Raw genomic sequence first — 144,179 nt, 5'->3', positions numbered from 1 at the left:
CATTAGCGCACGATTAAAGGTCGCGAGAACCAAAAGAATGGCGCTGGTCTTTTTGATAACCAGTCCTATTTTTGCGATGTAAGTCCAACTGGTTACTTTTTCCTTATTCGGTAGCAAAAAAAGATCTGGGTTATCATTTAACAAAAACCGAAGAAGAAATGTAATGCCTTACATATTTTGATACCCAACCTATATAAACAATGATTTTCATTGATAAATTGGTCTCTTTGGTTTGTTTTAATTTATTCAATAAGCAAGGAAATGCTAGTTCCTTATTCAATTTGAATAAGGAATAAGGGACCAGTTTCTTATTCCCTATTCAAACCGAATAAGGAACTGGGATATCATTATAAAAAACGAAGAACAGATGTACTGCAATTACAGTTTTTGATACCCAACCTACATTTAAATACTTTTCATTGATTTATTAGTTTCTTTGGGTCATTTGAATTAAGTTGTTTAATAAGAAAATGCCAGTTCCTTATTCGATTTGAATAAGGAACAAGGAACCAGTTCCTTATTCCTTATTCAAACCGAATAAGGAACTGGGTTTTTATTAAATAAAACTCAGTGGCAATATATTGCAATAAATATTTTTATTTTCGAACCTACATATACCATGTTTATTTTATCACATTTAGTATTCTTTGGTTAATTTCAATTTATGTTTTAGTAAGACAATTCCATTTCTTTATTACAGTCTTCATAATAATTGTTTTCAGCGTGTATCGTCAAATATAATATACAATAGAAATGTGACAGAATCCATCCATATAACATAATCAAGCTTAAATAACACACACAACATCTAAAAAATAAAAAATCCGAAAGTGATCGTCTGAAATACAGGCTTCCGAATAAGAAACTAACTTATTACTCAATTCCTTATTCGGAGGCTATACTTTCGGATACTTACATTCGGATCATTCTCGCATACCGCATCCTTTATATTCGTTATTATTGTCTATGTTTAATGTAAGATTTTTATTTATATCTCTGATACAGCTCTTTAAGTTCTATCTGACCCTTACCTTGGGCCAAGACTATACGATATCTCATTACTATGCATGTTTTAGATAGCTCATTCCGTTCTCATACGTTAACGGTTACGAAGGGATATGATTAAGGATTTAAAGGGATTTCAACACGTCACCATTAAAGCAAGACTGCACCGGAAGCACTAGTCGACTGTAAAATTTAATTGAGAGGCCTGAATATTTTATTTTATTTAATATTCAAACACCTGCGCGAATACTAGCTGTACTAGTGTTTTCTTCGTAGATTTGTTTTAGTGCGAATACGCGTTTTCTCGCTCATGCAGACCAACGATACATCCGGCGACTTTAAACCTCGTCACACGATTAATGGCCGTGGGATCTACAAAACGGCCGTGGGATCTACAAAACGGCGATGGCCTCGATGGTAAACAGTCCCTCGCAGATCTTAGCGTCACAGTTGCGCTCTGTATTCGTACCGAATGCCAATATTTCGTACATCGTTGTCGTCTTTTCGACGTCTCTGACGTCAACATACAGGCGATAATGCACCGGAAGCAGCGGCCAGGTGCCTCTTGTAGTATGGAAAGTTTCATCGAGATGCCTACTTATTTTGTTTTTCCATAAAAAAAACAAATGCGTATACAAGCTTTTATTGAGTGTTTATATATTAAAATGCATTTTATATCTCCGAAAACGCGTCTTTCCGATCTTGGATGCATCCGTACATCCGGCGACCTTCAATAATGGCACACAATAAAAGATCGTGGGACGCGACAAAATGGCGCTGGTATCGGTGGTTACCAGTCCTATTTTTCCGAGTTAGTGCAGCTGGTTACTTTGTCATTTTTCACCCGCGAAAAAGGAACTGGTCATCATTACACATAAAAACTAGGTAGAAATGTACAAGAATACATATGTGCGATACCCAACCTACATTTACAATGATTTTTATTGATTTATTGTTGTTGTTTTTTGTAAGAAAATGGAAGTTCCTTATTCGATTCGAATAAGGAATAAGGAACCAGTTCCTTATTCCTTATTGAAATCGAATAAGGAACTGGGTTATAATTAAATAAATAAAAAGTAGAAATGTACTGCAGTTAATGTTTTGGATACACAACGTAAAAAACAATGATTGTCATTGATTTATTGGTCTCTTTGGTTCATTTTCATTTATTTTTTTATTAAAAAATCGCCAGTTCCTTATTTGATTTGAATAAGGAATAAGGAGCCAGTTCCTTATTCCTATTTCAAACCGAATAAGGAACTGGATTCTCATTAAATAAAACTAAGCAGCAATGTATTTCAATAAATATTTTTTTACATGTACCATCATTTCATTGACATTTAGTATTCTTTGGTAAATTTTAATTTATGTTTGAGTAGAACAATGCCATTTCCTTAATATCGTCTTAATAATATTTGTTTTCAGCGTATTTCGTCAAATAGAATATACAATAGAAATGTGACAGAATACATCCATATAACATAATCAAGCTTAAATAACACACACACACACATCTAAAAAATAAAATATCTGAAAGTGATTGTCCGAAATACGGGCTTCCGAATAAGGATGTCACGTAATCGGATGTACATTAGTGAAGATAAAACAAGTCTCTGATGTCTAAAATATTTCTTTTATTTTACTCTATTCCCTAACACCAAAATTGTACTATAATAATTCCAAAGTCAAAGTAAATAACATAACGTGTATAATTCCTAAGAGAAAGCGAGGTCGTCTGCCTATTTTGAGGATTATTTATACTGATCCCGTTGTGTATTCGCTTAATTCGTGACCCACGCCTGTCAACAAGTAATGGACGTCAATGTGTGTATCTTGACGTATATAGACAGATGATGTATGATCCCTACAGATTTTACACCGCCTGTAATCGCGGGCCCCTATGTAATTTGACAAGCCAATTTGTGTTCACAGGTGTATTCACACCTGGAACACGCATCGGAACGTCAGTCCTCTCGCTTAACGTATTTACCAACCATTTATATGCATTTTACGAGTCACGAATCTTGCTTAATGGATTTACTAATTGCCTATATGCATTTTGCGAGTCACGACCCCCATGTTTTCTGTTAGTTACATCTCGCTGAAATATTTCTATTGACTTTTCATAAAGTAACATATTCATTATGACCCATTACATTACACATCTACATAATCAATTTCAAATTTCATTACACCCTACCCGAAGGTTCTATTTCCTAAATTAGTTTGTTTATACAACAATAACACGACAATAACAACACAATAATGTACAATGAGATAAATTCTATGATTATATATATTATATGTATACCCTACCCGAAAGTTCTATGACGTTACACAACTCACTCTTTCAAATGATTTTTTTCTATTATTATATATATTATATGTATACCCTACCCGAAGGTTCTATGAGATAAATTCTATTATTATATATATTATATGTACATTACGTTACACAACTCACTCTTTCAAATGAATTTTTTCTTATTTCATGATATGAAAAAATTACGATGATGTCAACAATTTAATCATGAGATCTGTACGAAGATAAAATACTGTATAACTCTGAACCGACGAGATTCTAAAAATATTTCCTCGTGGAATCAAAATCATCGTTAGATACAGTTCATGGTGTTGACATTAGTCTTGGTAAATTATATACAATGTGGCAATAACACATATTTCAAACGTTCGTTGCAGATTATACGAGTGTTCAACGCATCTTGGTTAACTATAGACAACATCCGAATAATACATGTTCCAAACATTCTTTGAAGATTATACGAGTGTTCAACACATATATACAGTCACAATAGATGAATACGGGTGATATATCGATCGATGTAGTAGTGCACTAAACAATTGTTCGTAGATTTTAGTTTTCAAGTATATCGTTCTGTTCATTATTGACGATAGTAGGTAATATCCAGTAAACAGCCCATGGTGCTGTTTATGGTTCACAACTTGGTTGTTGACAAGTTGTTATCGTCAAGGATCATCCTGATGTCGTCGTCTGGAAGGGTTTGTTACCCTCGTAGAGACGGGTATAGGGATGACAGTGTTCTCGGTCGTTGCGGGGGTGCTGAGGGCTTTTTGACCTCAGACACGAGAGGTTCGTGCGCCACATCACAGGAAGCCACGCCCACATAACCCGGGGGACTGATTTCTCCCAGGTGCATATCATCGTTGGCAGATCGGAATTGGGTAATTATGGGACGATTAGATAGGGTCATACGTTTACATTTACAGTAAATAAGGAGTGCTGCACCAGAACTCAGAGCGGTCGCTACACCTATGATAATGTAACCCCATAATGGGAAGTCACCTGATGTCGTGTCAATGTCATTTAATTGTCTGATACTCTGCAGTTTTGTTATTAAAGCTTCCATAGGTATTTCTTTGATGTTTGATAGTTCATGAGGAATTTCGGTTTTAGTGAAATTAACGAGAGAGGTATGGAATGGTTTCCAAATGGAAGAACCCTTAAAGGTAGGTACGTCGAGTTTATCGGTCTGAAGCCGGGTTTGACTGGAGTTAATGTACCAGGCATTTAATGTAAAGTATTCATTGTATGCGCGACAGTTCATGGGTACATTAACAATGTCTATGGGAGCGATAGCGCGAGCGGATATTTTATTTTGGGAATGATCTTGACATATCGTCACGAGGCGTAGGTCTTGTCTAGAGACTATCGCCCAGTTACCAGATCCTAAATATTTGGCATCAGGTAAGACGGTGTTAGGGTGTATGATCACCTTGCAATAATCCTTTATGTGCTGAGTGTTGTTAATCATAATGGCTATGACGCATAATTTAGACATGTCTACTTGGTAGAATGGGGATTGTACGTCACATGTACGTCGCGCTTGACAAGTTTTCAGTTCGTTATTTGTCAATAGGCAGTAGTGATTTCGCGCTTGATCAATCAAGAAGCCCTTAGTTTCCAGTTCGTATCTAGCGGACATGTTATAGTGGATCTTATTGTCATTGATAGTTTCGTTAATGGGTGAGTAGGGCATATCGAAATTGAATACTTCATATACCTCGAAAGAAGCTCCTATCTCGAGGAGAGGGATGTCCATTGTAATGATAATAGTAGTAGGTGACATTACGACGGTCGTTGAGGTAGATTGGTAATAATGCCATAGGTCGGTCTTGGGATTAGCTGGTAGTTGTAAATTATTAGGCACTTTTGTCGCAATGTCTAATAGTACGTCTTTCAGGTGAATAGGTGAAATAAGAGATGGAAAAAGTTTGCCAGTGCTGAGCATATTAAGTTGTCCTTTAAACGTTTCTAGATATAGTGATGCGTGGAAAACAGCCTGACGTAATTCATCAATCATGATCTTCAGGGAGTTGTAATTAACCGTATAATCTTGAACAGCATGGGTCATTGCCTGTAAACGTTCATGTGTGTGCATGATTTTGTCGTCAAGTTGTCTGAGGGTAGATATCAGAGTGTTAATGGAGTGGCGATTCTCAGTTATGTGTTGTTGGGTAACATTGAGAATAGATAAACTATTTTGTAACACATGGATAATAGTTTTTTGGCTTTCTTGAAGTTGATTAACGTGTGTTTGAATATTACGGATGTCAGAATCGTCAGCTGTGCCGAAAAGAAATTTAAAGAATCCGCCTAGGGGTAACAATGAGCGTTTCTGGGTATGACTGAGCGTTTTATAATCTAGATAGCTGTCAAGTACGTTGTCATGGTCAGAACGGATGTATTCGATTTCCGTATGGAGTTGTGCTAATGATTGTTCAAAGGCGTCTGTTTTTAAAAGTAGATCATTTCGTTTGAATTGGAACATCATGTCTTTCGTGGTATTTGTGATATCGTTTAGTCTTGTTTCAAGTTGGGTAAGAAATGTAGAGAAGACGTTGGTATCGAGAAGTAGGGCTATTTGCCAATGAGCTCTGGTCACAGACACTTCGTTAACTTTTTGAAATATAACATTTTCGTTAATCTCAAGTCCCCCGATCATGCGCAACGATAATATAAAAACAAATGATGGCAACATCATCTGAAATATTACAAAGAAGAAGTATATTATCCGATTTGGTTACTAACTAAATGCTATTTACATAACTTGAGGTCATTCAAACGTATAGACGTCAACGTTGCTTGTGTGGTCGTTACGGTAAATATTACATATGATCAGCTATTGCTTCTAGGCACGTGAAAATCACTTTCTTAATAGATTTATTAGATCTTTGACGTTGTCGTATGGATTTTCTTTTTTTGTGCTTAATAGCTATTTCATCAATTTGCATGTTATTATCGGTCGAATCGGTGTCCGATTGACGTGGGGGCGGATATTGTTGTTCAGCCCTATCGTATTGATGTGTGTCAGATTCGCTAGAGTTTGACGCATTGTATTTGAATTGTTTTTTGCGTAAATGTTTTTGCAATTCTGCTAAGGGGATGTCTTCCTCCTCGTCAGAATTGTCCCGAATTTGACGAGTTTGCCTAGTTATGATAGGTAATCCTTGTATTGACTTACTTAAATCACTATCAGACTCACTAGTTTCGGCAAAAGCTAAATTTGCTTTCCTTATGGGGCGTCCCATATTTGTATTTGATATAGGCCACTCATTTATATTAGCATGTCTTATTTGGTCAGCATGGACTTTAATAGTTGAGTTGTCTAATTGATTCTTTATTATGTATGTTAACGGTGATTTTTGTTCGATAATACGATAATATGGTCTCCATTTACTGTCTAATTTATTTGTACGGTGTAAGTTCTTATAGTAAACGGGGTCATTAATCTCGAATTTGATGTCTTTTGTATTTTTATTCGCATATTCGGCTTGTTTATCTTTAGATTTTTGGATTTGTGCACACACCTTTTTAAATGATTTGTGTTGTTCTTCTAATATTATTTTATGATAATCTTCGCCGTGATATTTACGCCTAGGTTTTAACAAATTGTCTATTGGTAGGATGGGGTCTCTGTTAAATACTAAAAAGAAAGGCGAATGTTTTGATGTTTCTGAATGGGAAAATCGCATAGCTGCCAAAGACATGTTTAAATGTAAATCCCATTGTTGTACGTTTTCTTGCACGCGTTTTGATAGTATATTGTTCATAGTCGAGTGAGAGCGTTCATTTTTACCGTTAGCTTCTGGGTGATATGTGGACGTTTTGACATGTTGGATATTCAGGGATTTTAATGTTTCTGTAAACGCCGTACTAGTAAACTCTTTACCATTATCGGTAATTATCCTTATGGGACATGAATGACGACAATAAATCTCGTTTACTAACAGGTGTATTACGCTATCGGATGACTTATCCGGCGACGGAAAAGCCTCTATATATCCTGAAAATTGATCCACGAAACATATTATATATCTATTTCCGGAAAGCGTTGTTGGGTATGGTCCGCATATATCTATGGAAACGACCGAGAAAGGGAATGGTGGTATTGCGGTTTCTGATGATACGGGAGCTTTAATTGCTTTCAAGTTTCTAGTTTGACAGACAATACATTTCGACACGTAATCATGCAATTCTTTGAACATTTTAGGCCAATAATATTTCTCTTTTATGGTATGAAAAAGTCTTTGAGAACCGCCGTGTCCATTTTCGTCATGATATTGATTAATAATTAAACCTGTCAGGTGTTTAGGTACAAAAAGCCTAAAGGTAGGTTCTTCATCGACGCTCGATATATAGTATAATATCTCATCAACCATAATGAATTTTCCATCTTCTTGTTTGTTTAGTTTCCCTAATTTTAATCTCGTTTTAATCTCAGATATGTGTGGGTCTTTTCCTTGTTCAATTTCCATGTTACAATCGTTTATTTTATCGGGTTCGATTGTCTCGTTATTCATAACCGTTTGTGGAATCGTGCTATTATCAATTACTTGTCTGTGATCGATATGCGTAGAGTCAATTACATTAATTTCGCGCGCCTGGTTTTGTCTATTTATTTCCGAACTAATCGTATAATGTTTATCGTTAATATCTAATTCTATTTCCGTTTGTTCGTCTCGGTCATTCGTTATTTTGGTATTCGGTGGTCGGCTTAGAAAGTCGGCAATTATGTTCTTTTTTCCCGATATATACTCAATTTTGCAATTGTAACCTGCTATACTTAAGGCCCATAATTGTACTTTCTTGTTTTGCATCGGAGATTCAAGAAGGAATTTTAACGGGCGATGATCCGTTTTGATAACAAATTCGGCGTTGTGTAAATAATGGTGTAATTTATTTAGACTGTAAAATATGCTGTAACATTCTTTCTCAATAGTACTATATTTACATTGCGTTGGGTTTAATCGGTGTGATAGAAAGAATATCGGTTTTTCCCCTACATAATCTCCGGTTTCATTATCCCCGCATTTTTGAGTTAAACAAGATCCAATGCATTTATCCGAAGCATCTGTATACAGAATATAACCTTTATTCGGGTCCGGATAGGAAAGGTAAGGAATTTGCGTGAACGAGTCTTTTAATTGTAAGAAACTATCTTCACATTGTTTTGACCATGTAAATGGGACATTCTTTCTCGTGAGATTAATGAGAGGCTCTACTACTTCTGAATACGACGGACAGAATCTCCTATAAAATCCCGCTGCACCTAAGATAGATCGTACATCGCGTACGCACTTTGGTCTAGGGAATTGTCGGATCGCTTCTACTTTTAACGGATCTGGTCTTATACCGTTTTCATCTATAATGAAGCCTAGGTATCTAGTCTCCCTTTGTAAGAATTGACATTTTGATAGTTTAAGCTTTAGGTTATGTTTACTGAGACTTTGCAGTACTGTATCTACGTGTGATAAATGAGATTGTAAGTCAGGTGAAAATATTAGAATATCATCTAAATATGCTACGGCGAATCCTTCACAACCCTTAAGTACTTTATTAGCTAATTCTTGAAATATCGATCCCGCCCCAGACGCACCGAATGGCATAACGTTAAAGTGAAATAGACCCCTAAACCCTGAAGCAAAAGCCGTTTTTTCTCTGTCTTCTTCTTTTATAGGTATTTGCCAATAACCCGATATTAAATCTAAACTGGTGAAATATTTACTTTTCCCTAATAACGCCAATATATCATCGATTAATGGTAATGGATATGCAATTGGTTTTGTAATTTTGTTAAGCTGTCTAATATCGACGCAAAATCTTTTCTCTTCTTTATTATCTTTATTTGAATCAAGGTTATTTTTCTTTTTGTCTACTAAAACAATAGGGAAACTCCACGGACTTCTCGATGGGCTTATTATGTTTGCCGTTAACATTTCGTCAATAGCTTTATCTATGAATACCTTATTGTTTAATGGTGTTCGATACGGTCTTAATTTAATGGGAGGATGGTCCCCTGTATCGATGTTAAATTCCATTGCTGTAGTTTGTGTTAGTTCTAAATTATTTCTTGCAAAGAGAGTTCTGTGTTTTAAGAGTATTGGAAGAATATTTTCTTTTTGATCTCCAGCGACATGTAAATCTGATAGAATCTCATCTTTAGACAAGCCTGATTTGGGTGTATTGTTTTTGATAACGCTTTCGATAGAACATATTTCATTATCTTGGATAGATTGAAGTTGGCCTATGGGACAATTACGTCTTAGTCTAATCGTTTTATGGGTATTGTTTATAATTAGAATAGGGAATTTACGATCACGCGTTGTCTTGACTACTGAGTTAACGATTGTTAAACCGGGTTCGTTATCAAAGAAAGAATTACTTATTCCAGTAAAGTCATAATTTTGATTTGAGCGTAAGCTGTTTCTCTTCGTCCTGGCAAGGAGTCTATATGCAGTTTGTGGTTTAAGAACGGTATGCCTAGTTAGCCTCGCTATTACCGAAAGGTGTACATCTTCTTCCAGAGGTACATAACAATCTTTTATTCTTAAACATCCTAGGTCAAAGTATACACGGACACCGTTGTCTTGTAAGAAATCTCTCCCTAGTATTACGTTCCTATTAATGTTTTCAACGACAAAAAATGTATGTTCAATATATATACTCCCTATTTTAAATTTTAATTTTACATTCCCGCGAATGTATAGCGAGTTACCATCGACCGCTTTTAGATTAATTTTTGTCATTTTAAGTGGTGGTTTGTGTTTTAATAGATCATAAGCTCTTTTACTAATTACAGAAAGTTCTGCACCAGAATCTATCAAGCTCCTAAATTTACAATTTCCTATTGAAATGAGGCAAGAATTTGGGTTTCCACACAAAGCAATATTATACGTCTTTACGTTTCCGTCGTTACCATAGACCCCTTTTTGGTACGACGTTCCTAGTTTTTTTGATTAAGGTATGGTTTTCTTTGAGTACATTCTCTACTGAAGTGTCCCAATTTTCCACAATTCCAACAGTCTATTTTGTCTTTCCAATTTTTGTCATATTCGTTCTTACGTGCGTAATTGTTTTGACCTACCGCGTATGCATTTATTTCGTTTTTCCTACGTCTACAGTCTTGTATAACATGACCCTGTCTCTTGCAATACCTGCAAGTGTTTGATGGTCTCAAATGATCGATTTCCATGGGAACAGGTCTATTAAGTGGTGTTTGAACTTGATTATGACTCAAATGTGACCTTAATTCGAATCTTGCTCTTACATTTTGTTCGGCTAATGCGGAATTGACTGCTAACGCTAAAGTAGTTGGATTTTCTCGCATTAATTTAAGGCGTAAATAATCATGTCTCAGGCCGTCAATGAAAGTTCCAATTAACTGACTTTCGATCATCTCGAGGTTATCCTCAACATTTTCATACGCTTCACTAGATAAAGACAGAAGTCGTTCCGCGAATAATTGGACATTGTGGAGGTCCGGCACGTCTTCTTCCCTCTGGCCCGTGAAAGAAGTGGTACTTCTGGTTGATCCTGTGTCACCGCGCACCAGTTAAACACGTGTCACGTAATCGGATGTACATTAGTGAAGATAAAACAAGTCTCTGATGTCTAAAATATTTCTTTTATTTTACTCTATTCCCTAACACCAAAATTGTACTATTATAATTCCAAAGTCAAAGTAAATAACATAACGTGTATAATTCCTAAGAGAAAGCGAGGTCGTCTGCCTATTTTGAGGATTATTTATACTGATCCCGTTGTGTATTCGCTTAATTCGTGACCCACGCCTGTCAACAAGTAATGGACGTCAATGTGTGTATCTTGACGTATATAGACAGATGATGTATGATCCCTACAGATTTTACACCGCCTGTAATCGCGGGCCCCTATGTAATTTGACAAGCCAATTTGTGTTCACAGGTGTATTCACACCTGGAACACGCATCGGAACGTCAGTCCTCTCGCTTAACGTATTTACCAACCATTTATATGCATTTTACGAGTCACGAATCTTGCTTAATGGATTTACTAATTGCCTATATGCATTTTGCGAGTCACGACCCCCATGTTTTCTGTTAGTTACATCTCGCTGAAATATTTCTATTGACTTTTCATAAAGTAACATATTCATTATGACCCATTACATTACACATCTACATAATCAATTTCAAATTTCATTACACCCTACCCGAAGGTTCTATTTCCTAAATTAGTTTGTTTATACAACAATAACACGACAATAACAACACAATAATGTACAATGAGATAAATTCTATGATTATATATATTATATGTATACCCTACCCGAAAGTTCTATGACGTTACACAACTCACTCTTTCAAATGATTTTTTTCTATTATTATATATATTATATGTATACCCTACCCGAAGGTTCTATGAGATAAATTCTATTATTATATATATTATATGTACATTACGTTACAAGGAACTAACTTATTACTAATTCCTTATTCAGAGGCCATAATTTCGGATACTTTTATTCGGATCATTCTATCATAGCGCAGCTTTATATTCGTAATTATTGGCTATGTTAAATGTGAGGTTTTTTTTAAATTTATATCTCTGATACATTTTTTGAAGTTTTATCTGGACCTTACCTTTGGCCAAGACTATCCGATAGCTGAGTATCGAATAAGGAACTGGGTTATAATTAAATGAAACTAAGTAGAAATGTACTTCAATAGCTATTTTGTTATACCCAACCTACATTAACAGTGGTTTTCATGATTTATTGATCTCAGTGATTCATTTTCACTTATTTTTAATTAAGAAATCGCCAGTTCCTTATTCGATTTGAATAAGGAATCAGTTCCTTATTCCTTATTCAAACCGAATAAGGAATTAGGCTATACTTAAATAAAAAAAGTAGACATGTACGGTACTAGGCTAAAATTAAATAAAAAAAAGAAGACATGTACTATAATACATATTTTTGATGCCCAATCTACATTAATAATGATTTTCATTGATGTATTGAGCTCTTTGGTTCACTTTAATTTATCTTTTTTGGCAAGAAAATGGCAGTTCCTTATTCGATTTGAATAAGGAAAAAGGAATCAGTTCCTTATTCCTCATTGAAATCGAATAAGGAACTGGGTTATAAGTAAACTAAAATAAGTAGAAATGTACCTCAATAAATATGTGTTATACCCAACCTATATTTACAGTGATTTTCATTGATTTATTGATCTCATTGATTCCTATTTATGTTTTTGTTTAGTAAGAAAATGCCGTTCCTTATTCGATTTTGATTTATCATTTATAGTAAGAACATTCCAGTTCCTTATTCGATTTCAATAAGGAATAGGGAAGCAGTTCCTTATTCCTTATTCAAACTGAAAAAGGAACTGGTTTATCATAACTTAAAACTTAGTAGAAATGTATTGATATATGTATTTTAAATATCCAACCTATGTATATACATGTATATAATGATGTTCATGTATATGTTGAACAATTTTTATCAATGTCATAGATGTTTAAGTAAGAAAATGCAGGCTCCTTATAAGGAATGAATAAGGAATAAGGAACTGGTTCCCTTTTCCGTATTCGGCCGCGAAAAAGGAAATGGAGTTTAAATGAAAACAAATATTAGGAAATGTACTAGATTGCATTTTTATATCACATAAACGTTAAATAAGTATACAGGCTTAAGGTTTGGTTGATTTGAAGCTAGAATTCGAAGTAGATAATGCCGGCTCGGGTTATACAAGAAATCCTATTAAAACGCTAAGAAGAAACATATGTATCGTTATACACAAATTAAATGTATTCTTGTTATTTAGTTTTGATTAAATTAAGAATTGATTGCATTATTTTTCTTAAAAAGCTTAGTCAAATATGTTAAGCGTGAATAAGGAATAAGGAACTGTTACTTATTCCTTATTCGAATAAGAAATCGTGAATAAGGAATAAGGAACTGTTCCTTATTCCTTATTCGAATAAGGAATAAGGAACTAGGAAAAAGGAACCAACTTACTCTCCATATATTTCGTTATGCCGGCACAACAGTGTAGAACTATCTAATACTTTTGTTATTTTGGACAGCGATACATTTACCAAGGCTTAATATGATAATAGGTGCTACCTAATGTACGGTCAACAGCTTATTTGATAACCATGTAGTTTAATACAAATTTTGCCATTATTGTGTACAAAACATTATAATTGTTTCAATACAAAAATAATGCATCAAAACAATTAAATATTTTTTTTGCTGGATGAAGCGTTTTACATATGACAAGCTTTAAGATTTCATATTTTATAATTGTGTGCTTATTTAGCCTTTAGAATTCAAAGACAGTTCGGTGGATGCGCCGTAGAGAATATCGTGTCCGCTTAGGGAGGCGGAAAACTACAACGGGCGAGGCATGGTCAGGGGTGATAACCCCAAAAAAGGGTTAGGGTAAGGGTTAGGATTAGGGGTCGGGTTTAGGCTAACCCAAACCCTAACCCGACCCCTAACACTAACCCAAACCCTAACCCCCCCCCCCCCCCCCTTGCGCAATACCATACCATGCCTCGCCCGTTGTTGTTTTCCGCCTCCCGTCCGCTTAGCGACTCGGACGTCTTGGTATCGATCCTTTAAGAGGAAGCGTTCTTTAGATCACCCTTAAGAAATCAAATACTGGTCCAACCCAGGAAACAGATTGTTTGATTATGTCTCAATTCAACTAAAGCTGTTGATTCTTGCATAACCTGTATTACCATAGGTTATTAAATTAATGTAATGTGTCAAATAATTTTTTATGGTCATGATTTTCAATGTATAATGATATAGAACTGAGGGACAGCCTACTTGTTTTGCAATTGAAATATTTCATACATATAGGTATCTCACGGGGGTTTCTTTCGCAAACCTTTGTTGCCTACTTTAAATTCTGTCGTCACAAAAAACTAGCAATTTTAAATCAATTCATTAATAACAGTTTTAACTGCATACACTTAGTTTGAAGCTGTATAATTATTAAAGATTTTAATGCAAACAAAAATTTCATAACATCCATTTCTTTTTTAATTAAACACAATTTTGGTAAATATAACCCGCCTAAAATGTATAGCATGAATACCGATTTATTTTTAATTTATTTGACTCAATATATTCGAAATCTTATTTTTATTATTATCCTCATAAATCAGTCAATGCTTGTTTGAAAAAGTGATCAGAAAATCGGCGATGATACGTTTTCAGTTATTTCGTGCTAGTTGATGTCCAGGCTTTCTCATGGCGACGTGATTGCGCAGGATCCAAGCAACGTCAGCTTATCTCTGATAATGGGCCACAGCAAATCAATGCGCATTATGTATTTTAAGCATGAATTACCAGTAGCACTTTGATTTGAAGTATATTATTAAAAAGAAAAGGCGATGTATTGAGCTTAATTTTGTGTACGGATTTTTAACATTAATTTTCACGGAAAGGTTGGGTAGAGGACTATACGTTTTATCGTACTTCAAAACCGTTGTGTGTAAGAGTTTATGTGGAAAAAAATCCTTCGTGTTTGTACATTTGACAAGTTGGCTATCGCGATCTGTTGAGGACTGTACGTTCCTATTTATTATTTTAAAACGAAGATATTACGTTGCATAACTGACACACGCGACCTTTATATCACAGTTTTATTTGAACATATGTCTTGCATGCTATTTAGAAGTCTTTGAAATTCATCAAAATACTGGACAGGTGTATCAAATTTAACAGTTCTTTGTTCAGCTGGCATGACGCCTTGTGTCTCTCCGCGGTGATCTTCTGCAATTGTAGGACTTGTTATTGCTGCCAGTACGTTTTCGTATTTATCACTGCACTCACAAGCATTGTTGCAGCTTTTCAATTCACTCTCCAAAACAGTCAGCCCATCTTCCCTTTGATACGTTTTCTCATGAAGGCACTGTTTCTGGTCCATTTTCTAAAAAATAAATGAAATTCGAAATTTTAAACTATTTAACATGAATGACAAGATCTTCAAAAAAACTCACATGAACGTTTTTATAACTTAATATCAGGAACATAAAGTTGACATTCAGGAGACCTATAACATCGGTACAGGAATGCGTTCCAACTGTTTTTGTTTTATTTCAAACAAAGTTACATTTGCAAAATATAAAGCGTACATACTATAGATCTTCGTTTGTTTATGGGTGATTCAGCAATTCATGCTTTATAAGCACTATATGAATGTTTTTCTAAAATACTCACTCGTGTCTTCCACTGAAATACATGAGCGCATGCCGCGCTATAGCGTCCTTTTGCAGCATGTTCTAAAATCTCGTCCGTTTCATAAATGCCTTCAATATCCAAAATTTTCTTCAAATTGTCCCGGTCAAATGTGGCAAACGGACAACCACCTTGCTCACTCACACACCTTGGCGAATTCTGAATTATACAATTTGTATTGTTCAAATACATTATTTACAAATTAATGGCTAAGCATATGTGGTGTTATTTGAGTGTCCATCAGTCCATCATTTGTAACCCATCAGAACACATAAAATACCGTTTACAAGTTAACAAATGATTTTCAAAGAACGACTTTACTAAAAATTGTAAATTATATAAATGAGCTCCCAAAAATTAAAAATTATATGAATGCTTTTCCAAAACATGTGGACAAACATTCAATTCCGAGCTTTCTCCTAATCATATAATCCAACGTGTTGAAACTTGAATTGTTCTCAAAACAGGGCTTACGATTTCTTTTTTACTGCGTACTACCACGTACATGAAGCGTAATACAGATAGCAAACAAACGGCTCAAGCGATTCTTTGAACAAACTGAAGTGATCAATGGCTATAACAAGCTGAAGTTATCAATGGCTATAACACCACCTACAATGCCGCTTGAACTACAGCCCATATACCTGTGTTGCATCTTCTTAGGTATTACAAAACATGGAGTCTACCTGCAGGGAATGACACGAATGTCCTCTGTAGTTTATTCTCGATCCTTCCAGCCCGTACAAATGGCGTATGCTGTACGTATATCTTGCTTCATTCCCCGTCCACAAGTGACCACCGTTTCCGATAGATGCGCGCGGCTGCGAATACTCGGCACGCCAAAACACGAGCGCCTCTCTCACCGGCATACCCGCTTCCTTCAAGAACAGGCTGTACTGTATCTGAAGAGTACACATTTGTTATCTTAACCATAGTAACACTACGCTCATAATATAGCTAGCCTCAAAATACTTATTCATTCGAAGAAAAAAAGTATCATGATGTTGCAGTATCGTTTCTCGTCAACAATGTAGATATATGTTGTATCTATTATAAGGGCTTACAGTTAAAGGATTTAGATTCGTGCACTAAAACAGAAATAAGTATTTGCAAGTGGCACTTGCATGTAAAAACAAGAGCACCGCCTTGCGGGTGCAGACCGCTCATCTATTTTCTTTTTAAAGGTGAAGGGACTCTCATTTTCAATCACAAAGGAGGGAGGGGTGGAGTGAAGAGGGGTGTATAGTGTGGGGGTGTGGACATTTATTACATTATTTTCAAAAAATGCGAAAAAAAAAATCGGGGGTGGGGGGGGGGGGGGTTGGTGGTGGGGTTTCTTGGGTGCGATGGTTGGACGGTATTTCTAACATAAAATAATAAAAATAAAAATTTGTGTTTTTTAACTGTTTAAAAAAAAAATTTAGGAGGGTGGGGTGGGGGGGTATAGTGTGAGGGTGTGGTGGTCATTTGTGAGATGATCTTAAAAAAAATAAAAAATTAGGGGGGGGGGATTCGGGTGGGGGGAGGGGGGGGATTCTACGGTGCGATGGTTGGACGGTATTTCAAACATAAAATAATAAAAATAAATATTTGTGTTTTTTTAAACAGTTTCAAAAAAAAAATAATTTGGGGGGGGGGGGGGGGGGGGTAGGGTGGGGGGTATAGTGTGAGGGTGTGGTGGTCATTTGTGAGATGATCTTAAAAAAAATAAAAATAAAATAGGGGGGGGATTCGGGGGGCGGGCGGGGGGGGAGGGGGGGGGAGGGCACGGGGGATGGTTTGGGTGGAGTCTATTGTGGTATGTCAGGTAAGAGTAGTTTTGTCAAAGTATCAATCAAATCTAATCATAAATAAAGAAGTTATGGCAATTTTAGCAATATTTAATAATTTGACCTTGAGAGTCAATGTCATTCAAAGGTCAAGGTAAAATTAAACTTGCCAGGTACAGGAACCTCATGATAGCATGAAAGTATTTGAAGTTTGAAAGCAATAACCTTAATAGTTAAGAAGTAAAGTGGATCGAAACACAAAATTTAACCATATATTCAAAGTTACTAAGTCAAAAAAGGGCCATAATTCCGAAAAAATGACAACCAGAGTTATGCAACTTGTCCTTTTACTGTACCCTTATGATAATTTGCGAGTGTTCCAAGCATGAAAGCAATATCTATGATACTTTAGGGGTAAAGTGGACCAAAACACAAAACTTAACCAAATTTTCTAAGTACAAAGGGCTCATAATTCCGTCCAAATGCCAGTCAGAGTTACATAACTTTGCCTGCACAGTCCCCTTATGATAGTTAATAAGTGTTGCAAGTATGAAAGCAATAGCTTTGATACTGTAGGAATAAAGTGGACCTAAACACAAAACTTAACCAAATTTTCAATTCTCTAAGTATAAAAAGGGCACATAATTCTGTCAAAATGCCAGTCAGAGTTACATTACTTTGCCTGCACAGTCCGCTTATGATAGTTAGTAAGTGTTGCAAGTATGAAAGCAATAGCTTTGATACTTACGGAATAAAATGGACCAAAACACAAAACTTAACCAAAATTTTCAATTTTCTAAGTATAAAAAGGGCACATAATTCTGTCAAATTGCATGCCAGAGTTATCTAACTTTGCCTGACCAGTCCTCTCATGATAGTGAGTAAGTGTACCAAGTTTGAATGCAATAGCACTGATACTTTCTGAGAAAAGTGGACCTAAACGCAAAACTTAACCGGACGCCAACGCCGACGCTGACGCCAAGGTGATGACAATAGCTCATATTTTTTTTTCAAAAAATAGATGAGCTAAAAACTGTTAATTATATACATTAATTATGTACAAATGTACATGTACACCTTCCAACATATAAATTATACGTGTACATGTATTAAACTAAAAATATACATACCAACAACCGTATTTTTGATAATTACGTACGTTTACTTTCACTTCGTATGCATGATGTGTTTTTAAAATCTCATTTACCCTCGACTGGTGACATAGGCGGTGTTGTGTCCTCAGTGTCCTGTGCAGGTGAGACATACAAGGCGGCATGGAAACAACAACGTCGTCGACAGAAACGGCCGGTAAGAATTTTCTGAATGACGGGGTGTTGTCAAAGCAACAGTTCATCCTATATAACGCCTGAAACAACGCCAGCATACATTCATTGTTATTAATGGGTATAATGGGGTTATAAATGAGCTTACAGAGAACATCACGTTTTCGAGATACGAAACAAGGGTACACATAATCCACACACTTCAAAGCAGCAGTGCCGGATTAGTGACGTGGAGGCCCATAGGCAGTGAAACTTTTGGGCCCTGGTCGGCCTAGTTGCTACTAGAACGCCAGTGCACAGTCAATTTCACTCATTTTAATAAGCATACGCGTGTCAAGGCTGGCAAGGCTTAAAATCTTATATAAGTATAAAATGTCATTACAATACTGTAATTCAAATACGAAATTGTAATAATTAGATTAAGACTGTAAGAAAACAACAACTGTAGTCTCTATATTTGAGTATTAAACGGTTTATTCAGACAGAGCTTATATGAAACTTACATTACGATCTACGATAGGTAGTTACCGTTCGGTCCCTTCCATACCGTAAACTACTAGTCAATCGTTTACAATTATCATTATCTTATAAGTAATGAATAACTGGTAAGGAACCTTTAAAATGTCCATACAGTAGTGAAGTCATTTAAAATACATGTATAGTGAAAGTTAATATTGTTCATACGTCGTTTTCAGTGGCCATAGTGGAAAGCGTATTTGAGCGTTCTTGCGGCATGAACGCTAGATGGCTGTTTTTCAGAATGTTCAATTTGGAAAAGATTCGTTCGCCTGTCGCGTTTGTGATTATTAAAGGGACATTTTCACAGATTTTGGCATGTATTGAAGTTTATCACGGGTGTCAATTGGCCAAAATCTAAAAACCTGAAAATAAGCCTATCGTTTGGGGACCAGAGCAAAAAAGGGTTAATAATTCATGTAACTTTGTTAACTATTGTTTATAACGTTGTAAACAATGTGTCAAAGTAAAATAATTTGTGTTCAAGATGACATTTTGTGACAATAATCTTAAAATTCCAGAACAAATCCTCTGATTTATATCAATATAAAAATTGGTCCTTAAGGCCCAATATCCTGATTTCAGGAATAATCCTGAACTTTGACACCTCTGTTTATCATTAAATGCTTTATATTGATAAATGTAAACATTGGATTTAAAAAACTCCAGTAAAAAACAATATTAAAATTTAAGAAAGAAAAATATCTCAACTGGGCTCCAACCACTGACCACTGGAGTAAAATTCTTACGCTTAGACCACTCGGCCATCCGTGCTCATACAATGAATAATGTATAATTTATATAAGCATTCCTCGTAGTGTCACAAAATATAACGACAACAACAGAACTCTCCACATTATTCAATCGTTTCGCGTTGCAGCGCTTTATAATTGTCAGGTTCTTAAATCGTCAAAAGATGCATAATTACATAATGGATATGTATGAGCATGGTAAATGTTCAGTATTACGGTTTCCTTACAAATATCATAACTACAACGAACATTTGCGAATTTGAAACAATTTTTTTTATTTTTGTCAATTTACCAAAACGTGAAAAGGTCCCTTTAAGCATCTGTAAATTCGTAGTGCAGATAAAGCGTTTCGGAATGTTGATTGAATAAAACATTCTTTCGTCACGGTCTCATGGGGCCCCTAAAAATCGCGGGGCTTATAGGCAGTTGCCTACTTTGCCTAATGGGACTACTTCAAAAGCGATAGTAAATAATAGTGTACATCACCTTAATTGAATGTATTAATCGACGGATTCTCGTATCATCCGTGTGCAAGAACTTCGAAGCTTGTGTCATATATTCGACGAGCATCTTCCGATATAAACCAGCGACTACGTCTCTCAGTTTGCCGATCGATATGCTGGCGACGCCATGGTGGAGGTCTACGTGTCTCTTAGCAACCAGATGCAAAACGTGTTGAAAAGGTAGGCAGAAAAAGTCGTTGTCACCTTCCAAATACTTGTGGACAAAGTGTTTCCATTTACCAAACTGGTCTTTAATATTTTGAAAAGCGTTGAGATTTGAAACAATTTCATTCGAATATGCGAGTAATGGAAAATCATCACTTTTCATTCGTTTCACTCTTAATAAATGAACATCTAGGGATTTGAAAAGTCTGCAAAGTTCTTCAAAATTCATACAAGAAAATCTAAAGTCAAAAAGAATTGCTTCAGTTGTGATGAAAAACTCTGTCATTGATTTATCATACGCACAGGTCATTCTGAAAGAAAAAAACACCACAATTTAGTGTAACACTTACAGATGTTAATGGCAGGTAACAAGGCTTGGCAGATTAATTGGCAAAGTTCAGGCTCATTAGTTCTTTTATTTGTACATAGCTGCCAGATAGCTTTTTGTTAAGAACCACAAGACATAAATTGAACGAAAAATAGCAACACCAACTTAGGACGCAAAATACAGTACACACAATAACTACCGTAGCATAAAATGTGATATCTTATCTTTGATGCTGCCCTCAATAAGGCAATCAGAACACATGGCCCCTTCTTTCACTACATCTAACAAGCTTAGTTGGTGTCCATTTGTCTCCATCACCTACAAAGGTGCAACAACCGATGACAAGGGTGGATAATCAAAACCAAGTTGAATCTTCCGAAACGTAAATACACATGCGCCATTTTGAAAAGTTTAAGGTGCGCGTGTATTGGTTCCTGCTTCATGATGTATAAACTATATAAACAAAATAAGTTCGACACATTATTCAGGACATAAGAAATCGAATCTAACAAGAATGAGGTCAAATTTGAAAGACAAGACCTGGTTTTAAAGATTTCCAGTCGTTACACCCCCTGGACGTTACACCCCTGGTCATTACACCCACCAAGCCTGGTCATTACACCCACTAAGCCTGGACATTACACCCACCAAGATATTGATTAGATTAGAAAGGTGTTATCAACTTATGAACCACTAATTGGATTTGTCATGTAAGATGACACTGATGAGATTAATGGTTGCTCAAATTATTTAATGACTGTAACAATATGCATCTAAATAATAAATACTTTTTTTCAAGAATATACAGACAGAAAAAAATAAAAATAAAGATAAATAAAATAAATATTTAGAATAAACAAAACACAATCTTAATTCATATACATTTATTTTTATTTCACCATAATGTAATAATATGCTCCATTTCGTGAGTGTCCTCTGGTGTGGCATCATCAAGAGACTCATTCAGATCAACAAGTGAAGGCTCAGGTTCAAGGTCATCATGTAGTTGGACGTCCATGGGCTCCATTTCCTGAGTGTCGTCTCGTGATGCATCATTAATAACATTTTGTTCTTGCAGAAGACAGGGGATACACTTGAAAGGAATGTCAAGCCCTTGTTCTACAGCCTGCTTATACTCTTTCCTGCTGATTCCTGTAAAGAACAAATTTAAAACACCTATGTATTGTGCAACAAGTATTTATGATATATTCAAATTTTTTAATTTTGCATACTGTTATATCAGGGTTGGCATATTGATCGGTCAATTGAGTATTGACCGGGCTGGCGGTAAATACCCGGTTAAATACAAAGTAAGTACTGGTCATTACTGGGTATTACTGATCAATACTGGTCGTTTGAAAATTATAGCATTTAAACATCACAAAAGAAGATTTTAATCACATACGATATTAAATCAATAATTATTCTGAAATTGATACGTTTTTTTTGTAAGTAATTTATTGTAAAAAAAATCTTTAAAGCTATAAAAAATAATTCTTTATTATTTTTGGAAACGGCCTCAAATATATAAGGACTAAGGCAATATCTTTATCTCAGTGTATCACATCTGTTACTTAAGTTTTATTACTATTGTAGTAACCATAGTATTTCACTTATCTATTGATATATCTATTTGATTAGCAGTGCATAAAATGCATGCAGTGTTATGTCTCTGATATTGACAATGAAGCAAATCTGCCCTTAGGCTATTTCATATCACTCAAACAAAAGGAGGTAACTTGCTATTAATTTAAAGCAAGTATTAATAAAGTAAAAATATCCTATATCTGTTGGTTTAAGTTAGTTTGTTAGATATTGAAACAGAAGTAACATATTGTCACAGTATGATATATAAAATTTTACTGCATACTTTAAAGTGACAGTTGTTTTATTAATTATAATATCATTAAACTTTAAAGTCAGCATTGATAATGAGGGATCATTGAAGAAATCCTTTTTTATATTGAAACACAATTAACAGGAATCTGTCACTTACTGTAGCAATCAAAGCATGTTTTCACAGTTTATGGGAGGGCCCTAATTGGCAATAGTCTGTGTATCTTTTATGGCCCCTAATAAACAGTTAGAGGGTCTTTGTCTGGCCCTAATGTGGCCCAAATAGGTACAATGTTTATCTAAGTGGCCCAGTGTTTGGCCCAGTGTTACTGTTAGTTTTACAAACTGTGTTTCATAAATGATGACACAAAACTGTGTCAATGATTTAAAACACTAAATTGGGGCATGAGTCTTAATGCAACATAAGATGAACTTAATTATTTGTATGACAACAAAAATATATATTACATGTATAATCCCTCATGTCTCTACCCATTTCCTTTTTCCTACATAAATACCATTCTGTTACATATCATATCATATTTTTAGAAAAATTATATTTTTGTTAATAAAATGTAAATCATAAGACCATTAAATTGAATTTTATTTTTGTAAAAATAAGAAAGTATTAAATTAGGATTCCAAACTTTCCACATGATGTAGTTGGTTAAAATATAACAAATAGTTTCTAATTACTAATAATTAATGGATGTTTTTATAGAGACTAATAATTATATAAGTTATATAAACAGATAAAACACAGATACCAAGTTATACCCAGTAATGTCCATAAGACCATTAAATTGAATTTCATTTATGTAAAAATAAGAAAGTATTATTAGGATTCCAAACTTTCCACATGATGTAGTTGATTAAATGTAACAAATAGTTATCTAATTATTAAAAATTAATGGATATGTTTTTATAGAGACTAATAATTATATAAGTTATATAATTGTGTAGGTTAAAGTTTATAAATGAGTATTAACAAAAATAAATTGGTCAAGAATGGGGCAGCTAATAAGCTTAAACCAAGTTGGTGTTTTAAATTATTTATCAGTTACAAGACCATTTGATAAAAACGGAAAATGCCCTAAGGTCCAAAATCGCATGATGTCATGGAGCTCAAATGATCTAGAATGTTTATAATAGGAAGAAGAAAATGACTTACCAGTATCACCACATCTAATATGCTGCCATAATCCACAATTATCACATGAAACAGCAAAATCAGAACTATTAACACGCTTTTTTTTACAATTGGAATCAATACACCAAAATATTTGTTTTGGGGGCATTTTGACAGAGTAACAATATATACCTATAGTATGATATTCTCTAAAATTGTTCTGGTATATATGGGGACAATGAGTAAAAACAATTTGCATTGAGTATTTGTCTTATTAACTTTGTTACGTTTGATGTTTTCATATTCTTTTGCCACGACATAAAGATGCAATATTCTTTAGAATTCATAAAATCAAACAACAACATCTTCAAATGAATTTTAATAATAATGGTGTGAACAAACTCCTTTAATTTTAGGTGTTATTATTACACTTTGATAATTAACAAATTATTTGAAAAGATCAAAGAAAAATGTTTTTCACACCAAAAAATTGTTATTTCCCAATTAACACTGCACATCAATAAGACAGACATTCAGACAAACAAACAATAAAAAACACTTGGACAGACCCCCATTGGACACACATTAAAGCAGAAACATCAGAAGAGACTTCAGAAACTTCTTACATAAAATACATTTACTTTTGTAAATGATGTTTGAACACTTTACATAGTTATCTATGTGTACAATTATGTATGTTCTTTGTATTGTACTGATGTACTTCGACCATAATTTGTTAACTTGAATATGTAAATGGTCAAAGGCATTTTGCCGATGTTCCAATAAAAACTTGAAACTTGATTAATCAAGTGAAGTGTGCCCCATGGTAGGTGTGATCACACCTTAGGAACCTAATCAATTATGTTTACATCTTGGTGGGTGTAATGTCCAGGCTTGGTGGGTGTAATGACCAGGCTTGGTGGGTGTAATGACCAGGGGTGTAACGTCCAGGGGGTGTAATGACTGGACACCGTTTTAAATCATAACTTCGCAAAAAAAACCATGCAATTTCATTCCCTTGCTAAACACAGACGTCAATGCATGGGTTGTTGATTTTTTAAGGTTTGACTAAATAAGCAAAAGTTTTACTTAACAACAGATGTGTGTGTCAGAAACACAATCCCCCCCCCCCCTATTGCACCGCTTTGAAATAAAATTTCAATAAATCATTTGGCAGGCGTAGAAATTATCTCCCTTTTTAAAGCTTATTACTTCCCTTCGATTGTACTTTTTGACTTTTGACCTTGAAGAATGACCTTGACCTTTCACCACTCAAAATGTGCAGCTTCATGAGATACACATGCATGCCAAATATCAAGTTGCTATCTTCAATATTGCAAAAGTTATCGCAAAACTTTAACCGCCGCTGTTTGATCTCAATTGCCTCTTTCATTTTGCGTTTCCATAGATGTTCTTCGGAAGTGAGTACTTTGGTGTTGTTAGGGTTGATCTTGTGTTCAGTTTGTTTACAATGTTCATATATGGCAGAAGAAGTTTATGTAAGGTGTTCAATCAATCTAGTGTCTAATTGTCTCGCTGTTTCACCTACATAGTCATTTTCACAATCCTCACATTGGACATGATATATGACACCACATTTCTTCATTTTGTCTGTTTTGTCTAAAACTGGACACAAGACACTCAAGTATGCATCAACTAGAGCAGAGAAACCTACATGAAGTTCCATTAAGATTGGACAATAAATGCGACGTTTAGTGTATTAGCAAGTTTTTACTAAAGCCATATCAAGAAAAATGTCCCGCCCCCTGGTGGCCATAATTTTCAACCAACCCAAACCATTTTTAAACTCGCCCAAGATATCATTGGGACAAATATTCTGACCAAGTTTCATGATGATCAGACAATCAAGGTGGCCTTAAGAGTGTTTACACGGTTTTACTTTAGCCATATATAGCCATATAAGATAAAATTCCCGCCCCCTGGCGGCCATGTTTTTCAACCAACTGGAACCATTTTCAAACTCGTCCAAGATATCATTGGGACAAATCTTCTTACCAAATTACAGGAAGGTCGGAAAATAAATATGTCCTCTAGAGTGTTAACAAGGCACATGTTGACGCCGCAAGACACGAAGGACAAAAGCTCAAAATGAGCAAATCGTGCTCATGTGAGCTAAAATGGCAGAAATGTAATCAAAGTTTTATCACGTCTAAGAAAGAGCTGTCTCCTTATCTCACATTCAAGGTCACGTCTACGGGTCATGATCAATTCATCCATCAAAGAACTTTTCCGGTCTGAAACAATGTCATTCACCATGAAATTTTAAACAAGAGATGTGTTTGTCAGAAACACACTGCCCCCTACTAAGCCACTTTGATTTACTTATTTTTGTTTTTGATTATATCCCTTTAAAAAATATTACTTCCCTTGCAAAAATTATCTGTACCTGCCAAATGATAAATATAAATTATCTCCCTTTAAGTCTTGTTACTTCCCTTGGATTTTTTTTTTTACCTTTGACCTTTAAGGATGACCTTGACCTTTCACCACTCAAAATGTGCAGCTCCATGAGATACACCTGCATGTCAAATATCAAGTTGCTATCTTCAATATTGCAAAAGTTATGGCCAATGTTAAAGTTTTCGGACGGACGGACAGACAGTTCAAATGCTATATGCCACCCTACCGGGGGCATAAAAAGCTTACCACAAATAACCACCGTGAGGAGACGGCTTATCTCGTGTGGCACCCAACACCCTATCTCAAAGATCTAGATCACATGTAGGGGTCAAATGTCAAAATTGGCTGTAAACACGCTGGTTGCAAATTTAGAGAAATTGGTTAATTATAACATGTTATGCCAGGCCCCTTTGACAAAGCGTGGGTACACTGCTCTGCATCTGTCCATCGGTCAGATGGCCAATTGGTCCGTAGACAATTGTTTCCACACATTAGCACTTGGACATACAACCACGCAGCATTGTTTCTTGGGAAGAGAGTTTAGGAGGAGACGTCAATAGATCAAATGTCTAGGTCTCAGGCATATTTAATATGAAAATATTTGGGTACTATTTTAGTCAGTTTGAGTTACATTTATACTCATAACAACGTTTCAATAATGATAAAAGAAAATTTGACACTTAATAAAGTATGCTATGGTACTGCAGTCATTAAATGTGTCTATAATTAAAATTAAATCCTCTTCGGCAGGGTGTTTTTATTAAGATTGATGCCTTATTGTTGGGAGGGGGAGATTAGTATTTTACTAATAGATCAAAGGCAAAATGAAATAATACCTTTAAACTTTCAAAATGGCGCCAGTTTGTTGACGTTTTGCAGATACAAATTTGATTTCATTTGCCGCCATGCATGGCATACTGATATATATAAACAATACTTGGATAATATAAATACAATCTTTATTTTCTCTCATTGTTTCAAACTTTCATTGTGACACTTTACACACTAGTCTACCAGTCTAAAACCGTTACATAAAAAAATAATGCTAAGTAATACTTAAACATCTCAACTTAATATAGATTGTGTTTTCAGATGTATTTGATGTATGACTGTTGACACAAGTAAGTTATTTTGAATTGCTTTAAATTAGAAAATGCCAGATTTATTTTTTACCGCAAGTACAAATCTTTAATATTACCAAAGAAAAAAACAACACCAAACCTAATAACTACATAAATCTACTGTAACATTTTCTAAGAAAACACATAGTCAGAAGTACCCTTCTCAAAAATTGCAGCCTGGTAACTGTATACTCTGTCAATTTGTGAAGAGCAATATTGCCGGATGGTGGTGTCAAATAAAATGCCATCGACACAGCAGATATGACCTTGTGTACTTGGAAATTTTTCCAATCTGAAAACAAGCATTACATAGCGATATAATGTAATAGGAGTATAGGACATATGTATAATTGTATTTGATTTGCTGAGTTGATAATGATTGCATTTTCTTAGAATGTCAAGATCATTTGACCCCAACAGGTCATAAGTGGTCGAGGATAAGGAGTTGTTTATTTCATGCTGCTGTACAGATTGAGAAATGTGATATATTTAACCCCAAAGTAGGCATAACTAATGGATCCCTTATTCTCATAGTTTTGGCCCTCCTCATTGTATCGTGACTTTGACGCACACCCCCTAAAAAAATACTGGACAGTAAATGTTCTTTTTCTCCATTTTTAGAAGTTTTGATTTATTTACTGCTTATTAATGACTATTTCAACAATCTTTCTAATGATTTTGAGTTTTCATTTAAAAGTAGGTAATGTTTATTCCAGGCCGATATTACGATAACGCATAAATGTGTTAAGTTTGTTTTTGGTTCATCAGTAGGTTTATCAAATGTTGTATAAGCCGGTTATTTGTGAAAAAAAATAATTTAAGAGAAACATGGACAAGAGTTTCGTTTTTCCAATAAGAAACTATTAATAGAAAAAGAACATGCACATAGTGACAAACCTTAGCAACCAATCAGAAGGGCCGATACTATGAGAAACAGTGTACATTATACTGATTATTACATGGGACTTAATCTCGCCAGTATTTTGGCAAAGCATTGCCGATTTTAATGCAATTTTTGTTGTTAAGTCCAAGAATACACAGTTAATTATAGATTGATGTACTTAATATGTATGTTTTCAATCTGTTCACTTGAACTATTTCGATGTTTTCATTAAGAAGACCTAAACTACGGATACACATGATGCTATAAACTACGCCTATTAAAAACATGTTTATGCATGTTGTTACCTCAGTATTAATGGCTTCTGATACCTTTCATATGAAAATTACGATAAATCATTTGCAAATACGGATAAATACTTCGTGAAAACAATTGGCGCACTTAAATTAATTAGCAGCAAACTTACATAAAGGGGAGAATACTATTGTTATTACTTCTGTATGTAGTTAACCTTGTTAAGGGCAAGTTATTTCCCTTTAGTACGTGCTTGTCAATGTTTAATAGATAACAAAATAATAAGGTAGAGGTAACGATAGATGCATACAAATATTTACACACATTTAATTACACGTTCTTGTGACGTTTAAACCATTGCTGTTTCAATGTCAAAAACTAAATTGTTTGTTTATGGCACTCTTAAAAAGGGCCAACCAAATCACTATTTTATGGAATCTCTTACATCAGCTACATTCGTTGGAAAGGGGAAAACCGTCTCTGTACACCCACTAGTGATTGGGAAATCAAACCTACCTATGTTGATTGACCATAAATCTTATGGAAAGGTACGTAGACCGTAGTACTATCTCACGATTCCACATATACAAATGTTGTATGAGCATTGTAACTGTGATTTGACAGCAACGCCATGAATTCGAGCATTTCAAAACTAGATACAGCATTATTGTGCTCATATATCATATTAAATAAAATATCCGACTTATATAATGATGATTTAAGAAAGAAGAACTTTTATTTCAACAAGTATATATACATATATACACAACTGAAATAGACCTTTATGGTCCTTGTTCAATATGATGTTATATCTACATACATTTACAATATTTAAGATACATGGTGGCTGATTTAAAAATGTTGAATGACGTGTACACGTATTGTTTTAATTTTATCATATGTTTTTGGCATTACTTAATCTCGTTTCCATGGTTTTCTAGGATAAACTAAAGAATTAGTGATCAATACTCGTGGGATCGATTTCTTGATTTGTTGTAACGACAGAAGTAAAAAAAATATGCACATGTCATATCTGTACCATTTTCAGAATATATATAGTAGTCGTCAGCACATGTTGTTAACCTCATTATTTTCTCAATAATATCTAGAATCACGGTACATATGTATCGTCAAATACTTAATCGTGTTGCATATTGCCAATATTAAATCATGACCCGTATGCATCGCTTATTAATGAGATGTTGTTCATTAACGTCCGCTGACGCTTTCCGTTACGATTTGTTTTTTTACACGTGATTTGAGTCACCTGGCCTTTCTTTTTAATATATATATATATATATATATATATATATATATATATATATATATATATATATATATATATATATAAAAGTAAAAACACGTGTCTGGGATTTTAAATATATATTTATTTAGCCAACGCGTTTCGCATAGCTCATCAGGGCATAATACAATATATTACAACGTCAAAATGTCATGGAGATAACGTCATATCAATTATGACGTCATAACGTCAATAAATATTAAATGAAATTTAATTTGGGTTTAAATACATGTATAAAATGTTGTTCTTTTGCTAACCTAGCTGAAATATTGTTCGAAAATAGCTTATAAAATGGAAATATTTTAAATTTTGGTTCATTATGTGAACATTCATCTAAATGTTTACTTAAAGGCATCTGTCTTGTTGAGGGGTCTCGCATTTGTTGTTCATGGACAGATCGCCTATTTCTATGGTGGAGATACGGGGAGATACACCAACACCTAAATATAAAAATGATTCTTATGATCAAATAAAAGATGTGGATGATTTTCATAGATCACTAAGGCTTAAAGAGTTTTTTAATAATAGTAATCATAATAATACAAACAATTCTATTGTAAAAAATCAAACGTCCTTTTATCCACCTAAACATAGAAATAATACACTAGACCATTATATAAATGTTACTCGAACACTTTGCCTTCAACATTCTCAAATGGAAAATGACACTATGATGGCCCTGATGAGCTATGCGAAACGCGTTGGCTAAATCAATATATATTTAAAATCCCAGACACGTGTTTTTACTTTTATTATATAATATTCACAATCTGGATTATTACATTTTACTTATATAACTATATATATATATATATATTATATATATATATATTATATATATATATATATAGATATATATATATATATATATATATATATAGATATATATATATTATATTATCTATATAGATATCTATATAGATATATATATATTATATATTCTTATATCTATATATATTATATTTCTATATATATATATATATATATCTATATATATATATATATATATATATATATATATATATATATATATATATATATACACCGTCTTCAAAGCGATTAAATGTTGTCACAAATATTTCATCATATACGAATGACACAGTTTTCTCTTAAGCTTATCGCTGTGTTGTAAATTACAATAAAGGTACTACCAGAAGCTTAGCCATAATAGTGGCATCCTTATTTACGGCTGTTTATATGAAAACAAATTTTTATAAATCATGTCACAGTCTGTCTGTTAATTATCCAAATGTACACCATGACCAAACTGTTGTCTTTGATTTCGCATCGTTTATTGTATAAACAGATATAGCTGTTATATCGACTTTTAAATAACACAAAAAAGAAAGCAAACATACATTGTACTTTGGAATATCGTTGTTAACATATACGTGTTCGAAAGTAGTCATGTAATATAAATATAAACAAAGTGAAAGTTAAGTTGCACCAGCGGGAGATGGAATGAGTATACTAGAGTCTCTATTTATGGCAAGAAACCAACTACCAAAACAGTGTGATTTGTACAGTACAAAGTAACTACAAACACAATACACGAAAGCACAACTTATGTTAAAACAGTAAAACTGGTGTCATTGGATTGGAAAGGTCAATATGAAACGATATAAGGGTACATACTGAAGCAATAAAGTATATAAGCTATGGTTTCCGTTGGATTCAGCAAGTCAACGGCGAGGTTTACGAAGTTGATGCTGACGATCTACGTGATCTTGACCGCTTCGAAGGACATCCTGATTTTAACAATCGACGTGAAATAGACATTTTAGTTTCATATGGTAACCAGTTTTGGCATATATTGAATATTACGTAAATTGTTTATAATATAATGCTTGTATTAGTTTTATATTGTGCACAAATAACCTTAGAAAAGAAGAGCTCATGTTTAACAAAAGTTCAATTTTATTTGCTTTACTTGTCATTTAAAAACTAATTTACATAGACTGTTTTGAAAATATAAATAAATGTACACAATAGAATATTTTATTTTAGCAATAGGTTAATAAAATGTCTTGATTATAAAGAATATAAGCTTATCATTATTATTGTTTAGGTGATAAAAACGTGGTTGAAAAATGTGCGACATATTTCATTACCAACTATGCACCTGAGATGTTGCAACAGAGATGTTACGAAAATTATGACAGTTATGCTGATCACGGCATTCCGTATGATATAAGGTAAACAGTTCTCATAAACTGATAATAATTGCGCAAATACAATCGAATTATCCAACTGAAGAATAAAGATACAAAGTCGGAATCCAGTTTTCAAGCTTACATACTGTAATTTAAAACGTTTTGTATTTATCATAGAACCATCGTTTATATTTATTGAGATCTTTCTGGTTTCCAAATGTTTTTGGTGCTTGTAAAAATTGTACCTTTGCATTCCATCTGACATGAAACTTTGATACCCCTTATATCCCTTATTTGCATAGGGATCCAGCTGTACAGCTATGTCCCCATAATTCTGCGCTCTTGTGCTGCGTAATACAGCTTATTGTCCCCTACCGGTTTCACCGGAGGGGACTTTTGGTTTGCGCTCTGTCTGTCAATCTGTCTGTCACACTTTTCTGGATCCTGCGATAACTTGAAAATTTCTTCATATTTTTTCATGAAACTTGAAACATGGATATATGGCAATATGGACATTATGCACGTCATTTCATTTTGTTCCTACGTCAAAAATTCTGGTTGCTATGACAACAAATAAAAAATTTAATTAAAAAAAAATCTGAAATTCTGACAATGGTGGAAATTTATGACAATGGTGGAGCCGGTTGGGGACATATATTGCTTGGCAATTAATATTCTTGTTGTTAAATCAAGCAAACGTTTTTCGCCCATTGCTTACTCTCTGCGTAATACAACGTTTATGGCTATGGAATCATAGATCTACTGATATACTTAATTCCTGTACTTCTGTACTGTTTGGCTGTATTGCCAAGTCAATCATGATCGCTTTTTAATCTAACTTTATTGCTGTGCCGTCATTCGTGATCGCTCTATATATGTGTCACTTATCTTCCAACGAATTACTTTATTATAATTATTTACCATGACTCATCGTTGCATCGCTATGTTATTCCGCACTATCGCTGTGCCAACACATTTCTTCCCTTTTTTTCTGCCACCATGCAGAATCACCTTATCGCTTTGTAATTCAATATTTCGCTATGTTATCCACCTTAAAGGGGCCTTTTCACAGATTTTGGCATTTTTTAACTTATTCATTAAATGCTTTATATTGATAAATGTAAACATTGGATCGTAAAAGCTCCAGTAAAAAATCAAGAATAAAATTAAAAAAAGGAAAAGAACATTACCCGGTGCAGGTTTCGAACCAGTGACCCCTGGAGTCCTGCCAGAGTCCTGAAGTAAAAACGCTTTAGCCTACTGAGCTATTCCGCCGAGTACAATACAAAACGTATTTTATACCTTATATAAGCAATCTTCGTAGTTTCACAAAATTTAACGACAAAAACAGAACTCTCCAAATTATTCAATCGTTTCGCGTTGCAACGCTTTATAATTTTTAGGTTTTAAAATCGTTAAATTATGAATATAATGGCTATATTAGAGCATGGTAAATGTTCAGTATTACTGTTTCCTCACAAATATCATAACTAAAACGAAAATTTGCGAATCTGAAACAACTTTTTTTAATTTTGTCAATTTACCAAAGCGTGAAAAGATCCCTTTAAGCGCTCGTCGTCATGTTTTAAATAACAACCTATTTTTAATTGTATTTCTTATCTAGTTATCTACTGAAGAATGAATTAAGATGAAATGAAAATCCATTTATGTATACGTTATAAATATACATGTATATGTGTACCGGGTATTCATAATTAACATCTCATGTGTTGATTTATTGCAGTGAAAACCCAAACCATCCGGACAATGTTCAGTCATCCAGCCAGTCGTCATAAACATATTTTATAATTGTTAATGGCATGGTTTTTAGGTTTAACGATAAAACGATGAGGTTTAGGTTTAAAGATGATTATATGTCTCATAACCACCCCCGGGAACCCGATATGCTGTGAGAAGTTGGATGTGCTAGGAGAAGTTGCCGATAGATTTCGATGAATTTCGGTACGGTAAGTAAATCCAGTTCTATAATTGTTTCAAGGCATTTTTGAATTAAAATATATTTTGGTATATGCAAAGGAGGTATTACCATGAATGTTAGAAAAATCCTGGTTATAAATATTCAGGATTTATTGAAATATGGCTATTTTAAGTCGACGATGCAGGGATTTGTTCCATATTTAGCACTTTATTTACAAATTTCTTTAAAGGCATGCCAGTGAAAAAGTTTTTGCACCGACCATTATATTAACCAATGTCCCCGAGTAACATATCCGACAGGGTTTCTTAAAAAAATCGTATTGGTGGAAAAATTCGACTTTACATTCAACATGTTGATGAAAAAAATGATATGACATGGTGCTGTACAAAGATGTCGAGATATGACATGAGTGCAGTTCATTTATAAACGTAAAAGCTCAAAATTACAGCTGATTTATGCCCACTCTGATGCATTGTAGATCATTATCATTGAACTTTGAGGTTTTATAATTATATCCGTTCTGAAGCTAAGTTAATTTCCAGCTTATTTGTATCTTTTTTATTGTTTGAAAGTCATTGTAAATGTAAAGCAATTGATTCATACAGGTAAAAATATACGTCCAGTAGGCAATCTTAACATTTATAATAATATGTTCTGCCTATACCGGTAGTTCCAATTATGGGTAGACTTTCATAAATGTGAACTAAATTTGGATCTATTATACATGACTTCAAGTTGACAGCTTTGCAAACATCTCCGACAATGCACGCGTGTAAATGCTTGTTTCTTTTCGTTCTTTTTGGTAATGATATATGCAAAATGTAAACATTTATTTTCAAAACCCAATCCGCGCCTCCTCTTTATGTGTATTTGCATTGATAACACGCATTTTTCATCTGATGAAAAAGATTTTCAAACAATAAAAAAAAGATACAAATAAGCTAGAAATTAACTTAGCTTCAGAACGGATATAATTATAAAACCTCAAAGTTCAATGATAATGATCTACAATGCATCAGAGTTGGCATAAATCAGCTGTAATAGTGAGCTTTTAAGTTTATAAACGAACTGCACTAATGACATCTCGACATCTTTGTACAGCACCATGTCATATCATTTTTTCATCAACATGTTGAATGTAAAGTCGAATTTTTCCACCAATACGATTTTTTTAAGAAACCCTGGCGGATATGTTACTCGGGGACATTGGTTAATATAATTGTCGGTGCACAAACGTTTTCACTGTTCACTGACACACCTTTAAAGAAATTTGTAAATAAAGTGCTAAATATGGGACAAATCCCTGCATCGTCGACTTTAAGTAGCCATATTTCAATAAATCCTGAATATTAATAACCAGGATTTTTCTAACATAAATGGTAATACCTCATTTGCATACACCACAATATATTTTATTTCAAAAATGCCTTTAAACAATATAAAACTGGATTTACTTACCCTACCGAAATTCATCGAAATCTATCGGAAACTTCTCCTAGCACATCCAACTTCTCACAGCGTATCGGATTTCCGGGGGTGATCACAGGTGCCTTTAAAGTGACCTAGTTATCCTTCAAATTGACATCACACCTGGGTATTAAAACACTCTCTAACGATTAAAGGGACATCGCTTATCCTATTTTAATTTCATGGATGCAACTGAAATCGATTTCCAAATGGGAATAGAACAATAATAGCTCTATTTACATATTCCTATTTAATATACTATTGTCACAAAATTGGTTCGGCTTCCTTTGTGATTTGAGTTTTTAAAATGATTCGACAAAGTTCAGTGCAAAAAACAAATTATTTTTAATGGTCCATTTAATATATTGTTTGATATCTAAAGAACCCTCCCCCACCAGTTTATTTTTAACGTTTAAAGGGTCCCGATTAATTACTCACATGCTTAGGTTTTTAAATATGTTCATTATATACCCTTACGTTGTAAAAAATATACCCATGCTAACTAGCATTGTAAATAATGATCAACATAATGTCCTTGTATATCTTTTTGTTCAATTATCGTGTCAGGCAATTAGCAGTGAAACCCGTTGAATTGCTTTCATGTTATGGTGTACACTCAACGCATTGAACCAAATTAGTCCCACTAGGAAAACAGAATCAAATTAGAGGTTCGATAATCGTATGTAGTTAGCAATTTAGACATTAACATTTTATTACATTATCTTCAAGCAGTAGTCGAGAAGTATAATGAGTTAAGTTTGTATTAAGTTTTTTTATTTACAATTTTATTTGGAAAAAATGTATCTATGTATTGGAGATATTTTGAAGTCCTAAATAATGTATTCGAAAATGCCTTATAAAAAAGAGATGGAAGTTAATACATTTTCGGATGACATGCTAAAAATATAATTCAATTTAAAAATATGAAGTGTTTTTTTTTCAAGCCCAATAATATACATGTAATCAAAACAAAAATATAAATAACAAAAGAGCATTGTTTGTTAATCATTAATAGTGGAAATAGTGTCTTCATGTCATGTACATACAAAGCATTAACATAGGGCCCCATGTGTGTCACGCGATCAATAGATGCTTTTGGAGTATGTGTAACGATAAAATAAAAAGTCGAGCTTTTGTTACTGATTTTTTAAGTCATGTTGGAACACAAAGTGTAGTATTTTTAATTTGAATTGTTTTGATACTTATGTTTATGTTAAATTAACAGTAAAATACGCTATCCGGACATTTGAATAATAGTTCCTATGCTAATTTTGACAAGGCGGACATTCGTTCCTACGTTGTTTTGACTATCCGGATATTCGTCCTTTACTTATTTTGACAATCCGGGCAATCGTTCCTACATAATGTTAACAGACCGGACATTCAATCCTGCATAATTTTCACGCCCCGGATATTCGTTCCTCCCTTCTTTTTACACACGGACATTGAGTCCTACAATTATAGGCAATACCTAAACTGCGTAAACAATATCTTCTTGTGTATATAGTAATGGGCCACTACTCAAAATTAACTTCCAATATGCTCTAACGAACGAACGCGGTCAGCCTGTGCTTTGCTTCGATGGTCACTCGTGCGCCAAGAACAAACATCTAACATACGGTGGCTATGTAGTTTAAGTTCTCCCGATTTTTGGAAGGGTTTCGCTAAATATAGATTTCAATATAAGTCGATATAAAGGAATACTTTAAAACTGTGTGAAAATATGATAAAAATATGAAAAATAGCAAACAATTGTAATAATGACTAATTAAAAATACAGGTTAACATTTCCCGAGTGTCATATTAATTAAGATAAAAGGTGATAGTAATGACCGAAATAGCAATTATGTAAGAACTAATGTTTGGTGTGTCAATTATAATGTAGGAACAAATCTCCGGGTCGTTCAAATAACGTAAGAACGAATGTCTGGACTCTCAAAGAGTGTATGAACCATTGCCTGGATTATAAAAATTACGTCGAAACGAATGTGCACAGGTGTCAAAATAAGAGTTGGAACGAATGTCCGGCATTCATAAAATACATATATTTTGATAGTACAAGGCTCATTATTATGTACTAATATTTTTTAATGTTCTTGATTGAAATCATGCACCTGTGGTCAAAACCCACCCGTTCGTGGTGTCACATGATTGATTTACATTAAAATCTTAATATTGGAAACCACAAGTGTTGTGTGTTACATACTAGTATTAGGTGTGCGCATCGTTAGGTGTACCTCAACTAAGTGTGTTCACATTTTAACCCTGGTGTCATTATATGTCCCACTTGGTTAAAAAAATATAAATAAAAACAATGTTTTGTTAATAAAATAAAATATAAAAAATAAAATCGAAACTACAGGTGTTTAACCATATAACCCTAATTATAACCCTTATTGCAATCACCGGCAGCACCACATGAGCGTGAGCATGCGTTTATTGGTATTACCAGTTAAAAGTTACAGTTAATAGTGGTCATTGATACGCTAAATAAGTCCAGAGAATAATGCCACTACACGAAAAGTGCTCATTCAGGCTGGCTTGGCTGAAGCATATTTATAGTTACCGCTATCATACCACATGTGGGCTGTGGTCAGTCTCTCAGCATGGGTAGGGTAATTAGGGGCCGTAAAACTGCACAGGACCAGAGTGGTTTAAAGTTGCTTCCAAGTACTGTTTAACAATTTATTCTAATAATTCTTATTGTATTAAAACCTTAAAACAGTTTTGCATGGTCTCATGATATACATGTATGTTTAGACTCATAAGTTAATTAAAATACAGTTAAACATATAATTTCAAGATATTTAAAATACATGTACATTGAATATTTAAAAATTCGGAATTCATAAAAAAAGGTACATGCATGAACAAAATGTACTGGAATAATGACATTTGAGACATTGTGCTACATTATTAATTTTACATGTATTGTTTGCAATTAAAACAAAACAAAATATCGAGAAAAAAAAACAATCTCACATAAGTTTATTCACTGATCAATGCAGTAATTAAGCTCGCTGTGTGCATTGTTTTGCTTAAACCATGCTAAAATGTCACAGTTTAAGATATTTTATTCGAAGTTAAAACTGAAATAACACTTATCTATGGAAGTTAACTAATTTTTGCCAAGGAACTGACAAAAATGCTCATTATCGACACCCTGCAGATCCTTTGATTTTGTATGCACGAGATTTTAAACATAAAATCTAATATCTATTAAATTTTAACATATAAAGTTAAGTGACTTAAGTGTTGAACAATTTCTAAACAGTACGAGTACAATAAAATGTACAAACAAGCACAGTAAAAAAATTTTCTCAATCATTTATAACTTAAGCTTAAATCGGTTCTAGACTCTCCAAAAGATACAACACTTTGTGTACAACGGAAAGCTCATTGAACGGCTCTTTAATTGTTTCTCAGGTTCTACTTTTGCAAAATAAGTATAATCTGATCAGACAGCTCCTACAAATTGTACTTGCTTACCGGTAGTTTTAACTATGTTTGCTTATGTATGAGCAAACAATGCTTGGCAAAAATATATATTGGCATAAATTATACTACATTTTATCCAATAAACATTTTTGTTGAGTCATACAAAACAAAACTTTTTGAATATTCATAGACATCTCAGTAAAATAATATTGGATCTGCGTTGGTATTAATTTCTTATGTTTCAATTCACTTATCTTGATTTAAAATAAATTTCTTTAATTGCATACTGTTAAACATACACGACTATGTTACATGGATAAATCTGTCTCTCATTACTTACAAGAATTATTGATTGTTAATATCTTCATTACAAACACGTCTAAACTTATATTTATGCCCCCCTTCGAAGAAGAGGGGGTATATTGCTTTGCTCATGTCGGTCGGTCTGTCGGTCTGTCCGTCCACCAGGTGGTTGTCAGACGATAACTCAAGAACGCTTGGGCCTAGGATCATGAAACTTCATAGGTACATTGATCATGACTCGCAGATGACCCCTATTGATTTTGAGGTCACTAGGTCAAAGGTCAAGGTCACGGTGACCCGAAATAGTAAAATAGTTTTTGAATGATAACTCAAGAACACATACGCCTAGGATCATGAAACTTCATGGGTAAATTGATCATGACTCGAAGATGAACCCTATTGATTTTCAGGTCACTAGGTCAAAGGTCAAGGTCACGGTGACCCGAAATAGTAAAATGGTTTCCGGATGATAACTCAAGAATGCATACGCCTAGGATCATGAAACTTCATTGGTAGATTGATCATAACTCGCAGATGACCCCTATTGATTTTGATGTCACTAGGTCAAAGGTCAAGGTCACGGTGACCCGAAATAGTAAAATGGTTTTCGGATGATAACTCAAGAACGCATATGCCAAAGATCATGAAACTTGATAGGTAGATTGATCATGACTCGCAGATGACCCCTATTGATTTTGAGGTCACAAGGTCAAAGGTCAAGGTCACGGTGACCCGAAATAGTAAAATGGTGTCCGGATGATAACTCAAGAATGCTTATGGCTAGGAGCATGAAACTTCAAAGGTACATTGATCATGACTGGCAGATGACCCCTATTGATTTTCAGGTCACCAGGTCAAAGGTCAAGGTCACAGTGACAAAAAACATATTCACACAATGGCTCTCACTACAACGGAGAGCCCATATGGGAGGCATGCATGTTTTACAAACAGCCCTTGTTTGATTAAATTCTATACGTACACTTATTTAGCACTCCATATATGTTATAAGAACAATTTATTTAAAACTAGGGATGGGAACGAATTCTGGAAATGATATTCGAATATTCGTTTGTCATTATTCGAATATATTCGAATATTCGATTTTTAAACCTTATATTAAAACGTCCGAATTTATGACCGTCCGGAGCAAACTTTTCCTGATTGCCACAAATGCCACTATAAATCGTGTCTTTTTTGCAGCTTTGAAAAACAGGATCGAGTAATATTTTTTTAAAGATCATTGATTATTATGCTCTTTTTAAAATAAATACTGTTTAGTTTCATTAGACGTAAGATATTTCAGAAAAGCACATAACCGTAATTCTAAATTATTTCAATACTTATAATTGATCTGGATTACTAGTTCTTTCCATCGATAATATTTATGCTTTTGGTTTCGCTATTTTTTCTGGAATAAATAACCATTTAAGAAATATTTAATTGCTTTCGATTTGAGAAACTAAATTCTGAGTAGATAATCATTGATTTGCATATATGGTTAACGGAATGAAAATATACATGCCAGATCTCGACGGGACAGTCCCGCCAGTTCGGAGATTGTTCCAGCGTCCCGATATGAGATAATTTGTCCAGATATTCGTTAAAACGTTCTATAGATTCACAATTAAATTCGCTATTCAAGCTCTGTCTGGCTAAAAGTTACCATCGCTCTATATATAATCCCTTATTGCCCCCTATTGACAACCAACTTCTACTTCTCGAGTGCAACATTACCGGTATGTTAGGCGTAGACAGCTCTGTTAGACTGCATTCAAGATTAAAGGTTAACCAATCGCGAGAAAAAATCAGCAATTTCAAAGCTTAAACAATGTTCTGTTTTCTGTACTCTTCAACATGCATAAGGTACAGTAGGCTAAGTGAACAAAGCAATAGTAGACTTATCAACTATGTAAGAATTAAATTAAATAAAGCTTAATTGAAACATAATTTTAGTGATGTTACGTATATTAATTCGGTAACTTGAAACGAATGAAGTTTTCATTTTAAGTCCACAATATTTAATGCTTAATGTCATGAACATTAAATACATATAAGCTATTCAAATACAAACTACAGTTAATTTGATACTCAATGCAAGTGATTTCGTTCCAAAGAATTATTTTATGTCTATTTTAATTATGTCATATTTCAAATATAGATTCTATCTCTCAAAACGCAGTGTTGCGAAACGGACACGTTTATTGCGTCAAACTTTATACAGCCGGGATTCGATCATAAATTTCGTGAAATTATATACAAAAGCATGAAACTGTATTCACCCGGGATTCGATAATAAATCTTGTGACAAAATATTTTTAAAATAATGTGTTCGTTTCGTTGTTTTGCTTCGTTACACCCTACTTCGGTCCATGTGAATTACTGTGTCGCGAATGTAGACTAACCACAATAGTTACTATCACCCCGATAAATTAATGAGTTATGCGATTCAATTCGTACACATCAAAGCCCCATTAACACTCAAAATCCAACGAATATTTCGTTAATTATGTCGTAAAATAAAGTTAACCCATACAAAATCAGTGTTCCGTATATAACAGCCATAATTTCAAAGCTATGTATGATCTTGTAACTTGTAAATGTAATCTTTTAAATCTATGTTACCAGACCACATATAGCGTTCACATTTTGGTTGTTGCTTTAAGGAACAGTGATTTTGTATGGGTCAACTTTATTGTACGAAATATTTTACGAAATATTCGTTGATTTTGAGTGTTAATGGGGCTATAAATAATGTATTGTACCAAGTTTCTGACTACAACGAGCATGGTGTCAATTTTTTAAATGTTTATCAATATACTTAAATGCTTTACATAAATTAACTTTCATTTTCGACTGATTTTCAGAAAATAGTTTGTACATATTGCATTACTATGAATTGATAGTAATTCGACGATTGGTCCCTCTCCTTATACCATCCCGTCGGCCAATTATCATCTCGTTCATTGATGGAAGCTGTTATCAAAGCAATGACTTATATTGGAAACCAAAACTTCGACTTTGTACATGTACTTAAAACATTTTGGAAGTATATTTGCATAAAAATAGAATATTCGAATATGAATTTTGGATTCGAATATTGGACCGATATTCGAATATTCGGATATTCGGTCCCATCCCTACTTAAAACATAATACGAACTGACACTAATGTCTAATTGAGCAACCAGCAGAAGTTGAATTAACCCGCTTAGCCATTGTACATTCCGCCATTTTTGACGATGCTGGAACAGCGTCGGCTAAGGTTTGATAACCAGTAAAAAAATTCTGAACCTATGTAAAAGACCGAGCCAGTCCGATTGAGATAACTCGATTTTTCAGTTACTTCCCTTGGCATTCGCCACTACGTAGGAGATTGCTCGTTGATTTTCATTGATAACGTTCTCCTAGCAGAGTTGTCGTTCGTGTTGATAAAGGTAAATATTAATAGAACAGCATATCCTGGGGAAACAGATTCAATAAGTGTATCAGAACGTTAATTTAAAATTAGTAATTTTACATCCATTTTAATTATATGGCCCAATGAAACAACTATATATTTTCTCTATTTTGTTTGATATTTTTTCTCGATTTAGTAAATAAATTGCGAATAAAACATGTAATATTAACTTTTTACGTGATCACAAAACTAAAGAATGCGAATAATTTCGAACCTGCAAATTGTAAACTCTGCACTGCTATGATATATATAGATATAACAACATTTTTTTGATAAATTGTCCGTCCCGCTAGCGCAGTGGTAAGGACGTTCGCTTTTTCACCTTGACGACACCGGTTCGATTTCCGCTCCCGGCGCAATGTTATATTTTCAATCTCCACGCAGAGTTGTCGTTCCTTGCTCTCACATACAACTCTGCGAAAGGCTCAGCACGCCATTTTGTCTATAAAATAGCTAAAACCGAACAAACGCATTCAATGTATATTTGATTGGATATTTAAGATCGCATGCATTAAATTAAGAAATATGACTTTAAAGGGGCCTTTTCACAGATTTTGGCATTTTTTAACTTATTCATTAAATGCTTTATATTGATAAATGTAAACATTGGATCGTAAAAGCTCCAGTAAAAAATCAAGAATAAAATTAAAAAAAGGAAAAGAACATTGCCCGGAGCAGTTTTCAAACCAGTGACCCCTGGAGTCCTGCCAGAGTCCTGAAGTAAAAACGCTTTAGCCTACTGAGCTATTCCGCCGACTACACATACTTGACGTATTTTATACCTTATATAAACAATCTTCGTAGTTTCACAAAATTTAACGACAAAAACAGAACTCTCCAAATTATTCAATCGTTTCGCGTTGCAACGCTTTATAATTTTTAGGTTTTAAAATCGTCAAAAGATGCATATAATGGCTATATTAGACCATGGTAAATGTTCAGTAATACTGTTTCCTCACAAATATCATAACTAAAACGAAAATTTGCGAATCTGAAACAACTTTTTTCAATTTTGTCAATTTACCAAAGCGTGAAAAGATCCCTTTAAATGTACGATTAATCGTGCAAAAACTTGCGAGTTTTAATGCAACTCTTTGGAACTATTTTATTGCCCATTTACGCAGATGGAATCATTCCACGCACTTACAAATGTAAACAATTGAACATCATGTTTATTGAGTGACGTTAGGAATTGCTTCGACGTGTGTATGTATGTTGGTTTCTTAACATAAAAAAAACATATCAATTTTATAATAATGAATTAAGACTGATATAAGATATCATGGTATGAGATGGTTTTCTTTAAGGCAGTGAATGCAATGTAACCGTCGTGCAAGAGATTGTTAGTATACTGTAGCCTCAATGATGAACGCTTGGTATGATCATGACATGAATGAGACGCTTTCATAACAATAGTCCGTTCTGAGCCCAACACAGAGGTGAATGTAATGTAACCGTCGTGCAAGAGATTTACATTTTGTCTGTTTTGTGGTCACCATTCCGGACAGGTGTTTTTTCCGGATAATCTCATCCCCCCCCCCCCCCCGCAGCATTTGACCATATAAAAAATTAAAAAGTATTTCAGTACAAAACAAATAGCTGGAAATTGCAGCTATCATTCAAAATTCGTCCCAACTGTCGTCAATCTAATCTTATTAGGTAGGAGTGCTGGACACACTCCGGGTTCCAACATTATGCAGCCTCAGCGCGAAGGTAACTCGTTACCTTGGAAAAACACGAATACACAGACTGGGTGCAGCCTAGGCGCGTATAGACTCACACAAGGCAACAAACTCAAGTGCGGGCACAATCATTTAAAATTTACATATTGAATACGATATTCTAACAGAAATTACACAACCACCTAAGTGTACATACCATATTTGATATTTCGTTCGATTGTTAGATTTCAGCATATACATGTATAAGGTCATTTCGCTATTAGTTAACTTATCCATATGTTCGTGGGCGAACTCGGATAGTCAAGTGCTCATACGATTGAGCTCACATGGTCCGGCTATGTGCTCATACCTCCTTTCGAGAATCATCATGAAGGTATTGCCATACTTTATGAACAAGAATGTGACCCGCCTCCCAGTTTCGCTCAATGGGTCAAGTAACCCACGGGTACTACTTCCCCGTACCCCTAAACTTTTTTTCGTACCAAAAATGTTTCGTACGCAAATTCTTTCGTACCAATTTTTTTTTCGTACCCAAAATTTTCGTACCCAAATTTTTTATCGTACCCAAATGTTCGTATCAACATACACAATTGTGGTGATATAGATAGACTTAAATTGATGTTTTATATCCATCCTCTTCAAAAGCATCGTCACACCAGTACTGTCAGTACTTTGATTACGCCTTTTGATTATAAACAACCATCAGCTAAATCATATTTTCATATGTGTAAATAACACATTTATGAAAGTCAAATGAATTAACAAGCAATGTATGTCCCCTACCGGCTCTACCATTGTCAAAAATTATCCAGATCCATTTTCAGCAGTATTTCTAGTCTATTTGTTGCCAAAGCAACCAGAATTTTTGACGTGCTTAATGTCCATATTGCCATATATCCATGTTTCAAGTTTCATGAAAAAATATGAAGAACTTTAAAAGTTATCGCAGGATCCAGAAAAGTGTTACGGACTGACGGACAGAGCGAAAACCATAGTGGTGAAACCGGTAGGGGACAAAAAAGCAACTTGGTAAAATACAAACATCATAAATGTCAATTATTGTTAATATGAATGTTGATACATGCACATAAAAATGGTTGTAATGAACAATTATTAATAACAAAGTGCTTTTACAAACATTTTTGCATGTGCTTCAAGAATTTTGTAGTGAATAAAATACTGTGTGGCTGTGAAATTCAAGAAATGCAGAAGGTACCTCAGAAGTGAAGTTTGGGCATACCATCCAACTTTTTATCAACTTTGATGGCCCCTAAATTACTCTAATCATGCTGGGATGCTGACTGCAGCACACATTAGTGGGCATCTTGCCATTATCTGTAACTGTACATATGATAAGCACTGACCAGCCCGAATGAGCGCTTTTCATGGCATTATTCTCTGGACTGAAATCATTTTTGTGCAAAAAAATAAAAATAAGTATGGACATGACATGATTACTTGACATTGCACATGTTCACGTTATTTCCGCGCGTTGTTGTAGCAGAAAAGCATCAAATTTATGCATTTTCAGTTGAGCCCAATGTTAGGAATTGATTGTTATAGTTAACCGGAACTGAATGAGCATTTTCACATGTTGTATGCCAATGTTCAATTCGTTTCATTTAATTAAAATCATGACCATACCGATTACAAACTTTTTTTAATAGACGCCGAAGACGGCAAATGTTTAAATTCTCAATCAAAACTTTTTCAATACGGCGAGAAATCTTTTCACATTTTGCCGTTCTCATAATAAAATTATTTATCCTATTATTTAACATAGTTGAGTTGTCATAACACTGGTACTAATGGTATGACTTCAATAGAGTGGTCCGATCTTATGAAATGTAATTTGTTTGACCTAGGTTTGACCTAGGTACTAAAGTATCGGTGGATTAATTGTTAGCAAAATCGATTGTGATTGGGTTTAACTTGTATTTATCCAAAGGGTTTGTTAAAATCTGTCTTAGTTTTACAACAGCATTTCAAAATGGCATAAAGGCTTAAGCTATTATAATAATAGCATTACTGCAGGGCGTCCATCTGAACCAAACAATTACGCAGTTTCTGCATGACTTGTACGTTCGGTCAAGTTTCTCGATGGATCAGTTAGAATCAACAGCACATACATGTGTATCATTTAAAAGGATATTAACGAATGGTCGGATATACAACTCCACACACACGAACACACTTATACACACTGTGATTTAGTATACGAATACTCGGAGGGAAAACAACAACACACACACAAAATTTTCCTCGTTTATAAGGCACCACCTGAATAGACAAATCCTGCAGGATCAATCTGCTCAGGGTGTACTTTAAGGGGAAGACAAAATTTAAGGGGCACTTATCCGGGTCATCAATTCTGACAAGTGGACATTACTTCGCCCCCTAATTTTTAGCAGGAGGGATGTTCTCCGCCAAATAAAAAACATTGAGGGGGTCATATATCCGCCCAGTGAAAAATCTTTGAGGTGGCACCTCTCCGGGGGGGGGGGGGCGCCTATCCTAGAGTCAGAGTTTTGTAGTACATTTAATAGTCGCCGAGCCGACAATGACCAATCGAACTATAACAACCGTTTTCAGGAGGTTTTTTACGCAACTCTTTCAAATGTAGAGCTGATGTTTATGCTCCCGGTAGGATGGCATATAGCAGTCGGACCGTCCGTCCGTCCGTCTGTTCATCCGTCCGGCATTTCATTTTCCGGCTTTTTTTCAAATAGCTTTAAGATATTGACTCAATATTTGGTGTGTGAGTCTAGCTACATGACTTACAGATGAAGTGTCAGTTTCGTTCCGGTTCATTTATTTTTGAGAAGTTATGGGCCTTGGACAAAGACGATTATCAACATCACCGCCTTATTGCTTCCAACATTATTCGTTTTTCACAAATTATTAACGTCAGCAATGTCCAGACCTACGAACTCCTGTGTCAGTTGTTTCCACTCGCTGCTTCTCTTTCCTTGGTCAATCAAAAGACCTGTTTAATCAAGCAATCAAGATCCCAAGGGGTAATTGACTGATCGGGGATGTGGGTACCAGGAGATAAGAAAACATTGCCTAAGGGCTTATCTCCACCGGCGAGTAAATTAGCGCTAATCCTTTTGTTTAACAGGGACAAGAAAACACGTCTGCTCTTTTGTATTGAGTGAAAGTGTACTGTGTTTCAGGAGAGAACAATTTGCAGTAGGCCCATTATTTAAAAAAAACATAACTCAACAGCCAGCTGGGAGGGCCCGGGCCCCTGGGCCCACCCCCTGGGTACGGGCCTGACTCAAACAGCCAAAAGCCCGTCATAAAGCTATAGTATCATTGCCAAAATTAAAAATAACGGACACGATCAGTATCTCAGCCACTCTGTGTGAAAACGGGTATTCATGCATGTGCGTAAAGTGTCGTCCAAGATTAGACTGTGCAGTTCGCACAGGCTTATCAGGAACAACACTTTCCGCATAAACTGGTTTTTCGCTAAGTAAAGACTTCATTAAAACGAAAAAAACAATAAAAGCAAAAAGTGTCGTCCCTGATTTGACTGTGCGCACTGCACATGCTAATCTGGGACAACACTTTACGCACAGGCGTTAAGCCCCATTTAACAGGGCTAATTTATTGAACGTCTCTGAAACCGGTATTTCCTTCAAATATTGCACATTTTCCTAATCCACGATGTTCTTAAAAAAGTCTTAACTTGAATAGCGAACACCGTAGCTTATGTCCCAATCCACAGGTGCAGACGGCGCTATTTGGTGTAAACATTAATGTTTTTTCCATGAAATTTCCTTGCTAGAAAAGTTTGGCTTACAATCATGACGGTACTAAATATACATGTATATAGAAGCTTATCATTCTATTATTATAAATTGACAAGAATTCTATAAAGTTTATGTGGCATACTATTTATGCTATCTCAACTTGTTTATATGGAAATTAATAGATGTACATTGAACAAGTAAGGCATATTCAATTGTTTACTTCTGAATAATGTGATATGTGTAATGGACAATATCTTCATTATAATTTTATATAACATAATTATAATTATGCTCTGAGATCATTACATACTCTTCGCATTTATATACTTTCCATTGCATAGTTTAATTAACATTAATAAATAGGTTGTTCAATTCAATAATAAACTATGTACATGTTCTGTTCTGTTAATTTTATTTTAATCCATCATTCAAATACAAGCACGATGCTCTTTATTAAAATGTGCTTTAGTTAATTTATATTATCTCTTTGATACCTATTAAAATGCATTCCCCTGTATTTTTCTACAATCAAATTATTCATTTAGTGTGTGAGCGATGTTTAACCCTCTGAATTATCAGCATTCTACAGCAATCTCTTGGAATTAGATATGGCCAATAAATCCCCTAATGTTATGACTTCCAAGAGTGACCAGCGTTTCATACCACCTTGATAATGACCCCTGAACAGTTAAATAGATAAGACCTGATCTTGTTGAATCTATGGAGAAAGGAATAACCGAGTAGGACTGAAGTGGTAAGATTGTTGCTGTATTTCTGATGGATTACACGTATTTAGATAAGTAAGACAGAAAACATATGCTAATGTCAGCAGATAGCTATCAGTGGAAAATGCAACAGTATTAGACTTGACTCAACAAACCGTCAAGGTTGCATAAATAAGCCTTTCATGGTAGATATAAACATCGAAATTATGGGTCCTTACATTTATTAATTAATAGTTTAGATAATAATATGTGAATTATTACACAGTTGCCCACGGTCAGGATTGTTTTGGTTTTTTACTTGGATTAAATAAAGGAATTAAATGTATTGATCAAATGTTAAACAACCTGTAAAAGCCACCGAAACATTCATTCATTCGTACATAATAGTTATCAATATGCGACAGTTTTCGTGTAATAATATACAAATGACTGGCAACGCGACATCGGTTGTGTAGATAGGTTTTACTACGAACACGAAGGTGACAGTTATCATGTCATAATATCATAATACTTATAAATGGATATTATACATCTGTAGTTTTAGTTCTACTCATATTATTATATTTTTTTTTCTCATTTTTAATTTGTGTAGAAAAATATGCAGATAAATTTAAAACCTTATTTTGCGAATTTAATTAAACTTTTGGAATTGTATGTAGTTAACACTATGCAAATTAATCTACTTTTTTCAAAACAAAGACATTAACATTTGATTTAGAATGCAGACAGTATCAGTACTTAAGTTTTTTGGTAATACCGCATCCACATCAGGCGTCGTTACGGTGGTTACGGTGGGGCGAGGCCGCGCGGATGACGGGATAGCTTAACAAAGCTTAACAAACTGCGTGAAACTTTACGAGCTCTTCAATTCAATACATTATACAATTACTGTGCACACTGGTATTATGGTCGAGAAGCAAACTACAGCATGTCCACGTTTTAAGACGGTGGTCCGATAGCCGAAAGGATTAAAAAACTACACATCGGAATTTCGTACCGTCCTTGAACTCATTGACATTTGCCCAATAACTCATTTGTAAACATGATGCAAACTAGTGCAAATTAACATTATTTTATGAATGATCATTACATTCAAATTGTTATTACTTCACTGAACAAATTAATCAGAGATGTTTTACCTCAGTCCTCTTTAGTAAGATTATTTTGTTTCAGCTATAGTGCTGCAGATGAGAGATGCAATAGCATGGTGATCCGTTTACACGTATAATCAGCTGTTGTCGTATATAAAATATAAACCTTTTAAGATTAATAAATTAATCAGAGGAGCATTGGTCCGAAACAACATGTCAATACGTGCATGTTCACCCAATACCGATAATGCAAGTACAACATGTATAGTAAAACAAATTATGATGAGTGTCTGAGATCTAGCGTTGAAACGAACATTATGACGGGCAAAATGACGTTTTTTTGCGGACGAACAGCGACAAGGAAGGAGCGATTATCGCTGATATTCGTTTCAGATCCACTAAATTTCACAAGTCGAAATTTCGGACTCGGCGCAGACTCCTTCTTTGGAGAGCTTAAATAACCTGTCAGTTAGTTAAATTACCTGACTTGTATATATGGAAAGCTTAAAATAGCAATTCCTAATGAAAGCTTGTTTTATTTAAATGTATTTTATTTCTGCATTGTACATGAGAAAATTAATTATATTGGTAGATAAAGAAAAAACAACAACCCAGGTTAAGTGTTTCATTCATAAAGAAGAGCTTCTCATAAAATCATATGGCCTGCACACGGGCTTGACAAGTACATACACTTGTGCCACTGACTTTAATGACCTCGTAGTTTTCAGTTATATATTTCGGTTGCAATAACTTTTATTATTCATTGCTGTTATTACATACTGATCTTTCGATTTAACGAGGGATTTAACGGTCTTAATGGAACTGTGCAGTTGTTTGGTCACGACCAATGTCCTGAAGTAAGGATTTTACAACTTATACTATTTGCAAAGCTGGCATTAAACTAAAACATATTAAAAATGCCTTTGGATAAATACAAATTAAACACAACCAGTTTTCAATAATATTAATATGCCAGTATTTTCATATCGAGGTAAACTCTCCTGTCAATTTTTCGGAACAATTGAAATTGGTCATTACATTAAATGGCATATGTCGAATAAAAATTCACACCAATTGGGAAAACTTTTTATGAGTTTTTAGAATCACCTAAAAAGATAACATAATTTCTGACCTGTATTGAGCGCGCTAAGCATGTTAGGATAGAACTACTTTTAAACTAGGAGTCATGAACACGGAAGTCACAGCTTAAAAATCTACAAAAAACTTGATTTATCTATCAATTATTTTCTGGTGTACATGACTTGTACACAAGATATTGTTAAATTATATTGGTTATGTTACTGTGGTAAATGTGGCATTGTTTTTGCACGGTAATTATGTGTAATGTAACGTATATTTGAACATTATCTATTGAACGTTTGAAAAAATCATTACCTGTATTTACTAAAAGAACAGCTTCATGATGTGGCATTATGTTTACAAAAACAACAATTTAATGGTGTAACCTAAATACAAGTTATTAATATATTTACCCAGCCGACTTCTCCATGTACTCTCGGGCCGATAGGCCAAAATGTCATTTGTTAATTACAGTACTCAGTTAATTAGCTAGACTTTTCCGGTTTATGTTACGCACTTTACCGTATTACATACGACCGTCTAGTGATACATGTGTAGATAAACGGGCACTTTTGGTGTTAGAATTGAGGGCAGTCCACGTAAGACAACTGTACAGAGAGGTAGTAATTTATTGCTGTCGCGGGCGAGGCCGCAAGGGTCTTGCTGTTATCTTGTACATTACGAAAATTAGAAAGCGTTTGTGTTAAACATTAGTCAACAAAAATAAATCGCGATGAAAACAGAAATGGACTCGTGTACTTTATTGAGTTTTACTGACTATCTTAAACACAAATTTTACATTTTTTTAAATAAAATTGTTTGGTGGAAATAACTTATTTATGTTATTTACGCATCGCAAAAGCTACTAACATGGTATGGAGCTGCACGTGCTTCCACTGGTTCAAACATGCACGTCCTCCACGATTTATAGAACCTTATTTGCTTACGTTTTTTGAATAGTTTTAACGTGCTTTTGGATTTGGCCCCTTGTTTTAACACCCTTATTATTAAAATGGAACTTTTCTATGTAATGCACTTATTGATGCAGATCATGAAATTGGGTCATTTAACTATTATTTATGTTTCTATATCAACAAAACTATAATAAAGAGACATAAAGAAAGAACTTTGATTCTTTAATAAACTGCTTTATGTACTCTGTCTATCCCTATGTTAACTTTGTCAATTATTTGTTTAGGTGGTAGTTTTCCAGCATCCCAAAAGGTACATGCAAACATTCTTTTTAACGCATATGCGCTCTACAAATAAAAATTACTTACTTAAGTAGAAACTTGATAGAAAGTGTAGTATATCTTCAAATAAACTTTAATTAAAAATCAAATAAATAATATAAGTATTTCCTGTTGACTATATGGACTAGCTACATTTTGTAAAAGCCCCTTTCATATCGATATCAACGTCTTTCATATAAATTTTCCTTATAACCTTATGATACACAATGTTTAACTTTGAGCTTTGTTCGGTCGAGATGGTGGTGACCTGATCCTTTTGTTGTCCGCCATTCTTGGGCAGAATGTGCTGTTTGCTATTCCGGCAATAGATTTGGCTTTATCTTAACTTTGTTTGCACCGCTATTAGGATGCAGCATCAACGGGGTTTACAAACAGGCTGGACGGAATTTATACAAACCGTTAAGAACTTTTGCAAATATCTCAAGTTATTGAAATGCATTTTGCAAAAATCTTTAGTACATAAAAGATAGGGTTTTTTAAGCTTGTGCCTATATTTAAAGATTTAAGAATAAAGTATTTAATACGTCTGAAATCGGTTCCGAAATTTCACGTTGCGCGCTGCATATCCGTGTTTATAAATGCTGTACACATTTTGGCCTAGAACACATGATTATTAAAAATATTAATTTTCATGTATTTCTAATTGCCGTAAGCAGCATAAAAACTGTCTTCTATAAACTAGTTGAAATTCCTAAGAACAATTGTTTTGAAAAGTTATTTGAAAAAAGCACAACTTACCGGTATGTTTACATCCAATAAAATTCAATTGTAAACCCCACAAAGTAGCGTGATCCTGCACCCTGGCTTTTATCAATGTCATTATAATTGAGGTGTCAGTTTAAAAGTTGATTATTTCAATTGGTAAATAATAAGGACAAGTATGTCTGCGCTCTAAATATAATTCTATAATAACCTTTCCTTACAAAAAATTGATACATAGCGATCCCTCATATTTAAAATGCACGTTTGTCTAGAAACACTAAGTACCGGTAATTGACCTGCCAGTTCAAAATGTTTGTTTTTTTATAAATGACTGGATTAAATCTGTCCAGAAAATTAAACATTTGTATACATTAATAGTGTTCAATAACCCACTTCATACATATCGTATGGATCGAGAACTGCGAATTCTGATTTAAATAAAGTGTTTATTATAATACGTGTTTCCATGCGTCACACGTGATCTTATCCGTCTCAATACAATTCTATTATATTTTATTATTTATGCATAATAGTGTGTCTGATCATATTCCACAATATTGTTTTTTTAACAGTATTTCACAATTATCATGTGTTAATGTACTAATAAGTTAATAATTAATGTTACGCAGTTAATGTTCTACAACGTGTTTCGATATAGTGATCGATTTGGTTTAAAGGCAACTGTTTGGGGAAATGTAAAAGAACCTGTTTTACCGCTTTAAAAAAAACTAAATCTGCTTAAAAATAGTTGTATGGAAAAATTGCATTGTGACACGTAAACCCAATCTAATAAGAGCTGTGATTGTATTAACTGACATATATATATATATATATATACACTGTCAGTTAATACAATCACAGCTCTTATTATAAAATAACTAGATTGGGTTTACGTGTCACAGTGTCGGGGGGGGGGGGGCAGGGCGGAGGTTCGGGAGGGCAGGGCGCGGCGCCCTTCGATTAAGGCCTTGCTGGAGCACTGTATATTATATACAGTGCTCCAGCAAGGCCTTAATCGAAGGGCGCCGCGCCCTGCCCTCCCGAACCTCCGCCCTGCCCCCCCCCCCCGAACCTCCTACCTGCCCCCCCCCCTCCACCCCCCCAAAAAAATTTTTTATATTTTTTTTTTTACATATGATTATTCATAAATCTCTTATTGCATTGTAATTACTTTAATCCTCATTGTAGACATTATATTTGAATGATTTAATAATAATGGGAATAATACAATTATTTATAACATATAAATTAACATGCAATAGGAAGCATTCCAGAAACACCCGCGCGCTCGTACGTCGCCTTTTCACAAAATACTGCGCGTCGAAAGTGCCCTTTTGACAAAATACTGCGCATCTAAAGTGCCCTTTTGACAAAAAAGCCCCCCTGCCCTTTTCAAATCCTAGCTGGAGCACTGTATATATATATATATATATATATATATATATATATATATATATATATATATAAATATATATATATATATATATATATATATATATAAAATCCAATAGACAACACAAGACCGGGCTATGCTATAACTTAAAGGGGCCTTTTCACGTTTTGCTAAAATGACAAAATTAACAAGAAATATCTTTAAAAAAGATATACGGCGTTGATTGTGGTTGGAGTTTATGAAAGGTAAAGAGTTCAATGAATGAGATCAAGGATAGCGAATATGTATTTTTCTGTGCAGTTCTTAGCTGCATCACACGCAGTACGGGATGTTACGCGGAGTTTTCGCGGCTTATTTTACATTATTACATATTGCTGGTCATAAACCTATAGATACAAAACAGAAAACCAAAAGAAGAATGGAAGTGAACTTAAAACATATGAGTCAACCGGCCACACGCGAAGTATCCGTACATATTTTAAATATTTATACGCGCGTTCTTCGAACAAACATGTTTCAGTGGTTTGTCGGGCATTGCTATTTGATTCGATTATTAACAGTATCGAGAATCATCGCGCTCATGCTTAATACATTAGTCAATATGGTCGAATAATTCTTGTTAAATTAATTAAAAATAATATTTATCATGGTATTGTTGAAAACACATTAAGAATCTATTATTGACATACCATAATTATATCGCTGGATATCTTCATTTAACATCTTTCTGGTCTAAAGAAAATTCCAGTTCACCTAGTTCACGCTATAGCGTCTTTATTATATAACGATTACTAGTATTTTATTGGCCGCGAACTCCGGTCAGCACATAAGGTAGTCGTGAAGACGCAGCGATGACCTGTATTAAACTCTGACATTTACACACACTAACCGCGAACTGACCCTGATACCTCGCGGGTTGAAATGCAATGCATTAAAGTGAGGCCTCGCTTCCACTGCTCTTTATACTTTTACATGTTAACGTGTTGACAGGAATACGGAAGTTAGTACTAAATATGAGAACATAGCCTTTAAGTACAAACGTTCTCGCGCTGGCAATCCTCTGAAAATAAAAGGTGCACGCACAAACTGTGTTGATGTCGAGATTGAGTGTAAAACTGTTCTATCTATTAAGCCTTTTGATTAGAGATAAAATTGTTACATGCTGAACACGCAGTAAAACAGTGTTACAAAGACGCGGACATGTTTCCAATGTTCTGGTCGTATGCTCAAATCAGCCTATGGGATAAATGAAGTGTATTCATTCTGACCTAGCCGCGGGAAATTTGATTTGAATTTTATTGGACAGTTACAAAGGTCAGGTAAGGTGAAAAGCTGGCGTATACAGCTACGCGGAAAAAAACATTGATTCAGATTCGCAAATGTTCGATGTAGTTATGATATTTGTGATGAAACAGTAATACTGAATATTTACCATGCTCTAAATTATCCAGTATATGCATCTTTTGACGATTTAAAAACCTGAAAATTATAAAGCGTTGTGCACAACGCGAAACGACTGCATACTTTGGAGAGTTCTGTTGTTGTCGTTATATTAAATGAAACTACGAGGATTGCTTATATGAAGTATAAAATACATCACTCACTGTATTAGCACGGAAGGGCAAGTGGTCTAAGCGATAGACTTTTACTCCAGGGGTCAGTGGTTTGAGCCCAGTTGAGGGTTACTTTTTTCTTTCTTTAATTTTATTCTTGTTTTTTACTGGAGCTTTGTTAATCAAATGTTTACATTTATACATATAAAGCATTAAATGACAAACTTCAATACGTGCCAAAATATGTGAAAAGGCCTCTTTAAGACCTCTTCAAGAATTGTAAAACAGCTAGGAAACAAGAAACCGTCGGAGACGGGTGATGCTCCCCAAAGTTTTTTTTGTCACAATATTGCACTATATATTCAGATAAAAGGAAACGTCTTGAGGGGCATAACTTTGGACAAAATAATACGATGGATGGTTTAGCAACTTAAAAAATTCAAATTTTAAAGGACCATAACTCCGTGAAAAATCATCCGACCATAACCGGCTGATAATATGCACATCTCCTGTTGGTAGTGAAGTTTCCAATAAAGTTTAATTGAATTCCCGTAATAAGTTGCTGAGAAATAGCTCGGACAAGAATTGCACTATATTTACAACGGAAAATTTCAAAGGGCCATAACTCTGTGAAAAATCATCCGACGAGAACCGGCTGATAATATGCACATCTCCTCTTGGTAGTGAAGCTTCCCATAAAGTTTCATTGAATTCCGGTCATTAGTTGCTGAGAAATAGCCCGGACAAGAATTGCACTATATGTACAATGGAAAATTTCAAAGGGCCATAAGTCTGTGAAAAATCATCCGACCAGAACCCGCTGATATTATGCACATCTCCTCTTGGTAGTAAAGATTCCCATAAAGTTTCATTGAAATCCGGTCATTAGTTGCTGGGAAATAGCCCGGACAAGAATTGCACTATATGTACAATGGAAAATTTCAAAGGGCCATAACTCTGTGAAAAATCATCCGACGAGAACCGGCTGATAATATGCACATCTCCTCTTGGTAGTGAAGCTTCCCATAAAGTTTCATTGAATTCCGGTCATTAGTTGCTGAGAAATAGCCCGGACAAGAATTGCACTATATGTACAATGGAAAATTTCAAAGGGCCATAAGTCTGTGAAAAATCATCCGACCAGAACCCGCTGATAATATGCACATCTCCTCTTGGTAGTAAAGCTTCCCATAAAGTTTCATTGAATTTCGGTGATTAGTTATTGAGAAATAGCCCGGACAAGAATTGCACTATATGTACAGTTAATGGACAATTTCAAAGGGCCATAACTCTGTGAAAAATCATCCGACCAGAACCGGCTGATAATATGCACATCTCCTCTTGGTAGTGAAGCTTCCCATAAAGTTTCATTGAATTCCGGTCATTAGTTGCTGAGAAATAGCCCGGACAAAAATTGTGCACGGACGGACGGACGGACACACGGACGGACGAAGCGGCGACTATATGCTCCCCCTAAAAAAATTGGGGGAGCATAAAAATTGGTTAATTAGTGAAAGATAAACTTGAACATACATGTATGATTCAAACATTGTTTTACGACGAACATCTTTAAGGTTCATGGGGGCACTGGGGGCTGACGAGGTATAAGCGTAGTCCGTTTCGCTACGAAGTCGGGTATATGTTTTTCTACGAAAACATTGTGTACATACACATGACATCGAAGAACGGATTAGTGGAAATTTGTGTTTAAAACAGGTAAGATTATGCTTTTGTAATAACAAAACTCTGAATTTAAGCACAATGACATTTCATAGGTCTGTTACATCAAATTATGATTCAACATGTGTCTGGTTTATGCGTTAAACATTAAATATACCGCTGATTTATCAAACCGAAGTAAAGTTTTATTTTACAAAAATGCAATTAAGGTTTACAACTATGTTTAATTGACACAATTTTACAATTTCCATATTGATGTATGTATCGTTAAGCCACTGGTGTGTTTAGAAATGTATAAGGTGACCCAGTTGTCAGAAATAAAGGCTAAATAGTATTATTATGTATGATCGTGTCTCTGACAGCATACGTATATGCCTCGCTACGACAACGCTTTAGCGTGTATGCGTTTCTCACAGAGGACGTATTGGTTATCTCTCAAAGGCGAAATAAAGAACATGTTTTTTTAAATACAGAGTCATGGAGTGGCTGGATGTTTCCTTTGAGGAAGAGATAGTAACAACGACACAACATGATCCGAAGCGCACAGTCGACATGGTAATGCACATTATTATGATATAATTAAATTCACGACTAGGCCAAAGGAAACGATCAAAATCGAAAATCCATATATAAGACGACAGTTGAGAGTCGAGAACCTATTGTCGTCGGTCTCAATAAAAATTACGCATCTTCACCTTGTGACAATCCCTTATACGTTCTTTTGGACAGAGACCGACGATAGGTTTTTAGCATACGGTATTCTTTATCAAATAACATTCGATGCTCGTTATGTTATCTCGAAACTCTGCTTATGTCAAAGTAAATCCCATGTCCCAACTTTGATCCTTCTTTATCTCATACGGATTTTTACATTTTATCTGTCAAAGCGATTTTCTTGAAAATCGGTTATCGCCAACTAATTTTTAGATGAATTTCATGTTCGTATACATGATTTTACCTGTAAAATCAACACCTGTAACAGCCGTAAGGTGTGGAAAGTAGGTACCCAATGGCACAAATCCGCAATTTCCTAATCAATGTATTGTTGTTAAGGCTTGACAGTGGGTTTCTGTCACAGGTTATTGTTAACTGTGTACATGACGGCCGGTAAATTTACCTCGTGTTACAATGTGGTTAAGGTCCGGTCTCACTATGATGCCGGCGGAGCCCCGGTGCGTGATCAGGCATCTACCGGGATGAACCGGGGCCATACCGGGATGAACCGGTGCTCCACCGGGATGAACCGTAGACGACCGGGGACAACCGGGGCTCCACCGGTAAAATATTAAAATGTTTAATACCTCCGAGATGAACCGCGAGTCACCGGGAAGGACCGACACCGACCGGCGTGGCACTGTGAACAACCGGGACTGCACCGGTACGGCACCATAGCTCCACCGGGGCCCAAACAGACCCCGGCAGAGCTACGGGGAGCCTGGTGAATGCCGACAGAGTCCCGGTATAGATTCGGTACATAATTAAACCGGCGCTCTGACGGTTCCATCCCGGTTGTGTCTACATTGTCCGAAGGTACCACTGGCTCGGGAAATATCTGACAATGGGCGTGTTAATTCGTGATATCTTTCGCACAGGACTTTCTGTCACTGTAGATTTTGTCGGAATTATCAATTTGCCAGAAACCGGACTGAATGTAATATTTTCAGAATACTTTTAATGTCGCCACCCATAATATTGAACGTTCGATTTCTGTATTGTACACCTGGTGCAGTGTCACAAGGCATCTCCCACATAAAGGGAACCTTTTCGTTTGGATGCTCATGCGCACAATTAAGCACAGCATCTTTTGCACTGGGAAATGGTAGTCAGCATTAACTGCAAACTGCATGTGATATGTCCTGAAAAGGATACAGAGACTTCGTTGAGTAACCTATACATTATATTTGTACTTCGTAGCACAACCAATACATACTCTGTGCGAAACCTATACATAAAGCGACTTGTAATTTCCTTCGAAACAAAGCATTTGAATAATTAAAATACATGTTCGTAACCGTTTTTGTACTTTAAAATGTGTAATGTACAATGAATCAAAGTAACATGTAGTTTAATTCGATTTAAGTTACCGTAATTGGCTTTTTTAACATAATAACCACCTTATGCATTGCTTCAAATCAAAATATATCGATTTTACCTCAAAATAAATGTACAGGCTGAAACTACGCACATTTGTTATTAGTTTTTTATTGAAAATAAGTACCTACCATTACTGGATGTTCCGTTCTCTAATCCATAAACACCAGAAAATATGAAACTCGCCTGATTAAGTAGTGTATGTACACAATGTTTTCGTAGTAAAACATATACCCGACTTCGTAGCGAAACGGACTACGCTTATACCTCGTCAGCCCCCAGTGGGGGGGGGGGGATAAAATTCATTAAAACTTCGCTTTGGTTTTTCTTCATTGAATGTGGTACAATATGGTCAAACTATATATCATTTTAAAGCTAAAGACGGATAGAATAACATAAACACATTTTTGACAGTCAATATTTGTGTGCTTTATTCATATTTTGGTTTAAAACCAATATATTTTACACTAATTTACAAAATCTCAATCTAAAGTTAGGAAGGATATGCACTACCTTAAGTTGAATAAATACAAAGCTATATACATATACAAGGTCAAGTTAGCAACATTTCACAGAAAATTATTGTCATAAAACAACAAATGAGTTTTTATTCAACTGCCTTTTTTTGGATAAATATCCTAAACAAAGTTCTAAAAATAACTAAAACGTAACTACTTTTTAAAAATCCAGGTACGGTGGATAATAAGAGTCACAATTCTATTTCAAAGGCTTAACAATTGTGTTATTTACCTCTCAACAAAATTGCAAATTTTAAACCATCTCAAATTGAAATAGATTGCAGACGACATATAAAATTGTAAAGGAATATAAAGAAATTGGCAAAACGATTGATTTTATATTTCTATTCCTTCTACCCATTTTGAAAGCGTGGCCATCGCTGTGATCCGTAGAAAAACGTGCAAAACAAATCGGTCGAAACCACGTGCAGTGGTGAGAAAAACTGGTATGTGTATACACATACCTGAGAAAACACAATACTTATTTTGACAGTTGGATGGCAACTAGTAAAACAACTTTTAACATTAAATAGCAAGAGATCGCACTAAATAATAGAAATGACAACGTAGAGATATCATCACTTACCTTATTACAAATATTATCCAGCTGAAAATTGTCCCCCACACGTCTTTTTTAGTTTATTTGTATTGTTTTTCTGGAGCCGAAGTGCATCTCACAGAATATCCATCCAACTTCCGTTGTTTTCACTTTCGTTATTAAAAACTCCGTTTAAAAGAATTATTTCTACTTTTAGATTGTTAAAGCGATGTATTATTATATATTATCTATAGAATAGTATACCGTGATGAATTGTACAGAGTTACGTATCGATCTTTCTATCAGTCTGTAAGCGTACTATTTTATACGCAGTAATATATGTCGTGTGATTCGACAACGATTGTAAACATTGGTGAAATGCTTCTTACATAGTTATTCTTTTGAGTGTTTATATGGTCTGATCGTGCAGTTTGCAAACATCAACGGAAAGATTACAATCTAATGCATTTGTCATCGTCAACCGTTTGGAATGTCAATTAGGCGATGAGTGAGTTTTTAGCATGTTTCTTTCTATTTTATTAATTTAAAAATGGCTGCCCCCATGGTGATGAAATGACATGTGTTCGAGTTTTGATATTTCTAGATATGTAAACTTTTTTTACTATTTAAGCGTAACTTGCCCTCGTCAATGTCGATATTATTCACTAGTTATATAATTTTCCGCCAAAATACGTGGAATAAACATGATTCAGATTTTTGAAAATAATGTTTATTTTAGTGTTAAAATCGCTTTGTATTTTGATTGATTTTGTGGATGTTATGATACGTTGATCTACAAAATTGGTAGCAGTTTGAAGGAAAAACATCCTTTAAAGCATATATGTATACATTTTCAATGTGGCACTCTTCCTTTAGTCAAATTTGAGTTCAATGCTAGGGGTCCCACATTTTTCAAAATGAAGCCTCTACATGAACCTTAAGAGCTGTAAGCACTTTGATGGATTTTGCACGCACAAGGTAGGAAAAGATCTGCCGTCCAAGATCAGACGTCGCTCAACTCAGCAGTTGAACAGTCTTGTAGGAAAATCTTTGAATTACAATGTTTTACTCACGACCTTTGAAGTGTTATTTCTTCTTTTTAACACGGTTGTCACGCATTGTTTTACGACGAGTGTCTTTTAGCGCTGTCAGCACTTTGATTTTGATAGTGTATACGCACAAAGAAGGAAAATTGCCGCCCCAGATCAGACGGCGCTCAGCTCAGCAGTTGCACAGTCTTGTAGGAACATCCTTGGATTAAACACAAGGTTTGACTCGCGACCTTTGAAATTTAAATACTTCTTTTAACCACGGTTGTCGTATCAAAATTTGATCTGTTTTTTTTTAACGTGAGTAGGTCGTGTTTTGTTGAAATATGCTATTTTATGGTTTAAAACACACTTTCATGTTTGTTCAATTAGATGTGCTCACCATATGATGCGACTAAATACCGTAAATGGCTTCCGTGGATGGGATTGAATAGAACGACTATGCGGAGATTAGTGTTTTAATGACTTTCCGTTATTTGGTCATCTGAAAATCGTTCTTTGCACAAAAAATACCACAAACATATGACTATTGTCAAGATCGATTAGTGTTTTTAAGTCCTTTCCTTTCGGTATATAACCGCAAATGTTCTGAATTGTGACTGACTTTCAAGAACACTGCTTTTTGACTTAAATGCTCTTTTTGAGTAAAATTTAACTTAAAAACATAACACAATGTGTTTATTTTCATAATGCAGAAATTTGTTCATGGACTTTTGCAGAAGATGCTTGTTTGGTCGTTTCGTTCATATATGCGGATTTTAGTCATATTCGGTGTTTAGACGGACCGTTGTGTTGTTTCACACGTGTGTAGATTTTTTGGAATTGCAGGATTAATTTCGTGTACTGATAAAGCTATTAATCATTATTGGAGAGGAGTATTTTAATATAAGGTATTTGCTTGTGATTCGGGCTATCAAGTAAAGGTATGTAAGCTATAATGTTCAGTGCCGTAGCCAGACCCAAATTTTAAGCCGAGGCAGTATCTTAGGTCCTTCAAGGTAGGTCCGGGGGCATGCCCCCTGTATTTTTTATGTCCCCCCACTATAGAAGTGGGAGACATATTGTTTTTGCAGGGTTTTTTAGCACTGTTTGCGCCTCCTGAAAACGGAGGCATTCCCAATGCAAACGGACCTGATCCCAAACCAAAATTATAACAAAAATTCCCAATTTCCAAAAAAAAATGTTTTTTGCTTTTTTTTAGAAAGAAGTGTCTTATGACTATTGATTATAAGATTATAAATGTTCCAACTCGTCCAGCTGATGTGTATCATACCAACAAGCACTGCTGTGGTTAAGCGAGGATTCAGCACCATGAACCATAAACCTGCTGTGCTCCCCATTTCACAGCACATTCACATAAACCAAACTGACTCATCTGATGCTTACCTGCATTAAATGTCAAAATAACAAAAAAACAACAAATTATTTGTTAAACCTCTGACTAATTTAAGCATGATAAATTCACAATGTTTTCCCAAAATGAGCCGTTTCATCGAAGCAAAAATTCCCAAAATGGACAATTTTGTCGATACAAAATTCCCAATTTGGTCAGACTCCTTTTCCCAAAATAGGCAGAAAAAACCCTGTTTTGCCCTGTCTGTTGGTTGGTTGGTCTGTTGGTTGGTTGGTTTGGGCCAACTTTAACATTTTGCAATAACTTTTGCTATAATGAATATAGCAACTTGATATTTGGCATGCATGTGTGTATCATGGAGGTGCACATTTTGAGTAGTGAAAGGTCAAGGTCAGAGGTCAAATATATGTGGCCAAAATCGCTCATTTTATGAATACTTTTGCAATATTGAAGATAGCAACTTGATATTTGGCATGCATGTGTATCTCATGGAGCTGCACATTTTGAGTGGTGAAAGGTCAAGGTCATCCTTCAAGGTCAGAGGTCAAATATATGTAGCCCAAATCGCTTATTTTATGAATACTTTTGCAATATTGAAGATAGCAACTTGATATTTGGCATGAATGTGTAACTTATGGAGCTGCACATATTTAGTGGTGAAAGGTCAAGGTCATCCTTCAAGGTCAGAGGTCAAATATATGTGGCCCAAATCGCTTATTTTATGAATACTGTTGCAAAATTGAAGATAGCAACTTTATATTTGGCAAGCATGTGTAACTTATGGAGCTGCACATTTTGAGTGGTGAAAGGTCAAGGTCATCCTTCTAGGTCAAATATATGGGTCAAAATTGCTCATGTAATGTAACTTCTGCAATATTGAAGCTAGCAATTTTATATTTGACATGCATGTGTATCTCATCATTCTCATGGAGCTGCACATTTTGAGTGGTGAAGGGTCAAGGTCATCCTTTAAGGTCAAACGTCATGTAGGGGGACATTGTGTTTCACAAACACATCTTGTTTTATACCTAGAACGTCTCTGGTGCGTTTTAAAGTCCATTTAAACTACATTTTATTCGTAAATTATGGGAATTGTGGACGCTACATATTACCGTTTGGTATCAATAAAGTTAACAAATAAAATCTGCTACAAGTTCATTGTAAATTTTATATTCTGTTACCATAAACGGTGTTTGAAGTGACAATGATGTAACAAACATAACTACAGAAAAATATTCATATACCTCATTTGAAGTCAGATAAAAAAAAGAAAAAAATGAGACACAGCTCTCTCATACAAGCCATAGTATGTATATGGATAATACTAATAGAATGTGCTTTACATATTTATTATTAAAATACTAAAATAAAATAGATCTACCTTATAATATGAATATACAGATCTATCAAACATTTTAGTGAATAATTTTCATGAAAATGTTTCATTTTTCTTCAACTTTTAAATATCAATCTTATTGAACGCTAATTCAACTCTCCTGTCTCCAGTCGAATCCCACATTTGAAGAATTTGTTTTCGATTAACTGGAATGTGACAGTGTTTATGCACAAACATTAAAGCAATGCCATTAAGCTGTTCCTCTTTCATTGTAGAACGTGTCCACATACAAGAACCAATAAAAAATATTATTTCTTAAGTTAACATCAAATCAGCTTCCGCAAACTTGCTGTTGTAGTTCAGACAAGTTCATCGTGAAAGAAATTGTGGACAATTTGTTTTTCCATTTAGAGCTTGAAAGCACAATAGGGCTCTTTAAAGAAATATTTAAATGCATAAAATCAAAAGCGTTTTCAGTCATAAACACATATAAAAAGGATCATTGATGGAATTTACTTAAACACGGACCTACTGGGATTCGAACCAACGCAGTGACAATATAATAGTGAGCAATGGATCCAGAGTCTGACGCCTTACCGATTGCGTCACAGAGGCATATTGCTTATTGTCAAAGATTTTTGATAGTATAGTAGACCGAACTAACTATAATACTTTGAATGTAAACAAAAGTCCACCAATGTCCCTCAGATAGAAGGAAAGGACTTGAAATTTTGGGGTCTATGCAAATCACAATACTGCAAAGAGGATTACAAAGTTTATTTATCTATTTATCTATTTAATTTTCATGCTTTAATTTCTATTCTAATCTCATGCACATTTAAAAACAAATAAGAAATTATAGTCTAGATTATCCCTGATGATCTAATGTCAAATGTTAAAAACAAATGTTCTTGCTGTGCTCCGCTGTGTACGTCATAAATATATTCAGTTCTCAGGGCCAGTTCTTTCCAGTTACCCGATGGAACTACACAGTACACATCACTGCTACACTTTTTGAGGTTTACTACGATATGAATTCTTCCTTCCTGTCAGTGTGTTTCTCTGTATAATTTATTTGTAGTTGTCTTTATGAAACTGATGGCCAATATTCAACTAATTCTAGTAAGCATCATACGTCTTATTAAACTTCTATCTTCTATCCCATTATCCATCAACTTTCTTCATCGTAATTCTTACACCAACAAAAATGGGATCTCATTTAGATTCCTTCTATAAACACAACACTCTAGATGCCTCCACAATGTGGCCGACGATCAGAAATTCTGATGGCACCTCCTTCCACACAACAAACGCTCTGGTCTTAAGCCCAAATTCAACTGACTCAGAAACACACAGAAAACTCTCGAACTCTGCCATACACTAACCAGGCTTCCTTGAATAAACAAAAGTATCCCCATACCCCAGACCTGACCCTAAATTTCCCATTAGATTTGACCGTATGATTTATGATTTCAGGGCTTTCAGTACTCTTGGATGTGTATCCCGCAGCCGGTTTATTGTAACATTTATACTTGCTATTCTAATTAACTATATTAACATTTACACACACACAAAAAGACAACCTTATTTCTTTGACACACCCCCCTACTTAAGATGAAATTCCCAATTTCTGTCTCAACCTTTTGGATTTGTGTCAAGACTAGGTTCATGACTCATGTCCCAGATTTTCGACTGAGATAATCAGCCCCGACATTTTCAGTTCCCTTTATAGCAACAACAATGAACCGGTTAGCCTGCTAAACAAGAGCCGAACGCATGATTCTACCATTAGAATCCTTTGCCTTGTTCAGATAGACCAGTGGCATGTGGTCTGTTTCTAACAGAAACTTCTTACCATATAAGTATGTGTGGAATTTCTGTACTCCCCACACAACTGCAAGGCATTCTTTCTCAACCACCGAATAATTTCTTTCCCTTTGCAGCAATTTACGACTAGCATATGCTACCGGAAATTCACCATCCTCATGTTCTTGCAGAAGTACTGCCCCTAAACCTACATTAGAGGCGTCTGTACGTAGAATAAATGGCTTACCTAAATCTGCCATTCGGAGAATTGGTGACATCGTCACTCGTTCCTTCAATTCCTTGAATGCCCTTTCATGAGGTGATTCCCAAACCAAGGTATTGGGTTTACCTTTCTTGGTGAGGTCGGTAAGTGGTACAGCCACAGCGGCAAAGTTTGCTATGAACTTACGATAATAACCTACCAGCCCTAAGAAGGATCGAAGTTCAGTCTTGGTTCGTGGTCTTTCGGCTTGAGCTATTGCTGTAACCCAGGGCTCACGCTGGGCTCAAATTTAAGGGAGAAGTGACTTCTTCCTGAACACTGATTTAGGGAGAAGTGAGGAGACTCAAGGGAGAAGTAGAGAGACTCGGACACAAGGGTTTGCATGTAGGGCGTTACAACACACATATATGTGTATCACATTATTGAAGTATACCACTGTAGTACACATAATTATATTTCTTTTGTGAATCTTAATTTTTCCAGCAGTTCTAATTAACCAAGTATTAATAGACACGACAGATAAATAACTAAACTTTTACTAGCTCTATATTCAATCCATTTTGATGTAAATATCATATTATACAGACTAAAGTATTTCAAAGATAATATGTTTATGAAGCAGTAGATAACATAAGCTTAATAAATCTGTCAGACCAGATAAATATTTATGTTTGATATATGACATTTAGCATATGCTTTCTTAATAATTATTTGTTATTTTTTATGGTCGTCCCAATTGCAAGTTCATGTGAATAAAATTCGAAATATGATAAGCACAGCGTCCGCATCACCCCATCTGTATTCTTCATTCTATTTCTTCTTTAAAGAACTTTGAAATTAAATTATAATCGACGAAAAATAATGTATCGAAAAAGACAGTCCGAAAAATTGTACGCATTAGGCACATGACACAAATTGTGCATATTGTTTGACAGCAAAAAATGAAAATCTGAAACCTAGCAAATACGTAATGAATATACAATTTAATTGACAAATTGCTTTACAATAGCATAGTTTGTGGGTAAAAAAACAACTTAATTATCACCTTTTAATTTCAAACGATAATCTGCAGAAAGGTGTAACATCATCGACATAGATCTAATTATTTAATTATCAACCTTTTGCTAATTCAGATTGATTGTCGGTAGAAATGTAAAGTGATAAACTTAGAAATAATTTTTTTATTGTTAGGCTCCTTTTTATTTGTTAATCTTTAAATACGACGTTTGCCATCGGCCGCTATAGTGTTGGCAGATGACAATATCAACTGTGTATTTCCAAGTATACAGTGTCTGCGCATGAATGACCCAATATTATGTGTGAGCGAACTCAATGTTGATTGGCCAGCTACCATGTGACTTGAATGCTGACTTGACCAATATCGATCGCCGATTAGATTAGTTCGGAGGTTGGGAGAATCGGGGCGGGGTTTACCTCAAATTAACTGTCGCTCAATTGCGACACGCTCCGAGCTGCGACAGTGTGTATTGGAAAATTGAGTCAGACCTTGTCATCGAGAAAACTGGATGTAAACAAATTCCGATCAGAGGGAGACTGGAAGTCGCTTTTTATCAACAATTTCTTAAATTTTAGGCGACGTTTGGCGTAAGAAAGCGACTGAGTCGCTCACGTCGCCCCCTAGCGAGAGCCCTGAGAACCTTCTGTGGGTTTGGTTCCACTTTTCCGTGCCCTACTTGGTGTCCTAAGATATCAAGTCTCTCACAAGCCAACATGCACTTGCTAGGCTTTGCCGTCAGTCCAGCATTTCGCAGGCGCCCTAAGACTTCTGCAATCAACGTAAGATGCTCCTCCCATGTCTCGGTGAACAGGAACATATCGTCTAAAAAGTTATCCACTCCACTAAGGTCTTTCAGCAACATTCTCATCATTCTGCTGAAGACAGCGGGTGCGCATGCCAGTCCAAATGGCATTCTTTGAAACTGCCATAGCCCGGTGTCAGTTGCAAAGCTAGTATACTTTTTGCTTTCCTCGGAAACTGGAATCTGCCAGTATCCCTTTGACAAAGCAATTCTCGAAAAGTAACGACAGTGGAATAAGCATGCAAAAATGTCATCCTGACATGGCATTGGCTCAGCATCAAGGACTGTGACCTGATTTAACTTGCGAAAGTCCACACAAAATCTATTAGTGCCATCTGGTTTCTTCACTATAACGACTGGTGATCTATATGGTGAATCTGATGGTTCAATGACACCCATTCGTAACATCTCCTGAACTTCTTTGTGTATGGTCTCCTTCACAGCATATGGAACAGGATATGGCCTTGAAAGAATTGGATCATCTGTAGTTGTTTTAATATGGTGTTCTACCAAATTGGTTTTCCCAGGAATGAAAGTTAACACGTCTTGGAAGTCTTGAAGTAATGTTTGCAAAGATTCGCATTGTTTGGCATCTAGGTTTTCACCAAGTTTGACATCTTCAACAGATTCTAATTGTTCTATTATAGGACATTGTATCTCTTCATTAAATCGACCATACTCACTTAAACAGTCCTTCTCACCACTTGGTACCTTGTCTTCTTCAATAATGGCCGCTGCGATATTTATCAGTAATCCAGCCTGACCAGTTTCAGCCTCATTGCCAATTCTCTCCACATATTTCTTCAACATATTGGCATGGTATGTCTTCACGTGACCATTGACGTCAAGTCGGTAGTCTGATTCACCAACTTTCTCTACAATTTCATATGGCCCTTGCCACTGCATGAGCAATTTGTTTCGGTTTGTTGGCAACAGAACTAGAGCTTGCTCTCCTACTGAAAATGTTCTTTGCCTCGCTTTCTTATCGAAGTGTTTCTTGTATTTTCCAGCAGATTTCTTCAGTTCTTCTTGTGCAAATTGCATGGTTTCTGCTAACCTTTCCTTTAGGTCCAAAACGTATTCATAAACAGTTTTTACCTCTTCACTAAGGGTTTCCTGTGTCAACATCTCTCTTAATATTTGCATTGGTCCTCTTACTGTTCTCCCGTAGAGCAGTTCAAATGGAGAAAACCCTGTGCTTGCCTGTGGGGCTTCTCTGTATGCGAACAAGGCTGGCGAAATGTACTTGTCCCAGTCCTTGGGTCGCTCTGTACACATACGCTTTATCATTGACTTCAGCGTGCCATTCATTCTTTCCACTAACCCGTTACACTGGGGATGGTATGGTGTAGTCACTAACTGTTTCATTGACAACAACCTACTTATCTCCTTCATAAGTCCAGATGTAAATTGTGCTCCCATGTCACTAAGCATTTCTTGTGGAACTCCAACTCGAGTGAAAATGTCTACTAATGCCTCTGCAACGGTTTCTGTCTCACTGTTCTTCAATGCCATCGCCTCCAGATATCTTGTAGCGTAGTCAACCACCGTTAATATGTACCGGTTCCCTCTGTCACTAACTGGTGTAATAGGTCCAATCAGATCAACAGCCACGCGTTTAAATGGTGTATCTATTAATGGCATTTCTCCCAATGGAACCTTGGAAACTTTTCCTTTTGATGTCATCCTCTGACAGGTATCACAGGAGGTACAGAAACGTTTCACATCTGACATTACCCCAGACCAATGAAATTGTGACAGTACTTTATCCAATGTTTTCTGCATTCCTAGATGTCCTCCTAATAAACTCTCATGAGCTATCTTCATGATTTCATCTCGAAATTCCTTAGGGACAACAAGCTGACAAACAGGTTCTCCCTTGTTATGTTTTGGAGACGTAAATTCACGGTACAAGAATCCATTGCGTTCATAATACCAAGAAGTCTTCAGTATTCCACACTGCTTTACCTCTTCCGACATTGCTTGTTCCCGGGCAGCTTGAAGAGTTGGGTCACTTTTCTGTGCTTCTTGAAACATCTGTGGATTCATCCCCTTGATCTGTGTTGGCACCTTTAGCGGTTTGATTTTGCTTACCTTTTCTTTTGAAGCCTGAGCTCTTGTGACTACTGCTGCCTGTTCGTTCACCGTTTCATCCACTTCTCCTTTGATATAGTCGCATATTCTCCAATTGCAATATCTCTGATTCCGTCAATATTCCCCAATATCAAGTCGTATACTGGACTTTCAACACACATGGCAATAACCTTACCTGTATAATAAGGTGTTTCCACAACCACTTTTGCCGTGGGGAATTGTCTCACTGTTCCATCAAGTAAGACACAATTCTGAACTTTCCCAGTAAAACAGTGGTTTGGTACAAGAGACCTCTTTATCACCACTGATGAACATCCAGTATCCCTCAAGACACGAATTTGTTTTCCGTTGACCCATCCTATGCACTCCGGCATATTTTCCCGAATAGGTCCATCACACACTGCCGACATGACAGGTAATTGGTGACCACTTGACAGACTTACCTTTCCTTGGGATAGGCCACACGCAGACAAACTAGATTTACTTACCTTTCGGTCATACTTGTCTTCAGGTCTTCTTCCACCTCTTGCTGGTTCCCAGCTTTTGAAACCATTACCTGAATACTGGCCTGATAGTTTACCACCCCTGTGGTTGTTTGTGCCCATGGTGTTCTGACCATTTATCCTCGGGCAGTCTCTACGTAAATGTGGTCCATTGCAAACAAAGCAAGCCTTACCTTTCACACCATCTCTAGATTCATTCCCCGTTTTGCCATTGCCCTCATGGGCCTCAATATACCGATCTGCACAATCGGCCATCTCTGTTACTGAAGCAAACTTACGCTCCTTTAAGAACACTTGCAGTCCCTTTGAGCACCCATTCAAGTATTGCTCACGTAAAATCAAATCTCTCAAACCCTCATAGGTTTCGTCAGACCCAGCCTGGCACATCCAATTGGTTAAGTAATCTCCCAATCGAATTACAAATTGAGACGCTGTCTCCCCTGATTCACATATACTACTACGAAAATTTTCCCTGAAACCATCTTCGTTCAGATTGAACCTTTTTAGCAGGGCATCCTTAAGTTCCTGAAAATCATTAGCCTCAGCAACTGTGAGTCTCGAATACACATCCAGGGCACGCCCCTGCAACAGTGCACTCAAATTTGCACCCCAACATTCCTTCTTCCATCCAGCACTCTCTGCAAATCGCTCAAATCTTTTGAGATATGCATCCATGCTATCACGCTTGTCATCAAAATTGGGTAACTTTGGCAACTTAGCCTTAGTACCACTCTCACTAGTAGTACGACTATCACCCCTCTGTGACCCACTACGTAATCTTTCCATCTCAATTTCTCTCTCCATTTCTAATTTCTTAAATTCTCTCTCTATTTCTCTCTTCACACTCATAAGCTCTTTCTTTCCTTTCTGCCTCCTCTCTCTCTCTTATAAAGGAGAGCAAAGTTTCCCCGGACAAACCGGACTTTTCACCCATTTGAAAAAGATTTTCCAAATCAGACATGGTGAAAATCAAACCCAATGAATAAGGGATTTAACAAGAAAGTTAACTTTTATAATAACCTGCTGGCCCCTTTTAACAGTTTCTCCCCTTTGCCTGACCTGACCAGTGCCTGTGACCGCACACTGACCTGTAGCAAGTCCCCTTAGAGATAACAACCCAGGTATTAACAGCACAGCACACAGAGATAAAATTTCTCTTGAATTTACAGACAAGCTTTTATTTCCTCACTGCAGTAATTCTCTGTGATAATCGAATAGCATAACCCCACCCGTACTACCAGTTTTGTCAAAGATTTTTGATAGTATAGTAGACCGAACTAACTATAATACTTTGAATGTAAACAAAAGTCCACCAATGTCCCTCAGATAGAAGGAAAGGACTTGAAATTTTGGGGTCTATGCAAATCACAATACTGCAAAGAGGATTACAAAGTTTATTTATCTATTTATCTATTTAATTTTCATGCTTTAATTTCTATTCTAATCTCATGCACATTTAAAAACAAATAAGAAATTATAGTCTAGATTATCCCTGATGATCTAATGTCAAATGTTAAAAACAAATGTTCTTGCTGTGCTCCGCTGTATACGTCATAAATATATTCAGTTCTCAGGTCCAGTTCTTTCCAGTTACCCGATGGAACTACACAGTACACATCACTGCTACACTTTTTGAGGTTTACTACGATATGAATTCTTCCTTCCTGTCAGTGTGTTTCTCTGTATAATTTATTTGTAGTTGTCTTTATGAAACTGATGGCCAATATTCAACTAGTTCTAGTAAGCATCATACGTCTTATTAAACTTCTATCTTCTATCCCATTATCCATCAACTTTCTTCATCGTAATTCTTACACCAACAAAAATGGGATCCCATTTAGATTCCTTCTATAAACACAACACTCTAGATGCCTCCACAATGTGGCAGACGATCAGAAATTCTGATGGCACCTCCTTCCACACAACAAACGCTCTGGTCTTAAGCCCAATTTCAACTGACTCAGAAACACACAGAAAGCTCTCGAACTCTGCCATACACTAACCAGGCTTCCTTGAATAAACAAAAGTATCCCCATACCCCAGACCTGACCCTAAATTTCCCATTAGATTTGACCGTATGATTTATGATTTCAGGGCTTTCAGTACTCTTGGATGTGTATCCCGCAGCCGGTTTATTGTAACATTTATACTTGCTATTCTAATTAACTATATTAACATTTACACACACACAAAAAGACAACCCTATTTCTTTTAACTTAAATCAGTTCTGTTTTTGGCCATTTGTTTTCAATTTTCTTGTGTAACATTTTGTTTTAGCACTTCGTCATCATTTTCTGTCAGTTGACAGTTCTATCATCAACGTTCTATCATCAACGTTCTATCATCAACTTTATTGACTATTAAAAAGAAAAGACTTGAACTTCTTTCTAATGTAAACAAAGATTCTTACCACTTGAAACGACCCCGGATTAAACTCGAGGCCGGCCATAAAGAGGAGAATTACAATAAAGGCAAAAACGCCAACCACCCGAAGTGTGTCTAGGTCCAAAATAGACCCAGACCTGGCCGTAAAACACCCGATACTCGCTCGGTACGTTCTGACGTCCACAATGATTGTAACATCGAAGTGTACAATGCGATGCTTTGTTTAATATATGAATTTTCCTAATCATTTCGCTGAGCCATTTGGCATCAATTGAAGTTATTAAAATGAAATAATTATCTGCCTCAACATGAACCGGTTGTACTCAATGATAATATTTGTTTGTTATTATCATAGTGCCTTTAATTCATTAAATTGCCTCAATTTCTTATATAGATTTTATTCTTTGACATAAATTTTCCTTTTTTTATACGCCCGTCTATGACGGGACGTATTATGGTATACCCCGCGTCCGTCTGTCCGTCCGTCCGTCCGTCCGTCTGTTAATGTCGTACGCTACGTCAAATATCCTTTGACAGATTTTCTTCAAATTTTAACACAATCTTAATATTGATAAACCCTGATCCCCTTTCGTTTTTGACGGAATTCTGAATTGTCGTTCCAGAGTTATGGGACTTTGTTCGTCAAAATTTCGTGATTTCATTGAATGTCCTACTGTAGCTCAAATATCCTTCGATGGATTTTTTTCAAATTTCAACACAATCTTAATATTGATAAACCCTGATCCCCTTTCGTTTTTGACGGAATTCTGAATTGTCGTTCCAGAGTTATGGGACTTTGTTCGTCAAAATTTCGTGATTTCCATGCTCATGTACTTATAAAATAAACCATGTATTCAAATACAAATAAACTGAAGTAAAAAAATGATTCAAAGGGTTATTTATTACCTTACTACTTCATTGGCGAACGACGGGCGTATCATGCGCTCATGGCGCAGCTTTTATTTTGTCTTGTAATCTCAACATTGCTCTGCCTATTTTAGCCGAGGCAACTGCCTCGGTTTGCCTCAGCGTGGCTACGGCACTGATGTTGTTAATTTAAACTCGATAGCAAGAAACAAAAAAATCATAAAACTTTAACCAACCAACAGACAGCAATGATCAATGTCAATTTTCCAGGACAATCATTAAAATTCACAATAAATTAATAGATTCTATAGCTAGGTAAGTTCAAAACAAAAGGGTTGAAGATTGTTTTTTGTTGTTCGCTTTCGAACAACTAATGTCTACCAACAATTTTAACTACGCTTAGCCGGATACAATTTTCGTTTTGCCGCCAGGTTTTTGCTTCGGAATCTTTTACATGTAATATTTCGTTTTGGGCGACATCTTTGTTTTCCTTTCTGTTTTTCAGCCGAATCACAAAAGGCTTGAATTTCATCGCAAATATAATAAGCGCGTGAACAACACAGAGAATGTCATGCACACGAATAATGCTGACATTATCCAAATCGAGGTATAGTCTAAAACCCATACAGTCAATCAGGTAGTTCCGGATCTCGGGTAATTCCGAATCAACTCTATGTTTTAATTAAAATATTAGTCTAAAAGATATTGCCATATCAATATAACTGTGATTTTTGGAAAATGTGATCAATTTCAAGCAATAACACAGTTTTGCTTCTTATTTCAACGGTGTTTTCATTGAAAATTACACTTTGGTAACTATCACAGTCTTGTCATTTTACCGTCGCACCGTCTATCTATAACACGCGTCAACAATTAAAAGACGATTTAGAAGCACATTTTCTTGGTAAATGCTTGTACATTGGGTATGAATTTGTTTATTTATTTTTTTTTTTTAATTCCTGTGAGTGATTTTAGTATATGTTTATGATTTATGGAAATAAAAGCATGGAAATTGCACCTCATGTTCCTGTCAGTTGCGGATCAGCTAATTGGGGAAAATCTCAAAACAGTTTATTATTGTTTAAATACTGTATTAGGCCAACATTTTTTATTAAAATGATTTTCGGATTTTTTTTCTAAAAGTGTCTGGTAGGAGGACGGAAAAAAAAGAAAAAAAAGATGGGTGACCAAATATTCACTCATTTTAAAAATGTTATGGTATGAAGTTCTTTTTACTAAGCAACCACAGTGATTTTTTCAAACATGTTGATGTGCAAAATGTTCATAATCAGACTGTAGGTCTTAATGTGCAGTTTTTAAATTAGTTTGAATTTTAAAAATATCTTAACTATATATAAAGTTCAAAAGTTATGCAATCTTTTCACTTGTCTATATTAAACTTTTTGGTGATTTTTTTATGTTTTTTTTTCACAAGGAATCCATATGTTGCATTAAAAATACTTTATCTCCACAAACAACCAATAAGCTATTGAGGTTTAAAAGAAACATTTATAGTTTATTGTCCAGTAAAAATCAATACCGCAGACAAATACAAATAACATAATAAAACGCTTTTCAGGGGTTTCACTGGCCCAAAAAGAGTTGTCGCCACTTTATAGCGGTGTGAAAACCGCCCGTAATTCAAACTTAATAAGGACAATCATTTAAGGAACCTTACTATATTAATGAATAATGGCATTTTCTATATTTTTATTACTCTGAAAAGTATGTTAATACATAAATAACAATAAGTACCTTCTTAAGCCTTAATATTAAAAGCCTTATTTTTATATAACTAACATTTTTTCCACTTGATGAACCAGATAACCAACATAAAATAACATTAACAATAATGTAACAGTATGCTGCATAAATGTTTCAGAATTATTTATTAAAACCTAGAATCACACAAATATATATCATCTGAAAGGAAAAATAAATCAAACATCAGAAAATAAAGCATCTCAATTCAAATTGTTAAACATTTTATACATGTGGTCATTTGGACATGATATACATCAACTTCTGTTTATTATCAAATTTCACAAATTCTAAAACAACACCTTTTGTTAAATGGTTTTCTGTTAGTTGTGGTGGTTGTAAATGAAATTACTCATTGCCCTGGGGAAAAAGTAATATTTCCATTTGTGTCTTTTGCAGACATGAAAAGACAGACGAACTATGCCATTTGTTTTTACCATAAACCAATCTAATAACGCAAAGCGTTATATATATAACACTCTTATGTCGTAAAATACGTAGGCTAAATAACGCTTAATCATTTAATAAATAGGTGCGCAGCAATTTTTTTGCTGCGGGCGCAAAATAAAAATAAAAATATTTTTATTTTATTTTAAGATTTTTAGGTGCGACTAATCCATCTGACATTTAATCAATTTGTTGTGGCCTAAGGTTGATTGCATGGCATTTTATAGACAAACTTGAGACTTTACTTTTTATTCCCGGCCATCGGCGGAGGGATATTGTTTTGGCGTTGTCCGTCCGTCTTTCCGTCCGTTCGAAGCCATATCTTGGAAGTGTTTTGGTGGATTTCATTGAAACTTGGTATGAGTATATATTTGGATAAGAGGATGGTGCATGCCAAATGGCATTGTATACCATCTGTTAACAAGTTATGGCCCTTGGTATCTTGAAAAAATGCAAAGTTCATAACTACTATGTCTTGAGATTTACTTAAAGCATTTTTAATAATAATAATTATAAACGATTTGATATTTGTGAACTTCGACAGTTATAAAGATGTTAGTGAACTGGAAAGGTACTACAGCCACCATAAACCTGTGTGGATAAGAGGTTTAGAATTGAAGAGAATTCACAAATTATAGCACAAAGGAGGGCATATTGTGTTGGGTCTGTCTGTGTGTTTGTGTCTGTTTGTTATTAGATTTACAATATTCATACAAAATTATTTTGGCTATTCCTTTAAAAAAAGTTTTGCTTATTCAATATGTTACTAAATAGAACAAAAAAGGGTAAAAGTTTGATTGTAACATCATCAAGAATTAATGTCCCATCCCCGATATAATAGTAAACAAGTAACACAGGTATGCTACCATCAGGCGACACATCCAACTTGCGGAGTTCTAGTTATTTGTATAAATGAAAATATGTGTAGTATGGAATATATAACAGGTTAGATTGAAAATGTGAACTTGAATACTGTGGCAATGTGCACTAGAGTGCACTTTTGGCAAAAGAGCACCAGGCATGCCATGTTCAAATTCCAGCTTGAGCACTGCACATCAAACAATACGAAGTAAAATAAAAGTTGTCTTCAAATAATGTCACATGAGTAGAAGAACAAAGACTTTGTTTACTGAAGCACAATATCTCACATTCCGATTATACATATAAAGGCATTTGCACAATCATCGTGACAATGAAAATGATTATTTTATTATGAAATAATATATGAGGAGAACATTTATTACTCAAATTCTTTAGAACTCATTTAAAATCTGAGATGAGCAACACATCATGCTATTTGGGTCACTGTTGAGATGTTTGTTGATTTGTTATTTGTATTGCTTTGCTCATGTCGGTCGGTAGGTCGGTCGGTCGGTCCGTCCACCAGGTGGTTGTCATACGATAACTCAAGAACGCTTGGGCATAGGTACATTGATCATGACTCGCAGATGACCCCTATTGATTTTGAGGTCACTAGGTCAAAGGTCAAGGTCACGGTGACTCGAAATAGTAAAATGGTTTTTTGAATGATAATTCAAGAATGCATACGCGACCAACAGGGCACACTCTGAACAATATTACTGAAGCAACTGGTCTGTAATCCTAAATCTATAATTATCAGTCCAATGAAACATCATCCTTTTACTAAAATACAGTGGATCAGTAAAAATATTATCAGAATATGAGATTTTTTGTATATTTTGTATATTTAATATTGTGTTAATGTTTAATTTTGTTGATTAATATAAATATAAGCAGGACAGGGGAGGTAATACACTACAGGGGAAACAAATGCAATAAGTTTAAATTTATTGTTACAGTTTTTACCTCCCTTGTAATATATTTAAATTTTACCAAATGTAAGGCTAACTGCATTTTTGTAATGTATACTACTACTACTAGTACTACTACTACTACTACTACTACTACTACTACTACTACTACTACTACTGCTACTACTGCTGCTGCTGCTGCTGCTGCTGCTGCTTCTACTACTACTACTACTTCTACTACTACTACTACTACTACTACTACTACTACTACTACTACTACTACTACTACTACTACTTCTACTGCTACTACTACTACTACTACTACTACTACTACTACTACTGCTACTACTACTACTAATTTTTCTTCTGCTACCACCACCACCACCTACTACTACTACTCTATTACTACTTCTACTACTACTACTACTACTACTACTACTACTACTACTACTACTACTACTTCTACTACTACTACTACTTCTACTACTGCTCTACTACTACTACTACTACTACTACTACTACTACTACTACTACTACTACTACTACTACTACTCCTACTACTACTACTACTACTACTTCTGCTACTACTACTACTACTACTACTACTACTACTACTACTACTACTACTACTATTTCTTCTGCTACCACCACCACCACCACCACCACCATTCACAGTGACAAAAAACGTATTCACACAATGGCTGCTACTACAACTTATAGCCCATATAGGGGGGCATGCATGCTTTACAAACAGCCCTTGTATATATATATGTTTCTGAATGGTTGATAATAGTTGATTAATCCACCCGGTAACCACAAATCCTATTTCGGCGACTTCAATATGTACGCTTAAGTTGTTGCGTCCCTTTACTGTGATTTCTTTAGGCCAAAATTAGAGCCTCTTACAGGCTGTTTCCTAATTGCAAAAAGTAAAAAAGCTATTTCCCCATGGAACAAATAACATTAAAAAAAACTCTTACCAAAATTTCCCCAAAAATATGCCAAACATTTCGAATGGACTCAATAATTGGTTTATTGAGTTTATTACACAGCAATTTAATTTCCTAGCAATCTATATCCCTTACTCTCATAGTATCGGTTTTCCTCATAGTATCTTGCCTTTAACAAAAACCCTTCAAGAAGTACCTGAAAGGTATTAATGTTTTATTTTTAGGAGTTATTTATTTGATATTTATCCCTAACCATAACTATTAAGATGATCATTCTCATGATTTCCAATGTTCGTTGGAAAGTATGTCATGTTTATCCATGGTGATGCTAGCCTATGATTTTTATGCCCCCCTTCGAAGAAGAGGGGGTATATTGCTTTGCTCATGTCGGTCGGTCTGTCGGTCCGTCCACCAGGTGGTTGTCAGACGATAACTCAAGAACACTTGGGCCTAGGAGCATGAAACTTCATAGGTACATTGATCATGACTCGCAGATGACCTCTATTGATTTTGAGGTCACTAGGTCAAAGGTCACGTTGACCCAAAATAGTAAAATGGTTTTTGAATGATAACTCAAGAATGCATACGCCTAGGATCATGAAACTTCATGGGTAGATTGATCATGACTCGCAGATGACCCCTATTGATTTTCAGGTCACTAGGTCAAAGGTCAAGGTCACGGTGACCCGAAATAGTAAAATGGTTTCTGGATGATAACTCAAGAATGCATACGCCTAGGATCTTGAAACTTCATAGGTACATTGATCATGACTCGCAGATGACCCCTATTGATTTTGAGGTCACTAGGTCAAAGGTCAAGGTCACTGTGACCCAAAATAGTAAAATGGTTTCTGGATGATAATTCAAGAACGCTTATGCCTAGGATCATGAAACTTGATAGGTAGATTGATCATGACTCGCAGATGACCCCTATAGATTTTCAGGTCACTAGGTCAAAGGTCAAGGTCACGTTGACCCGAAATAGTAAAATGGTTTCCGGATGATAACTCAAGAACGCTTATGCCTAGGATCATGAAACTTGATGGGTAAATTGACCATGACTCGCAGATGACCCCCTATTGATTTTGAGGTCACTAGGTCAAAGGTCAAGGTAATGGTGACCCGAAATAGTAAAATGGTTTCCGGATGATAACTCAAAAACGCTTATGCCTAGGATCATGAAACTTGATAGGTAGTTTGATCATGACTAGCAGATGACCCCTATTGATTTTCAGATCACTAGGTCAAAGGTCACGGTGACCCGAAATAGTAAAATGGTTTCCGGATGATAACTCAAGAACGCTTATGGATAGGATCATGAAACTTCATAGGTACATTGATCATGACTGGCAGATGACCCCTATTGATTTTCAGGTCACTAGGTCAAAGGTCAAGGTCACAGTGACAAAAAACATATTCACACAATGGCTCTCTCTACAACGGAGAGCCCATATGGGGGGCATGCATGTTTTACAAACAGCCCTTGTTTTTGTTTTGATTTAGCATTCTTTTTAGCTCACCTGAATGCTCAGGAAGAAAAGGGGGCATATAGTGATCGGACTGTCCGTCCCTCTGTCTGTCTGTCCGTCTTTCCGTCATACTTTGCATTTAGGTTTCCAAAAATGCTCATAACTTCTATGTCCCTTGAGATATAACCTTCATATTTGGTATGCATGTGTATATTTAACAAGGCTTTTCCTTACGCACACATTTTTTTAGCCCTGTGACATTGACCTTAAACTTAGGGTCCGCGTTTATTGTTCAAAATCTGCGTTTAGGTTTCAAAAAATGCTCATAACTTCTATGTCCCTTGAGATATAACCTTCATATTTGGTATGCATGTGTATATGGACAAGGCCTTTCCATGCGCACACATTTTTTACCCCTGTGACCTTTACCTTGAACTTAGGGTCCGCGTTTAGTTTTAGAAATCTGCGTTTAGGTTTAGAAAAATGCTCATTACTTCTATGTCCCTTGAGATATAACCTTCATATTTGGTATGCATGTGTTTATGGACAAGGCCTTTCCATACGCACACAATTTTTAACCCCTATGACCTTGACCTTGAACTTAGGGTCCGCGTTTGACTTCGAAATCTGCGTTTAGGTTTCGAAAAATGCTCATAACTTCTATGTCCATTGAGATATAACCTTCATATTTGGTATGCATGTGTATATGGACAAGGGCTTTCCATCTAAATCTGTTTTTAGGTTTCGAAAAACGCTCATAACTTCTATGTCCCTTGAGATATAACCTTCATATTTTGTATGCATGTGTATATGTACAAGGCCTTTCCATACGCACACAATTTTTTACCCCTGTGACCTTGACCTTGAAATAGGGTCCGCGTTTAGGTTTCAAAATCTGCGTTTAGGTTTAAAAAAATGCTCGTAACTTCTATGTCTCTTGAGTTATAACCTTCATATTTGGTATGCATGTGCATATGGACAAGGCCTTTCCATACGCACACATTTTTTTCCCCTGTGACCTTTACATTGAACTTAGGGTCCGCGTTTAGGTTTCGAAATCTGCGTTTAGGTTTTGAAAAATGCTCATAACTTCTATGTTCCTTGAGATAAAACCTTCATATTTGGTATGCATGTGTATATGGACAAGGCCTTTCCATAGGCACAAATTTATTTACCCTTGTGACCTTGACGTTGAACTTAGGGTCCGTGTTTAGGTTTAGAAATCTGTGTTTTGGTTTAGAAAAATGCCCTTATCTTCTATGTCCCTTGAGATATAACCTTCATATTTGGTATGCATGTGTATATGGACAAGGCCTTTCCTTACGCACACAATTTTTTACCCCTGTGACCTTGACCTTGAACTTTGGGTCCGCGTTTAGGTTTCGAAATCTGCGTTTAGGTTTCGAAAAATGCTCATAACTTCTATGTCCCTTGAGATATACATGTAACCTTCATATTTGGTATGCATGTGTATATGGACAAGGCCTTTCCATACGCACACAATTTTTTACCCCTGTGACCTTTACCTTGAAGTTAGGGTCCGCGTTTAGGTTTCGAAATCTGCGTTTAGGTTTCAAAAAATGCTCATAACTTCTATGTCCCTTGAGATATAACCTTCATATTATTTGGTATGCATGTTTCTATGGACAAGGCCTTTCCATACGCACACAAAATTTGACCCCTGTGACTTTGACCTTGAACTTAGGGTTCGCGTTTAGGTTTCAAAATCTGCGTTTGGGTTTCGAAAAATGCTATAACTTTTATCAAAGCGTTTATAGGGGGCATATGTCATCCTATGGTGCCAGCTCTTGTTTTTAGATCACCTGATTGCTGACTGGTCTTTGTCCGTCATCCGTCTGTCCGTCCACATTTGTTTGTAAACACTCTAGAGGCCACATTTATTGTCCGATTTTCATGAAACTTGGTCAGAAGATTTGTCCCAATGAAATCTCGATCGAGTTTGTAACTGGGTCATGCTGGGTCAAAAACTAGGTCACTAGGTCGAAAAAAGAAAGAAGTCACATTTAATGCCCAATCTTCATGTAACTTTGTCTATATGTCTGTGTTAATGATATGTTGGTTGAGTTCAAAAGTGGTTCCGGTCCATTGAAAAACATGGCCGCCAGTGGGCGGGGCCGTTTTCCTTATATGGCTATAGAGAAACCTTGTAAACACTCTAGAAGTCACAATTTTTGCCCAATCATCATGAAAGTTAATCAAAACATTGGTTTTATTGATATGTTGGACGACTTCGAAAATGGTCCAGATCGGTGCAAAAACATGGCCGCCAGTGGGCGGGGCATTTTTCTCTATATGTATATTGTGAAAACATGTCAACACTCTAGAAGTCACATTTTTGGCCCATTTTCATGCAATTTGGTCAGAACATTTATTTCCTTGATACGAGAGTTGAGTTGGAAAATGGTTTCGGTCAGTTGAATAACATGGCTGCCGGGGGGGGGGGGGGGGGGCAGTTTTCTTATATTTATATAGTAAAAAAAAGCTTGTGAACACTCTAGAAGTCACATTTTTTGCCCAATCAACATGAAACTTGGTGAATAGATTTGTTTTATATATATCTCAGATGAGTTTGCTAATGGTCCCGATGGGTCAATAAACATGGCTGCCAGGGGGGTGGGGCAGTTTTCCTTATGTGACTATATAAAGAGAAACCTTGTGATCGAACACTATAGAAGTCACATTTTTTGCCTAATCATCGTGAAACTTAGTCAATACGTTGGTTTTATTGATTTCTTGGACAAGTTGGAAAATTGCTCAGATCGGTGAAACACACTTTTTAGCTCAGGTGAGGTTTTAAGATTGGTCTTTGTCCGCTGTCCGTTCATCCACATTTGGTTTTTAGATCACCTGAGCACAATGTGCTCATGATGAGCTTTTGTGATCGCCTTTTGTCCGTTGTGCGTTTTCTGTTGTGCGTTGTGCGACGTCAACATTTGCCTTGTTCACTCTCTAGAGGCCACATTTATTGTCAAATCTTCATGAAATTTGGTCAGAAGATTGGTCTCAATCTTGGATGAGTTTGAAAATGGTAACGTTTGCTTGAAAAACATGGCTGCCAAGGGGCGGGGCATTTTTCCTTATATGGCTATATATGGCTATAGTAAAACCTTGTTCACTCTCTAGACGCCACATTTATTGTCCAATCTTCATGAAATTTGGTCAGGAGATTGGTCTCAATGATATCTTGGATGAGTTGGAAAATGGTTACGTTTGCTAGAAAAACATGGCTGCCAAGGGGTGGGGCATTTTTCCTTATATGGCTATAAATGGCTATAGTAAAATCTTGCTAACTCTCTAGAGGCCACATTTTTTGTCCGATCTTCATGAAACTTGGTCAGAAGATTCATCCCAATAATATCTTGGAAGAGTTCGAAAATGATGCCGGTTGGTTGAAAAACATGGCTGCCAGGGATCGGGGCAATTTTCCTTATATGGCTTTAGTAAATCCTTGTTTACACTCTAGAGGCCACATTTATTGTCCAATCTTCATGAAATATGGTCAGAATATTGGTCTAAACGATATCTTGGATGAGTTCGAATATGGTAACGTTTGCTTGAAAAACATGGCTGCCAAGGGGCGGAGCATTTTTCCTTATATGTCTATATATGGCTATAGTAAAATCTTGTTAACTCTCTAGAGGCCACATTTATTGTCCGATCTTCATGAAACTTGGTCAGAAGATTCATCCCCATAATATCTTGGACGAGTTCGAAAATGATGCTGGTTGGTTGAAAAACATGGCCGCCAGGGGACGGGGCATTTTTCCTTATATGGCTATAGTAAAACCTTGTTTACACTCTAGAGGCCACATTTATTGTCCAATCTTCATGAAATTTGGTCAGAAGATTGGTTTCAATGATATCTTGGATGAGTTCGTAAATGGTAACGTTTGCTTGAAAAACATGGATGCCAAGGGGCGGGGCATTTTTCCTTATATTGCTAGATATGGCTATAGTAAAATCTTGTTAACTCTCTAGAGGCCACATTTATTGTCCGATCTTCATGAAACTTGGTCAGAAGATTCATCCAAATAATATCTTGGATGAGTTCGAAAATGATGCTGGTTGGTTGAAAAACATGGCCACCAGGGGGCGGGGCATTTTCCCTTATATGGCTATAGTAAAGCCTTGTTAACACTCTTGAGGCCACATTTATTTTCCGATCTTCATGAAACTTGGTCAGGAGATTTGTCCCAATAATATCTTGTAATCTCAGGTGAGCAACTTTGGGCCTTTCAGGCCCTCTTGTGAAACACTCTAGTATTCACATTTCTCAAGCATTCTTTAGCAAAGTTGCTGAAAGATCTCAGTCAAGTTTGATGATGAGCAAAATCACATATTATATAATGCCATAAATATTGCCCTTAGATTGTCTAAATTTTCATTATATTATACAAAATCCTTGTAAGCAAAGTTTGATGTTTGGGGGGTCAACTCAAAATATAGGTAACCATGTCAAATCTTACAAAAACACATCTACGCCAGAGTTTTGGTTCAATAATGATGAAACTTGGCCAGGATGTTTGTCTGGTCAATATCTAGGTCATGTTTGACATTAGGTGAAGATTGAATGAACTGACTCCTCTCAGGTGAGCGAACTAGGGCCATCTTGGCCCTCTTGTTTAAAGAAAATATCCTCTGACTTACCATATTGACGTCATTCAGATTTTGTCACGGTGACTTAAAAAGCTGAAGACTTCACTCTTTGTAACATAATTATAATTTAAGAATATTAAACATAAATGCATGATAGCTATAGTTTTACTATATTTTCTGTGTATACATGTACATTTCAATCGAAACATATGGTTTTTCTTAGTAATGATGGAGGGACTGTCAAACAAGGAATTCGAAAACAGTGTGATGGAAGAAATGGAGAAAATTTGTGAAGACACACTTACTCCACTTGAACCAGACAAATCGAGTATTTATTTAGTTTTTTTTCGCTTCAGTTGAAATGTAATAATTTTTTTTACTTTAATAATACAATTGTATACAACTTATAAGAAAGTTCATGCTAAGTAAACTATGTATAGTTCAAAACGTTTATGATTAACTTACAGGATGAACGAAAAATGTGTAGTTTTCAGAATTTGTTCAAAATTGTGACTAACTAGTATGACATGTTCTGGTATTTGGTACAGCATGATTACATGTACATGTACAACCATTTATAAACATGAGCCTACCCGCAAAATATAAGATTTGGTATGACAGTGCAAAAATCCTTTTTTTCAACCTAACAGAATGTAATGCTTTAGATGTTGACTAGGTTGTTGGTAATATGTTATTGCTTGAACATTGACATCCCTACTATTCTATGTTGACTAGGTTGTTGGTAATATGTTATTGCTTGAACATTGACATCCCTACTATTCTTTGAGCATTTTTCGGTAAATTTCAGTCCTAGAGAGGGACGTGAAGTCTGTGCGACAAATGGATTTTAATCTCGACAGAAAGAAAAGTCTTTCTTTTGACTGGTCCGAGTTTGAGAAGGTTTTTGCTGAAGGTAAGAAGATATATTTTCTTTGCATAGAATGAATACAAAGCAAACTTACTAAGAATATTATGCATCTTTAGAAATCTTTTGAATTGTTATTTTCATTATGAATTTTACTAATCAAGGTCAAATACACAAATGTTTATTCACGCATAAATGTTACAAGCTCATCCATTCATGAAAATATGTTATTGTTGTTGTGCTGTCTATTTTCCTGTTTGTTGTATACGTTTGATTTTACTTTTTAAAGCCCTTAACACTCCAAATCAATGAATATTTCGTACAATATTTCGGAAAAATAAAGTTAAAGCATAACAAATCAGTGTTCCTTATAGCAATAGTCAACATTTAAACGCTATATGTGGTCTGGTAACGTAGATAAAACGATATACAAAATGCTCCTTTTTAACCAGGTTTTTTGAAGGAAAAAACTGGTTATAAGATTGGCGAATGTCGGAGGGCGGGCGAGTGAGTGGGCGAGCTTTTGGAACAAGCTTGTCCGGGCCATAACTTTGTCGTTCATTTGAGATTTTAAAATCATTTGGCACGATTGTTCACCATCATTAGACGGTGTGTCGTGCAAAAGAATTATGTCAATATCTCCAAGGTCAAGGTCACACTTTAAGTTCAAAGGTCAAAAATGGCCATAAATTAGCTTGTTCGGGTCATAACTATGTCATTCATTGCGAGATTTTAAAATCATTTGGCACATTTGTTCACCATCATTGGACGGTGTGTTGCACGAAGGAATTACATCAATATCTCCAAGGTCAAGGTCGCCATGACTAAAAATAGATTTATTTTGAAAAAAAGGGGGTTAATGATAAACAATGAGTTCAGTTTGAGTTGTCTCCCTTTATCAGACTTTTTTTTCCAATTGAAAACCTGGTTTTGTGACAATTTTGTCCCTTGTTATTTTTTATGTCACAATATATTCCATGTGAATTTGGAACATTTATAATGGAGTGCTAGGTTTGCTTAGGCAGCTCATGAGAACTACCTCATGCTCCCGGCGAAATTGTGAATGAGTTTAACATTTCCTTAACCAGAATCAATTACACCCTTTAAGCTGTGCCTGATTTACAGACATTACTCTGTCCAAAATTTCTCTGAAAAAGTATACAGCTGTTTTACTAATGTTTTTTGAAGGTCTTCAATTTACCTGATTTTCTTAATTGTGCCACATTTGTTTGGTTCTGGTAAAGACCTTTGTGTTTCAGATTTCAACAGTAAGGCTGGGTTTGAGCGCCTCGTCTCCTTTCTGTCGGAGATCAATAAAATCATCGCCAAGTATCTGAAGTCTGAGAGAGATGACACAACCAAGGTTTTGGTATGTAGTGATGAAATGGTTACTAACCTCTGTATTTATTATTTTTTATATGTTTTTTGTGTTTGTTTTAGAGTATGTTGATAAACTCTGCCTCTTGAATGTACATTGACTTGTTGTTTTATACATGGGTTTTGAATGTAATACAATTTTTATGAAAAGTATGGAAAAATATTTACCTCTTTTTATCTTGGGTCTTTTAATAGGCGTTACTGTTACAAAATATTACTGGTGTGTAAATAATGAGGTTATGATAAACTGTTTTAAGGAATACCATGCTGTTGAATTCTTTCTTTAACATTTAATTTTATGTTATCTGAGACTTCTCTGAAGGTAAATATTTATGTATTTTAAAGTGGTTAATTCATTGTCAAAATAAATATTCATTGTTAAAATAAAGAAAAACACAATTATTGTTTAATTTTATAAGTAGAGAAAAGTATTTCTAAATTCACTCTTATTTTTAATTAGGACTTTCACCATCCACACCAGTTACGGGAGATGATGGATCATTGCCTGTACGTAGACGACCAACCTCATGACCTCGAACAGTTGCTAAGTGATTGCAATGAGACTCTAAAATACTGTGTCAAAACAGGTAAGAGTTGGTCTCATGACATTGAACTGTTGCTATTTTACTCTTGGGAAATGCTGAAAAGTTGTATCAAAACAGGAAAGAAATAGTTCAAGGGACAAAGGTTTACAAGAAAACAAAACATAAATGAATCTCTTAGATTGAAGTATACATTTGTACATAAAGTTATGTTATTGTTTGTCTAAGATATCTTTTCCATACATTTTTGCCTATTGTAATTTTTATTTCAGCGCATCCTCGGTTTATGAATCAGATATCAACAGGCATTGACATCGTAGGAATGGCTGGAGAATGGGTTACTGCTGCTGCAAACACTAACATGTAAATATTATAATAGACCATTTGTTGGTTAAAAAAACTGCTGCTGTATCTTATTTCTAATTAAAATATATAACTTTTTGGTTAATTATTTATGAGCTTTCAAAAAAAAATTTACCCAATTATAAACAATAAAATTTCAAGTGAGTGACAAAATTAAAGGTGCTGACTTTGTCGTTGTTTGCTTGGGAGTCCATAATGCCCCCTATGATCTTGTGATAACAGTGTAGAAATACTCAGACAAGCTGGCTGATTATTTCTAGGAAAAGTAATGGTTTATATGTATTTATAAACTGTGTTCTCTATACTTTTACAAGTGATTTAAATGTATCAATGTTACTACATCTTGTCCATGCCTTCAGGTTCACATACGAGATTGCTCCGGTGTTCACTTTGATGGAGGAAATTGTTCAGCAGCGAATGAAGCAACTGATTGGTTGGCCAGAGGGTGACGCCATATTTGCACCAGGTGAAAAGACCATCCTTTATTAGCTCAAATTGTCCTTACATGGCTTTAGTTAACCCATGTGGACACCATACAAGTCAGATTCTTTTTTCCCAGCCATAATTAAACTTGGTCAGAAGATTTGTTCTAATGATCACCCTTGAAAATGGTCCCGGTCCAGTGAAAACAAAACAGAGCAAAGTTAGGTAAAAAATGGAAAACCTGGGTACAAGTCAGGGTGCAGGATCAATGGGGTTCACATGGGCTGGACAGCATGCAAACAGGCAGTTATGAACTTTATTTTTGCAAATATCTCAAGTTATTGAAATACATTAGCAAAAATCTTTAGTGCTTTAAATACAGTTATTCTTGCAGTTTTTGCTGATATCTTAAGATTTAAGAATAAATCATTGAATATGTCTAAATTTGGTGCCAATATTTCACGTGTCATGCAGCATAAACGGTGTAATGCGTTACACATCAAATTTTTGGCCCAAAACACAGGAATATTAAATTAAGTAATTCTGATGTATTTCACATTGCCATACACTATACACTAGTTGAAATTCTTAAGAAAAATGTTTTAAAAAGTTATTTGAAGAAAAGCACTAACCAATGTGTTTACATCCATGAACCTTTAATTGAGAACTCCACAAAGTCATGTGATTCTGCACCCTGAAGTGGGTGGCCCAGTTTTCCCTACATGTCTTTAGTGAAGGCTTCATGAAGTCACACGTTTTTCAAATATTGTTTTTGCCCTGTCTGTTGGTCTGTTTGCGACAACTTTAACATTTTGCAATAACTTTTGCTATATTGAAGATAGCAACTTCATATTGGGCATGCATATGTATCTCATAAAGCTGCACATTTTGAGTGGTGAAAGGTCACTGTCATCCTTTAAGGTCAGAGGTCAAATATATGTGGCCAAAATCGCTTATTTTATGAATCCTTTTGCAATATTGAAGATAGCAACTTGATATTTGGCATGCATGTGTATCTCATGGAGCTGCACATTTTGAGTGGTGAAAGGTCAAGGTCATCCTTCACAAGGTCAAGGTCATCCTACAAGGTCAAACATCATATAGGGGGGACATTGTGTTTCACAAACACATCTTGTTTCTCAATCAGAATGAAACTGTTCTAATGTTATTTCAGCCATGTCAAATTACATCACAAAAGCTGCTTAGGTATGTTTAGTTACTTGGGTCCTCGGGTGAGCCACAAAGAGCCTTTTACCTTCATGTTTTGTTATTATTTTTATGTCCCCCACTATAGTAGTGGGGGACATATTGTTTTTGCCCTGTCTGTTGGTCTGTTGGTCTGTCTGTTGGTCTGTTTGCGCCAACTTTAACATTTTGCAATTACTTTTGCTATATTGAAGATAGCAACTTCATATTTGGCAAGCATGTGTATCTTATGAAGCTGCACATTTTAAGTGTTGAAAGGTCAAGGTCAAGGTCATCCTTCAAGGTCAGAGGTCAAATATATGTGGCCAAAATCGCTCATTTTATGAATACTTTTGCAATATTGAAGATAGCAACTTGATATTTGGCATGCATGTGTATCTTATGGAGCTGCACATTTTGAGTGTTGAAAGGTCAAGGTCAAGGTCACCCTTCAAGGTCAGAGGTCAAATATATGTGGCCCAAATCGCTTATTTTATGAATACTTTTGCAATATTGAAGATAGCAACTTGATATTTGGCATGCATGTGTATCTTATGGAGCTGCACATTTTGAGTGTTGAAAGGTCAAGGTCATCCTTCAAGGTCAGAGGTCAAATATATGTGGCTCAAATCGCTTATTTTATGAATACTTTTGCAATATTGAAGATAGCAACTTGATATTTGGCATGCATGTGTATCTCATGGAGCTGCACATTTTAAGTGGTGAAAGGTCAAGGTAATCCTTCACAAGGTCAAGGTCATCCTTCACAAGGTCAATTTCATATATAGGGGACATTGTGTTTCTCAAACACATCTTGTTCTATCTAACCCTGCTTAAGAATAAATTAATAAATGAAATTAAAAAAATAATAATTAAAATTCATGTTCAAGGTACAGTGTACCTTATTATCCTGTAGGTGGAGCCATATCCAACCTGTATGCGGTGCTGGTCGCTCGTCATGTGATCAACCCAGACATAAAACATGACGGAATGTACGGAGTGAACAAGCTGGCCATCTTTACCTCTGTCCAAGTACGGTCTTTATATATGAAATTTCATGAATTCATTTTTATACGCCCGTTTTTCAAAACGGGACGTATTATTGTTTCACCCTTGGCGGGCGGTCTGCGTCCACAGCAGTTTCCGCTCTCTTTTTAAAAAGTTTTCATCCAATCTTCACCAAACTTGGGCAGAAGTTGTATCTAAACAATATCTGGGTCAAGTTCGAATATGGGTCATGCCGGGTCAAAAACTAGGTCACGGGGTCACTGAGTGCATTTCAAGGGTTAAGCATGGTTTCCGCTCTCTAACTGAAAAAGTTTTCATCCGATCTTCACCAAATTTGTTCAGAAGTTGTATCTAGACAATATCTAGGTCAAGCTTGAATATGGGTCATGCTGGGTCAAAAACTAGGTCACAGGGTAACTAAGTGCATTTCAAGGATTTAGCATGGTGTCCGCTTTCTAATTGAAGTAGTTTTCATCCGATCTTCACCAAATTTGGTCAGTAGTGTGTACATGATATTTAGGTCAAGGTTAAATACGGGTCATGCAGGGTAAAAAAATAGGTCATGAGGTCACTTAGTGCATTTCAAGCATTTAGCATGGTGTCCACTCTCTAATTGAAGTAGTTTTAATGTCATAAATACTGACCTGTTATCGTATGCTTATACTTTCCAAGGGGAAATAACTCATTCGGAATTTTAACTGGGAATCCGCCACCTCAATACCGTAATACAGGCCAGGTTAAACATAGTGCAATGCAACCTAGCCAAAAATCGGTAACCAACCCTCAATATTCTTTCCGGATCAACCAGGTGTATACGTGTCTTTTACGGCTCTGAATTAAAATATTGTTTTTCACTTGGTTGATTGGGGTTTTGAATAGATAAATTGTGTTATTTATCTTTTTATTTCTCATTCGGATTAATTTGTGTGGATTTAATGGATTTTGTTTCATTTGTAAAAGGTAAGCCATGCTTGTTTTTATCGAACAATGGTTTATTTCTACCATGCTGGGTGTTTTCAGGCGCGAACGACCACGTGCAAAACGTGCTCTTCTAATACATTGCTAGAACGTGCAAAGCATGTTCTTCTAATGTGTTACGAGATCGTGCAAAGCGTGTTCTTCTATTGACAGATTGTTTATCATTTGCCATTGTGTGCAATAATGATTTTAACGTTCCGTATGACAATCTAATTGATCGTCATTTTATTTTTCATCTGTTTTGAATTAAACTTTTGTTTAATTTATGATCTACGGCAGTATTATTATAATTTTCATTATGGTCAAATAATGATTTTATGTGCCGTATGATGATCTGGTCTGTGACCAGTTTATGGTTGAATATGCTTTGCTCTTGTTTTTCATATATTCGACTACATGATGGTCGCAGAAACAAGAGTGGATAAATACCCGGTGACTTCGCAGATCATGGATGATAGTTGCAGTATCAGTCAGGGGGTATCGGGCACGATCGCGACCGTACTATGCTAAGTCTCTTAGACAGTCGGTCAACATCAGACCATATGGCGACACCCGTCAGCCGGTCTTTGCCCGATGGCATTGGTCAAGGACATCGACCAATGCCGGACCATTTGGCATCCGCCATACGGTCATTATCCGGTGACAACACTGGTCATGATATGACCGGTACGTCACCGGGGACGTTGATCACGGACCATTGATCGACGTCTGACCGGCCGGTCCGGTCACCGGTCATGTCACCGGTCCGGTCCGGTCATTGATCACCGGTCATGTCACCGGTCCGGTCACCGGTCATGTCACCGATCCGGTCCGGTCACCGGTCATGTCACCGGTCCGGTCATTGATCACCGGTCCGGTCACCGGTCATGTCACCGGTCCGGTCACCGGTCATGTCACCGGTCCGGTCCGGTCATTGATCACCGGTCATGTCACCGGTCATGTCACCGGTCATGTCACCGGTCACCGGTCATGTCACAGGTCCGGTCATGTCACCGGTCCGGTCATGTCAACGGTCCGGTCCGGTCACCGGTCCGGTCATTGATCACCGCTCCGGTCACCGGTCAACAGTCATCAGTTAGGCCTGCCACCGATAACACCAGTCACCGGTCAAGAAGAAGAACTCGGTCTTCTTCATTGAATTATTCTCCTATTCTTCGTTGAATACATCGTCTTCATCAAGGATTAGACATCGGACACGCTCTTCTTCGTCGAGCAGTTCTCATCGTCGCGGCTCTCGTAAGCGATCACGTCGTCACTCACGGAGACGTTATTCTAGAAGATCTCGGTCTCATCGCAGCCGATCCACATCTCGGCCGATCCAGATCTCGACATCGCAGGAAACGAGGACGTCGTCAACCTTCACGTAGACATCAGCGGACTGCATTGAGCACCACTGGATATTTATCGAACATACTTCTCCTTCATTGAACAGTTCTCCGCGTTGATACGCTCGTAAGCGATCATGTCAATGCTCACGGAGACAATATTGTAGAAGACAATATTTCCAGCGTAGCCGAACAATATTTCGGCATCGAAGTTATATGGATGTCGCCACTTCTCACGTAGGCGTTAATGAACCTACTGGTCATATCGACGTTCTCCATTTTATTCCTTTAGGAATATCATGTCTCCATTCCACGTGTGATGGTTCTTCTTATGGCATCCACACATGTTGCAGTCACCGAGCCGTAGTTGTATACGAACACTAGTTCGTTTAACATTCAGGCTTCGGGATAAGCTGTTCTTTTCTCCACTACGACTACAAGGACACTTATGCCTATTAATACTGATAATCTACCGTTGTTTTCCGGTTAACATTATCAGATGACTTCGTGGATGGTCATTCTTCTGCACCAGATATTTCCATTCTGACGCAGTTATATTATACCGGTCCCGATCACCGGACATCGGTCACCATTCATCGGTCATATCACCGATCACTGATCACCGGTCAGAATAAGTGATGTCTCATCGCCATCGGATTGGATTTTTTTGGCATGATCTTCTTTTCCGAGCAGTGCTTGACATTGATAACAGACCATATGGATTCCACCATTTTTCGGTCTTTAACTGGTAACGTCACCGGTCATATTATGACTGGTCCGTTCACCGGGCTACAGTTACCGGTCATTGACCGGTCCGGTTCGGTCACCACTTACCAATTACCGGTATTCCACTGTGTTTTCATCGGTCAATTTTTAGTATCACGGGTATCGTCTACATTACATAGTTGTATACCCCTGGCTATGATTGTATTGAATACTATATTTTATGGATTCAACAATCTACATGACTTTTTGTGTTTTTCAATACTGATGTTCTACTGGCGACGGTTACCAAATCATGCTATATCTGTTATTTGTACTTCTATCTCAACCGGCTACATGCAGACTACTGGTCTTGCAGATAGATCGGCTGAAGTGGGCTCGAAGACTAGCATTGAGGTCGAACATTACTATTTGACCTCTATTAATTTATGTTCGAGACCCGAAGGATGAATTGTTTTAACCGCCTTTACCTGTCGGCTACAGACTTTGCAGTCAGTGTCACGGAACAGTTGGGACACATTAATGACGCTAACAGGATTACCAAGACGACATTTGTATCGACTTCTGCTTTTCTATTGCTCCTACGGCAGTGCATATTTTCAAGCTACTGGAATCAACAAGAGTTCTGATACATAGGATTGCCTATCAGATTGACCGCATAGCGGCTTCAGTCTTGTAGATGGCTTAGGACCTATTGAACTCAGATCTTAGATCCTAGGATCTGGAGGGACCTCATCTTAAAGTTATTCTTCTATTACACTTCTGGCCATAACAGGCCGTCTTCCTATAACTGGTCGTATTCCTTTCGGAATTCGTCCAGGTTAGAAGTCTTGAAGTGAATGGATTAATCAAGTCAGAATTTAAGACTTCCATGCATTCTACCGGCAAGCGTGGACCCGCTTAAGGTTACCCCTAGGGTTTTCACCTTTTTCTGCCATCACACCTCCGATTCCGGAGGTACCACTATCAATCATATTTCCGTACTTCGCAAATCGATGACTTCGCGACCTGTATTATCCAGGATTTTAAAGGCGTCTGTTATTGGTTCAAGAAGAGGCTATATTCTGTAGATAGGTCATAAACTTATAAGTGTTAAACACTGTCCTATTCTACCAATTTTCAAGTGTGTTTGGAGTGGGAAAGTTCGGCTTGCCGTGGTTTCTTTGCCCACCCATCCTTGACAAATGGTTCCGGTCACCGGTCGGTATTTACCGGTCGGTCACCGGTCCTTCTGCTGAGACGTCTTTTCTTACGTCCGTTTCAGCTTTATTTTTAAGATAATTGTATTAATCTCGGGATTATTTAATGACACAGATTTCCATCTTTTTTGTCATTATTTACCACTATTCAGTGGTGTCTAGACTAGAAGATTATCTTGGCAAGAATATAGTTTATTCTACCACAACCTTCCTTACATCTTATACAGATGTGAGCAGATAAGGTTATGGACGATCACATAGAACAACGTATCTTGATTTTCTCAATTATGTGGTATCCTAACGAATATCACCTGCACATCTACATCTTGAAAAGCGAAAATTCTTTTTAGCTGTTTTTCATTTACAACACATTTTCACGATTCCTTTGTGATGGTTTCAACTTTCACACATCGGTCGTGGTTTACTTACAGACACGGAGGTGATCATATTATCACTCCTTGTAACTGGAAATCAGGAACTTATTCGTTCTTTGCAAGAACAACACATTTTCTCTATCGTCTTGGATAGTTGGATCTATTGTCGTTTTCACTTTGTTGTGTCAGCCAGGATTCCTTGCTTAATATCAAGTCCTCTATATGGCTTCTACCTTCAAGTTTCCAAGTTTTCTTAAACTGGTAGTCATGAAGATGAGGATAAACTTCTTTGGGCAATCAGGGCTTTGAAGTTCTATCTCAGCAGTGTTAGTCAGAAGTCCATTCGAGGTTCTCAAAGACACTCTTCATTTCCCCAAAAAAGGGGGGGGGGGAGATGTGTCTGCGGCTTCTATTTCTCGGGGTTAGACCTCGACTAAGGAAAGTTAATCTTATCCTATCTAAGGATTCATTCCTTTTTAGGATCTGACCGCATGAATTAAGAGCTCTGTCTGTTTTGTGGGCATATATTAATCACACCCCACTTTTTGACGTGCTCTAAGCTGTTTACTGGAGGAATCCGACCACCTTGTCATCTTTTTATCTTCGTTTTCTGAAGTGCCAACAATACAATTTGTATACGTTTGGGCTTGTTGTGGTTTCACTAACGGTAGTGTCTTCTTTACGACATAGACATATTACTCTGTCCGAGAAGTCATAATTAATACCGTTTTAACGAAGATTACTTGATATCATTAGCTGATAACCCTGTTTATGGGTTCTACTGTGTTGGGAAAATATATACGAACCTTCCCACCGCAGCTGCAAAATCAGCATACGATAACAGGTCAGTATTTATGACATTAAAACAAATTTTTTAAATAAAATTCATTTTAATTATTAAATACTTACCTGTTATCGGTAAGTCCCACCTCCCACCCCGCTATTCGATTAATATTTTTGTATATATATTGAAAGAATATTGAGGGTTGGTTACCGATTTTTGGCTAGGTTGCATTGCACTATGTTTAACCTGGCCTGTATTACGGTATTGAGGTGGCGGATTCCCAGTTAAAATTCTGGATGAGTTATTTCCCCTTGGAAAGTATAAGCATACGATAACAGGTAAGTATTTAATAATTAAAATGAATTTTATTTAAACAATTTGTTTTCCTTTGATCTTCACCAAATTTGGTCAGAAGTTGTGTCTAGATGATGTCCAAAACCTTCAACGGGCGTATCTTGTGACAGTTTGGCACCCTTGTTAATATTGGCTTCAACAAGTATATTTTCTTAACCATGATATTATCCTACCATAAATTCTCCCACTCTTCAAAAAAAATTAAGATACTAAAAAAATATTCCAAATACAGTGTCCAAACATTTAGAGTTATACTTACAATATACTTTGTACTTTTGATGTTCCTACATTCTCATAAAGTTGCCTTTGAATAATAACTTGTGCTGTAAATACCACACCATTAAGTATTAATCTCTTGAGGATATGTTCACAATTAATGTAACATTATATTATTGCATTTGATATTGTTTTACAGAAAGGTATTCCAAGGTTGTTCTTTGACCACAGAGTACATGAAATAGAATGTATATACTGTAGCCAACCTTTTTAATTTGCACCCAAACAAACTTCGGAAATTGTGATTTTGTTATTTTTAAATTAAAAAAAAATTGCACAACAATGTTGTTCTTAATATATGGGTATACATGTGGATTTGATTTGTTATTTGATAAGAAAGAAACATGCTAATCTAAGTTACGGATATGTTACATCCATATAGCATTATTTACAACCATTGTGTCAATTATTTCCCCACGCTTAAGAAAACAGTATATTATTTTCCTGTTAATCGATATGTCTACAAAAAGTGTACCTAAATGCATGTTTGTTTAACAGTTAAAGATCTCACTCTATTGATCTATATTTGCAGAAGTAATGTATAATTGTAAAAATTTAGCATATCTCATGCCATTTATCTTTTTCTGTTTATTTATAAACATTAAGCTTGTAATGCTTACGTTTAGTAAATATTAAACTCTGTTCTGGTATTGATTATTGGATTACCAGTATACAAACCTATTTACTCAAATAAATCATATGTTACGGTCCAATTCCTTCTTGCATTCATTGGTCAGGTTTTATAACCGTTATCAGTATCTAAGCAAATGTTTAATGTATGTGTTACCAGATGAATGCAAATATGTTTATTATGCTCCCGGAAAAACAATTCGGGGAGCATATAGTTGCCAGTTTGTCCTTCCTTTCTTACGTCCTTCCTTCAGTCACACTTTTGTTACAGTTTCTCATAGCACCTTAAATATTTTACCGATCTGTTACATATTTGGCATGTAGGTACCTTGCATGGACCTCTACCGTTTGATGAGGTTTGAGGTCACTGGGGTCAAGGTCACTGAGGCTAATAATAGATTTTTCCGTCACAATTTTTTTTGCAGTTTCTCATAGCACCTTCAATATTTTACCGATCTCTTACATATTTAGCATGTAGGTACCTTGCTTGAACCTCTACTTTTTGATGAGGTTTGAGTTCACTGGGGTCAAGGTCACAAAGGCTTTTCATAGATTTTTTTAGGTGGCTATTAACACATAGATTGACATTGCGCATCATCGGGGAGCAGCCATCAGTTTTACTGATATTCTTGTTTCTAATAAATTGCTACTGCCCAAACATCTAAAACAATCAATTATAGTTGAAAATCTGCATTTGAAGTTTGGCTAATATTAACTTGAAATATGAATTCCACTTATGTTTGAGCTTATTTTTTATCTCTTCTGTGTTACCGTGTCATTCAGTTTTTCATTTGCTAAGACTTGTCATAGGATTTTATTTATTATTTTTATAGAGCCACTTCTCCATCAAGAAGGCTGCTGTTCTTTTAGGCATCGGTCTCAACAATGTCTACAGCATCGACACTGATTCCAGGTACTTGCTTGATGTGCTCAATTCTTTTCGTCTTTACTGCTTCTGTTGACACGTGGCATTCATCAATCAATCTTGTCGCTGTGCGCAAGGAATTGAATTTAATTGAGATTTTATTTATACATGTATTGTTTTCTAATAGCTTTATCATATACATGGGTTTGACTCTACTCAACTGATTATTATCCCCGCCAAAGATGGAGGGATATTAAATTTGCCTTGTCCGTCAGTCCGTTCATCTGTCACAAATTTTGTATTTTTTAGGGGTTGAATAACATTCTATGAATTTGCATGTTTCTTAATTGAATTGTTGTAACTTCTATATATTGGTTGTTGCAGTGGTATAATTGATCAGGTATCGGTATCATACTCAAATGTGTTGACATGAATTTTCTAATACATGCACATGTATATCTATATGTTAAATGTGACTCAGTGAAGGGAGGCTTTGAATAAATCTTCTGTTAGATGTATATATACACATGAAATGTGACTCTGGATTGTTTAACCCTTTCCCTACAGAAGCAAAGTGAAAATTGCTATGTGCAAACAGCATAAAACCAGAACAGCCTGCAAGTAACTCTTAGTCTGTTCAGGTTTTATGCTGTTTGCTGCTTATCAGTATCTAAGGGTTGGAAAAGAAGCCTTTAAAACTTGAATCCAGTAAGAAAGGTCTTTAATTAAATTTAACTTTCTAAGAGACTATAAATGCTAAAAATACATATCTAAGTGGTGAATAGTTAAATGAATTGTGTCATACATGTTCAGTGACTTGTTCATGTACATCTTCACTCATACTTTGATTCAGAAGCTTTCCTATAAACATACCGCTCATTATAGGAACATTATAATTGTCTGAACTATTTCAGGGGTCGAATGGACGCCTTAAAGCTTGAAGAAGCAATCCAGAGAGCTATGGCGGCAGGGGTGAGGCCCCTGCTTGTGAACGCCACGTGTGGAACAACGGTTCTTGGTGCCTATGATCCGCTGAACCCCATTGCAGACATCTGTGAGAAATATGGCGTGTGGATGCACGTTGATGTAAATATCTCGGACACTTGTTGAATTCACGAGTTGCAACTTATTTATTAAGGACTGATGTTTGCATTATTGGTTGTACCTGTATTTTAGACATTCATGAATAGTGGAACGTGCCTTTGTAACTTGTTATTCTTTTTTGCTAATTATACTATACCTGTTGGAATATTTTGTTAGAGATCAATAAATTGAAGTGATTGTCACAGGGATGTTTAGGGTAGTCACAAAACTGTAAGCGCTTGGTGTCTGAATGAGCCTTGTTCTGAGAAAACTGGGCTGAAGGCATGTGCGTTAAGTGTCATCCCAGATTAGCCTGTGCAGTCTGCACAGGCAAATCAGGGACGACACTTTCCGCCTAAACTTGATTTTCAGTAAGGAGGGACTTCCTTGAAACTAAAAATACCATGCGGACTGCACAGGCTAATCTGGGACGACACTACTCACATGCATTAAGCCCAGTTTTCTAAGAACACGGCTCGAATGTATGACCCAACTGTTTTGATTGTCCTGAGGACACATTTCATACATTTGTTTGTAAACATTCAGCCAGCAGGTTTGACTATTCTTAAACTAGATGTACCATGTGACGGTGAAAAATTATGAAAAAGTTTTGTTCCATTACAATTTCATACTTATTGTAGGGTGCGTGGGGTGGGAGCGTTCTGTTCTCTGACAAATACCGCCATCTACTAGAAGGCATTCATAGGTATTTTCTATCTCTTTTTCGTTGCACACTGCTTCTGCAAAATGGATAATTGAAGATTATAATAAGTTGGCAATGTTCTAAGCCTTAAATGTAAATCTAAACCGTATCTATTTTGACGGATGTCTCTTTTTAAAAAGTGATGCCTTATTACGCATTATTTCCAAACTGTTACATCAATTGACCTAGTATTTTCAACAGTTTTGGAAATACACTTGCAGCTCACTTAATTTTGAATAGGTCTTAATCAAATTGTTATTTTATGGTTTATGTAGGTCTAATTTAAAACAGGTTAACATTCTTTTTGGGCTCATTTTAATTAATAGTGATTTGCTGAACCATATTCCATGTATTAAGAAACAAATGTGTCGCGTTCTGAGAAAACTGGGCAAAATGCATGTGCGTAAAGTGTTGTCCCAGATTAGCCTGTGCAGTATGCACAGGCTAATCATGGATGACACTTTACGCTTTTATAACATTTTTCGTTTAAATGAAGTCTCTTCTTAGCGAAATTCCAATTGAGGCGGAAAGTGTCGTCCCTGATTAGCCTGTGTGGACTGCACAGGCTAATCTGGGACTACACTTTATGCACATGCATTATGCCCAGTTTTCTCAGAACGGGACTCAAATGTTCTTTTTTCAGAGCTGACTCTATGACATGGAATCCTCATAAGATGATGGGTGTCCCTCTACAGTGCTCTGCCATTTTTGTCAAGAAAAAGGTATTATGGGTATATAGAGAGCTTCTAGTGGCAATTCTCTGAATAGATTAACTAGACAAGAGGATACAATGGAATACTTCATGATTCCCAGAAAATGATAAGATTGAACAGCACAAGAATTAATTTACATATTACAGTACTTGCACAAATAAAGCTTTCTTAATAATATAGGTTATTTGAGAAATAATATTTTTCTATCATGGTTTGTTGTCAAATAACCCACAGTAAGGAGTATAGATTTGTAGGAATTAAATCACGAGTGCGAAGCACGAGTGATTTGATAACACGCATCTATACAACTTACTGTGGGTTATTTGACAACAAACCATCAAAGAAAAATATTATTTTGATTCTAACACGATTCTGATTGATTTGGTTCAAGCTTAAAGATGTGAACTATATTTTTAGCTCACCTGAGCACAACATGCTCATGGTGAGCTTTTGTGATCGCTTTTTGTCTGTCGTGCGTCGTCCGTCGTCAACATTTTGCCCTGTAAACACTCTAGAGGCCACATTGATTGTTTGATCTTCATGAAATTTGGTCAGAACATTTGTCCCATTGATACCTCGACTGAGTTCAAAACTGGGTCATGCTGGATCAAAAACTAGGTCACTAGGTAAAAAAAAAGAAATACCTTGTGAACACAGTAGAAGTCACATTTGATGCCCAATCTTCATGTAACTTTGTCAAAATGTTTGTCTAAATGATATGTTGGTTGAGTTCAAAAATGGTTCAGGTCCGTTGAAAAACATGGCCACCAGGGGGCGGGGCAGTATTCCTTATATGGCTATAGAGAAACCTTGTGAAAACTCTAGAAGTCACAATTTTTGCCCAATCATCATGAAACTTAGTCAAAACATTGGTTTCATTGATATCTCGGACGAGTTCGAAAATGGTCCAGATCGGTGAAAAAACATGGCCGCCAGTGGGCGGGGCAATTTTCCTTATATGGCTATTGTAAAACCTTGTTAACACTCTAGAGGCCACATTTATTGTCCAATCTTGATGAAATTTGGTGGGAAGATTGTTCTCAATTATATCTTGGATGAGTTCAAAAATGGTTATGTTTGCTTGAAAAACATGACTGCCAAGGGGCGGGGCATTTTTCCTTATATGGCTATAGTAAAACCTTGTGAACACTCTAGAGGCCACATTTATTTTCCAATCTTCATGAAATTTGGTCAGAAGATTGGTCTCAATGATATGTTAAGTGAGTTCGAAAATGGTTACGTTTGCTTGAAAAACATGGCTGCCAGGGGGGGGGGGGCATTTTTCCTTATATGGCTATAGTAAAATCTTGTTAACACTCTAGAGGCCACATTTATTTTCCGATCTTCATGAAACTTTGTCAGAAGATTCACCCCAATAAAATCTTGGACAAGTTCAAAAATGATGCTGGTTGGTTGAAAAACATGACTGCCAGGGGGCGGGGCATTTTTCCTTATATGGCTATAGTAAAACCTTGTTAACACTCTTGAGGCCACATTTATTTTCCGATCTTCATGAAACTTGATTAGAAGATTTGTCCTAATGATATCTTGGATGAAATCGAAAATGGTTTCGGTTGCTTAAAAAACATGGCCACCAGGGGGCGGGGCATTTTTCCTTATATGGCTATATATCATGCGTTAGTAAAACCTTGTTAACATTCTAGAGGCCACATTTATTGTCCGATCATCATGAAACTTGGTCAGATGATTTGTCCCAATGATATCTTTGATGAGTTCGAAAATGGTTCCGGTTGGTGGAAAAACATGGCCGCCAAGGGGGCGTGGCATTTTTCCTTATATAGCTATAGTTAAACCTTGTTAACACTCTAGAAGCCATATTTATTGTACGATCATCATGAAACTTTGTCAGAAGATTTGTCCCAATAATATTTTGAACAAGTTCGAAAGTGGTTCCAGTTGCTTGAAAAACATGGCCACCAGTGGGCGGGTCATTTTTCCTTATATGGACTTATGAATTTTCATGAAACTTTGTCAGTATATTTGTTTAAATGATATCTTGGATGTGTATGAAAATGGTTCTGGTCTGTTGAAAAACGTGGCTGCCAGGGTGTTCACTAGTCATGAAAGTTGGTAAGAACATATTGTTCTAAAGACATCTTGGGCTGCACATAACAGGTCAGTTCCTTTGAATCTCAGGTGAGCGACTTTGGGCCTTTCAGGCCCTCTTGTTCAATACTCCGCCCTTCTTAGTACAAAGTTCACTATTTAGTGACGTCATTGAATTGTACAAACATATGACGTCGTTTTCATTCATACATATTTTGCAAATGACGTCACTTTCATTGAAAACAACAATTGTAGAAACTTAATGACGTCATGTTTATTGATGCTTCTGAAAAGCTGACCTGCTATAAATGTTTTCTGAATTACATTTCCTAACAAATAACATTCTTTGTAGGCGTGGTTATGCCACTTATCACCAAATATACAATTTGTTGTTTCATTACATTTATATACATGCTACATTTATTACATTTTTTTTAGAGCGGGTTTTAGCACGTGTATTTTACTGCAATATTTTCTTTATTTATTCGGAACTATTTTCGAAACATTAAACTCCGCCCATAAGTTATTGCATAATAACCCACACTTGATTTCCTTCTTTGTCTTTAGAAAACAAGTCGCGTGCCGTGTTAGAATATCTCTGTATGTTTCTCTGCAACTCTTTTTATGTCCCTGGTATATAATCATATAATGATATATTGAAATTTTATTTCAAAGCGGCGCAATAGGGGGCATTGTGTTCCTGACAAACACATCTCTTGTTCAGTGTATAAAGTTAAATAACCCACTCCAAACCACTTTGTTCAAGTAAACAAGAAACATTTTTTAATATGTATTGTTAAATCTACATGTAACTTAATTTCTTTTAATGATACATGTATCACCGTTTGCATGGAAAATGGTTAAGGCTCGTTGAAAAATATAGCTGCCAGAGGACTGGAAAGTTTTTATAATGTGAATATAGTAAAACCTAGTTAACACTGTAAAAGTAATAAAAAAAGGTCCAATCTTTATGAAACTTGGTAAAACATTTATTTTAAATATGTCTGTCTTGGCTAAGTATTAAAGTGGTTAAGGTCTTGTCTGGTTAAAACATGGCCGCCAGGTGAGTGGGTGGAGCAGTTTTCCTTATATGCCTCTAAAGAAACCTTGTTAACTCTTGAAATCGCATCTATTGTCCAGTCTTCATGAAACTTGCTAACAAGATTTGTTCTTATGGTATATAGGCTTAGTTTGAAAATGGTACAGGTTTCGTTGAAAAACATGGCCACCAGGGGTGGAGCGGTTTGCCATATATGGCTATTGTAAATGCTTTTTAAGACTCTTAACTTATTGTTGATGAGGATGATATTTCTCAAAAATGATGATGATGACGATGGCGATGAGTTTACATATCTCAATGATATATCTTATTTGACCTTCATTCACATGATCATTTATTATCAAGCTTAGTCATGAATACTCAACTGTGCTTGCATTGTTCCGTTATAATTGAATTTATTGATGCCTCATCAAATGGCCATGTAATCATGTGTAACAGACTTGCAGCTAGAACTCCCTAGACATGTGCTGCAACTTTGCACTTGCATCAAAGACCTTTAATGTCATACTGTCACCATTGATATGTGTAGATAAAAGCTTGAAAATGTTCGAGACATGCAATTTATTGATGAGGTCTCATGCAGTCATTCAGTTGTTTTGGTGTGATTATCAAACATTTGTGTTTTTAACTAGTTTTATTGTTGTTTTAATGGGAAATGCCATTTCAAGGTGAGTCTGAAAACTGTTCTGGTTCTTAAAAAACAAGACACCAAGGTTGTGGCAGTTTTCTTTATATGGCTACCTGGACACATTGTGAACACTAAGTCACATTTTAGTTCAATCTTCATGAAACTTGCTAAAAACATGTTCTTATGATATCTTTATTCAATTACAATGGTTCAGGTTATAATATCTTGGTGGAGTTTGAAAATGGTTCCAGTTCGTGAAAAATCCTTTTCGCCAGACTGGGGGGTCTATTTTCTCATATGGCTTTAGTCAGACCTTGTTGACACTCTAGAGGTCCCTTTTTTACTCCAATCAACACCTGGTCAGAACAGTGCCAGTAAATATTTGCCATTATTTGCCAAGAAATAAATTTGTTATGTTTCATAAACCACTTTTATTTTGAAGAATTTTGAATCTCAGAACCATTGAGTTCCTTCGGGTCTCAAGTGAGTGCTGTAGGTCCATGGCCCTTTTGTTCTTCAACAGTTCAATTTTAAACATTGTTTTGCAAATTTACTCATCTATTGTTACGTTGTAATCAGGGAGTACTAGAGTCTGTGAACGGACTGCGAGCAGATTATTTGTACCAGTCGGACAAGATGTACGACACCTCGTATGACACCGGAGACAAAGCGATCCAGTGTGGTCGCCATAACGACATCTTCAAGTTGTGGCTCATGTGGAGGTCAAAGGTGAGCTATTTACATTCATGTGAAATTATTTACCTACTTGATAGTTTCAAGATATATACATTTATACTTTAAATTGTAAAAGTACATTAAACAAATAGTTTGCATTTTTCTTTGTTTCTAAAATGCTTCATTAAACAAGTCAGATATATCAAAATGAACCGACTTAATACATGCGCATGTGTTTAACATAAAGTAATATTTCAATGCCCACTGTAGGGTGCTATATAGCAGTCGCACTGTCCGTCAGGCATTCAATTTTCTGGAACCTTTTTTACACAACGCTTTCAGATATTGAGCTGATGTTTGGTGTGTGAGTCTTCTTACATGACTTACAGATGAAGTGTTAATTTTGTTACGGTCCATTGATTTTGGGCAAAGTTATGGGCAGATATTTAGCTGATTTTTGGTATGTGAGTCAACCTACATTACTTACAAACAAAGTGTTAGTTTCGTTTAGGCCCATTGATGTTCAGCAAAGTTATGGGTCTTGGACTTAATAAATTTCCCTAAAATACATGTAGCTGCTATGCTTCTTCAAAGCTCAGTAGGGAGCATTGTGTTTGATCAACTTAGGTCTTGCTGGTCATGAAACAGCTCTATTATTGGTCCAAAAGTGTGATTATCGAAATGTGCCCCGCCAGGGAGTGGGCGGTTATATTAGCAAAAGTCCCGGGGAACATTCACACTCCGCTTGTGATGCCATACAACAGAAAAAAACTGCAAACAGTTTATATGAAAACCGTTAATTAATTTCAATTTCCAAATTGGCCTTTCTAAGGGTTTCTTTTTTTCTATAAAGTTAAAACTTAAAAATCTTCTTCTGTGAAACAACAATTAAGGCTTAGAGGTTGATTTGTCATGTAACATTTTCTAAGTGGCCCTCAGTTAAGTTTGTTTAAAGTATGAAATTATTTGAAAGTTATATAGACTTATTGTTAATAACTTCACATTCTTCTTCTCTGAAAACCCAAGGGTCAAGGTCTAAAGATTTGGTGGGTAATATTATATAGTTGTATCCTTCTAAGTTTGTTCAAATCATATCCCTGGGGTCCCATGATTTATTTAGACTTTACTTACATTGTCTCAGACGATATCAAATCTGTAACTCACAGATTAAACAACTTTTATTGAAACAACAATTTTAGCACAACCATCACAGAATGAACACATAACTGTTCAGTTTGTATGTGTCTCATGTGAGCGAACTAGGACCTCATGAATCATTGACATAAAAAATAAAAAAAGCTTTAAAGTATTTTCATTAGAAAGAAATGCTGCTCGATTTCAACCACGTATGGCGAATTTCAACATTGACACCCGGGATGCGCATTTTGGCAACAGTTCTGCAATGAAGGGTCTAGATTTCAGCGATTGCCCAAGCGATCTTAGAATTGCAGGAATGTCAAAAGTGAATTGTGTGATAGCTGATCTTGGTGACGGTGTTTGAAAGATGAAAATATACGGAAAACAGACGATTTTACACCTATTTCCATACACAACGTAATTATTTTAACATACACTTTAACATTCACAATAATTATTTTAACATACACTTTAACATTTAATGATATTTTTTATTGTGAATTATCACTTAATGTTATAATTTAGTTTAATATGTTTTCTGCATTTTCAGTATACCATGCTTAATTCAATATTTCTGTATAACTTTTCATGTCCAATGCTATGTTTATTGTTTTGATTTGTTATTATATTCATTGTTTGGATTTTGCTAAATTTGATCATTTTTGGAGTAAGTAATTTTAAACATGTACAAGTAATGTTTCAAATTATGATCTTTTTCAAAGGTTAGCCATCATTGACAGACCCCCTGCCCATCAGGCCCATCCTAACTAGTGTCTGAAAATGTACCACTACCAGTTGATGAAGTGTAAGAAGATGTCAGATAGCAACTGCCTTGAACTGGAAATAACACACAAACAGTACGTTATTTTTTATTTGAAAATATTAACATAATATTGGGGAAAAACATTGACACGTGTGTTTTTAGCTCATCTGTCACGAAGTGACATGGTGAGCTTATGTGACCGTGTGATGTCCGGCGTCCGTTGTACGTGCGTGGGTGTGTGCGTGTGTCCGTCAACAATTTGTTTGTGTAGACAGTAGAGGTCACAGTTTTCATCCAATCTTTATGAAATTTGGTCAGAATGTTTATCCTGATGAAATCTGGGTTGGGATTGTATTTGGGTCATCTGGGGTCAAAAACTAGGTCATTAGGTCAAATAATAGAAAAACCTTGTGTAGACAATAGAGGTCACAGTTTTCATCCAATCTTTATGAAATTCGGTCAGAATGCTTATCTTGATGAAATCTGGGTTGAGATTGTATTTGGGTCATCCGGGGTCAAAAACTAGGTCACTAGGTCAAATAAGAGAAAAACCTTGTAAAAACCTTGTGTAGACAATAGAGGTCACAGTTTTCATCCAATCTTAATGAAATTTGGTCAGAATGTTTATCTAGATGAAATCTGGCTTGGGATTGTATTTGGGTCATCTGGGGTCAAAAACTAGGTCATTAGGTCAAATAATAGAAAAACCTTGTGTAGACAATAGAGGTCATAGTTTTCATCTGATCTTAATGAAATATGGTCAGAATGTTTATCCTGATAATAACTGATTTTAAATCATTACAGGGCTCCCGCTGCCGTTCGCTAGATTCCCCAATGGCAAAAATTTAGCAAATTCGGCGAATAAAATAAATGTTCGGCGAACGATTTTTTTCCTGACAAATGCCGTCCCAGATAATAACCTCTTTCAGCTGTAGACTGTGCTTCAATTCACTGCCGTGTTATTGACCCGAAAAAATGATACGCAGTCGGCATTAACACCTGTCAGAACCGGTTATCAAGACAAAGGAAAATGACTGGTGTGAAAACAAAACAATGGTGTAATCATACATCATATCGGCTTAAATAAACAATAACTGATTAAAGACTAAAGATTGCTGCCAATTTCAATAAATTTGAGTAAAAGCCGTTAGCGAATTATCAACTTAGTCACACAATGAACGTAAGTAAAGAAGTTGATAATTGATTTTAATTTCGAGAAGTTCTAAATGTTTGTAATCATTAAAGGGTGAATGTGTTACAATTGTGAATGACGATAGATGAACGGGTATAAAACCCTTGACATTTTCGGCTAAAGTGTCAGAAATTGCGACTGCCATTATGGCAACCATAGGCAATAAAGCGTCCTTTGGACTCTGACGAATCTAATGTTAGGTCTGAAAAAAATCATATCTGATAAAAGATCATTCAAAGATGTTTGGCTTTCGGAATTCAAGTGGTTAGACTATAATGCAAAATCAAAAACGATGTATTGCAAAATATGCATAAAGATTCAAAAATCACATTCATTCACTTTGGGTGTAGTATGTTGAAAAAAGACAACATTTCAAAACAAGAAAAATCAAAAGGTAATAAAAAAGAATGACAATCAATATTAAAATGAATATACATGAACAATTTTTATATTATTAACCAGGTTTTCCGAAGGAAAAAACTGGTTATTAGATTGGCGAATGCGGGCGGGCTGGCTGGCTGGCTGGCTGGCGGGCTGGCTGGCTGGCTGGCGGGCTGGCGGAATAAGCTTGTCCGGGCCATTACTATGTCGTTCATTGTCAGATTTTAAAATCATTTGGCACATTTGTTCACCATCATTGGACGGTGTGTCGCGCGAAATAATTACGTCGATATCTCCAAGGTCAAGGTCACACTTTGAGTTCAAAGGTCAAAAATGGCCATAAATGAGCTTGTCCGAGCCATAACTATGTCGTTCATCGTCAGATTTTAAAATCATTTGGCACATTTGTTCACCATCATTGGACGGTGTGTCGCGCGAAATAATTACGTCGATATCTCCAAGGTCAAGGTCACACTTTGAGTTCAAAGGTCAAAAATGGCCATAAATGAGCTTGTCCTGGCCATAACTATGTCATTCATTGTGAGATTTTAAAATCATTTGGCACATTTGTTCACCATCATGGGACGGTGTGTCCCACGAAAGAATCACGTCAATATCTCCAATGTCAAGGTCGCCACGACTAAAGGTAGATTTAAAAAAAAAAAACTTACAAAGGGGGTTAATTTTTTTTGGTCATTTCAAAAGTTCAGTTTGAGTTTTCTCCCTTTATCAGATTTTTTTTTCACAATGAAAACCTGGTTTTGTGACAATTTTGTCCCTTGTTAATAATATATTAAAAATAACAATAATATTTTGTTATGTTCATAATAAATATATATTGACACTTTTCAAAATGAGCTTTTTGTTTTGAAATTTAGCATATTTAATTTTGTTTATTTCAGATCACAAAGAGGCCTCACAAGCTTGAAGTCTGAAAACATCCATGACAAATGCGCAGGCTGCAGCAAGATCCAAAAGTGAAGCGGCTTTGGTGTCGGCTATGACTAATGTGTACTTTGCTGCACAACATACTCTCGCATCATCGCTGGTTCCTGACCTGAACAGATTGTGTGTCTTGCAGGTAAAAAAATAAATAAAACATCTTTAAATCAAATTTGATTTGTTTTAAATTGATTGATAAAATTTGATTTTGTTTAAGTTTGCTACAAATATTGAGCAAAATATACTTGAAATCATAGATTATATTTTCAGGATGCAAATTTGTATTAATATATTTTCAGGGTGCAACCCAGCTCAATGACCTTCGAGTTGACAGCCACACGTCATATGAACACAGCTCCAGTGTGTCAGAATTTCAAAACTGTATGGCAGACGTTTTGAGGAGTGATCTCCAGAAGATACAGACATCATGCAAGTACAGTATCATGATTGATGAGAGTACAGACATTTCAGTGAAGCAAAATTTAGTGACCTATGTTAGACTTTAAGAGCAAATGCATAGAGCATATATGAGAATGTAGTTAATTTGCTTGGTAGAAAGGGAATTGACATTCAACATCTCTCAGAAATTATATTAAAATTGAAAACTTGGAGAACTTGTTGATTTTGTCCATAGACAGCCCACCAATGGAAAAGTTTGATTTCAAACGTGCTTTCAAGACTTGGGCTGGATTGAAGTTGAGGCGGATTATGGCCTTCTGCTAAAATGTATGTTCAGGATATCATGTGCTCATGTAATGTAAATTTATCATGTGCTTATTTTATGAACATGTGCTTGAGTTATGATGTGTGTATATCTATAAATGTTTTGTTGTACTGTTGCTGTTTTTTGTTATGCCCACATGATGTGGATTATGGCCTTCTGCTAAAATGTATGTTCAGGATATCATGTGCTCATGTAATGTAAATTTATCATATGCTTATTTTATGAACATGTGCTTGAGTTATGATGTATGTACTTCTATAAATGGTTTGTTGTAAACTGTTTATTTTTGTTATGCACACATGATGATTATAGTAATAAACATATTAAAGCTTTGTTTTGTAGTTTCTTCTTTTACACCCCTTAGCCTAGACTTACAACAGGTGGTTCCTAATGCTTTGCTAAAACTTTGGCTACAGTTACTAAAATTTGGCTACAAAAAATAACATTTGGCTAAAATGTTGGCTATAGAGATTTTTTGGCCAGTGGGAGCCCTGATCGTATATGGGTCATTTGGGGTCAAAAATTAGGTCACCGGGCCAATGCTAGTAAAAACTTGTGTAGATGAAAGAGGTCCCAGTTTTCATCATGTCTTAATGAAATTTTGTCAGAATGTATTAATTAATGAAATCTGGCTTGGGATTGTATATGGGCTGATAGAATTTAAGTTGATGTGGCAAGGTTAGTCAGGTGAGCGATTCAGGGCCATCATGGCCCTCTTTTCATTAAATTTTTTATTTTTTTTCTCTTTAATTTCTGCATTAAAAGTATTTCTTGCTTAATTCTACATTTCTGAGTGACTATTGATGTTGAATGCTAAGATTATTTTAAATATTTGTAATTATTTTCATTCATTAATTGTTTTTTTTTCTTTAATTGAATACTTTTTGGACTAAGCAAAATGATTTATTAGTGAATTTGCAAATAATTTTCATTTTCAGTTGTCAGGGCCTGACAGTGGTGCAGATATATTAAGCTTTTATTTATACCCTGATAAATACAGTTCCTGTACGAGATGTTTGATCAAAGACGAAATGGCAGAATTAGGTACAACTTTCTTTATGTCTGTTTTCATTATGCCCCCCTTCGAAGAAGAGGGGGTATATTGCTTTGCTCATGTCGGTCTGTCTGTCGGTCGGTCGGTCCGTCCACCAGGTGGTTGTCAGACGATAACTCAAGAACGCTTGGGCCTCGGATCATGAAACTTCATAGGTACATTGATCATGACTCGCAGATGACCCCTATTGATTTTGAGGTCACTAGGTCAAAGGTCAAGGTCATGGTGACCCGAAATAGTAAAATGGTTTCCGGATGATAACTCAAGAACGTTTAGGCCTAGGATCATAAAACTTGATAGGTAGATTGATCATGACTCGCAGATGACCCCTATTGATTTTCAGGTCACTAGGTCAAAGGTCAAGGTCACAGTGACCTGAAATAGTAAAATGGTTTCCAGATGATAACTGAAGAACGCTTAGGCCTAGGATCATGAAACTTGATAGGTAGATTGATCAGAACTTGCAGATGACCCCTATTGATTTTGAGGTCACTAGGTCAAAGGTCAAGGTCACAGTGACCCGAAATAGTAAAATGGTTTCCGGATGATAACTCAAGAACGCTTAGGCCTAGGATCATGAAACTTGATAGGTAGATTGATCATGACTCGCAGATGACCCCTATTGATTTTGAGGTCACTAGGTCAAAGGTCAAGATCATGATGACCCAAAATAATAAAATGGTTTCCGGATGATAACTGAAGAACACTTATTCCTAGGATTATGAAACTTGATAGGTAGAATGATCATGACCTGCATATGACCCCTATCGATTTTCAGGTCACTAGGTCAAAGGTCAAGGTCACGGTGACCCGAAATAGTAAAATGGTGTCTGGATGATAACTCAAGAATGCTTATGGCTAGGATCATGAAACTTCATAGGTACATTGATCATGACTGGCAGATGACCCCTATTGATTTTCAGGTCACTAGGTCAAAGGTCAAGGTCACAGTGACAAAAAACATATTCACACAATGGCTCTCTCTACAACGGAGAGCCCATATGGGGGGCATGCATGTTTTACAAACAGCCCTTGTTACGAATTGTTTCTAGCGCTTTTAAAATTCAACATTTTTTATTTTTGGAAATATATTCATACACAAATTAATTATTTTGTTAACACAGTGATCGAAATTAGCACAAGCCTGCAAGCCCAGCAATGGTAAATAAAGTAAACGTGATTTTCTGTTTCAAATACTTGGGCTTGTCAATACTCGGGCTTGTATGTCTCCTTGATCTCAAGTGTTAATTCTGCTAATTGTATTATAATAAGTAGTAGTATAAATAATTATACTAATTATGGAGTGAATTGTCAAACTGCTGATATCAATGACTATTAGCATTTGCAACTGTTGAATATGGTGTTGAGTTTCAAAATGCTTTGGGGAACCTTCGTTTTGTATTTCAGGCAAATATCTGTGCTTCTGCAACAACTGTGCAGGGTTTAGACATGTATAAACATACTTCGCAAGCGTCTCACTCACAACTGCAGAAGAACCTGGCAATGAAATTCATAGACTTGCTTACATATAAAGTTCATCAATTACGTTGTATATGTTATTGTAAAACATGCAAATAACACAGCAAAGCAGTTAGAGGCAAATCAAACAATTTTTTTACCAAAACAACCAATTAAAGGAACTGATTTCCCCACCCCTCAAACAAGCAATGACACAGAAACTAGTCTGTCAGCTAAATTTCAGTCCGTCCCAATTAATCAATGAACCCTTTCTCCCACAGAAGCAAAGTGAAAATGGCTTTTGCAAACAGCATGAAACCAGAACAGCCTGTGAGTTACTCGCAGTCTGTTCAGGTTTTATGCCGTTTGCTGCTCATCAGTGTATATGGGTTGGAAATGAAGCCTTTATAAGTTTAATCTAGGAAGAAAGGTCTTTAATCAAATTTAACTCTCTAAGGTACTACAAATTCGTCAAAATACATTTTCTTAGTGATAAAAGGTTAATAAAGTACAGAAAAAGCCATACAGTAGACTTTTGAATACCTCCACAGATTTGTGTATGAAAGGGACTAAGCTCGAAATAAATTAATTGTTGAAAGTCTGTTGTAAATGGCTGACACACAATAATTGTTTTTTGTCAAACAATTAAATAAAGGATGTGAAAATGCAAAATGAATTTATTTGCAGAAGGATTTACATAAAAGATGTTTGGTTATATGTCAATGTTAATAATGTTTTCATGATTATAAGGGCTTTACCAACCAATATTTCTTGATTTAATTTTATACATTTAGCATAATTAAACACTGTACCTAAATAGTTTAAGTTATCAACAACTTCAATATAATTACTTCTCTTTTTTTACAGTGTTAACATTTAGCCCCCAATAATTGCTGTATACATGTAATTGTGATTGAATGCCAGCAGGTGACTGCTAGAATAGCATTATAATACAATATCATTAGCAAATAATTGTGTAATCAACTCAATATCATCTATTTTCAAACCAGAGTTGATGTTTTCTTGTTTGTAAAGTTTAAGGTCTGCAAAAAATAAAGAGAACAAAATCGGCAACATAACTGTCTCAGTCCAACAGAATCACATAAATAATCGGAATAAAAGCATAATGATTTAACACATGATTTAAAATAGGCATTAATACCCTTCACTTTTTAAGCAATTACCAGACTTGAACATTTTAATCCATAATGCATTGGGGTATTTACTTAAAAAACATTTGAACATTTTACATATAATGCATTAAAATGCTTATTTTCATTATTTATTATTTTCATACAAAAAAAAATCAATTTATTAATAGCTTTGACAGTTAAAAAACTTCTCCGAACTGCACATCCGAAATTGAAGTGTTTTCATTACAGTAAAATTCAGCGCATTAAAAGCAACCTAATAAAGTAATCCTTTTAGAGTCATTGACATCATATACATTACGTTTTTGAATGCAAATTATCACGCCTTCTGTTCATTTATCAGTAAAAAAGCAAGATACAAAAAACTGCTAATCACAAATTTTCATATAAGATATCACTGCATTAAAAAAGAAAATCTCTTTCAAAATAAAATTGCTATCCTTTGATATATTGTGTTTTAAATATTTATTGTATCACGTACTTTTTTAACAGACATAGGTACGTCAAGTTCTGCAATTGTACATATTGTTAAATACATGCATACCATGTTTGCTGTGAAGTGTTTGATATTTTTATGCCCCAAGATCAAATGATCGGGGGGTATATTGTTTTTGGCCTGTCTGTCATTGTATATGTGTGTCTATCATTGTATGTGTGTGTCTGTCATTGTATGTGTGTGTCTTAATACTTTAACCTTGGTCATAACTTTTGAAATATTGAAGCTAGCAACTTGATATTTCGGATGCATGTGTATCTCATGGAGCTGCACATTTTGAGTGGTTAAAAGTCAAGGTCATCCTTCAAGGTCAAAGGTCAAATATATGGCTTCAAAGCGCAGTATAGGGGGTATTGTGTTTCACAAACACAGATCTTGTTTAAGAATAATGCTATGGTGTTGCATAGATTTGTATGTGTTTAAAGGTTGTTGTTTAAGCTGGGTCATATGTTAGACTTCTTGACTTAATAGCATGTTTACATGAAGTCTTTAAAGTTTTCTTGTTAAGTGTGATATTTACAACATGTAATACTATTTAAATTATTCATATATTAAAGTTGCATTTCCTCAGTTAACTGCTAAGATTATTCGTGTCCTATAATTGTCTTGAATGTGTTTGAACATAATTATTTTGGCTTACAAGCAAAATTGTGTATTTTATTGAATTTGTTTCTATGACAACTCCCCTTATAAAGAAGGAAATTAAAATAGTAGATTTATCTGTTAGTTCTCTTGATGTTAAATGTTATAAATTCTTTTCTGTTTAACTTTTTCTTTTTTTTTCTATTTGTGTTTTTTATTTTTCCTAAATGTGACTTATTAATGTCCCAAAGTTTTATTTAATCCTTTGTCAAAAAGTTGTAATTCTGTTACTCTTGTATCTTCAATGCAATTGAGTAATTAAATAGTAATTAAATTGAATGCGTTTTAATTCCCTTTTATTACTGTTTAATTTGAGTTACAATGCTATGACATTAAATTTTATTTACACTTAAATGTATTATGAATATTGCTGGGCCAAGTGTGAGGTTGAGCGCTCTATAACCAGGTTTAAACCCCCAATGCTTTGCATTGACCGTTCCAAGGCGGTGACCCCAGCTTTATTCATATTTTGTGTTTATGTTGGTTTGTATTGTGCTGTATTGTGCTGTTTTGTACTGTTTGGGCAATCGGTCACTTGCCTTAAATAAAGGACCAACTAATTGTTTTTAATGAAAATTCAATACTGCTCCAGCAGCTGGAGTTTCACTTCTTTATATTATTAATGTCCCAAAACCGCATAGGTCAATTTACTTATGTTGTTCATTTCCATGGAAACTTATTATATTTTAATTTATAGAATGCTACTGACAATATTAAACTAAGCGTTGAAAATGCTTAAAAAACTGTTAAATACATGTTTCAGACTTGTTTATTTTCTTCTCATAACAAAACCATACAGTGTTGGTTGCAACATGTTGTCAGTGCCTTTTACTACACACTTAAAAATATACAAATATTGCGGAATTCAACTGTTTTGAAAGACAAAGAGATTTGAATATGCAGTATACAATATTTTTAAAACTACAACTCATAACATGATAAAATGTGCTTTATTTACCAATCATTTTAATGTCCTTAAATTTTCATAAAAATAATTAAATTATATTGAAAAACAAAATGACCCAAACACTACTGATACTTGTACAAACATGCGCGTGAAATTGAGAACTCCAAAGTAGTTCGGCTGAATGAGCCAACAAACACAAAACACTGTCAATGCTTATGTTTTGTAGTGGTTTGCTAGACAATAAATCCGTGGACATGCTTAATGCTCAATCCTTGTCTTCAGTTAAGTACCAGTTTACACGCACATTCATTGACTCAGAAGGAAGGCTGATCATCTCGTGGAGAGTTCTTAGTTCTGTTCATTAAAACAAAAGATGAAATTGTATTTATGCGCTTTAAAGAGGACAGTTTTTTTGCACATTGATTATTTCAATATCAGTCCTTGCTTATGTGCATCAATCCGAATTATCAATAAAAATAAATGTGGGATTACACAAAAGCAAATCATACAATTCAGAATATATACATTTTATTGAAAAACATGTGTATTAACTGGGTCAATAAATTTCCATGGCTGGGCTAAATACATGTAATAGCTCCAGCAAGTCGAAGGTTGACTTCATGCTACAGCCTTTGGACCATTATCGTGTTGCATGGTCTATTACCAAGCCCTACCCCGTCTGTCTGTTATTAGATTTGAGCGGGACATTTATTGAAAAGTTTTTTGTTAAATTTTGAAAAAAACAAATGTATTGATAAGAAAAACTAGCAAAAATAGGTTATGTATTGATGATTATTAGTTTTATTTTTTATTCAAGGGAGACGGTGGTTTCAGAGATCAGATTGAAAGCAACTTTGAAAAGGCCAGGTATTTATGGATTTGTGTATAACTTTACACATTTTTTATTGTAGAGCACTTTGACAGTTATATAAGTATATATTACAAGAATTTAACATTTAACAGTTTGTCAATGGGGAAAGATGTTGTTCCCAATGGGTGCATGCAATTTATTATCAGCTTTAAAGATGACATGCACATGACTGAAAAATAATTTTGTCCATATTTACGTTTTCTTCATTATTCAATCATTGCATATTTATTCCGATATAAGCATGCTATAAACAATAAATGTGAGCTATGTAAACACACATGCATACCCTACATGTACTGTTTTATGTTGACTGTTATATGCTTACAGGTACCTACTGGGCAAACTGAGACGTCGCGATGATTTTAAACTGGTCATTGATGAGGTAGGTTGTACATGATGATTTTCTGATCTATTTTTATACAATGCAAAAGGCGGAGGAAAATTGTATTGGTGTTATCCATTTGTCAGTCTGTCATTCCGTCAGGACATCCGTCCGTCTGTCACAAAACTTTGCATGGCTATATCTCAGAATCTAAATGAGATATCAACATAAAACTTCATCGGTGTATAGATATCAAGTGCCATACACATGAACCATAACCCAACACTTTCTTGAATCAGACTTATTGCGCTTTTTTTGTATGATGTAACCTTTCAGGGCCATATTTCAGATATGCTGCAAGATTTCAATATGAAACTGCATGTGTGTATAGATATCAATATGGAGAATTGCCATGCACAAAACATTTACCCTACACTTATATATTAATTTAGAATTATACCATATATCAAGGGATTTGCACCCATCCATCAACAAACTTTATTTGGCTATATAAAACCTCCACTCTATCAGCAGACAGACCTCAATAAAACAAAATCATGGTACATGACTAATGTTGTGTAAGTAAATGTAGAATTTATTTGTTGATTTTGATAGGTAAACGTTTTAAATACGCGACTGATTAAACTCATTAACATTTGTGTCGGGGTACTTAAAATGAAGCTCAGAATTAATTGACGAGCTAATGTATGTATTTTCTTGTCATGTTAGATTGAAGGGCCGACTGTTTGTTTCTGGTATGTCCCAGAGAAAATCAAAGCCATCAAAAGTGACCAGGACAGGTGTAACCAGCTTCACATGGTAAAGTTCTGTTTTTCAAATAACGCATTCTAATAATTGTCTACCCACTTAGGAAACTTTTAAGGATATAAAGTTTCCAGTGCTTTGCATTTTTTTCCCAGTTGTAGTTCAATCAACATGATACCTTTCATTTCAGTATTAATCTGTTTAAAATATTGCATATAATTTATAATCAATTAGAGATTACTATAAGCTGTTTTATATAAGTATTTCTTGCATAATTATTTTGTTTTGTGACATGTTTTAATGTCATAAATACTGACCTGTTATCTTATGCTTATACTTTCCAAGGGGAAATAACTCATCCGGAATTTTAACTGGGAATCCGCCACCTCAATACCGTAATACAGGCCAGGTTAAACATAGTTCAATGCAACCTAGCCAAAAATCGGTAACCAACCCTCAATTTTCTTTCCGGATCAACCAGGTGTATACGTGTCTTTTACGGCTCTGAATTAAAATATTGTTTTTCGATTTATTTCACTTGGTTGATTGGGGTTTTGAATAGATAAATTGTGACATTATCTTTTTATTTCTCATTCGGATTAATTTGTGTGGATTTAATGGATTTTGTTTCATTTGTAAAAGGTAAGCCATGCTTGTTTTTATCGAACAATGGTTTATTTCTACCATGCTGGGTGTTTTCAGGCGCGAACGACCACGTGCAAAACGTGCTCTTCTAATACATTGCTAGAACGTGCAAAGCATGTTCTTCTAATGTGTTACGAGATCGTGCAAAGCGTGTTCTTCTATTGACAGATTGTTTATCATTTGCCATTGTGTGCAATAATGATTTTAACGTTCCGTATGACAATCTAATTGAGCGTCATTTTATTTTTCATCTGTTTTGAATTAAACTTTTGTTTAATTTATGATCTACGGTACTATTATTATAATTTTCATTATGGTCAAATTATGATTTTATGTGCCGTATGATAATCTGGTCTGTGACCAGTTTATGGTTGAATATGCTTTGCTCTTGTTTTTCATATATTCGACTACATGATGGTCGCAGAAACAAGAGTGGATAAATACCCGGTGACTTCGCAGATCATGGATGATAGTTGCAGTATCAGTCACCGGGTATCGGGCACGATTGCGACCGTACTATGCTAAGTCTCTTAGACAGTCGGTCAACATCAGACCATATGGCGACACCCGTCAGCCGGTCTTTGCCCGATGGCATTGGTCAAGGACATCGACCAATGCCGGACCATTTGGCATCCGCCATACGGTCATTATCCGTTGACAACACTGGTCATGATATGACCGGTACGTCACCGGGGACGTTGATCAGGGACCTTTGATCGACGTCTGACCGACCGGTCATGTCACCGGTCCGGTCATTGATCACCGGTCCGGTCCGGTCATTGATCACCGGTCATGTCACCGGTCCGGTCATTGATCACCGGTCCGGTCCGGTCACTGGTCATGTCACCGGTCATGTCACCGGTCCGGTCATTGATCACCGGTCATGTCACCGGTCCGGTCATGTCACCGGTCCGGTCACCAGTCCGGTCATTGATCACCGGTCAACAGTCATCAGTTAGGTCTGCCACCAATAACACCAGTAACCGGTCCAGAAGAAGAACTCGGTCTTCTTCATTGAATTATTAATCTATTCGTCGTCGAATACATCGTCTTCAAGGAGTAGACATCGGACACGCTCTTCTTCGTCGAGCAGTTCTCATCGTCGCGGCTCTCGTAAGCGATCACGTCGTCACTCACGGAGATGGTATTCTAGAAGATCTCTGTCTCATCGCAGCGGATCCACATCTCGACAGCGCAGCTGATCCAGATCTTGACATCGCAGGAAACGAGGACGTCGTCAACCTTCACGTAGACATCAGCGCACTTCATTGAGCACAACAGGATAGTTATCGAACATACCAGTCCTTCATTGAGCAGTTCTCGGCGTTGATACGCTCGTAAGCGATCACGTCAATGCTCACGGAGACAATATTGTAGAAGACAATATTTCCAGCGTAGCCGAACAATATTTCGGCATCGCAGTTATATGGATGTCGCCACTTCTCACGTAGGCGTTAATGAACCTACTGGTCATATCGACGTTCTCCATTTTATTCCTTTATGAATATCATGTCTCCATTCCACGTGTGATGGTTTTTCTTATGGCATCCACACATGTTGCAGTCACCGAGCCGTAGTTGTATACGAACACTAGTTCGTTTGACTTTCAGGCTTCGGGATAAGCTGTTCTTTTCTCCACTACGACTACAAGGACACTTATGCCTATTAATACTGATAATCTACCGTTGTTTTCCGGTTAACATTATCAAATGACTTCGTGGATGGTCATTCTTCTGCACCAGATATTTCCATTCTGACGCAGTTATATTATACCGATCCCAGTCACCGGACATGGGTCACCATTCATCGGTCATATCACCGATCACTGATCACCGGTCAGAATAAGTGATGTCTCATCGCCATCGGATTGGATTTTTGGCACGATCTTCTTTTCCGAGCAGTGCTTGACATTGATATCAGACCATATGGATTCCACCATTTTTTGGTCTTTAACTGGTAACGTCACCGGTCATATTATGACAGGTCCGTTTACCTGGCTACAGTTACCGGTCATTGACCGGTCCGGTTCGGTCACCAGTTACCAATTACCGGTATTCCACTGTGTTTTCATCGTTCAATTTTTAGTATCATGGGTATCGTCTACATAACCTAGTTGTATACCCCTGGCTATGATTGTATTGAATACTATATTTTATGGATTCAACAATCTACATGACTTTTTGTGTTTTTCAATACTGATGTTCTACTGGCGACGGTTACCAAATCATGCTATATCTGTTATTTGTACTTCTATCTCAACCGGCTACATGCAGACTACTGGTCTTGCAGATAGATCGGCTGAAGTGGGCTCGGAGACTAGCATTGAGGTCGAACATTACTATTTGACCTCTATTAATTTATGTTCGAGACCCGAAGGATGAATTGTTTTAACAGCCTTTACCTGTCGGCTACAGACTTGGCAGTCAGTGTCACGGAACAGTTGGGACACATTAATGACGCTAGCAGGATTAGCAAGACGACATTTTGTATCGACTTCTGCTTTTCAATTTCTCCTACGACAGTGCATATTTTCAAGCTACTGGAATCAACAAGAGTTCTGATACATAGGATTGCCTATCAGATTGACCGCATAGCGGCTACAGTCTTGTAGATGGCGTAGGAGCTATTGAACTCAGATCTTAGATCCTAGGATCTGGAGGACCTCATCTTAAAGTTATTCTTCTATTACACTTCTGGCCATAACAGGCCATCTTCCTATAACTGGTCGTATTCCTTTCGGAATTCGTCCCGGTTTGGAGTCTTGAAGTAAATGGAATAATCAAGTCAGAATTTAAGACTTCCATGCATTCTACCGGTAAGCGTGGACCCCCTTAAGGTTACTCCTAGGGTTTCCACCTTTTTCTGCCATCACACCTCCGATTCCGGAGGTACCACTGTCAATCATATTTCCGTACTTCGCAAATCGATGACTTCACGACCTGTATTATCCAGGATTTTAAAGGCGGCTGTTATTGGTTCAAGAATAGGCTATATTCTGTAGATAGGTCATAAACTTATAAGTGTTAAACACTGTCCTATTCTATCAATTTTCAAGTGAGTTTGGAGTGGGAAAGTTCGGCTTGCCGTGGTTTCTTTGCCCACCCATCCTTGACAAATGGTTCCGGTCACCGGTCGGTATTTACCGGTCCGGTCACCGGTCTTTCTGCTGAGACGTCTTTTCTTACGTCCGTTTCAGCTTTATTTTTAAGTTAATTGTATTAATCTCGGGATTATTCAATGACACAGATTTCCATCTTTTTGTCATTATTTACCACTATTCAGTGGTGTTGTCTAGACTAGAAGATTATCTTGGCAAGAATATAGTTTATTCTACCACAACCTTCCTTACATCTTATACAGATGTAAGCAGATAAGGTTATGGACGATCACATAGAACAACGTATCTTGATTTTCTCAATTATGTGGTATCCTAATGAATATCACCTGCACATCTACATCTTGAAAAGCGAAAATTCTTTTTAGCTGTTTTTCATTTACAACACATATTCACGATTCCTTTGTGATGGTTTCAACTATCACACATCAGTCGTGGTTTACTTACAGACACGGAGGTGATCATATTATCACTCATTGTAACTGGAAATCAGGAACTTATTCGTTCTTTGCAAGAACAAAAAAACTTCTCTATCGTCTTACTCATACCAGGTCGTCTCAACGCCCTGTTGGACGTTTTGTCCTGCAGTTATTTCTTTCGAATTATTTTTCCGTTGGGTTCAAATAATGTAATTGCGCATGCGCGGCAGTGAAGTTGCATGGTGTACAAATTGATGCATAGTATATCGAAGAATGTTGTTTATCATCAAACGCTAGTAATTAGCGTTATGCAATCGTATATCGCAGTATATACCGGTATGCTGAACAACGTCAATAATGCAGTTCACAGAAATCGATCCAGCAGGGTGTGCGATTGTTATACATTCGTCCATTGACATAGACTGGAATATCATGTCTTCTTTGTGAGTTTTTGCAATAACTGAGTTTTTGCCATAATTTCATGCAATATACTTAATGAACCATGGGATTATGGCTCTACGACCTTTTAAGTCTCCTGTACTATTATTTTCAGGAAACTTCTTCACAGGTTAAATATCATATCTCAGAGAGACATATTTTTACTGATCCAAACATGTGCCACTACATGTCTGGCCATTATTTACTTTTAGTTATCTCTACAGAATAACGTTTTTCTGTTAGAGTTTCAATCCTTGTTACTTGTGCAAGGATAATTCCATCAGAACTGTATAAAGGTTCTATGGAAATTCATTTTTGACTGGGTATTCGAGAGCGTAGTTATTACCTTAATCACTCTGCTAGATACATAGAGGTTTTTCTCATCTTTTTCTTGATGATAAGAAATTTGTTCTTTTCTTCGTCAAAGGATAGAGATTATGCTTTCGTATACCTTGTTTTGTTTAAGTCATCGCAACTCTGTGCTGTCTTACCTATTTTGGAACTGATCCAAACTATGGAACGTCAACACTATGTTTTTCGTTCCTTTACCTTCTTAAGCGGGTTTGACTTGTGTTACATGTTGGGATGCTTAATGAGCTTCCTATGAACCTTTTTCATCAGGCTTATTAACAGTTCCAATATAATTTTAAGACGGTTTTCCTTCTTATTATGGCTTTTACCATACGGAGAAGTGAAATTCATGCTTTTTCTGTTGAATATGACCAATTCCAGTTAGATCTTTTGTCGTTTTCACTTTGTTGTGTCAGCCAGGATTCCTTGCTTAATATTAAGTCCTCTATATGGCTTCTACCTTAAAGTTTCCAAGTTTTTCTTAAACTGGTAGTCATGAAGATGAGGATAAACTTCTTTGGGCAATCAGGGCTTTGAAGTTCTATCTCAGCAGCGTTAGTCGGAAGTCCATTCGAGGTTCTCAAAAGACACTCTTCATTTCCCCAAAAAAAGGGGGGGGGAGATGTTTCTGCCGCTTCTATTTCTCGGGGTTAGACCTCGACTAAGGAAAGTTACTCTTATCCTATCTAAGGATTCATTCCTTTTTAGGATCTGACCGCATGAATTAAGAGCTCTGTCTGTTTTGTGGGCATATATTAATCACACCCCACTTTTTGACGTGCTCTAAGCTGTTTTCTGGAGGAATCCGACCACCTTTGTCATCTTTTTATCTTCGTTTTCTGAAGTGCCAACAATACAATTTTTATATGTTTGGGCTTGTTGTGGTTTCACTAACGGTAGTGTCTTCTTTACGACATAGACATATTACTCTGTCCGAGAAGTCATAATTAATACCGTTTTAACGAAGATTACATGATAACCCTTGTTTAGGGTTTTGCTATCATAAGCTGATAACCCTGTTTATGGGTTCTACTGTGTTGGAAAAATATATACAAACCTTCCCACCGCAGCTGCAAAATCAGCATAAGATAACAGGTCAGTATTTATGATATTTAAACAAATTTTTTAAATAAAATTCATTTTAATTATTAAATACTTACCTGTTATCGGTATGTCCCACCTCCCACCCCGCTATTCGATTAATATTTTTTGTATATATATTGAAAGAATATTGAGGGTTGGTTACCGATTTTTGGCTAGGTTGCATTGCACTTTGTTTAACCTGGCCTGTATTACGGTATTGAGGTGGCGGATTCCCAGTTAAAATTCCGGATGAGTTATTTCCCCTTGGAAAGTATAAGCATAAGATAACAGGTAAGTATTAAATAATTAAAATGAATTTTATTTTAAAAAAATTGTTTTGTCGTTGGGAACAACGTGTAGTATGTACAATTTGGTAAATGGTATTGTCTTCATTCGATTAAAATCCAACTGTACACTGTGTCATCAACTGACGATATGCTGACCTTAAATTATAGTCTGTCAAAAACCATCGATCATTCAAGAAAACAATTATTAATTACGGATCATTGACAACAGACAAGTTACAACTTTTCACACACCGCTATTCATTCTTGAATAATATTTATGCCCCCCTTCGAAGAAGAGGGGTATATTGTTTTGCACATGTCGGTCGGTCCGTCCGTCCACCAGATGGTTTCCGGATGATAACTCAAGAACGCTTAGGCATAGGATCATGAAACTTCATAGGTACATTGATCATGACTGGCAGATGACCCCTATTGATTTTCAGGTCTCTAGGTCAAAGGTCAAGGTCACAGTGACTCGAAATAGTAAAATGGTTTTCGGATGATAACTCAAGAATGCTTAGGCCTTGGATCATGAAACTTCATAGGTACTTTGATCATGACCGGCAGATGACCCCTATTGATTTTCAGGTCACTAGGTCAAAGGTCAAGGTCACAGTGACTCGAAACAGTAAAATGGTTTCCGGATGATAATTCAAGAATGCTTACGCCTATGATCATGAAACTTCATAGGTACATTGATCATGACTGGCAGATGACCCCTATTGATTTTCAGGTCACTAGGTCAAAGGTCAAGGTCACAGTGACTCGAAACAGTAAAATGGTTTCCGGATGATAACTCAAGAATAATTAGGCCTAGGATCATGAAACTTCATAGGTACATTGATCATGACTGGCAGATGACCCCTATTGATTTTCAGGTCACAGTGACAAAAAATGTATTCACACAATGGCTGCCACTACAACTGACAGCCACTATGGGGGGCATGCATGTTTTACAAACAGCTCTTGTTAATTTTAAATAACATTATGTGGCTACAGACCCAATCAATCTAAATATACTTAAGATACTTGGATAGACATCCTTAAAAAGCTTTTTGACGCAACCACACATGTCAACCATTTTAAAATAAGTATATTACTATTGTAATTTCCAATCATTGAAACCGGCATCACGTGTTAAGCACAAATAAGCACATGCTTTTTATGTCCCCCACTATAGTAGTGGGGGACATATTGTTTTTGCCCTGTCTGTTGGTTGGTTGGTTGGTTGGTCTGTTTGCGCCAACTTTAACATTTTGCAATAACTTTTGCTATATTGAATATAGCAACTTGATATTTTGCATGCATGTGTATCTCATGGAGCTGCACATTTTAAGTGGTGAAAGGTCAAGGTCATCCTTCAAGGTCAGAGGTCAAATATATGTGGCCAAAATCGCCCATTTTATGAATACTTTTCCAGTATTGAAGATAGCAACTTGATATTTGGCATGCATGTGTATCTCATGGAGCTGCACATTTTGAGTGGTGAAAGGTCAAGGTCATCCTTCAAGGTCAGAGGTCAAATATATGTGGCCCAAATCGCTTATTAGCTCATCTATTTTTTGGAAAAAAATATGAGCTATTGTCATCACCTTGGCGTCTGCGTCGGCGTGGGCATTCGGTTAAGTTTTACGTTTAGGTCCACTTTCCTCACAAAGTATCAATGCTATTGCATTCAAACTTGGTACACTTACTTACTATCATGAGGGGACTGGGCAAGCAAAGTTAGACAACTCTGGCGTGCATTTTGACAGAATTATGTGCCCTTTTTATACTTAGAAAATTGAAAATTTTGGTTAAGTTTTGTGTTTAGGTCCATTTTAGTCCTTAAGTATCAAAGTTATTGCTTTCATACTTGCAACACTTACTAACTATCATAAGGGGACTTTGCAGGCAAAGTAATGTAACTCTGACTGGCATTTTGACAGAATTATGTGCCCTTTTTATACTTAGAAAATGGAAAATTTGGTTAAGTTTTGTGTTCAGGTCCACTTTATTCCTACAGTATCAAAGCTATTGCTTTCATACTTGCAACACTTATTTACTATCATAAGGGGACTGTGCAGGCAAAGTTATGTAACTCTGACTGGCATTTGGACGGAATTATGGGCCCTTTATACATAGAAAATTGAAAATTTGGTTCAGTTTTGTGTTTTGGTCCACTTTACCCCAAAAGTATCATAGATATTGCTTTCATACTTGGAACACTCGCAAACTATCATAAGGGTACAGTAAAACGACAAGTTGCATAACTCTGGTCGTCATTTTTACGGAATTATGGCCCTTTTTTGACTAAGTTACTTTGAATATATGGTTAAATTTTGTGTTTCGATCCACTTTACTTCTAAAGTATCAAGGCTATAGCTTTCAAACTTCAAATACTTTAATGCTATCATGAGGTTACTGTACCTGGCAAGTTGAATTTTACCTTGACCTTTGAATGACCTTGACTCTCAAGGGTCAAATTATTAAATTTTGCTAAAATTGCCATAACTTTTTTTATGATTAAATTTGATTGATACTTTGACAAAACTACTCTTACCTGACATACCACAATAGACTCCATCCAAACCATCCCCCGTGCCCTCCGCCCCCCCCCCCCCCCCCCCCGAATCCCCCCCTTAATTTTTTTTAAGATCATCTCACAAATGACCTCCACACCCTCACACTATACCCCCCCCCCCAATTTATTTTTAACGGTTAAAAAACACAATATTTATTTTTATTATTTTATGTTTGAAATACCGTCTAACCATCGCACCCAATAATTCCCCCCCCCCCCCGAATCCCCCCCTATTTTTTTTTAAGATCATCTCACAAATGACCACCACACCCTCACACTATACCCCCCACCACACCCCCGCCCCAATTTTTTTTTTGGAAACGGTTAAAAAACACAAATATTTATTTTTATTATTTTATGTTTGGAATAATGTCCAACCATCGCACCCAAGATCCCCCCCCACCCCCATCCCCCTCCCCGATTTTTTGTGTGCATTTTTTTCACATTTTTGGAAGATAATGTAATAAATGTCCACACCCCCACACTATTCACCCCTCTTCACTCCACCCCTCCCTCCTTTGTGCTTGAAAATGAGTCCCTTCACCTTAAAAAAGAAAATAGATGAGCGGTCTGCACCCGCAAAGCGGTGCTCTTGTTTTATGAATACTTTTGCAATATTGAAGATGGCTACTTGATATTTGGCATGCATGTGTACCTCATGGAGCTGCACATTTTGAGTGGTGAAAGGTCAAGGTCATCCTTCAAGGTCAGAGGTCAAATATATGTGGCCCAAATCGCTTATTTTATGAATACTTTTGCAATATTGAAGATAGCAACTTGATATTTGGTATGCATGTGTATCTCATGGAGCTGCACATTTTGAGTGGTGAAAGGTCACTATTACATAAATGTATATCATATACAGCCTTCATTTTCTACCTTCTTGTCAGCTGACCGCCACCCTTAAGGGGCGTATGATGGTGAAGGGTTCGATGATGCTGCAGTACCAGCCGCTGGGGCAGCTGCCAAACTTCTTCCGGATCGCGTTCTCCAACCCTGCCATCACCACCGCCGATCTGGATTTTGTGGTGCAGGAGCTTGTTGATCTCGCAGAACAGATTGATTAGATCTGACGGTTTGCCACTCATTAGCTTGGCATTCGTAAAATTTAGTTACGAATTGCAACTAATTGATGTGACATTCATTCAAATTTGGAACTGTTTGTATATGTTCCATTTCCAAAAATAGTAGACTTTGGTTTAAAATTAGTTTCAACTGACAGTTTGTGTTTATTTATGATCAGACTGGTTAGTTCTTACGTATGATATCATTTGAAAGTTGCGGCTTTCGTGAATGTTAGGTTGTAGTCGTTTAGTTTTCTTTATTTGTTAATTTATAGATCTGAAATATTTTATGATCTTTTATTTGAGATATATTGTTTTGCTAGAAATGAATATTATGTCTTCTTTAAAGTCATAAACATGACTTTAAAGTATTTTTATGCCCCCGGATCGATAGATTGGGGGTATATTGTTTTTGGCCTGTCTGTCTGTCGTTCTGTCCCAAAACTTTAACCTAACAGTAAAGTTTTGCAATAACTTTTGAAATATTGAACATAGCAACTTGATATATTGCATGCATGTGTATCTCATGGAGCTGCACATTTTGAGTGGTGAAAGGTCAAGGTATTCCTATAAGGTCAAAGGTCGATAATTTTATACTTTAATATATTAAAGTTTTGCAATAACTTTTGAAATATTGAACATAGCAACTTGATATTTGGCATGCATGTGTATCTCATGGAGCTGCACATTTAGAGTGGTGAAAGGTCAAAGTCAAGGTCATCCTTCAAGGTCAAAGGTCAAAAATTTAAAACTTTAATATAGTAAAGTTTTGCAATAACTTTTGAAATATGGAACATAGCAACTTGATATTTGGCATGCATGTGTATCTCATGGAGCTGCACATTTTGAGTGGTGAAAGGTCAAGGTCATCCTTCAAGGTCAAAGGTCGAAAATTAAAAACTTTAATATAGTAAAGTTTTGCAATAACTTTTGAAATATTGAACATAGCAACTTGATATTTGGCATGCATGTGTATCTCATGGAGCTGCACATTTTGAGTGGTGAAAGGTCAAATTCATCCTTCAAGGTCAAAGGTCGGATATTTAAAACTTTAATATAATACAGTTTTGCAATAACTTTTGAAATATTGAACATAGCAACTTGATATTTGGCATGCATGTGTATCTCATGGAGCTGCACATTTTGAGTGGTGAAAGGTCAAGGTCAAAGGTCACAAAAAAAGCGGTGCATTAGGGGGCATTGTGTTTCTGACAAACACATCTCTTGTTTGAAAATTGTTTTCTACAAAACGGTTTGAAGTTTAAGTAAGCATTTCTGTAAGTGTTCAGTGCAATTTACTTTTATTTTTAAAGACTTATGATTGTGTGTTCAGATCTAATTTAATCTAGCTGTTATTATCCTTCATTTGTTTTTGTTTCATTTTAAGATTCCCACTATATTGGCTGCTTTTAGCAGATTGTTTATTTAAATCGGAGTGAATTCGCTTTATTGACACTATCAAAGACTATGTTAAAAGTATTCTTTCAAAGTTTTTGCTGGAACTCCGAAAGTTCACCATTAAAGATGATTTGTCTCCATAATATGCACCGTTGTATGGATATCAATATTTATTCATATTTCAAGCTCAGGTGAGTGCAAAATCATGTCATGACATGTTGAGTATCATTCGTCTATGATGTTAAAGAGATCTTTTTTATTGTATGGCCTATTTCTATTACCAATTATGTTAAACATTAAACCAGCATGGAAATAAAAGTGTTCTTTTGTATTTTACCAAATGATATTCTCGTTATCCAGCCACGTGCAATAGCAAAGTGTATTTATTAGTCAATAGTTATAACAATTTGTTCGATGAATTTTCTTTATATATTGACATGTATAACGTGGAGTGTTAACATACTAAAACTTAACTTTGAACAGCAATGTGCCGAATGTAAACAGCTTTACTTGTGAATTAAATGATGAAAATGTCAACCTTTATTGTCATGATATATCATTTGGAATGCATGACAACACATTTTGTTTAAAAATAAATGTTTGTATCAAACGATGAACTCCAAACATATTTTGTTACAATTAACGTCAAGGTTTATTACAAGCGCCAACATGTAGAGGTTTTGGATTTTAACGTGTACTGCACGTTGCGGTTACTGTTTGCCCAGTGTTGGAGGTTCTATACCACTGATGTGTACCGGTAATTTACGTTGTGGATACTGCTTGCCCAGTTTTGTAGGTTCTGTACCACTGATGTGTACCGGTAATTCACGTTGCAGTTACTGCTTGCCCAGTGTTGGAGGTTCTGTACCACTGATGTGTACCGGTAATTCACGTTGCGGATACTGCTTGCCCAGTGTTGGAGGTTCTGTACCACTGATGTGTACCGGTAATTCATGTTGCGGTTACTGCTTGCCCAGTGTTGGAGGTTCTGTACCACTGATGTGTACCGGTAATTCACATTGCGGCTACTGCTTGCCCAGTGTCGGAGGTTCTGTATCCCTGATTAACAAATAGGTTCTGGGGGCATGTTAAAATCGCACCGTCAGTCAGTCAGTTAGTCCGTCCTGATTAGTTTCCGCTCAATAAGTCAAGCAATTGTCATCCGATCTTCACCAAACTTCATGAAAATGTGTAAGGCAATAACATCTTGGTCAAGTTCGATAATCAGCCAAATTGACCTAGACACTCTTAAGTTACGGCCCTTGAATCATCGTAAAATTGGTTTTTTCTCGTTTCCGCTCAATAACTTGAGCAATTGTTATCAGATCTTCACCAAACTTCATGAAAATGTGCAAGGCAATAACATCTAAGTCAAGTTCAATAATCAGCCGAATCGACACAGACACTGCTGAGTTACGGCCCTTGAATCATCGTAAAATTGGTTTTTTCTCGTTTCCGCTCAATAACTTGAGCAATTGTTATCAGATTTTCACCAAACTTCATGAAAATGTGCAAGGCAATAACATCTAAGTCAAGTTCAATAATCAGCCGAATCGACACAGACACTGCTGAGTTACGGCCCTTGAATCATCGTAAAATTTGTTTTTGTTTTCTCGTTTCTGCTCAATAACTCGATCAAATTTCATAGCATCTTTACCAAACTTCATGAAAATGTGTAAGGCAATAATATCTAGGTCAAGTTTGATAATCAGCCAAATTGACCCAGACACTCCTGAGTTACGGCCCTTGGATCATCGTAAAATTGTTTTTTTTTCTTGTTTCCGCTCAATAACTCGAGCAAATGTCATAGGATCTTCGCCACACTTCATGAAAATGTGTAAGGCAATAACATCTAGGTCAAGTTCGATAATCAGCCAAATTGACCAAGACACTCCTGAGTTACGACCCTTGAATCATTGAAAAATTGAGTTTTTTTCTCGTTTCCGATAAGCTTCATAAAAATGTGTAAGACAATAAAATCTAGGTTAAGTTTGATGATCAGCCAACTTTACTCAGGCACTCTTGAGTTACGGCCCTTGGATAATCATAAAATTGGATATTTTCTTGTTTCCACTCAATAACTCAAGCAAATGTCATAGGATCTTCGCCACACTTCATGAAAATGTGTAAGGCAATAACATCTAGGTCAAGTTCGATAATCAGCCAAATTGACCAAGACACTCCTGAGTAACGGTCCTTGAATCATCGAAAAATTGAGGTTTTTTCTCGTTTCCGCTAAACTTCATAAAAATGTGTAAGAAAGTAAAATCTAGGTTAAGTTTGATAATCAGCCAAATTTACCCCGGCACGCTTGAGTTACGGACCTTGAATCATAAAAAAATCGCGTTTCCGCTCGAAAAATGCTCAAAACTTCTATGTTGCTTCAGATGTAACCTGCATATTTGGAATGCATGTGTATACGGACAAGGCCTTTCCATACTCACAATGTTTGGCCCCTTTGACCTTGACCTTGAACTTAGGGTCCGCGTTTAGATTGCGAAATCTGCGTTTAGCTTTCGAACAAGCTTTTTTTGGGGGCATATGTCTTCCGATGGAGACCGCTCTTGTTCCTAATATGGCCATAGTAAAACCTTGTTAACACTCTAGAGGCCACATTTATTTTCCGATCTTCATTAAACTTGCTCAGATGATTTGTCCCAATGATATCTTGGATGAGTTCAAAAATGGTAACCTTGGCTTGAAAAACATGGCTGCCAAGGGGCGGGGCATTTTTCCTTATATGGCTATATATGGCTAAAGTAAAATCTTGTTAACTTTCTAGTTTGCTCAATCTTCATAAAATTCGGTCAGAACATTTGTTTCCTGTGTAGTAAAGTTTGGGTTTATTATGTCACTATTATGTGACATTAACTGTATTATGTAATTTTTCATAACACAGAATTTTCATAGTTAACCTAACTGTTTTAGTCATTAACACTTATGATAAGCCTTTCAACTAAGAGATAAATGAAAGAAAGACAACATGTACATGATTTTGCTGTATTTATGCAGTATTTATCTCCCTTGTTTAACCTGGTTCAGTAATCTATTTTTAGTTCTGCTCTGGAATTTGGGAAGATCATTGATAAATGCACTGTTCTGAGGGAAAATTGACTACTCTGCCATTGATCTCTTCTGAACTGTATAAAATAAGCTGTTTTGGCTGATTTAAAATCCTCTTGATGCTTTCTTGAAAACTTAACAGCTCTTGAAAAAGGTTGGAATTTTGAAATAATTAAACTCTAAATTATTTTTAACACCAGCATCAAGACATTTTGGCATTATTTTCTAAATTATTCTTATTATTTAGATTATTTTTATTTGGCATTTTCTAAATTAGAAAGACTATTCTATTTCAATAACTTTAGTAAATTTTTCTTAATTTTACATTTGATTCACTAAAGTTTCCTAATCTCCATAAATATTGTTCTTTTGATTAAATTAGACCTATTTTGTAAACTAGATTTTTGAAGCACTTTCTAGACTAACAGTAACTTATATTTATATCAGGTTTTTTGACAGATTTTGAACTTCTTTTTACATTCATTAAGGTATTTGCTCTATGTTGTTCATTTTTGTAACAATACTTAGATTCTTGGCTTGTACCTGTTCTTAATTTTCTGTCATTGTTCTTCATTTTCCGAGTTCTTGGAATAAAAATTAGTTGTTTTTTTTGGTTAAAGCTGCCTTGGTTTTCACTTATAAATAAATTCTTTGAGTGTATTTAGGCGTCCCTGACTGAACGCCTTTAGTTAATTGAATTACAACCAGTCAGTATAGTCATCCTGACTGGAAGTAAGAGGTCGTCAAATAAATATTACATTACATAAGTGCTCGCAAAGTTACATAACTTGTAACCGTCCTGTGACCGGTTCAAAGGCGTAAGCGAAGGAGACTACACTTCCACACCTGGATAGGACAGTTGAGTTCGATAATGGTCTGAATCGGTAAAAAAAACATGGACGCAAGGGGGGGGGGGGGGGGTGGTTCTTTTTCCTTATGTTTACCGTATATAGTAAAAAAGCTTGTGAACACTCTAGAAGTCACATGTTTTGCCTAATCATCATGAAATTTTGTCCAAACATTAGTTATGTGGATGTCTCGGACGAGTTTAAAATGGTCATGATAAGTGAAAAAAATGGCTGCCAGTGAGTGGGGCAGTTTTCTTTATATGTATATAGTGACAACATGTGAACAGTCTAGAAGACACATTTTTTTCCCAATCTTCATAAAATATGGACATATTTGGAAGAGTTAAAAAATGGTTCAGGTCTGTTAAAAAACATGGCCGCCAAGGGGCCATTTGTTGTTCATTCTTCATGATACTTGGTTAGAACATTTGTTCCATTGATATCTTGGGCTGCAAAGAACAGGTCATTTCTTTTTATCTCAGGTGAGCGACTTTGGGCCTTTCAGGCCCTCTTGTGTCAACGAGTTTCGTTTAGTTTGTTCGAAAAAAAAAGAAATGTGGCAAAACGGTGTAAATAGGGATTATGTAACTCTGACATTCGGTATCCAGAAAGATTTCCAATGCGGAAATGCGGTCTTGACAAGAGCGAGTGGAAGCTTCAATGTGTAGAATTACCGAGATCCCCCTTATAGAACATGAATTTATTTCAAAAACTGGAAATGTCATATAAGCAATAACTAAGCATTATTAAGTATGAATTATATCACGTGTGCATGTAAAATAATAGAGAATATTAGTACCCACTTTGCGTAACTTAAAGAAATCCCCGTTATAAATGTCATGACATGTTGAGTATCATTCGTCTATGTTGTTAAATAGATCTTTTTTATTGCATGGCCTATTTCTATTACCAATTATGTTAAACATCAAACCAGCATGGAAATAAAAGTGTTCTTTTGTATTTTACCACATAATATTCTCGTTATCCAGCCACCGTGCAATAGCAAAGTGTATTTATAAGTCAATAATTATAACAATTTGTTCGATGAATTTTCTTTATATATTGACATGAATGACATGGAGTGTTAACATAATCAAACTAAACTTTGAACAGCAATGTGCAGAATGTAAACAGCTTTACATGTGAATTTAATGATGAAAATGTCTTTACCTTTATTGTCATGATATATCATTTGGAATGCATGACAACAAATTTTGTTTAAAAATAAATGTTTGTATCGAACGATGAGCTCCAAACATATTTTGTTATAATTAACGTCTTGGTTTATTACTAGCGCCAACATGCAGAGGTGATGGATTTTAACGTGTAATGCACGTTGCGGTTACTGTTTGCCCAGTATTGGAGGTTCTCTACGTTGCGGTTACTGTTTGCCCAGTATTGGAGGTTCTCTACCACTGATTGTGTACCGGTTATTTACGTTACGGTTACTGCTTGCCAAGTGTTGGAGGTTCTGTATCCCTGATAAACGAATTGACGTTTGTGTCCCCTGGTCATTGGTTCTATCCACCAAGGAAGAATTGCACAAACTTTACAGTTTAACAGAGTGACGCATTTACAAATACAATATTGTTCGTCTTTCTGACAGAGGCATGAAGCGATAGATTACCTGAAGGTCGTTATGGTAGCAGAAGCGTCATTGGAGGAATGAAACAAATCCAGAAGAGACGCAGACTCGCTAGGTTTTCTATAAAACTTGATATTAATTGTTGACCACTTGAGACTCTACTGCGACCATATTTCGACACGTCGAGAAGGTTGTTGAAACATATATCTCCAACGGAGTACCCACTGCGGTGTCAGAACGTTTGTTTACGACAGTCTAAAGTCTGACAGCCTGTGCGATGTTTACAGTTCACCAAGCGCCCGTTTAAAGAATTAATTTCGTTTCATTCGTGTCACTTCCACGATGTTGGCCTATTTTTACGCGAACAATACGCAGGCAGGCTAGGCTGACAACGGTTTTCCATTACGTCAATCATAAAACCGTTGCGGTTTCGCTATAGAAACGCAGATTACGTTGTGGGGACTTGATCGCCGACGTTAGAGACGACTTTGTGTGTACATGGTTCCATTATCGTTTTACCTGCATCGTGTGTACTTTTCAAATAAAAAATGCAATTCGATGTCTAAATTCATATTTACTATATTTTATTTTATTTTTTAATATTTAATATTTTAATATTACCTGTTTGTGTTCGTTTGCAAATTAAACACGTACCAGGTGCCGCGTAGTGTCTCAGCGCAGCTACAAGCCTGATGGGCTGTGGAAACAAATCATGAACCATTTAGCAGTACGTCTTTTAATTTGCGCAAGTGTATCAATATAAAATAAATGTCGGAGTAGTTTCTTATGCAATCGTTGATTTATCGAGTTTGGAATAAAAATAGCAACAAAAAGCATTTTATTTGAAAGATCGACACAACGCAATGTTGGCATACCCAGATAGCGATGATAAACATTTACATGTATGATGATTTGTTTCATATATAAATGGACACGCAGTGAACTTGCCAAACAGTACATGTGACACAGTAAACACATATTTTAAACACAACTCACGAACGCACAACCTAAGAACACTACTGTATAGAACTGTGGTCTTTGCATTGGAACAGTCGATACACAGCAATTTTATTAAGTGTACTTACATCGAGAAAAATAACATACGACATTGTTTCATTTGTCCACGGCGGGGTTCACATGATAAATGATGGCAATCTTAAGTTTTTGACGACTTCGAAGCATATCCTGACTCAATAGACGTGATATAGACGATGTAATTACCTTCAGTAAATCGTTTTGGCAATTATTGAATACTTAATAAATTGTTTATACTATAATATATGTATTGTGTAGGTTGTGAACAAATAACAATAAGTAAACGATAGTGTGCACATGTCAATTTTTGCCCTTGATAATTTCATACCTAATTCAGAAGTCCTTTTTTACCTTTTATACACCTAATTGTTTCAACATTACGTTAACGCATAGAAACATTGTATTTCTTGATATAGGTGATGAAATTTGCTGGAAAAAGCGGCATATTTTATTACCATCTACACACCAAAGATGTTTCAACAGAGATGTTGATGGCGATGATGATCGCTATACCGATAACGGCCTTTCGTATGATGTTACGCTTGAACGTAATCACTCATAATAATTTTGTTTAAAACAAACCGATATATCTGAAGATTGAATGATCCAAGTTTAGAGACCTGATCATAATCATAGATTGTTGTAATTGCACACGTTTAAAGCTTTCATCATAGATCAAACGTGTGTTCCCTATCTTTTTAATCTTTTACACCATTTATTTATTGCATCTTTGTATTCCATCCGTTATGCATAACGGCTTTAGTATCACAATTGGACATCGCTATACCGATAACCGTTTTCCAGCTCGATCAATTGGTTTAACTTTGTCATTAAATTCATTTATGCCATTGTGGCTTCATTTATTTTTTATCTTTGTGACATAAAGCTTGTTGCGATGCCATTCTGTTTCACCACTTTCATTATCGCCATGAAACTTCAATTGCTGTCATCGTGCATTATTTCTTTATTTTTGCGCCATGAAGCTGATTTCAAGTAATCCTACTTTGTGTGGTTAGTTTTGCATCATTAGTTTTATCATTCTTCATCGCTTTATTGGTATGAACTATAACTCCTGGAGAATTTTGTTGTAACTCTAGCGTTATCGCTGTGTTGTCAAACGCAAGGAGTGTTGCGTCAGTTTGTATGATTTTTTTCCTAACAATAGATGTCGTCGAAATTTTGTCAGCAAATAAACTTACAAACTATGTGAACAATGAAATAAAAGCACAGGGTCACGGACCTTATTTTGATTGTGTTTTCAATAACGTAACATGCGCTCGGCATTAAAAATAAAACTGTGAAATTTCTTGTTTTTTTTAAATTATAATCAATGATACTGAAACTCGCAATTTATGTTTGTAAGCTTAAGTGCAATAATTTATATCGAATGAAACAACAATTACAAATAATATACATTGAATTACATACATGTTAAGAAATCGTCTCTTTTTTACAATTTCTATATGACCGATACAAATAATACTTTTCATACATGAGATTGTAAATAGCCACCCAATGACACAATTGGAATAATCAACTTTTCTAAGCGCAATATTCCGTATGCACAACACTCTTTTCTTAAAAATGTTATGCATTCGTTACAAAGTAATTTTTCCTGAACTTCACATAAGGCTATATAAACGAGGCCCCCATTTTATGTTTTGGTATTCATATTTTGAATATCTTTTATTTGTTCAGTAAATGTGTGATAAGTGTGAGTAGTGTTGAAAGTAATTCTGACCAGCCGAAAGTCACAATTTTGGCAGACCCGTTATATTGCGAGTTGCTTGCATACTTAAAGAAAAAAGACACCAGAATGGATAGTATAGAGTAGTATTGAATAGAGAAAAACTACATACTCTCGAAGAAGTAAAACAGAAGGTAAGCAGTACTGAGTCTGAACTGAAAAAGTTTGTGACGGTGGTCGATATTAAAAATCGGATGTTGGGGAAGCAGGTTGCAAAGAATGAGGAAAAAACTGAGAGTATAGACTTTGCTCTGAGTATGCTAAACAGATACATAACATAAAAACATAAAAAACTCGTAGGAATAGTGCTGTCATTATTTTGGATATTGATACAATTATTTGGCTAAAACTTTAACACGTATTTTTTAATATCTCAAATGATTCGTTATATATGTGCACCATATTTATAGGGTCATGGGTGTCCAGTAAACAATACATGAAATTGTAGATAACGATACAGCTTATTTTAATTTTCTGAACTTTGTAAAATGTTTGCAGGCAATCTAAAAAGCAGACTTGCAAAAAAAAATATGATTATATTTTTTGAAGACATAATTAATACTGACCTTGCTGACGATGATAACTGATAGATAACACCTTAGTTAGGGCCTCACACACTAGAGGCCACATTTATATTCCGATCTTCATGAAACTTGGTCAGAAGATTTGTTCCAATGATATCTTGGATGAGTTTGAAAATGGTAACCTTTGCTTGAAAAACATGGCTGTCAAGAGGCGGGGCACTTTTCCTTATATGGCTATATTTGGCTATAGTACAATCTTGTTAACACTCTAGAGGCCACACTTATTGTCCAATCTTCACGAAACTTGGTCAGAAGATTCATCTTTATAATATCTTAGAAGAGTTCAAAAAGGATGCCCTTTGGTTGAAAAACATGGCCGCCAGGAGGCGGGGCATTTTTCCTTATACGGCTATAGTAAAACCTTGTTAACACTCTAGAGGCCACATTTATTGTCCAATCTTCATGAAATTTGGTCAGAAGATTGGTCTCAATGATATCTTGGATGAGTTCGAAAATAATTATGTTTGCTTGAAAAACATGGCTTCCAAGGGGCGGTCTTCATGAAACTTGGTCAGAAGATTTGTCCCAATAATATCTTGTTATCTCAGGTGAGCGACTTTGAGCCTTTCAGGCCCTCTTGTTTAAATACTACAGTAGAAGATTTATTTTTCACGTCCCCCACCACTATAGTGGGGGACATATTGTTTTTGTCCTGTCTGTTGGTTGGTTGGTTTGTGTGTTTGTTTGCTCCAACAGTAACATTTTGCCATAACTTTTGCAATATTGAAGATAGCAACTTCATATTTGGCATGCGTGTGTATTTCATGGAGCTGCATATTTTGAGTGGTGAAAGGTCAAGGTCATCCTTCAAGGTCAAAGGTCAAATATATAGCTTCAAAGCGGCACAGAAGGGGACATAGTGTTTCTGACAAACATTTTAAATGAGTATTTTATTCAATGTAGTGACATTTTATCTGCCCATTTGTGTGCCTTATTTAACTGTGTGATAGTATCGAGCTTCTTTCACTACAAGTGGACAGAATGGGATATAATCAATTTGCATAAAAAGGGTACTGTAAATGATGTAAACAACTATAGAGAGATTACTCTATTAAGTTTTTTTTAGTTATTTACCACGATTTTAAATAAGCGCAGTTCGGATTTCGGAAAGAATATTCAACTCTTAATGCTATTTTTATACTGATTTCAATTGTTCAAAATTATTTAAATTAAAATAAACGTTAATATGATGTAAATGTCGATATGTTAAAATGTTTTGATACCGCAATGCATTATGGTTGAAAATGTTTAAGTCTGGTATTCAATGCAAATTATTTATAATAGTGAAGGATATTTATGCAAATGTAAAGTAACGTGATAAATCATGTTCAACTTATTCAGATTATGTTAGCCAAGCTGTTGGACTGAGGCAAGGGGAGGTAATGTCGCCGATTTTGTTTTCTTTTTATTGTTGTAGACCTTGAACTTGACCAACAAGATAACATGAACTATGGTTTAAATATGGATGATAATATATTGATTTTACTATTATTTGCTAATGACATGGCTATTTAAGGCAAGTCATTTGCTGAAGTTCAAACACATTTAGATAACTTATAGTGAAATTCTTGGGGGTTAAATATGAACACTGAATAAACAAAAATGATGGTATAGCCGGTCGGGTAGTTCCAGATCTCGGGCATTTCCGATTCAACTCTATGATTTAATTAAAATATTAGTCTAAGAGATATTGACATAAAAATATAAATGTGATTAAAGGAAAATGTGATAAATTTCAAGCAATAACAACGTTTTGCTTCTTAATTTCAACGTTGTTTTCATTGAAAATCACGCTGTGGTAACTTTTAGAGTCGTGTCATTTTACCGTCGCAGCGTCTATCTGCAACACACGTCCACAATTGAAAGACGATGTTGAAGCGCATTTCCTTGGTAAATGCTTGTAAATTTGGTATGAATTTGTTTATTTATTATTATTTTTAAAATCCTGTGAGTGATTTAAGTATATGTTATTGATTTATGGAAATAAAAGCATGGAAATTGCACCTAGTGTACATGTCAGTTGCGGATCAGCTGATTGGGGGAAAATCTTAAAACAGTTGTTTATTGTTTATTAAAATACTGTGTTTGTAATATTTTAAAGCTACAGCTACCACTAACGTTTTTGTTTATATAAAAAAAAATGAAAAGTGGCATGTTTCTCATAAATTTAATATCTTCTTTCATTGGAATTATTTAAGTATAATACTATTTTGAGACTTAAATGAGGAATACAGAGAATAAGATTGAATTTTGTTTATACTGCCTGTCTGTTCCAAAACTTTAAACTTGCTAATAAAATTAAACTTGTTGGACCTGGTTTTCCAAACTTTACATGTGCATGCATCTGATTGAGACCTATTATGCAAACCAGTAATGCGGCATTAGGTCTAAGTAACAAGGTCAAGGCTAACACATACAGTAAGCAAATGTTGCATGCATCTTGGTTTGTTTTTAAAGTATGTTTATGTGTGTAGTAATGAGTTATAATATTTAAAGGTATACCAGCGGAGTAATAATAAGGAATGTTGCAGTGATGACTTAATTGTAGACAATGACGATACACCATTCTCTTGTCCCGGGTGTGAGTAATGATAGTGATTGAAAGCCAAATATGACAGGAAATTCCAAAGTAAACCATCCGTACAAGCAGAATTTTTAAATCATAGTGTCTTTTTTACTGTGCGAATCTAATAGCTTTTGTATTTACATGTTACAATTGACCTCTATTTTCATTGTACATTTTGCTCCCTAAAAGGTCAACTTAATTTTGTTGTTACCTCAATAATGCAGTCGAACCATATCCAGTCAATATTAATCTTTCAAGATAACAAGAGATGTGTTTGTCAGAAACACACTGCCCCCTATTGCGCCGCTTTGAAGCCATATAATTGACCTTTGACCTTGAAGGATGACCTTGACCTTGACCTTTCACCACTCAAAATGTGCAACTTCATGAGATACACATGCATGCCAAATATCAAGTTGCTATCTTCAATATTGCAAAAGTTATCGCAAAACTTTAACCAAGGTTAAAGTTTTGGGACAGAATGACAGAGTGACAGAATGACAGACAGACAGGCCAAAAACAATATGTTCCCGATCATTCGATCCGGGGGCATATTAAGTATTGTGAAGTTTATCGGAAACAAATTCAACATATTGTTAAAGGAGTTTTGCATGAATTTTGATTAGTGGAATGTAGTTAATATATAGCCGTGAAAGTTAAAGGTTTGTCATATATTATCCGCTGTTATGCTGAAATACTTGTTTACACGGTAATATTTCAGATTCCAAAGACTGATGCAGTACAGAGTATTCCGAACCAGTCATCTGGGCCGTCGAATTTGCCTGACACTGATATATCTGTATAAAAACTGTGTAATAAAAGTCTATCACCACCATAAAATTCGCCCCCTATCACAGATCCACCTACCATGTTACAAGTGATTACAAAATATTCTAACATTCATGATGAGAACTGCTGTCTCGTCTGGATACCAGAAATGGATAATTTTGACGAAGACTTACATAAAATTGTCACTGATGACAAACGCCATTTGATGTTATCTGATATAGCAGCCAGGTTTACCAGTAGGTCATGCATCAAGAGAATTGGCTCCTCTCTTGGTGCGGGGAGGGGGCTTGTCTTGCTGAATCACTTGGAAAACCAACACCAACTTCATACCCATGACCTGAGCAAGATGAAGTTGGTGGGGGAGTATTTTTGCCTTGCAATGATTACATCAAGCCATTGAAATCCCTTTGTACAGAGACTCTTGAAGTTATAAGAGCCACTGTTTCTAAATCAGAAGCAGGGAGTGTGATGAGCATTGAATTTTAAATGCTGCAAGTGTAATGTAATCATAGGGACCCGGCACAGTGTTGGGATTGCATAAAAACAATTCTATGCAACCCCAACACTGTGTCGGGTCCCAAAGATAGTTATCGTTTAGTTTAATAAACATTGCAGTTACTTTGATGTTTGACTGGATATATAGTATTGTTTTCCTTTAAAAAAAATATTCCAGATGTACTGGTTTATGTTATAATTTGTATGGATACTTTTATATATTTTACATTATTGTGATCCTATTATTGTTAAATGTAATTATACTATGTTCTTTACCAAGAAAGTAACTTGATAGCTAGTATTGTTTTCCATTTCTTTAGCAAATTTATTCCAGAAGTACTGGTTTATGTTATGATTTGTATGGATACTTTTATATATTTTTACATTATTGTGATCCTATTATTAGCAAATGCATTCCAGAGGTACTTGTTTGTGTTCAGTGTTTGTCATTTTTATAAATACATTTATATAAAGTTCCTTATTTTTTAGGACCTTAGTTATAACAATATGTTCTAGTCATACATTGTTACATACATAGTTACATTGTTAATTCTGGTAGGAGGACGTTGTCTTGTGGCACCAGCTCTTCGTCGCCATCTTCGTATGTTAGCTTGTGTCCGGTCACAACAGTAACCTTATAGTTAAACTTGATCAGCCCAGAACTTGTCCAACCGGTTCTCAAATGTCTTTATAGTTTTGGCCTCAATTACACTAGGAGGTAAACTGTTCCACAAGTCAACACAACGGTGGGTGATTGGGTACTTCTTCAGATTTAAACGTGCCCTCTTCTTATAGAACATCTGACCATGGCCCCTGGTTCCCTCTCTGGCGATATTGCATTTTTTTGTTAACAGTTTATCTACGTTATAGTTGTATTTACCAGAAAGCAGTTTATAACACTCAATCATGTACCCACGTATTCTTTTATAGGCCAGACGTGGTAGGTTTAGAGATTTTAGTCTTTCTTCGTAACTTAGGTTGTAGAGTCCCGGGACAAGTTTGGTCGCCCGCCTTTGTACATTTTTAAGCATTTCAATGTGTTTCATCTTATATGGCGCCCACACTTGGTTCGCATATTCAATGTGCGGCCTCACAAGTGCTTAATAAAGTGTAACTAGTGAGTTTCTGTTTTGATATTCAAATGATCTGCGGATTAAACCGAGTATCTTGTTAGCTTTATTGACATTGGCTCTCATTTGTTCCTCAAAATTTAATTTACTGTCTATTATAACACCAATGTCTTTTTCTGAGTTTTAATATTCCATAGGTTGCAAGTTATCATTCGGAGTATATTGAAAGTTTTCTGAATTATGTTTATTGGTTATACACATGACTTTACATTTTAGGGGATGAAACTTGAGCTGCCAAGTCTCAGACCAATCATACATGCAATGGATGTCTTCCTGTAATTTCAGACAAACTTCATAGTTTCTGATTTCGCGAAACAATTAAGAATCGTCAGCATATAAAAAGACTTCGTTGTCGTTTTTCATGGATACAGGGATGTCGTTTAGAAAGGCGAAAACAAAAGAGGACCCAAAACGGACCCTTGAGGGATTCCGCTAGTGACATCTTTGGATGTAGAGCTTTCATTATTTACTAATACTATCTGTTTTCTGTCAGACAAAAATGCCTTGATCCTATTTATGTAAACTGGGCTAAATCCATACATTTTTAGTTTATTTGTTAGCAGGCGGTGGCTCACTTTGTCGAACGCCTTCATAAAATCGCAGTATGCAGTGTGTATGTAATAACCAGCGTCTATAGAATCTGTCCACATATCCAGTACAGTTAGTAGCTGTAGCACAGTTGATCTCCTTGGTATGAATCCAAATTGCTTATCCGTGAATAGTTTATTTACAGTCATTTGTTTTATCATATGTTCACGGACGACATTACCTTGCAAATTATGCATGTGAGGCTCACCGGCCTATAATTTCCGGGATCCTTCTTGTCCCCTTTCTTGTATATTGCAGTGACTTTAGCAAATTTCCACTCT

General features: G+C 35.8%; 4 protein-coding genes and 2 long non-coding RNA genes across 14 annotated transcripts; 4 read left to right on the top strand and 2 right to left on the bottom strand.

The window, feature by feature from the left end:
• Positions 1-14,954: 14,954 nt before the first annotated feature.
• LOC127859332 (uncharacterized) lies at positions 14,955-28,720 on the bottom strand. Its single transcript, XM_052396675.1, has 8 exons — positions 28,578-28,720; positions 27,548-27,681; positions 21,082-21,200; positions 20,373-20,865; positions 18,543-18,701; positions 16,253-16,468; positions 15,549-15,725; positions 14,955-15,258 (listed from the first exon to the last, which is right to left on the bottom strand). Exons 2-8 carry the CDS (start codon positions 27,635-27,637, stop codon positions 14,959-14,961), a joined length of 1,554 nt encoding a protein of 517 aa, XP_052252635.1. The 5' UTR covers positions 27,638-27,681; positions 28,578-28,720; the 3' UTR covers positions 14,955-14,958.
• Positions 28,721-28,767: 47 nt separating this feature from the next.
• Positions 28,768-33,845, top strand: LOC127859341 (gamma-glutamylaminecyclotransferase-like). Its single transcript, XM_052396689.1, has 4 exons — positions 28,768-29,072; positions 31,506-31,620; positions 31,896-32,022; positions 33,725-33,845. The coding sequence occupies exons 1-4, from the start codon at positions 28,893-28,895 to the stop codon at positions 33,774-33,776; spliced, it is 474 nt and encodes a 157-aa protein (XP_052252649.1). The 5' UTR covers positions 28,768-28,892; the 3' UTR covers positions 33,777-33,845.
• A 23,559-nt stretch (positions 33,846-57,404) lies between these two features.
• On the top strand, positions 57,405-59,308 carry LOC127859346 (uncharacterized). The gene is made up of 3 exons (XR_008039321.1): positions 57,405-57,536; positions 57,974-58,055; positions 58,640-59,308. It is a non-coding gene; the product is annotated as an uncharacterized LOC127859346 (long non-coding RNA).
• Positions 59,309-61,758: 2,450 nt separating this feature from the next.
• On the top strand, positions 61,759-139,153 carry LOC127859331 (glutamate decarboxylase 1-like). 9 transcript variants are annotated; one of them, XR_008039318.1, is made up of 18 exons: positions 61,759-61,915; positions 85,324-85,428; positions 85,909-86,013; positions 87,225-87,334; positions 87,803-87,929; positions 88,157-88,247; positions 88,607-88,713; positions 90,772-90,887; positions 98,340-98,419; positions 99,286-99,457; positions 100,096-100,160; positions 100,801-100,879; positions 105,205-105,354; positions 116,965-117,014; positions 117,346-117,400; positions 118,070-118,159; positions 127,897-128,631; positions 139,130-139,153. XR_008039318.1 is itself a non-coding variant. In XM_052396670.1 (17 exons), the coding sequence occupies exons 2-17, from the start codon at positions 85,326-85,328 to the stop codon at positions 128,071-128,073; spliced, it is 1,677 nt and encodes a 558-aa protein (XP_052252630.1). In that variant the 5' UTR covers positions 61,759-61,915; positions 85,324-85,325; the 3' UTR covers positions 128,074-130,092. The 9 variants fall into 9 exon arrangements, 4 of the variants coding, with proteins under 4 accessions (XP_052252630.1, XP_052252631.1, XP_052252633.1 ...); XR_008039317.1 differs by lacking the exon at positions 139,130-139,153 and adding an exon at positions 129,234-130,092; XR_008039314.1 differs by lacking the exon at positions 139,130-139,153 and adding an exon at positions 128,936-130,092.
• Positions 65,633-71,636, bottom strand: LOC127859710 (uncharacterized). Its single transcript, XM_052397219.1, has 4 exons — positions 70,505-71,636; positions 68,046-70,397; positions 66,440-66,673; positions 65,633-65,682 (listed from the first exon to the last, which is right to left on the bottom strand). The coding sequence occupies exons 1-4, from the start codon at positions 71,634-71,636 to the stop codon at positions 65,633-65,635; spliced, it is 3,768 nt and encodes a 1,255-aa protein (XP_052253179.1).
• Positions 105,375-114,029, top strand: LOC127859347 (uncharacterized). The gene is made up of 4 exons (XR_008039322.1): positions 105,375-106,854; positions 107,160-107,294; positions 111,378-111,483; positions 112,901-114,029. It is a non-coding gene; the product is annotated as an uncharacterized LOC127859347 (long non-coding RNA).
• Positions 139,154-144,179: the final 5,026 nt, after the last annotated feature.

The sequence above is a fragment of the Dreissena polymorpha genome, chromosome 15, assembly GCF_020536995.1.
Source record: "Dreissena polymorpha isolate Duluth1 chromosome 15, UMN_Dpol_1.0, whole genome shotgun sequence".
NCBI classification, from domain to species: Eukaryota; Metazoa; Mollusca; class Bivalvia; order Myida; family Dreissenidae; genus Dreissena; species Dreissena polymorpha.
The sequence above is the reverse complement of the archived record's forward strand: the minus strand, read 5'-3'. Positions and strand labels throughout refer to the sequence as shown.

Excerpts from the sequence above, each read along its gene's own strand:
- LOC127859332 (XM_052396675.1), bottom strand. The coding sequence starts at position 27,637 with ATGGCATTTTATTTGACACCACCATCCGGCAATATTGCTCTTCACAAA. Across the intron at positions 21,201-27,547 it reads GGCTGCAATTTTTGAGAAGG|GTGATGGAGACAAATGGACA; the intron begins GTACTTCTGACT and ends GCACCTTTGTAG. Across the intron at positions 16,469-18,542 it reads GCCTATGTCACCAGTCGAGG|ATACAGTACAGCCTGTTCTT; the intron begins GTAAATGAGATT and ends TGTACTCTTCAG.
- LOC127859341 (XM_052396689.1), top strand. The coding sequence starts at position 28,893 with ATGTCAAAAACTAAATTGTTTGTTTATGGCACTCTTAAAAAGGGCCAA. Across the intron at positions 29,073-31,505 it reads ACCATAAATCTTATGGAAAG|CAAGTCAACGGCGAGGTTTA; the intron begins GTACGTAGACCG and ends CGTTGGATTCAG. Across the intron at positions 31,621-31,895 it reads AGACATTTTAGTTTCATATG|GTGATAAAAACGTGGTTGAA; the intron begins GTAACCAGTTTT and ends ATTATTGTTTAG.
- LOC127859710 (XM_052397219.1), bottom strand. The coding sequence starts at position 71,636 with ATGGAGAGAGAAATTGAGATGGAAAGATTACGTAGTGGGTCACAGAGG. Across the intron at positions 70,398-70,504 it reads GGAAACACCTTATTATACAG|GAGAAGTGGATGAAACGGTG; the intron begins GTAAGGTTATTG and ends ACTATATCAAAG. Across the intron at positions 65,683-66,439 it reads TCTCCGAATGGCAGATTTAG|GAGGTGCCATCAGAATTTCT; the intron begins GTAAGCCATTTA and ends GTTGTGTGGAAG.
- LOC127859331 (XM_052396670.1), top strand. The coding sequence starts at position 85,326 with ATGATGGAGGGACTGTCAAACAAGGAATTCGAAAACAGTGTGATGGAA. Across the intron at positions 86,014-87,224 it reads TGAGAAGGTTTTTGCTGAAG|ATTTCAACAGTAAGGCTGGG; the intron begins GTAAGAAGATAT and ends TTTGTGTTTCAG. Across the intron at positions 88,714-90,771 it reads TGACGCCATATTTGCACCAG|GTGGAGCCATATCCAACCTG; the intron begins GTGAAAAGACCA and ends ATTATCCTGTAG.